This window comes from Xyrauchen texanus, chromosome 36, assembly GCF_025860055.1.
Source record: "Xyrauchen texanus isolate HMW12.3.18 chromosome 36, RBS_HiC_50CHRs, whole genome shotgun sequence".
Taxonomy (NCBI): Eukaryota; Metazoa; Chordata; class Actinopteri; order Cypriniformes; family Catostomidae; genus Xyrauchen; species Xyrauchen texanus.
In genome coordinates this window covers 35,478,143-35,622,321 of record NC_068311.1, presented here as the reverse complement: position 1 = coordinate 35,622,321, position 144,179 = coordinate 35,478,143, and the positions used below count along the sequence as shown (strand labels likewise).

At 38.7% G+C, this 144,179-nt stretch overlaps 1 protein-coding gene across 1 annotated transcript; it reads right to left on the bottom strand.

The window, feature by feature from the left end:
• Positions 1 to 30,946: 30,946 nt before the first annotated feature.
• LOC127629834 (phosphatidylinositol 4,5-bisphosphate 3-kinase catalytic subunit beta isoform-like) lies at positions 30,947 to 141,002 on the bottom strand. The gene is made up of 24 exons (XM_052107101.1): positions 140,548 to 141,002; positions 108,032 to 108,095; positions 92,806 to 92,989; positions 91,998 to 92,226; positions 85,294 to 85,514; positions 81,987 to 82,169; positions 75,820 to 75,987; positions 71,463 to 71,552; positions 68,175 to 68,426; positions 67,757 to 67,853; positions 64,506 to 64,636; positions 63,673 to 63,723; positions 63,311 to 63,499; positions 63,107 to 63,228; positions 55,628 to 55,771; positions 55,432 to 55,531; positions 48,526 to 48,716; positions 41,699 to 41,808; positions 41,537 to 41,615; positions 38,265 to 38,432; positions 36,777 to 36,900; positions 36,459 to 36,604; positions 36,176 to 36,308; positions 30,947 to 33,989 (listed from the first exon to the last, which is right to left on the bottom strand). Exons 3-24 carry the CDS (start codon positions 92,953 to 92,955, stop codon positions 33,858 to 33,860), a joined length of 3,210 nt encoding a protein of 1,069 aa, XP_051963061.1. The 5' UTR covers positions 92,956 to 92,989; positions 108,032 to 108,095; positions 140,548 to 141,002; the 3' UTR covers positions 30,947 to 33,857.
• Between the last annotated feature and the right edge of the window lie 3,177 nt (positions 141,003 to 144,179).

The window sequence follows — 144,179 nt, the reverse complement described above, 5'->3', positions numbered from 1 at the left end:
CATTAGCAGACAGCCTCCATACGTATACCTGGGAGCGCCCGTGCTCAAAACAGTTCTGGTGGATTGTGAGGACCAACTTTAATACAATCTTTCGTCTAACTAGGGCTTTGTTTGAAGGATTACCATGGGCGGGCCTTTCATGGAGCTAGTCACATGAAGCTCTCGCACATCTATGCCATCCGACGAGCGCACTGCCATTGTGCTTTACAAATGGAAATCTTTTCGTCATCGTTGATGCGAATTTTGAGTTTGAGTTTACTCGTATATCAAGCATTTTCAAAATGTGCATAAAAACAGTTGAATGGAAACACAGTTTGAACACAAGAACATGTTCGCGTCTTGTGTTGTCTGCTGTCGGTGAGTGCGGTTTGTTCTCTGTATAAGCTGCATGTTGCCTATACAGCTGGAGTTTTGCTTACTGCCCCCTGGAGAAAACAGCTGGAACTCCATGCTTGATTTGCTCATTTGGAAGGAATATTCCTAAATATGGTCCAGGGACATAATTAATTTTGTTATTGTGTAATGTTTTTATATTTAATTAATCGCACTGAATAAACAGGTTAAAATGACAGCCCTAATTTTAAGCAGTTGGGTTTAGGCAAAAAAATGGCAGGTTTATGTCATTCGTCCTTGCGTGTTGTGAGAGATTTTCTGAAGGAATCATATTCACCAGTATAATTTTATATTTGAATATGCTTATAAGATGGAGAAATGTTTGAACAAACATTATACTGTGCTTATGCTCATGAATGGGAAGGTGTGTTTTCAAACTCTGCTGACTCTGCATCAGGACTGAGATGCACATGTGGATCACTGTCGGGACAGTGTGCACATGCTGTGTTTTTGGTGCTGATAAATCCAAGGTTGAGGGTTCTCCCCGCAGTGCTAGCAGGTGCGGGAGGGGCAGCAGGAAACAGGGAGAAGGAAAACACACTCTCTCATTGTTCTTGTACTTTTCATTCAATTCCAATATGTATTCTAGTTTAATGCTTTGCTACCTTATAGGGCTGAAATGATGGTGTGATATGAAGGGGTGGGTAACATAGAAATATAGGCCTAAAATGTGTTGAAGCAATGACTTCAATCGGGAGGTCTTCTGCTCACTCTGCTGAATTACTCCATGTCCTGCATTGAAAAATGAACAAGAGACAAGAGAAACAGGCCTGGCTGTCATTGATTTTGGATAAGTAAATAGGTAAATAAGTTAAAAGTAACAGACAAGGGTCTTTTACAGGTAAAGCCCACCCAAGGACACATGAAGGGCCCAGTCAGCCAGGAAGGTGGCTGAGACCGAATAGGTTGGGGAAACGGATTCCCACTAAGTAAAGAAATATTTTCCACTAATGTGTTACGTGTGTGTTGGCTGGGGAATCTGCAGCAGTGTCACGTCAGCAGTCTGGATACACATTTAACTCTTAACTGTTTGGCTTTTACTTGCTGTTGTTTACTTGCTGTAATGCTTGGATGTTTTCTGGTTTGATTGTTGTAGCTTGTATAGGTGGTCATGTTTAAAAGATTAGAACATTACTTGAGGGATATTGTGTTTAGCGATGCCGAAGTGTTTAATAGGCTACATTTGTCTGTGAAGTTATTGTAACATGTCTACAATTATTTATGACTTCTGAGTATTTATTAACATTGTTGCAGTTTTGAGGTTCCCCAAGTGTGCGTGCCGCTTTTTCTCATTTATTTTACCCCAGTCACAAGTTGCTATATCACTTTCCATCGCCCTTTTAGCAGATAGTCTGTTTAAAATCCACAATACAGTAGATTCAATGTACTACAAGTTAGTTCCCCATGAATGTAATGTCATTTCAAGTGGTTAAAAATGTACAGATTACTGAGCACAGTAATGTTTAGCGGGTAACCACCTCTCTATTATAACTTTACTGCCAAAGAAACGATTAAGGAAACTGTTTAATATTGCAATTGTTGTATTGCATAGTTCTGCATATTATTTTCATGATTAATAAGGTATATTTCACCCCCATCATTACTGAATCCTCTTTTTGGGTGTAAGTTTACAGTTTTGTTGTGTGCAGTAGACACATGTTGTAGCATTACGGTGTACTTGCATTGTTCACGGAGGCTGTAGATAGTAATATAAAAACTAGAATGTACATTTCCTTAAGAAAATGTGAGTGGTGCTTGCCGTGGCAAAACTCGTCAAATAGCATTTTATAACTGCTGAGATATGTGTTATTTTACTCGGTTGCTAGGGTACCCCCATCTGGTTGCTAGGCAGTTACCATAGTGATATTTATCAAGTCTCCTTGCCATCCTGATTGAAATAAATCAACCCAGAAGTGTCTCTGATTTTCTGGTGCAGAGATATAGTTATTGCTAAACGGTTGCTAGGGTACTCTGTTTAGTTGCTAGGGAGTGGCTTGGCAGCTTTCAATCATGAATTTCCAAAGGCTGCTTGTCAGTATGAATGATATAAACCAACTCCCATGCCTCTGTGACATTCAGAATGGAAGATATCCCTCTATTGATTTTGGTTACTAAGGTGCTCGACAATGGTTGATAGGGAGGGGCTAGGAAGTGTTGAGGTGATTCATGATTGGCTGTTTGCTGACCCGAGTCAAACGTGACCACCCTTGTGTTTCTATGACAGTTCTATCTGGAGATATCCCTTTGATCTCTTTCATTAGAAGTCTATGGGACTTGTTGCTAAGGTGCTCTAAATGGTTGCTAGGGCGTGGCTTGATAGCTTCACAATGATCCTGAGAGACTGATTGTCATCTGAGTAAAATGAGCCCGCCCCCTTGTCTCTATGACACTGTGATCCAGAGCTATGTTGAATAAAAAAATCCCTATGCATTTCATTTCATGGGCCGTCCTACACCATTGTAAGTCAATGGGGCAATTTTGGGCAGCTCCTGCCCCCCAGGGGTGCAACTTTTACCCCATATTGAGGTATGCTCTTACAGAGCCTGCCAGCCTCTTCAAATTTGGCAAATGACATGTTTCTGCGAAATTCTCGCTCGGAGCTGTGACTCGTCAAATTTTGTCACAATGTTAAGTCTATGGGATTTTTTGGGCCACTTTTTTGCCCCTGGGGCAAATACCGTACCCCCGATCACTTATAAAAGTCATAGCACACCTCTCCTCAATAGGCCGCATAATTTGACGCCTCACTCAGGGGTGTGTGACAAAAGCTGCGGGACAAGTTACGCGCCGAACTTTCATGTGGAAGAATAATTATTATTATAACTAGATGGGTACATTTCCTGAAGAAAATGTGAGTGGTGCTTGCCGTGGCAAAACTCGTCAAACAGCATGTTGTAACTTGAAAATAACAAAAATTATGGTCATAAATAAACCAACCCAGAAATGTGTACGATGTTCTGGTGCAGAAATATGTGATTTGTTACTCGGTTGCTAGGGTAAGCCCGTGTGGTTGCTATGCAGTTACCAAGGTAATACAATACATGGCTCCTTTCCATCCTGAGTGAAATAAGTCAACCCGGAAGTCTGTAGTGTGTTCTGGTGCAGAGATATGTGATATGTTGCTCGGTTGCTAGGGTAACTCCATCTGGTTGCTAGGCAGTTACCATAGTGATACTAATCAAGTCTCCTGGCCATCCTGATTAAAATAAATCAACCCGGAAGTCTCTATGTTTTTGTGATGCAGAGATATGTGATTTTTTACTCGGTTGCTAGGGTAACCCCATCTGGTTGCTAGGCAGATACCATAGTGATACTAATCAAGTGTCCTTGCCATCCTTATTGAAATAAGTCAACCCGAAGTCTCTACGCTTTTCTGATGCAGAGATATGTGATTTGTTACTCGGTTGCTAGGGTAAGCCCATCTGGTTGCTAGGCAGTTACCATAGTGATACTAATGAAGTCTCCTTGCCATCCTGATTGAAATAAGTCAACCCGGAATTCTCTATGTTTTTGTGATGCAGAGATATGTGATTTGTTACTCGGTTGCTAGGGTAACCCCATCTGGTTGCTAGGCAGATACCATAGTGATACTAATCAAGTGTCCTTGCCATCCTTATTGAAATAAGTCAACCCGAAGTCTCTACGTTTTTCTGATGCAGAGATATGTGATTTGTTACTCGGTTGCTAGGGTAAGCCCATCTGGTTGCTAGGCAGTTACCATAGTGATTCTAATGAAGTCTCCTTGCCATCCTGATTGAAGTAAGTCAACCCGAAGTGTCTATGTTTTTGTGATGCAGAGATATGTGATTTGTTACTCGGTTGCTAGGGTAAGCCCATCTGGTTGCTAGGCAGTTACCATAGTGATACTAATGAAGTGTCCTTGCCATCCTGATTGAAATAAGTCAACCCGGAAGTCTCTACGCTTTTCTGATGCAGAGATATGTGATTTGTTACTCGGTTGCTAGGGTAACCCCATCTGGTTGCTAGGCAGTTAACATAGTGATACTTATCAAGTCTCCTTGCCATCCTGATTGAAATAAATCAACCCAGAAGTCTCTCTGATTTTCTGGTGCAGAGATATAGTTACTGCTAAACGGTTGCTAGGGTACTCTGTGTAGTTGCTAGGGAGTGGCTTGGCAGCTGCCAATCATGAATCTCCAAAGGCTGCTTGTCAGTATGAATGATATAAACCAACTCCCATGCCTCTGTGACATTCAGAATGGAAGATATCCCTCTATGGATTTTGGTTGTTAAGGTGCTCGACAATGGTTGCTAGGGAGGGGCTAGGAAGTGTTGAAGTGATGCATGATTGGCTGTTTGCTGTCCCGAGTCAAACGAGACCACCCTTGTGTTTCTATGACACTTCTATCCGGAGATATCCCTTTGATCTTTTTCAATAGAAGCCTATGGGACTTGTTGCTAAGGTGCTCTTAATGGTTGCTAGGGCGTGGCTTGATAGCTTCACAATGATCCAGAGAGACTGATTGGTTGTCTGAGTAAAATGAGCCCACCCCCTCGTCTCTATGACACTGTGATCCAGAGCTATGTTCAATACAAATCCCTATGCCTTTTCATTTCATGGGCCGTCCTACACCATTATAAGTCAATTGGGGCATTTTTGGGCAGCTCCTGCCCCCAGGGGTGCAACTTTTACCCCATATTGAGGTATGCTCTTACAGAGCCTGCCAGCCTCTTCAAATGTGGCAAATCACACGCTTTCTACGAAATCCTCGCTTGGAGCTGTGACGCGTCAAAGTTTGTCTCAATGTTAAGTCTATGGGATTTTTCGGCCGCTTTTTTGCCCCTGGGGCAAATACCGTACTCCGATCGCTTATAAAAGTCATAGCACACGTGTCCTCAATAGGCCGCTCGATTTGATACCTCATTCGTGGGTCTACGCCAAACGGTGCGGGACGAGTTAGGTGCCGAAGTTTTGTTAAGAGATATAATAAAAATAAAAATAAAAAGTATAATAAGTATGTGAGATTACAATAGTGATGCTTTGCAAGCACCACTAATAATAACTAGATAGGTACATTTCCTGAAGAAAATGTGAGTGGTGCTTGCCGTGGCAAAACTCGTCAAACAGCATGTTATAACTTGAAAAGAAAAAAAATTATAGTCATAAATAAATCAACCCAGAAGTCTGTATGATTTTCTGGTGCAGAAATATGTTATTTGTTACTCGGTTGCTAGTTTAAGCCCATGTGGTTGCTATGCAGTTACCAAGGTAATACAATACATGGCTCCTTTCCATCCTGAGTGAAATAAGTCAACCCGGAAGTCTGTACTATTTTCTGGTGCTAAGATATGTGATTTGGTACTCGGTTGCTAGGATAACCCCATGTGGTTGCTAGGCAGTTACTATAGTGATACTAATGAAGTCTCCTTGCCATCCTGATTGAAATAAGTCAACCCGGAAGTCTGTACTATTTTCTGAGGCAGAGATATGTGATTTGTTACTCGGTTGCTAGGGTAACCCCATCTGGTTGCTAGGCAGTTACCATAGTGATACTATTGAAGTCTCCTTGCTATCCTGATTGAAATAAGTCAGCCCGGAAGTCTCTACATTTTTCTGATGCAGAGATATGTGATTTGTTACTCGGTTGCTAGGGTAACCCCATCTGGTTGCTAGGCAGTTACCATAGTGATACTAATCAAGTCTCCTTGCCATCCTGATTGAAATAAGTCAACCCGAAGTCTCTACGCTTTTCTGATGCAGATATATTGTATTTGTTACTCGGTTGCTAGGGTAACCCCATCTGGTTGCTAGGCAGTTACCATAGTGATACTAATCAAGTCTCCTTGCCATCCTGATTGAAATAAGTCAACCCGAAGTCTCTACGTTTTTCTGATGCAGAGATATGTGATTTGTTACTCTGTTGCTAGGGTAACCCCATGTGGTTGCTAGGCAGTTACCATAGTGATACTTATCAAGTGTCCTTGCCATCCTGATTGAAATAAATCAACCCAGAAGTCTCTCTGATTTTCTGGTGCAGAGATATAGTTATTGCTAAACGGTTGCTAGGGTACTCTGTTTAGTTGCTAGGGAGTGGCTTGGCAGCTGCCAATCATGAAACTCCAAAGGCTGCTTGTCAGTATGAATGATATAAACCAACTCCCATGCCTCTGTGACATTCAGAATGGAAGATATCCCTCTATGGATTTTGGTTGCTAAGGTGTTCGACAATGGTTGCTAGGGAGGGGCTAGGAAGTGTTGAGGTGATTCATGATTGGCTGTTTGCTGCCCCGAGTCAAACGAGACCACCCTTGTGTTTCTATTACACTTCTATCCGGAGATATCCCTTTGATGTCTTTCATTAGAAGTCTATGGGACTTGTTGCTAAGGTGCTCTAAATTGTTGCTAGGGCGTGGCTTGATAGATTGAAAATGATCCTGAGAGACTGATTGGTCGTCTGAGTAAAATGAGCCCGCCCTCTCGTCTCTATGACACTGTGATCCAGAGCTATGTTCAATACAAAATTCCTATGCCATTTCATTTCATGGGCCGTCCTACACCATTATAAGTCAATTGGGGCATTTTTGGGCAGCTCCTGCCCCTAGGGGTGCAACTTTTACCCCATATTGAGGTATGCTCTTACAGAGCCTGCCAGCCTCTTCAAATGTGGCAAATCACACGTTTCTGTGAAATCCTCGATCGGAGCTGTGATGCGTCAAAGTTTGTCGCAATGTTAAGTCTATGGGATTTTTCGGCCGCTTTTTGCCCCTGGGGCAAATACTGTACCTCGATCGCTTATAAAAGTCATAGCACACGTGTCATCAATAGGCCGTTCGATTTGACACCTCATTCGTGGGTCTACGCCAAACGGTGCGGGAAGAGTTAGGTGCCGAAGTTTTGTACGGAGATATAAAAATAAAAATAAAAATAATAAGTATGTGAGATTACAATAGTGATGCTTTGCAAGCACCACTAACTAGATGGGTACATTTCCTGAAGAAAATGTGAGTGGTGCTTGCCGTGGCGAAACTCGTCAAACAGCATGCTGTAACTCGAAAAGAACACAAATCACGGTCGTAAATAAATCAACCCGGAATTCTGTACGATTTTCTGGTGCAGAAATATGTGATTTGTTACTCGGTTGCTAGGGTAAGCCCGTGTGGTTGCTATGCAGTTACCAAGGTAATACAATCACGGCTCCTTTCCATCCCGAGTGAAATAAGTCAACCCGGAAGTCTCTACGTTTTTCCGATGCAGAGATATGTGATTTGTTACTCGGTTGCTAGGGTAACCCCATCTGGTTGCTAGGCAGTTACCATAGTGATACTAATGAAGTGTCCTTGCCATCCTGATTGAAATAAGTCAACCCGGAAGTCTCTACGTTTTTGTGATGCAGAGATATGTGATTTGTTACTCGGTTGCTAGGGTAACCCCATCTGGTTGCTAGGCAGTTACCATAGTGATACTAATGAAGTCTCCTTGCCATCCTGATTGAAATAAGTCAACCCAGAAGTCTCTACGTTTTTGTGATGCAGAGATATGTGGTTTGCTAGTCGGTTGCTAGGGTAACCCCATCTGGTTGCTAGGCAGTTACCATAGTGATACTATTGAAGTCTCCTTGCTATCCTGATTGAAATAAGTCAGCCCGGAAGTCTCTACATTTTTCTGATGCAGAGATATGTGATTTGTTACTCGGTTGCTAGGGTAACCCCATCTGGTTGCTAGGCAGTTACCATAGTGATACTAATCAAGTCTCCTTGCCATCCTGATTGAAATAAGTCAACCCGGAAGTCTCTACGTTTTTCTGATGCAGATATATTGTATTTGTTACTCGGTTGCTAGGGTAACCCCATCTGGTTGCTAGGCAGTTACCATAGTGATACTAATCAAGTCTCCTTGCCATCCTGATTGAAATAAGTCAACCCGGAAGTCTCTACGTTTTTCTGATGCAGAGATATGTGATTTGTTACTCTGTTGCTAGGGTAACCCCATGTGGTTGCTAGGCAGTTACCATAGTGATACTTATCAAGTGTCCTTGCCATCCTGATTGAAATAAATCAACCCAGAAGTCTCTCTGATTTTCTGGTGCAGAGATATAGTTATTGCTAAACGGTTGCTAGGGTACTCTGTTTAGTTGCTAGGGAGTGGCTTGGCAGCTGCCAATCATGAAACTCCAAAGGCTGCTTGTCAGTATGAATGATATAAACCAACTCCCATGCCTCTGTGACATTCAGAATGGAAGATATCCCTCTATGGATTTTGGTTGCTAAGGTGTTCGACAATGGTTGCTAGGGAGGGGCTAGGAAGTGTTGAGGTGATTCATGATTGGCTGTTTGCTGCCCCGAGTCAAACGAGACCACCCTTGTGTTTCTATTACACTTCTATCCGGAGATATCCCTTTGATGTCTTTCATTAGAAGTCTATGGGACTTGTTGCTAAGGTGCTCTAAATTGTTGCTAGGGCGTGGCTTGATAGATTGAAAATGATCCTGAGAGACTGATTGGTCGTCTGAGTAAAATGAGCCCGCCCTCTCGTCTCTATGACACTGTGATCCAGAGCTATGTTCAATACAAAATTCCTATGCCATTTCATTTCATGGGCCGTCCTACACCATTATAAGTCAATTGGGGCATTTTTGGGCAGCTCCTGCCCCTAGGGGTGCAACTTTTACCCCATATTGAGGTATGCTCTTACAGAGCCTGCCAGCCTCTTCAAATGTGGCAAATCACACGCTTCTGTGAAATCCTCGATCGGAGCTGTGATGCGCCAAAGTTTGTCGCAATGTTAAGTCTATGGGATTTTTCGGCCGCTTTTTTGCCCCTGGGGCAAATACTGTACCTCGATCGCTTATAAAAGTCATAGCACACGTGTCATCAATAGGCCGTTCGATTTGACACCTCATTCGTGGGTCTACGCCAAACGGTGCGGAAGAGTTAGGTGCCGAAGTTTTGTACGGAGATATAAAAATAAAAATAAAAATAATAAGTATGTGAGATTACAATAGTGATGCTTTGCAAGCACCACTAACTAGATGGGTACATTTCCTGAAGAAAATGTGAGTGGTGCTTGCCGTGGCGAAACTCGTCAAACAGCATGCTGTAACTCGAAAAGAACACAAATCACGGTCGTAAATAAATCAACCCGGAATTCTGTACGATTTTCTGGTGCAGAAATATGTGATTTGTTACTCGGTTGCTAGGGTAAGCCCGTGTGGTTGCTATGCAGTTACCAAGGTAATACAATACGCGGCTCCTTTCCATCCCGAGTGAAATAAGTCAACCCGGAAGTCTCTACGTTTTTCCGATGCAGAGATATGTGATTTGTTACTCGGTTGCTAGGGTAACCCCATCTGGTTGCTAGGCAGTTACCATAGTGATACTAATGAAGTGTCCTTGCCATCCTGATTGAAATAAGTCAACCCGGAAGTCTCTACGTTTTTGTGATGCAGAGATATGTGATTTGTTACTCGGTTGCTAGGGTAACCCCATCTGGTTGCTAGGCAGTTACCATAGTGATACTAATGAAGTGTCTTTGCCATCCTGATTGAAAAAAGTCAACCCGGAAGTCTCTACGTTTTTGTGATGCAGAGATATGTGGTTTGCTAGTTGGTTGCTAGGGTAACCCCATCTGGTTGCTAGGCAGTTACCATAGTGATACTAATGAAGTCTCCTTGCCATCCTGATTGAAATAAGTCAACCCAGAAGTCTCTACGTTTTTGTGATGCAGAGATATGTGGTTTGCTAGTCGGTTGCTAGGGTAACCCCATCTGGTTGCTAGGCAGTTACCATAGTGATACTAGTCAAGTGTCCTTGCCATCATGATTGAAATAAGTCAACCCGGAAGTCTCTACGTTTTTCCGATGCAGAGATATGTGATTTGTTACTCTGTTGCTAGGGTAACCCCATGTGGTTGATAGGCAGTTACCGTAGTGATACTTATGAAGTGTCCTTGCCATCCTGATTGGAATAAATCAACCCAGAAGTCTCTCTGATTTTCTGGTACAGAGATATAGTTGTAGCTAAACGGTTGCTAGGGTACTCTGTTTAGTTGCTAGGGAGTGGCTTGGCAGCTGCCAATCGTGAAACTTCAAAGGCTGCTTGTCAGTATGAGTGATATAAACCAACTCCCATAACTCTGTGACATTCAGAATCGAAGATATGCCTCTATGGATTTTGGTTGCTAAGGTGCTCGACAATGGTTTCTAGGGAGGGGCTAGGAAGTATTGAGGTGATTCATGATTGGCTGTTTGCTGCCCCGAGTCAAACGAGACCACCCTTGTGTTTCTATGACACTTCTATCCAGAGATATCCCTTTGATGTCTTTCATTAGAAGTCTATGGGACTTGTTGCTAAGGTGCTTTAAATTGTTGTTAGGGCGTGGCTTGATAGCTTCACAATGATCCCGAGAGACTGATTGGTCATCTGAGTAAAATGAGGCCGCCCCCTTGTCTGTATGACACTGTGATCCAGAGCTATGTTCAATACAAAATCCCTATGCCATTTCATTTCATGGGCCGTCCTACACCATTGTAAGTCAATTGGGGCAAATTTGGGCAGCTCCTGCCCCCCAGGGGTGCAACTTTTACCCCATATTGAGGCATGCTCTTACAGAGCCTGCCAGCCTCTTCAAATGTAGCAAATCACACGTTTCTGCGAAATCCTCGGTCGGAGCTGTGACGCGTCAAAGTTTGTCGCAATGTTAAGTCTATGGGATTTTTCGGCCGCTTTTTTGCCCCTGGGGCAAATACCGTACCCCCAATCGCTTATAAAAGTCATAGCACACGTGTCCTCAATAGGCCGTTCGATTTGATACCTCATTCGTGGGTCTACGCCAAACGGTGCGGGACGAGTTAGGTGCCGAAATTTTGTACGGAGATATAATAAAAAAAATTAGATAGGTAAATTTCCTGAAGAAAATGTGAGTGGTGCTTGTCGTGGCAAAACTCGTCAAACAGCATGTTATAACTTGAAAAGAACAAAAATTACGGTCATAAATAAATCAACCCAGAAGTCTGTATGATTTTCTGGTGCAGAAATATGTGATTTGTTACTCGGTTGCTAGGGTAACCCCATGTGGTTGCTAGGCAGTTACCATAGTGATACTAATCAAGTCTCCTTTCCATCCTGAGTGAAATAAGCCAACCCGGAAGTCTGTAGTGTTTTCTGGTGCAGAGATATGTGATTTGTAACTCGGTTGCTAGGATAACCCCATGTGGTTGCTAGGCAGTTACCATAGTGATACTAATGAAGTCTCCTTGCCATCCTGATTGAAATAAGTCAACCCGGAAGTCTCTACGTTTTTCTGATGCAGAGATATGTGATTTGTTACTCGGTTGCTAGGGTAACCCCATCTGGTTGCTAGGCAGTTACCATAGTGATACTAATAAAGTCTCCTTGCCATCCTGATTGAAATAAGTCAACCCGGAAGTCTGTAGTGTTTTCTGGTGCAGAGATATCTGATTTGTTACTCGGTTGCTAGGGTAACCCCATGTGGTTGCTAGGCAGTTACCATAGTGATACTAATCAAGTCTCCTTTCCATCCTGAGTGAAATAAGCCAACCCGGAAGTCTGTAGTGTTTTCTGGTGCAGAGATATGTGATTTGTAACTCGGTTGCTAGGATAACCCCATGTGGTTGCTAGGCAGTTACCATAGTGATACTAATGAAGTCTCCTTGCCATCCTGATTGAAATAAGTCAACCCGGAAGTCTCTACGTTTTTCTGATGCAGAGATATGTGATTTGTTACTCGGTTGCTAGGGTAACCCCATCTGGTTGCTAGGCAGTTACCATAGTGATACTAATAAAGTCTCCTTGCCATCCTGATTGAAATAAGTCAACCCGGAAGTCTCTACGTTTTTGTGATGCAGAGATATGTGATTTGTTACTCGGTTGCTAGGGTAACCCCAACTGGTTTCTAGGCAGTTACCATAGTGATACTAATCAAGTCTCTTTGCCATCCTGATTGAAATAAGTCAACCCGGAAGTATCTACGTTTTTGTGATGCAGAGATATAAAATTTGTTAGTCGGTTGCTAGGGTAACCTCATCTGGTTGCTAGGCAGTTACCATAGTGATACTAATGAAGTCTCCTTGCCATCCTGATTGAAATAAGTCAACCCTAAGTCTCTAAGTTTTTGTGATGCAGAGATATGTGCTTTGCTAGTCGGTTGCTAGGGTAACCCCATCTGGTTGCTAGGCAGTTACCATAGTGATACTAATGAAGTCTCCTTGCCATCCTGATTGAAATAAGTCAACCCGGAAGTCTCTATGTTTTTCTGATGCAGAGATATGTGATTTGTTACTCGGTTGCTAGGGTAACCCCATCTGGTTGCTAGGCAGTTACCATAGTGATAATAATCAAGTCTCCTTGCCATCCTGATTGAAATAAGTCAACCCGGAAGTCTCTACGTTTTTCTGATGCAGAGATATGTGATTTGTTACTCTGTTGCTAGGGTAACCCCATCTGGTGCTAGGCAGTTACCATAGTGATACTAATCAAGTCTCCTTGCCATCCTGATTGAAATAAATCAACCCAGAAGTCTCTCTGATTTTCTGGTGCAGAGATATGTGATTTGTTACTCGGTTGCTAGGGTAACCCCATCTGGTTGCTAGGCAGTTACCATAGTGATACTTATCAAGTGTCCTTGCCATCCTGATTGAAATAAATCAACCCAGAAGTCTCTCTGATTTTCTGGTGCAGAGATATAGTTATTGCTAAACGGTTGCTAGGGTACTCTGTTTAGTTGCTAGGGAGTGGCTTGGAAGCTGCCAATCATGAAACTCCAAAGGCTGCTTGTTAGTATGAATGATATAAACCAACTCCCATGCCTCTGTGACATTCAGAATGGAAGATATCCCTCTATGGATTTTGGTTGCTATGGTGCTCGACAATGGTAGCTAGGAAGGGGCTAGGAAGTGTTGAGGTGATTCATGATTGGCTGTTTGCTGCCCCGAGTCAAACGAGACCACCCTTGTGTTTCTATGACACTTCTGTCCGGAGATATCCCTTTGATGTCTTTCATTAGAAGTCTATAGGACTTGTTGCTAAGGTGCTCTAAATTGTTGCTAGGGCGTGGCTTGATAGATTCAAAATGATCCTGAGAGACTGATTGGTCGTCTGAGTAAAATGAGGCCGCCCCCTTGTCTGTACGACACTGTGATCCAGAGCTATGTTCAATACAAAATCCCTATGCCATTTCATTTCATGGGCCGTCCTACACCATTGTAAGTCAATTGGGGCAAATTTGGGCAGCTCTTGCCCCCCAGGGGTGCAACTTTTACACCATATTGAGGCATGCTCTTACAGAGCCTGCCAGCCTCTTCAAATGTAGCAAATCACACGTTTCTGCGAAATCCTCGGTCGGAGCTGTGACGCGTCAAAGTTTGTCGCAATGTTAAGTCTATGGGATTTTTCGGCCGCTTTTTTGCCCCTGGGGCAAATACCGTACCCCCAATCGCTTATAAAAGTCATAGCACACGTGTCCTCAATAGGCCGTTCGATTTGACACCTCATTCGTGGGTCTATGCCAAAGGGTGCGGGACGAGTTAGGTGCCGAAATTTTGTACGGAGATATAATAAAAAAAAGTAGATAGGTACATTTCCTGAAGAAAATGTGAGTGGTGCTTGTCGTGGCAAAACTCGTCAAACAGCATGTTATAACTTGAAAAGAACAAAAATTACGGTCATAAATAAATCAACCCAGAAGTCTGTATGATTTTCTGGTGCAGAAATATGTGATTTGTTACTCGGTTGCTAGGGTAACCCCATGTGGTTGCTAGGCAGTTACCATAGTGATACTAATGAAGTCTCCTTGCCATCTTGATTGAAATAAGTCAACCCGGAAGTCTCTACGTTTTTGTGATGCAGAGATATGTGATTTGTTACTCGGTTGCTAGGGTAACCCCATCTGGTTGCTAGGCAGTTACCATAGTGATACTAATCAAGTCTCCTTTCCATCCTGAGTGAAATAAGTCAACCCGGAAGTCTGTAGTGTTTTCTGGTGCAGAGATATCTGATTTGTTACTCGGTTGCTAGGGTAACCCCATGTGGTTGCTAGGCAGTTACCATAGTGATACTAATGAAGTCTCCTTGCCATCCTGATTGAAATAAGTCAACCCAGAAGTCTCTACGTTTTTGTGATGCAGAGATATGTGATTTGTTACTCGGTTGCTAGGATAACCCCATCTGGTTGCTAGGCAGTTACCATAGTGATACTAATAAAGTCTCCTTGCCATCCTGATTGAAATAAGTCAACCCGGAAGTCTCTACTTTTTTCTGATGCAGAGATATGTGATTTGTTGCTCGGTTGCTAGGGTAACCCCATCTGGTTGCTAGGCAGTTACCATAGTGATACTAATGAAGTGTCTTTGCCATCCTGATTGAAATAAGTCAACCCGGAAGTCTCTACGTTTTTGTGATGCAGAGATATGTGATTTGTTAGTCGGTTGCTAGGGTAACCCCATCTGGTTGATAGGCAGTTACCATAGTGATACTAATGAAGTGTCCTTGCCATCCTGATTGAAATAAGTCAACCCGAAGTCTCTACGCTTTTGTGATGCAGAGATATGTGATTTGCTAGTCGGTTGCTAGGGTAACCTCATCTGGTTGCTAGGCAGTTACCATAGTGATACTAATGAAGTCTCCTTGCCATCCTGATTGAAATAAGTCAACCCGAAGTCTCTACATTTTTGTGATGCAGAGATATGTGATTTGTTACTCGGTTGCTAGGGTAACCCCATCTGGTTGCTAGGCAGTTACCATAGTGATACTAATCAAGTCTCCTTTGCCATCCTGAGTGAAATAAGTCAACCCGAAGTCTGTAGTGTTTTCTGGTGCAGAGATATGTGATTTGTTACTCGGTTGCTAGGGTAACCCCATGTGGTTGCTAGGCAGTTACCATAGTGATACTAATGAAGTCTCCTTGCCATCCTGATTGAAATAAGTCAACCCGAAGTCTCTACGTTTTTGTGATGCAGAGATATGTGATTTGTTACTCGGTTGCTAGGGTAACCCCATCTGGTTGCTAGGCAGTTACCATAGTGATACTAATCAAGTCTCCTTTCCATCCTGAGTGAAATAAGTCAACCCGGAAGTCTGTAGTGTTTTCTGGTGCAGAGATATCTGATTTGTTACTCGGTTGCTAGGGTAACCCCATGTGGTTGCTAGGCAGTTACCATAGTGATACTAATGAAGTCTCCTTGCCATCCTGATTGAAATAAGTCAACCCGGAAGTCTCTACGTTTTTGTGATGCAGAGATATGTGATTTGTTACTCGGTTGCTAGGGTAACCCCATCTGGTTGCTAGGCAGTTACCATAGTGATACTAATCAAGTCTCCTTTCCATCCTGAGTGAAATAAGTCAACCCGAAGTCTGTAGTGTTTTCTGGTGCAGAGATATGTGATTTGTTACTCGGTTGCTAGGGTAACCCCATGTGGTTGCTAGGCAGTTACCATAGTGATACTAATGAAGTCTCCTTGCCATCCTGATTGAAATAAGTCAACCCGGAAGTCTCTACGTTTTTGTGATTCAGAGATATGTGATTTGTTACTCGGTTGCTAGGGTAACCCCATCTGGTTGCTAGGCAGTTACCATAGTGATACTAATAAAGTCTCCTTGCCATCCTGATTGAAATAAGTCAACCCGGAAGTCTCTACGTTTTTCTGATGCAGAGATATGTGATTTGTTACTCGGTTGCTAGGGTAACCCCATCTGGTTGCTAGGCAGTTACCATAGTGATACTAATGAAGTGTCTTTGCCATCCTGATTGAAATAAGTCAACCCGGAAGTCTCTACGTTTTTGTGATGCAGAGATATGTGATTTGCTAGTCGGTTGCTAGGGTAACCTCATCTGGTTGCTAGGCAGTTACCATAGTGATACTAATGTAGTCTCCTTGCCATCCTGATTGAAATAAGTCAACCAGGAAGTCTCTACGTTTTTGTGATGCAGAGATACGTGATTTGTTAGTCGTCTGCTAGGGTAACCCCATCTGGTTGCTAGGCATTTACCATAGTGATACTAATGAAGTCTCCTTGCCATCCTGATTGACATAAATCAACCCGGAAGTCTCTACGTTTTTGTGATGCAGAGATATGCGATTTGTTACTCGGTTGCTAGGGTAACCCCATCTGGTTGATAGGCAGTTACCATAGTGATACTAATGAAGTGTCCTTGCCATCCTGATTGAAATAAGTCAACCCGGAAGTCTCTACGTTTTTGTGATGCAGAGATATGTGATTTGCTAGTCGGTTGCTAGGGTAACCTCATCTGGTTGCTAGGCAGTTACCATAGTGATACTAATGTAGTCTCCTTGCCATCCTGATTGAAATAAGTCAACCAGGAAGTCTCTACGTTTTTGTGATGCAGAGATATGCGATTTGTTACTCGGTTGCTAGGGTAACCCCATCTGGTTGCTAGGCAGTTACCATAGTGATACTAGTGAAGTGTCCTTGCCATCCTGATTGAAATAAGTCAACCTGGAAGTCTCTACGTGTTTGTGATGCAGAGATACGAGATTTGTAACTCGGTTGCTAGGCAGTTACCATAGTGATACTAATGAAGTCTCCTTGCCATCCTGATTGAAATAAGTCAACCCGGAAGTCTCTACGTGTTTGTGATGCAGAGATATGTGATTTGTTACTCGGTTGCTAGGGTAACCCCATCTGGTTGCTAGGCAGTTACCATAGTGATACTAATGAAGTGTCCTTGCCATCCTGATTGAAATAAATCAACCCAGAAGTCTGTACTATTTTCTGGTGCAGAGATATTTGATTTGTTACTCGGTTGCTAGGGTAACCCCATCTGGTTGCTAGGCAGTTACCATAGTGATACTAATCAAGCCTCCTTGCCATCCTGAGTGAAATAAGTCAACCCGAAAGTCTCTACGTTTTTGTGATGCAGAGATATGTGATTTGTTACTCGGTTGCTAGAGTAACTCCATCTGGTTGCTAGGCAGTTACCATAGTGATACTAATGAAGTCTCCTTGCCATCCTGATTGAAATAAGTCAACCCGGAAGTCTCTACGTTTTTGTGATGCAGAGATATGTGATTTGTTACTCGGTTGCTAGGATAACCCCATCTGGTTGCTAGGCAGTTACCATAGTGATACTAATCAAGTCTCCTTGCCATCCTGATTGAAATAAGTCAACCCGGAAGTCTCTACGTTTTTCTGATGCAGAGATATGTGATTTGTTACTTGGTTGCTAGGGTAACCCCATATGGTTGCTAGGAAGTTACCATAGTGATACTAATCAAGTGTCCTTGCCATCCTGATTGAAATAAGTCAACCCGGAAGTGTGTACGTTTTTCTGATGCAGAGATATGTGATTTGATAGTCGGTTGCTAGGGTAACCCCATCTGGTTGCTAGGCAGTTACCATAGTGATACTAAGCAAGTCTACTTGCCATCCTGATTGAAATAAGTCAACCCGGAAGTCTCTACGTTTTTGTGATGCAGAGATATGTAATTTGTTACTCTGTTGCTAGGGTAACCCCATCTGGTTGCTAGGCAGTTACCATAGTGATACTAAGCAAGTCTACTTGCCATCCTGATTGAAATAAGTCAATCCGGAAGTCTCTACTATTTTCTGGGGCAGAGATATGTAATTTGTTACTCTGTTGCTAGGGTAACCCCATCTGGTTGCTAGGCAGTTACCATAGTGATACTAATGAAGTCTCCTTGCCATCCTGATTGACATAAGTCAACCCGGAAGTCTCTACGTTTTTGTGATGCAGAGATATGCGATTTGTTACTCGGTTGCTAGGGTAACCCCATGTGGTTGCTAGGCAGTTACCATAGTGATACTAATGAAGTCTCCTTGCCATCCTGATTGAAATAAGTCAACCCGGAAGTCTCTACGTTTTTGTGATGCAGAGATATTTGATTTGTTACTTGGTTGCTAGGGTAACCCCATATGGTTGCTAGGCAGTTACCATAGTGATACTAATCAAGTCTCCTTGCCATCCTGATTGAAATAAGTCAACCCGGAAGTCTGTACTATTTTCTGGGGCAGAGATATGTTGTTTGATAGTCGGTTGCTAGGGCAACCCCATCTGGTTGCTAGGCAGTTACCATAGTGATACTAATCAAGTCTCCTTGCCATCGTGATTGAAATAAGTCAACCCGAAGTCTCTACGTTTTTCTGATGCAGAGATATGTGATTTGTTACTCTGTTGCTAGGGTAACCCCATCTGGTTGCTAGGTTGTTACCCTAGTGATACTTATTAAGTCGCCTTGCCATCCTGATTGAAATAAATCAAGCCAGAAGTCTCTCTGATTTTCTGGTGCAGAGATATAGTTACTGCTAAACGGTTGCTAGGGTACTCTGTTTAGTTGCTAGGGAGTGGCTTGGCAGCTGCCAATCATGAATCTCCAAAGGCTGCTTGTCAGTATGAATGATATAAACCAACTCCCATGCCTCTGTGACATTCAGAATGGAAGATATCCCTCTATGGATTTTGGTTGCTAAGGTGCTCGACAATGGTTGCTAGGGAGGGGCTAGGAAGTGTTGAGGTGATTCATGATTGGCTGTTTGCTGTCCCGAGTCAAACGAGACCACACTTGTGTTTCTATGACACTTCTATCCGGAGATATCCCTTTGATCTGTTTCAATAGAAGTCTATGGGACTTGTTGCTAAGGTGCTCTAAATGGTTGCTAGGGCGTGGCTTGATAGCTTCACAATGATCCTGAGAGACTGATTGGTCGTCTGAGTAAAATGAGCCCGCCCCCTCGTCTCTATGACACTGTGATCCAGAGCTATGTTCAATACAATATCCCTATGCCATTTCATTTCATGGGCCGCCCTACACCATTATAAGTCAATTGGGGCATTTTTGGGCAGCTCCTGCCCCCCAGGGGTGCAACCTTTACCCCATATTGAGGTATGCTCTTACAGAGCCTGCCAGCCTCTTCAAATGTGGCAAATCACACGTTTCTGTGAAATCCTCGATCGGAGCTGTGACGCGTCAAAGTTTGTCGCAATGTTAAGTCTATGTGATTTTTCGGCCGCTTTTTTGCCCCTGGGGCAAATACCATACCCCCAATCGCTTATAAAAGTCATAGCACACGTGTCCTCAATAGGCCGTTCGATTTGACACCTCATTCGTGGGTCTACGCCAAACGGTGCGGGATGAGTTAGGTGCCGAAGTTTTGTACGGAGATATAAAAATAAAAATAAAAATAAAAATAAGTATGTGAGATTACAATAGTGATGCTTTGCAAGCACCACTAATAATAAGTATGTGAGATAACAATAGTGATGCCTTGCCTTGGCAAGCACCACTAATAATAAGTATGGCGAATAACAATAGTGATGCCTTGCCTTTGGCAAGCACCACTAATAATAAGTATGGCGAATAACAATAGTGATGCCTTGCCTTTGGCAAGCACCACTAATAATAAGTATGGCGAATAACAATAGTGATGCCTTGCCTTTGGCAAGCACCACTAATAATAAGTATGGCGAATAACAATAGTGATGCCTTGCCTTTGGCAAGCACCACTAATAATAAAAGTTCTTCCATTGAACTCATTTCAAGTTTCATTTCTTACATTTGGGATACAGTATGTGTACAATACAAATATTAATGTGTGATGTATAAAACACTAAAACATACTAATCATATTCAAATATGTAATTAAGAGCAACGTTCATCTTCATTAAAACAAGTAATATCTCAGTTATAAATATATTATAAATATCAAAGTGAAAACAACGTCACAACTCCGGCTCTGCAGGCGTTAAGCTACACTTTACTTTTAGCTCGCAATTAGGAAGTTAGGCTGTATCTCAGTAACGCATCGTCCTTAAGAACCAGGATCTGAGAGTTCATGCCAAGTTTGGTGACGTTTATAAAGACTTATATCTTTATAATGCCTTGACAGATTTATAAGAAAATTTGTATGTGTATTTCACATCGTGTCCTGATGGTATCTGAGCATTTGAGACAGCGCCACATGGTGGTCGAAAAGCTTAGTCAATTTAAACATTTCAGAAACAACAGCAGTATCTCCACAACAGATTCATGTGCTGATCAGTAGTTGTTATATGTGGCATAGTGAAGAGCAGATTACCCAAAAACAATAATTAATAAAAACTTCAATCCTTAGTATTATACAGCCCCAAAATGAAGCCAAGCTGACATTTAAAATATCATGCACTTGTGTAATCAGGTATAAATGGCATATAATGCATTCACCCAGACATTTTTGAAATTCACTTTTACAAAATGTAATTTCTTCAAAGCAAAGTTAAATAATAAAGTAGAAAAGAGAGCAGTAGTTTAGTACTCCAGATCAGTCTCGAGACCACATTTTGGAAGTCTTGGTTTCGTCTCGGAATCAACCGCATTTTTACTCGGTCTTATCTTGGTCTCGGACAATGAGGACTTGGATTTTATTTCAAGACTGGGCAAGACCACAACTGGGGGGATATTACTAAATTTCCTGCGCATTGTCTGATTGATTTGTTAGCATCATTACTGTGAGTGGATGTAAAACTTCCTGCTTCAGTAACTTGACTCATTTCCAATTTGAAATTTTTGTTACTGTTAACGGCTGTCACCCCTCCCCGCCCCCCCTTCACATGCACTCCAAGAAAGTGAATGCGGGAAGACAGGAGAAGAGACTGTGCTGTCTGAGATATGTCAGACTAATATTCTATTGATGACTATACATAAGATTCCATGAAAGTAATGCTTGTTTGTTTTGTAAAAGATTTATTGCATTAATATATTATTGAATAAGAATAACTAATAAAATTTAATATGTGACATTTCTGCACCAGCCCCATGATAGCATATGTTATAACATTCTACAGAAGGGTGACAAATGAAAGGAAAACACGTTTCATGGTTAAAAATGTATCGCCTGTCTAAGTAAACTTGACATCCTATATAACCTGATCAAATAATCACTAGACAAATAACTGCAGTATCAATAAATTCTTTCATTTTCTTTTGCAGCTCTTCGAAGGCCATTGGACTTTGAGATATATTTACATGTTATATTAATCATATTCATATTGAATAAATTGCTTATCAGTTGAGATGGGAATGCTAGATATGATATAACTGCATAACTTGAAAACATCACCTTCATCACGCGGTGTGCAAGAATAGCGTTCAGTTCTGTGCCTGGAGCATTGTGGGTAAGTATCTGTGCAATTGCGCTGCTCAAGCTCAAGGTGCTTTTTTATATCACATTTGACACTGTTAGAAAGGTTGAGCATATTTGCTGAAAAAACATCATGCAATAATGTGAAAACCGGTCTCTAGCGTGCAAGCAAATGTGAGTGGAAATTACTGCGCGTGTGAATGTATAAAATTATTTGGTGGCACTAAATGTCTGACACCTGACATCAAAGCTTATGAACTTATACCATCAGAATCCAAACTCTTTATGTGTCTAACCTCAAATACAAATTACGTTTTAAACTGTGGGGAAAAAACCTAATCTAAACACTAAAATCGTGGATGACTGACATGTACAAGTCTGGTTAAACAGTGAATTATTTTACTGGCTATCACGAAGCTACGTCACCTAGCAATGTGACAGGCTGCAAAACAATATACATGTGTGATGCAAAACACATGAGTAGATGCATTTATTAAATGCAAAAGATTGAGTTATCTAATAGCATATTTGCCTGACTTTTATGACAACTATTTTGGTGTTTCTACACTAGAGGGCACACAAAATTATTTTTGCCAGTGAGAAATACATGAACTGGGTTTGCATGTTATTTAAGACTGTGATGAAATTGAAAAAACGGAAGGGTGACCATATTCAAAACAGTGTTACTATGAATGCAAACTTTAATACAGTGAAAAAGACACTCTATTAGCATAGCACACATATACATATACATATATTAAAGTGTTGTACTGTTGAATAACAAATTAAGATACAATTTATTCAGAATAACCACTTCAGATAAATAAATAAAAATGTCCAACATTCTTTTAAATTTCCATGTACTAAAATAAAATATTTGATGCCATGAGAGTTCCTTCATTGACTATTAATATTATTTTGAATGGAAGCAATTTTACCTGGTTGCAAAAAGTAGTCTGTTAATTTGCCTGATGAAGTTTCACCTTTTGCTGACCCTTCATGCATCTGCTTCTCACAGATCTCGACCTGGATGAAAGCATGGGGATTTTTGTTGCAAATCCTCTGTAAATTTTCGAAAACTTTCGATTGGATATTGTTTCCAATCAGCTTTAATTTGCTTCTGTCAAGCAACTGTTTGATGCTGAACACAACAGCGCATTGCGCGTTCCCGGAGAGATTGACAGGCAGGAATTTGGCCAATAGTTGCTGCAAGCCTCTTATAATTGACCAACTGGTGTGCGAGAAGGCGGGACTTACAAAGAGGGTTTAAAGCAGGGGTGCCCACACTTTTTTGTGTGATGATCTACTTTTAAATGACCAACTCAATAAGATCTACCAACTAAAAAAAAACACAGTTTCATTTAAAATAAGAAAATACTTGTTGGGACTACTGCATGTATTCCTCCATGGAATTCATCTTCTAATTAATAAAAAAATATATAATAATGTTCAATGTTGATATCATTCAGTTTTAAAACTAAACCCAAAACACCTACAGCACAATAGATTACAATAGCCAGGGCATTTACCTTATTCTGATGACGAGTAAATATTGACCAGGAGAGGTTGTTTATTCAGTTGCCATGACAACTAGCCTTCCAAGAACTTCTGAGAACAGAGCGCGAAATTGCGATGCTACTGCCCAGAATGAATGAGACAGTTCTCTTTCGAGAGGTTCTCTCGTATTGCGTAAGCTAGCTTACGCTACGGGAAAGATTCATCTTTTCTGAGATATTGAAGCCAAAAAATTATCCTTAATTTTGTATCCATTGTCAACGCAGTGCGGCAGCTGCAGACCTTGAGCGGGCTAGCTAGCGAGCTCATTGGTTGCTCTGCGGCAACTGCTGCAGCCTATAGACGAGCTTGGGCGAACTCGCATCCAATGAGAGGCGTCCGCGCGCTCACTGCATCAAAGCCCGCCAAAAAGGGCGTGACTAGAGTGCATATAAGCGTAGTTCGTAGGCTGGAACCCTGATTTTCATCTCTTCAGCGAAGCTCTTCACATCTCTGAACTGGAAGCCGCGTCGCCGTTCGAGGGGCATCTAGCAAGCGTGGACAGCGCTCGAAGAAGCCGGCCATCTTCGCCACCTTCAGCCATCCTGCGAGCTACGCCATCCGGCGACGTATCCTTTTTTAGAGCAAGCTAAGTTCCTCAGCGAACTTCACAAAAGAGTATCAAGCGTCTTTTTAAAGATGCCTCGCACTTCCTGCGGCTCATGCCGCGTTCCTCTCAGCGCCGGAGACCGACACATCATCTGCGCTCTCTGCCTGGGACTGGGGCATGCAGAGCTCGCCCTCGCTGATGGCGGATGCGACCTCTGCGAGGAGCTTCCGATGTCGACCCTGCGGGCTCGACTCGAAGTATGCAAAACTGGAGCTGCCACGCCGCCTTCTGTTTCGCCGCGCCGGAAGAAGCGCCGCTCCCAAAGGCTGCCGGAACCGGTTTTAGAAGCGACTGTCTCGCCGGAGCCCCTCCCTTGAGCATAGCGTTCACCCTTCCCGCCCCCCCGGGACGCGCAGTTGCCGCCGAGCGGCCGCACTTCTGCCACCTCGGAGAGCGAGGCAGAGGACAAAGGCTGCTGTTCCATCATGGCTTCGGACAGCGAGGAGTGGTCACAAGCCTCCTCAACGGCCCAAGAATCCAGCAGGACCCGCGCCGGAGTCGAAGGGGAACTGATACGCCTCCCCACACAGGCCGTCGACCGCCTCGGGCTCGAGTGGTCACCGCCCCCTGAGCAGGCTCCCAACAGACTCGACGGCTGTTTTCTTCAAAGCCGTCACCACGCGCGCCAGCGCCCGGGCCGCTCCCTTCCTGCCGGAACTCCACGCCGAGCTCTCTAAATCGTGGAGCAGCGCTCTCTCGGCCAGGACTCGATCCCACGTCTCCACCGCTCTCGCTTCAGTGGACGGCGCTGCCGAGAAGGGCTACTCTTCCATCCCCCTGGTCGAGGATTCGGTAGCAGCACACCTTTGCCCGCCCTCCGCGAGATGGCGGTCTAAACCAGTGCTCCCGTCTAAGGCCTGCAGAACTACTTCCGCCTGTGTTGGCCGGCCTATTCCGCCGCCGGCCAAACCGCATCTGCTCTGCATTCCATGGCCGTCTTGCAGATCCTCCAAGCAGACCTTCTTCGGGAGTGGGATGAGAGAGGCAGGCACCCAGAGGCTGTTACAGATCTAAGGAGCGCGACGGACCTCGCCCTTCGTGCCACCAAAGCTGCAGCCCAAGCTATAGGGAAGTGCATGGCCTCGCTGACTGTAACCGAGAGACACCTGTGGCTAAGGCTAGCCGACATGGGAGAAACTGAGCGCTCCACGTTCCTCAACGCGCCGCTCTCTCCGTCCGGTCTCTTCGGTTCCGCGGTAAGTGGCATTGTTGACCGTTTTCGAAGTCCAGAAAGCCACCCAAGCCATGAATCTCTTCCTGCCTCGCCCGCTAGCTCCTCTGCAGGCCGCCCACGTAACCAGCCTCCTGCACGAGCATCTTCACAGTGCCCAGCTCAACAAAGCCAGACTTCCCAGTGCCGACAGGGCGGCCGCCCCAGATCGCGCTCAGACAGCCGCCGTAGACCACCGCCCCCCCGCGGGCCTCGGCCTAAGATTGCGCTGAAACCTGAACAACCGAAGTCCTCCTAGCTTTGTTGAACAAGCGACGGCTCAGTCCGCCGCGGCGGACCACCGTCAAAGCTTAGCCCCTGTCAGTCCCCTTCTCTCAGGCTACTGCAGTGGTGAATTTAGCAGCCAACAAGCCGGTGACACTGCCCGCTTGCCTGCACTCAAACGCCGTTTTCACGGCAACCCAAATAAATCTTGTAAAGAGCAAACATGTCTTATGTGTAGAAAATGTGCCCACAACCCTGTGTTCAGCCCCTACACACAAGCATAACACATCCCGTGCCCCTATCAGAGCACGCTCTCATAAAGCGATTCACGAACCGCTCGAGCGTCAGAGTCAATGAAGACGCCCACAAATGCGTCTTGGCGCCCATTCTCTGGCCGCTCTGTCACACGACCAGCCCTATGTGTAGAAAACATGCCCACAATCCAGTGTTCACTTCTGCACACAAGCACTGCATGTCTCACGTCCCCACCAGAGCACGCACACATAAAGCGTTTACGAACCGCTCGAGCGCTAAAGTCAATAAATGCGCCCACGAATACGTGCGCGTGCCCATTCTCTGCCCGCTCTGTTACACGGCCAGCAAACATTCCTCTGTGTGTAAGTCCCATGCCCATGACTATGCTTGTGCATCACGTAACAGATGTGACTCTTTCCCCATTCATTCCAATCGGGAAGTCACACAAAACAGCCTGTTCATGCTGTCTGCGAGAAATCATGCATAAACACACTAAACGCGCTCACACATTTTGTTCAGCGCTCTGTGTGCGGCAATCAGAGCGAATTGGCCATTCACCCTCTAGCGTTACGCTTCAAAGCGTGGGAAGCTATTCCAGGGATATCCAAGTGGGTGTTAAGCACAATACAACAGGGCTATTTGCTACAGTTCGATCGCCGCCCTCCTCGCTTCAGAGCACGGCTCGAAACCACTGTGAACACGGAAGCAGCGTGCATGCTTCGTTCAGAAATAGCAAGCCTTCTGTGCAAAAGGGCCATAGAGAAAGTGCCACCCTCTCTGAGCGAGTCGGGCTTTACAGCCGTTATTTTCTTGTTCCCAAGAAAGACGGCGGCCTCAGACCCATATTAGATCTCAGGGTTTTGAACAAGGTGCTTGCAAAAAGACCGTTCGAAATGCTTACAATCAGGAAACTCCTCGCGCATGATGCGCCAGGGGACTGGTTTATTTCTCTCGATCTGAAAGATGCATACTTTCAGATTCAGATAAATCCCGTCACAGGCCATTCTTGAGATTCAGCCTGACGGCCAGGTTTATCAATACACCGTCCTTCCGTTCGGCCTGTCCTTAGCACCCCATACTTTCACGAAGTGCATAGATCGCGGCTTCGCACCCCTCGCGGAGTCAGGGTTTGCGAATTCTGAACTATTTGGACGACTGGCTGATTATGGCTCAGTCACATATGGAGCTTCTGTCTCACAGAGCAGTTCTCCTCAGCCATCTGAACAGTTTGGGTCTTGCAGTCAATTGGACCAAGAGCTCACTACAGCCCAGTCAGACAATTTCCTTCCTTGGGATAGAACTAGACTCCGTGGCAATGACGGCTCGCTTATCTACACAGCGCGCGCCGTGTTCATCGACTAGCCGCATCTTTTCAGATGAACAGCCTCACGCCTCTGAAGAAATTCCAGAGAGTGCTAGGTTACATGGCCTCAGCCGCAGCAGTACTTCAGCTGGGTTTACTGCACATCGCCCGCTTCAGCATTGGCTAAGCACCACGCGTCTCGCCGGGCTTGGGCCACAGGCCGCCAGCCCATCAAGGTGACTCAGACCTGTATATCAGCTCTGCAGCCCTGGACAGTGGCCGAATGGTATCAGCGGGAGTGACAATGGGAGCTGTATCTCGCCGAAAAGTCATCTCGACAGACGCGTCCAACACGGGTTGGGGCGCGGTCTGCGAGGGCTCTCCGGTTTTCGGCCTATGGTCAGTTCAGGAAATGCTCCTTCACATAAATTGTCTGGAAATGATAGCGGTCGAGTACGCGCTCGTGCGCTTTCTCCCGGTCATTCAGGGTCACCATGTCCTGGTCCGTTCGGACAACAGATCTGTGGTATCCTACCTAAACCGTCAGGGCGGTGTCAGATCCAGGAACCTTTTCCATCTGACGGAACGCATACTGAGTTGGTCCCAGTGCCACCTGCGCTCACTGAGGGCGACGCACGTGCCAGGCCACCTGAACGACGGCCCGGACAGACTGTCCAGAGACAATATTCCCCCAGGGGAATGGTCCCTGCACGCTCGAACAGTCCAGACATTATGGCACCTATTCGGCAGAGCAGAGATAGACCTCTTTGCGTCAGAAGAGAACTCTCACTGCCCGATATTTTTCTCGAAAAAAAGCGAGGACGCGCTGGCCCAGGACTGGCCCAGGCTCCCGCTTTACGCCTTCCCCCCGTCTCGCTATTGCCACAGGTAATGCAGAGGATCAGGGAAACGCGTCACTCGGTGCGCCTCATAGCCCCGTGTTGGGAGAATCAGACATGGTTCCCGGAGCTTACACAGCTGTCACTGACAGCGCCGTGGCCCATCCCAGTGAGAGCAGATCTCCTCTCTCAAGCTCGCGGCACAATCTGGCATCCCCACCCAGAGCGCTGGGCGCTGCATGCGTGGGTGATCAACGACTACCCGTCGCTCTGCCAGAAGGAGTAATAAATACCATTATACACGCTAGAGCCCCTTCCACAAGAAGACTATGCGTCAAAATGGTCTGTGTTCTCAAAATGGTGCACCGACAGAGACCTGGACCCGCGGACATGTGGGGTGTTGTCGCTGCTCGTATTTCTACAAGAGCTGCTGGATAAGGGCAGATCCCCATCCACGCTCAAAGTGTATGTGGCAGCCGTTGCGGCGTTCGCTGAACCCCTGCACGGCCAGTCATGGGGAAAAAACGAGCTGGTCATCCGCTTCCTTAGGGGAGCTAGAAGGATGAACCCCCCGCGCCCCCCATCGGTTCCTATCTGGGATCTTTCTATAGTTCTCGAAACTATGAAATCCCCCCCTTTCGAACCACTTCAATCTGTGGATTTGAAATACCTTTCACTCAAAACCATTTTTCTGACTGCCCTGTCATCAGTCAAACGTGTGGGAGATCTTCACGCGCTGTCAGTCAGCGCTGCGTGTCTTGAGTTTGGACCAAGTGACTCCAAGGTCATTTTAAAACCTAGACACGGCTATGTTCCCAAGGTGATAGGTACTCCTTTCAGAGCACAGGTCATTTCCCTATCGGCGCTACCAGCATCCAATAGTGAACGCGACGCCAATCTCCTTTGCCCAGTCAGAGCACTGAGATTGTATACCGCGCGCTCCGCCACTTTCAGACGCTCTGAGCAGCTTTTCGTTTCGTTCGGAGGGCGCACCAAAGGTCTCGCCGCCTTGAAACAGACACTATTTAGATGGATAGTGGACGCTATTGCTGCTGCAATACGCGTCAAAAGACCTGCCATGCCCGTTGGGCATTAGGGCTCACTCCACTAGAGGCATGGCATCCTCGTGGGCATGGTCCAGCGGGATTCCCATTCACGACATATGTGTGGCAGCGGGATGGACTTCCCCTCCACCTTTGTCAGATTTTACAATATGGAAGTGCCCGCTCTGCAGGCAAAACTACTAGCGGTTTAATACGCTACAGCTCCCCTGGTGAGCTGCACTGATGGGACACATTCCACACAGACCGGCACCGCCGCTCTGTCGTTCCCTTCCCACTATGTGCTTATATATTACACAAACACTGACCCGCATTCTTGCCGGCCAAATCTTATTTCCCCACTCATAAGGGCTCCCCGGTTCCCCTTAATTCCCTGGGGCTCATACAGTGGATGCTTGACGCGCACGGCGTTGACAATGGGTTCCAGTAGCGTAAGCTAGCTTACGCAATACGAGAGAACCTCTCGTAAGAGAACGTATCGGTTACCTAACGTAACCTCGGTTCTCTCTAGATGAGGGAACGAGTATTGCGTTGCCGGCCGTGCTCACGCCCACGGCTGACTTTTCGCTTCAGTCAATAAAAACCAGGGTTCCAGCCTACGAACTACGCTTATATGCACTCTAGTCACGCCCTTTTGGCGGGCTTTGATGCAGTGAGCGCCGGACGCCTCTCATTGGATGCGAGTTCGCCCAAGCTCGTCTATAGGCTGCAGCAGTTGCCGCAGAGCAACCAATGAGCTCGCTAGCTAGCCCGCTCAAGGTCTGCAGCTGCCGCACTGCGTTGACAATGGATACAAAATTAAAGATAATTTTTTGGCTTCAATATCTCAGAAAAGATGAATCTTTCCCGTAGCGTAAGATAGCTTACGCAATACTCGTTCCCTCATCTAGAGAGAACCGAGGTTACGTTGGGTAACCGATACGTTTTGCCTAATCCGGGCAGTATCATCGCAATTTGCTCGCGCACACAATGAAGTATTAGACCAGATGCATATCATAAAGCCGAATCCCGGACATTTTCGAAAATTTAGAAGACACTCCCATGGTGAAAAGCTGCACATCCTTTTTGCAGACTTTTCATGAGGCTACTCGAGGATTTGGTCCTCGTTTTAACCATAATTTGTATTTTTCATTCTCAAGACAACACTCATTGAAGTGGCAAACTCCCGGCATGTTGTCATCTCCCACTCTGTTCCATCAGAGGGCGCACATCAAAAAAGACACACTGTAGCCACATGCGCAGACACGTGTGGAGTTGTTTTCGTTTTATGCAAAAGGCTTATTTTATCTAAAAAGTGAACTATTCAGTAAGACAGCAAATTATTATGAAAGCAATGCAGTTACAATTTCAAGCAGTTGCAAGCACTTTATCCAAAATCCAAGCAATTTTCAAATCTTGAAAACACTACTTTAAAATTCAAGGATTTCCAGCACCCCTACGAACCCTGGTGCACCTCGCTGTGCACGCGCAGAAATGCTGTCTGTTCGCGCTCCAGTTGTCGATCACGCGAATTGTAGCACTAATTTAGATGTTTATATGGATTTATACAGTTAATCCGCCTGATGTAAAATAAAGGCTAATCAATCAATCAATCAATCAATAGTTTCCGGTACCCCCGCAAGGGCGCCGAGTATATGCATAAATACTGCTTATGACATGTGGGACAAAGCACACTGATATATTGCTGCACTGATTTAAAAATGTACACTTAAAAACTAATGTCATAAGAGGCCAGTTACAGAATCCCCCTGAAATTGACCATCTCATGACACAGAAAAGCCTGCTTTAGAATTAAGAGCCAAAACTTACCTAAGCGTGCTGCCTGAAGTTGGAGCTCTGACTTTAATCTTGAAATATCAGCTTGTCTTGGGGTTAAAAGGCATTGCATGACGAAACTATTCTTTTTTTTTTCACTGTGAGAAAGTGTTTCACTTTGAAGAGTTTGATGCTGCTACAGTGATGACTTGAGTGCCAGTCTGTGGGAGAGTCTCATCACAAGCATCTGTGAACTTCCGCTCTCCTAAAAGTCCCATTCAATAATTTCTCTACACATTACACATTCATTCAAAATTAATTTAATGTCATAATGCAATTTACATTTTCAGAAGAAGCGCAGCAAATGCAATCCGATGTGAAGAGGGTTAGATTTTAAATATTTAAATGTTTTAAAATGTTCAAAAGCTCGTTTTCTGAAAGTGAACTCACTGGAAAAATAGTTCAGATAGTTTAGTCTTGAAAAAAGTCCAGAACATTCTGAGAATGTCATTCAACTGACTTTTCATCTACAGAACAGGGTCAGGCAAATTTAAATGTGTAAAGAAAAGGCATATATAGGTCTAAAAATCTTTTTAATTGTATGCTTTATTAATTTGGTAATTTATTTAATTTAATACAGGGAATTTTGCCAGCATTATTTAAAAGTAAACTAAACAATAATGTCAGAATTGGGCTAGTGTTAAAAAGCATGAATGAGATATTTGTGTTGGCACTCATGGAAGTGTGTGTTTGCAGCATCAGATCTATATGCCGTTAAAATCAATCCATAATCATGTACAATAAACAGTTTTTTAGGATGTATACTGTCATCATGATTAACACAGGCTAACGATTGGGGCAAATTCTGTCACGTGACACTACATTTTAGCATTATTGCCAATTTTCTCGACAAAGTGTTTCCAAACCAGTTTTCACGACATTTGATGTATCAACATAGAGTTTATGTGCTAGAGTTAAATGGAAAAATATTATGATGCCCACTCTATACATTTCTTTTTGTTTTTCTGTTTCAAAAGTGTCTTTTTCTTTGCAATTCTTCCCATAAGTCCTGCACCCCTGAGTCTTCTCTTTACTGTTGTACATGAAACTGGTGTTGAGCGGGTAGAATTCAATGAAGCTGTCAGCTGAGGACATGTGAGGCGTCTATTTCTCAATCTAGAGACTCTGATGTACTTATCCTCTTGTTTAGTTGCACATCTGGTCTTCCACATCTCTTTCTGTCCTTGTTAGAGCCAGTTGTCCTTTGTCTTTGTAGTGTACACCTTTGTATGAATAATTTTTTTTGGGCAATTTAAAGCATTGTATAGCCTTCATTCCTCAAAACAATGATTGACTGATGAGTTTCTAGAGAAAGCTGTTTCTTTTTTGCCATTTTTTACCTAATACTGACCTTAAGACATGCCAGTCTATTGCATACTGTGGCAACTCAAAAACAAACACAAGGACAATGTTAATCTGTACATTATTCCTATCTTTTGGCTGCCAGTGTGTTTGTATATATATATATATATATATTAAAAAAAAGAGGTGAATGAAGAGGAATCTTCATTTGCTTTCTGTGGGTGATTTCATGGGAATGTGGATCTTTCAGACCAATTTGAGAAATGCCTATGGTTTGCATGTTCCACATTTTATCGTAAGTGGGACTCGCACTGGTTTGGTCTTGACTTGGTCTCGATACACTCTGGTCTTGGTTTAGGTGGTTGTGACTACAACACTGCATGAAAGTAAACAACTTTAATCGTTTTTCTATAAAATGGGCAAGACAGAGCAAAGCCTGTATTAGAAGTTTCAGTGAAATCAAAGATCAGCAGTGTAACATACAGCAGCATGAGCGCGCGCACACACACTCATAGTAGTTTAAAATTGTACATTACATTTGCATATTGCACCAGGTCAAAGAGAGGCATCAAAACATCCTATATATCGGGGCCATAGACATTCAAGTTTTACATACTTGATTATAAAATCTTACTTTAGACACAAATCTATATCTTACATTCTCATATACCATCACAGCACAGGAAATGCATAAATAGTTCTCTGAATGTTGGTCCTAGAATCTTTGCATTGCTTTTAATAATCTCATTATATCACAGTACATCTTTTCATTTTCTCTCTCTCTCGCGCGCACGCACGCACGCACGCACGCACGCACGCACGCACGCACGCACGCACGCACACACACACACACACACACACACACACACACACACACACACACACACACACACACACACACACACACACACACACACACACACTCTCTCTCTCTCTCTCTCTCTCTCTCTCTCTCTCTCTCTCGATCTCTCGATCTCTCTCTCTTTCTCAGTGTCCAAATAACATGCACCGTGCATCTATACATCTCCAGTTACACTGCCAAAAATACAAGCAGCAATAGAGGCACAAAGCATGTTATCAGTAGTAGAAAGCTATGATTATTACTGTATGTTCTTTAAAATACAGGCAAACATCAGTGATTACTATCAGTAGAATCGGACATGACAACTAGACTTTGACCTCCACCACATTTTTGGTTGTCTATGTCTTTTGTGTTGAATTTTTAACTAAACGGGCAGCTTCAATCACAAGTTTTGATATGTATGGGTAAAACCCATATTAAAAAAGGCAACAGAATTGGCTATTTCTGTGCACAATACCATTCAATTAAAGGTTTAACTATGATGCAGTACAATTGCTTGCTATGAAGAGAGGAGAGGGGGGACATTGGGGAAGACCCTCTATGTTGACAGTGTTTGTTCAATAATGATCCTTAGTGATGATCTGTGTGCACCCTCCCTATAATTTTTGATTACAGCAATATGTACTTTAATAATAAGTAGCACTATGGCATTTAGGAACAATGCTTAACCATTAAAACACTTAAAACCCATAAAATATTTATATCTATAGCATGATTCCAGTGTTTTGAAGATTATTTCTCAAAATAAAGTAGTATGGCACATACAGTTACAAACAATACAGAAAGTCAAAATGTTTCTTGAGCAGTGAGGCACACGTTAACCCCATGTCGGATTGGTCAGATAAGATGCACTTCCTCTGAGCATGAGCTCTGATTGGTAAAAGTTTGTGAGTCCCAGTACATCAACAAGGCTGTACATCGATATCTCATCGATTCTGGAAAGCCCAAAACTGCCTTGTCCTATCAGAGAACAGACTGAATCACGTGGTTCAAAACTTCCCTGTTTCTCTCAGTAAGGGCAGCCTTGAGTTAAATATGGTTTACAGATTTTTAGCAGAGGACAGAAAGGAATAAGTTCTCTACTTCGTTCCCTCTTTAAGGCCATAACATCTGGTTCCACCAGGATTTCGTATGGTCCCATGGTGGTCAAAAGCAGTTTATATATTCAACAAAATGTAGAAGCTGAGTTTTAGGTTCCTACTGTCGATATCTACAACAAACTGAAGATGCTTCCAATCATTCACATCCATCGGTTTTGACCGAATATTGTTGTATATTGTAGATCATAAATAAGCGGTTTCACATTTCCTGGTGTACCCTGACTTCAGTTTGGAGCCAAATGTGTGTGTTTGGTTGGGTTAGGAAGGGTGAGCCACGTTGTGAGCCATCCAGTTGACTTTTGTCGTCCAACTTTCCCTCAGAGCCTCATCAAACTTCTGCCGGAACTGTTTGAGGGCCTCCTCGTCAGTTTTACCTAAAGCCAGCGAGTCCTGCAGAACACACAAACAGCTGGTGTTATTCCTTAGTGGCTATTCATATTTAAAGCCATTTTTCAATTTACGGTGCTGTTACTTTTACCTTTACCAGGCGAAATTTTGCGGTCTCAGAAGGTGTGGCTGAAACCAGCAAAAAAGCGAATTGCCAAGCAGCCTCTTTTTAATGTTGCACTTTATATTTGTGAGAGTGAACCAAGCAACTTCCTAATGCTCAACGTGGTGAATTCGCCTGTCAAAGTTCACCAAGCTTGAACTTTGATATCCACAAAGGGAAATTCAAGATTGCGCAGTTTCCAATCGAGATGAATGTATTTTGCCCGTGGAACAATGTGGTAATTCGGTAAAAAGGTGAAGTTGACCGTGCATTTAATCACGTGTAGAATATGAATTATAGACATTTACAATTCCATTTCCACTAGTCATGTTATTTGTTGATATCAACAATGAAAAAATTACTACTAGTCAAAAACATTATTGACATCTGTAACTGCATTTTCACTAGCAGAATTTCACAATTATTAATCCGTCATTCACTCCTTTTAAAAACACAATTATCGATATCTATAATTAATTTTGTTCTTACTAGTAATATATATATATATATATATATATATATATATATATATATATATATATATATATATATATTTATAGTAGTACTGTTGAAGTTAATGCAAAAGTCGTTTAACGGCACAAATTCTTTATGCCGTTAACACGTAATATGACCCTTTGAATAAACCGGAGTTCATGAGATCGAGTCAATTCGCACAAACGCCACTAATGTCACATTGACCGCTGGTAAAACAGATGCTGGGAGAGATTATGCTGATACCTGTGTTAAGCATTTGATCAATGTAGCGCAGCAGTAGAACATGCCCGAGAAGCACAGATAGAGATGGGAACTTTGTAACATGATTGCAGCGGCAAGACAGCTGCCATTTGAACACCTGCCTTGCACTGCGAGGCGCGGTACGAAAGTTGCGAGGAGCAGTGCGAGCGCGAAGTGAATGTGTGAGCGCCAGGTGATCGTCTGTGTTCTGTGACTACTACTGGGTCCTTAATTAACATATAATGTGCCAGTAAAGGCAGCCAGTGGAGTTTCTAATGCCCCCTATGGAGTTGGTGCTCTACGCAGACTGTGTAATATGCATAAAGGAAGCGGCGGTACTGGCTAATGGAAACCCTGCTGCTGTGTGCAAGGTTCTGTTACAGTGTCTCTGTTTGATAGTGTGCTAGTCAATGCAGAAGTTGGAGACATTGCTGGAACCCTGCAGGTAATCTACACTATTAAATCCCACTGGGTACAATTGTGAGTTTTTGATGTATTTTGTTTTTTTATGTAATTGTAAATGAGAGTGCAGACGTTTTTTGCACAAGTGGTGCAAATAGTCACATGAAATTTGATTCCACTGTGCTCCTGGAAAGATTATGTCTGTCAAAACTCCATAAAAAGAAGCAAATAAATCCTGTCATACACTTACAACTACCATATTTTGTACATAATTTGAATTGAGTTCATTTTCTGTTGTTCAACTCTGTTGGTGGGGTTGGTTTTGTGTGGATGTCTGAAAATTGTATCTGGATGAAGCATATTTTGTCCACTCATGTTTATAAGATATTGCGATTAATCACGATTAACTACAAAAAAATTATTTATTTAACAACATTTATATCCTGCATGTTATTATGTCGAAAGGGCTTGCAATACTAGCACACCCCTTAAGATTCATCTGGGTGAGAAAGAAAAGACTTTAAAGAAAGTTTCACTTTCCACAAAAGCACCATGTAAGAAAATTGAAGTAATGTACACAACTAGTGCGCTGTATTCCAAATCTTCTAAAGTCATATGATAGCTTTGTGTGAGGAACAGTCTAAGTGTTGTGTTATTATTCACTGAAAACCTTGCCTTGTGTATTAGCGCTCAAGTCTCATTCACGCTTCCACATGTTCAAACTTGGCATGTTCATATTACGTAATTACGTATGGCTTCAGAAGACTTGGAATATGGAACACTTTTATGGTACTTGTCTGTCCTTTTTGTTCAGTTCATTTAATTTCAGTTACAGACACTTTATAGCATGGAAAAGAGCAGCTTGAACATTCTTCAAATCATCTCCTTTTGTGTTCTACAGATACACTGGGGTTTGGAGTCACACAAGGGTAAACTCTTGTATGTTTACCTTTAAATACTGGATATCTTTAACAGATGTGAGCTCCGGCAGGCCTGCTGTGAGCATGAGAGCAAACAGTGTGATGAAGAGATTTCCATTCCTCCTCAGAATCAGATAGGCCTCCTCGCAGTACTGCCGAAAACTACACACAGATTAAGAAAATTATGTTAGATCAATGGCCTGTAACATAAAAAATGACCATTTTTTTTAAACAAGGTATGAATAGTACATTAACAATTAGGGACAGTGATAAAATACAGATAAAGTCAAATTAACATCCATTATCACTAACTTTCCAAATTTCTCAGTATTGCCAGTTTTGCCCTGTTGAATCACATGGATGAAGTCGTGGGTGAGGATGAAAGGTACGCGTTCACGCTTGATTCCAAACTTTGACTTGAAGTTTCCCAGGATATGTCCAAAGTCTATGTGGAAGAGCTGCATTACACATAAACAGACACACACACACACACACACACACACACACACACACACACACACACACGCATTAATTTCCAGTTAGATTAACATTTCTATCAACAGATGTGACAGTGGTAGGAGTTAGCATAACATTGTGTGGCTTCACATTTAGAACAGTTCCGATACCTACCTGACCTGTACTGCGAACCATGATGTTGTCACTATGGCGATCACCAATGCCCAAGACGTAGGTGGCGACACAATAACCGGCACACGATAGCGTGAACTCCTCAATGGCTTTGTCCAAAGCATCACTATGTCAACACATCACATCACCAATCAGTTGTGAATCATATAGCAGCTATATTTAAACAAGACTATGACACTGGCTGATATTATTATACATTTAAACTCATAGTATTACATTTTTACATTAATCAAGAACTCTACAGATGCCTGAACTGAAGGAACCGATTATAGTAGTATAAGATCTAGCAGTAAAATCAAGCAACAGTATCGGTCCACTTTTTCACCCATCTTGGTTCTGGAAGTATTTTTCCTATTCATTTTTTCCATAGGAATTTCGTATAATAAGACATGAACCAAACCAACCAGCTCCGAGATGAATCACAACATTACAAACTTTGATTTGAAGCAAAATTATTTGAAAATCAGACAAGAAGACTTGTGCACTTAACGTCTTTAATGAGGGAATGGACTACAATCCCATGAAGCATTGCGAATGATGTAATTGAAAAAAATATATATTATTTGTTGATTATTGGTATAGAAACAGTGCATTTCAAGTTTATTGCAAAATATTCAGATGCATACAATTCTATCAGTCGTATAGGAGTGTAGGGAGACCGACTCAATTGCGCCATTTTACTTGGGGACTATGGTGCGGTTCTTCCCCAGAAATTACACTTTTAAACACGCTTTTTAAATAATTGTGGACTGATGACTTCAACAGAAGCATACAGCATTGTATAAAGTACCAAATTGTCATACTTAAGTAAAAGAGTAAAAGTAAAGATAACTTTAAGTAGCTCATGACAAAAATATTCAAGTAACTGATTAATTGTACTTAAAATTGAATATTCCAGGTTCAATACAAGTAAAGCTCAATCAACAGCATTTGTAGAATGGTGTTGAGTACTACAAAAACTTTAAAAAAGCAAAAATCTGAGTTAAAGTGAGACATATACAATGGAAGTGAATGGGGCCCATTCAATTCAGTTTCAAAAGTATAGCCAACGACATAAACAATATGTGTGAACAGGATTTTAGTGTGATAAAATCACTTCTTAACCTTTTCTGTGTAACATTTACAAGCCACATGCAAGTTACATTTACAGTTGTGTTATTTTTTCTTTGTTCAAAAAGTAACAAAAGTGTCTGGAGAAACCGAGTAAAAGTATACATTTACTCCTCAAAATGTCGTGCAGTAAAAGAGAAAGTCATCAGATATATTTATACTCAAATGAAGTCTCTCTTTATATGTTGGTTGGTTGATACACTCATTTTTTTCCCATGGTAAGAATATAGTAAAAATACAACAACAATGTATTTGTAATTACACAAGTGCTTTACTACCACTAAACCCTTAAAGTATTAGAATAATGTTAGTATTAAGGAACACCATTCATAAGAGACTTAAAGGTATAGTGTAACTCACCCAGAGTTTTTGTCTTTGAGCCAGTTCAACAGAGCGTCTTTATTGAAGGCGGCCGCGGCGGCCATGTTGCTGCTTGTTTTTTGGATGTTAGCGATTGTATCGGCTGAAGAGACCACCTCAATCAGACCTGAATGATCTCCTGTTGCCAAGCAACCATAAGGCACAATTCTACAAAAGACAAAATATGAGGGAAAGTCATTATTTGAAAAATGACTTAAACTTGAAATTGATATCTCTGATAAATTGACAAATGCTGTCAATTGAGCTTAATCTGTACTGAACCCAGAATGTTCCTTTAAGAACACTTAAAGTTGGAGTAAATGATTCCTGAGAAAGACTGTTGATATTTGATCTCAACAGCCAAACAAACACACCCCTCTTCAGTGCTCCTTCAGAAGCCCCACCCCCCAAATACATGCATGTGCAATAGTGTTGTGTGGATCGGTCTGATCCATTTACAGAGCCCGTGATGTGTACAAACACCAGATTTTTTTTGCACACACACAGAATGGACAGCTAGCAGACCATGAAGAGATATTTGTGTAATTTGACAAAAAACTGAATTGGATTAAAATGACTTCCTCCGCCTTTGAACACCAGAGGGAGCCAGTTCTATATTTTACTCTTTAAAGGGATAGTTCACCCAAAAAATGAAAACCCTCTCCTTTGTTTGCCCTCTTGCCATCCTAGATGTGTATGAACACAAATTAATATTTTAAAAGAATATTTAAGCTCTGTAGGTCCATACAATGCAAGAGAATGGTGACCAGAAATTTAAAGCTCCAAAAAGCACATAAAGGCAGCATAAAAGTAATCCATCAAACACCAGTGATTTAATCAATGTCTTCAGAAGTGATCCAATCGGTTTTGGGCGAGACCAAAATATAACTCCATTTTCACTGGAAATCTTGACAGCAGTCTCCTTGACATTCATGATTTCAAGCTCGAGTGCTAAATGGCTCAAGGAAGTGTAATCGAGCTTGAAATAATGATTGTGCTTAGAGACTCCAATGGCAAGATGTACAGTGAAAAAGGAGTTATATTTTGGCGTGTTTTCAAAATCAGTGCTTGAAGTGGAAGAAATAAAGTGCAGGTAAATATGTTTTTTTTAAAATGATGAATACATTTGGGGGTTTATACTCTATGGCAGGGCTCTTTAACTACTCACTTGCAAAGGCTAGATTACCCAGATGAAATTCAATGGGAGCCAAACTTTTTTTTTTACATATTTATCTTACCTAACATTTTCAAATGGTAATTGACACAAAAAAAAAACACTGTTAATAATGTGCATTTACATTTAAACAGTTAGGGGTATTTAATTAACATTTTCAGCTCTGGTCATATATTCCTTCATAAGATCTGGCTGAAGAACAAACATGACTTCAAACCCTCAATTAATAAATAGGTTTTGATTCAATTGACATGGAAAATAAACGCATACTTTGTAGGGTTATTTTTTATTAAAAGTGAGGAAGAACATTTAGATCTGCTTAAGTCTATATCTTTGACAATATCAACCCACATCAGAAAACTATGGCAATCTAAGGCAGAACTTTGTCTTTACATAAAATAAATGTAAAACTGAGAAAATGTCTGTTCTTCCTTTTTCTCTATTATCCTCCCATTTAATGAGAAAATTCACCTTTCCTTGTTCTGCGCATATGATGAGTTTGTGCAAATGCCAGACACTTGTGCAGATAATCTTTAGTAAATGGAGAACAAACTGATTTGATGATGTTTGAGAACTCATCTGTATACACAATATACTGCAGATATGCTCACTGAATATAAACCCAACAGATCACTCAGATCATTAGGATCACATCAGCTAGAAATACCAAGGGTTCACTCTAAGCAAGGAAAGTCTGCTTTTAGCTATTATGCCAGCCGCAGCTGGAACCAGCTTCCAGAAGAGATCAGATGTGCTCCTACAGTAGTCACATTCAAATCCAGACTCAAAACACATCTGTTTAGCTGTGCATTTACTGAATGAGCACTGTGCCACTGTGTGTCCAACTGTTTGTACTGTATTTTATTTTACATTCTAAACTGTTTCAATTATTCTTATTTTTTTATTCTTATTTTAATCTCTTCTATGTAAAGCACTCTGAATTACCATTGTGTATGAAATGTGCTATATAAATAAACTTGCCTTGCCTATATTAAATCAAAAATATTCAGGACACATGCATGTATGCAGGTTCAGTGACGCTTCACGTTATCACTTTTAATGAGCACTACAGAAGCTGAACAGATGAAAACACCCACAGTTTTAATCACCACAGATTAAAAACTTGAAGAATGGAGAATCAAAGCAATCTTTCTGGTGAATTTTCTTTGAAGTATAATTTTTCATCATCGATTTATCTATAGTTTAAAAAGGTTGTGCATATGAACGGACATCACTTCAATAACAGCGGCGATGTATTTGTTTGAACAGAGTACTCAGAAATCAAACAGAAACATAGAAGAGGCTACAGGCATCCACAGTCACACTCTGTCCTAACCGGACAGCAAACGACACGCGATAAAAGGTATATTTTCTATGGTAATCAGATTTTTCAGTTTTTGCAGAAATCAATTTTTGTCCCAACACACAATGACGAGTGACGGTACATTCTATCGATCGCTTGTTTTCTATTTTCAGCATTGTGTTAGTAACTCCATTCACTGTGAACTGGCACTAGTCCAAAAACTAAAAAAAACAAAGGCTGGGCATAGAAATGCACAAATTCTTCAACTACAGACTATTCAGACATGTTTAGTAAGTTCTGTTCTCTGTTTTGTGCACAGCTGTGTTGTGTTCTGTTGTCGCTATCGTCGTGGCATACCTGTTTTAGATAAACAACGAGTTTTCTCTTGAACGCCCCAATGTCACGAAGGGCTGCGTGAACTGTTGCTCTCATGTCCTATCATGACCGTGCACAGGAGATCAACGGTCAATGAACATTTTCACTAAAAAATACATTTGATTTCTCACCAAACATTATTATATGCTTTCATAATAATCTTCAGTCTCATTGAATAATTACAGTAATAAATATAATAAGACTTCTAAATGATACTTTTGTGTTCTTTTGAAGCTTGAAGAGGTGGTCACTAACTGCCATACAGATACATAAATGATGATGAAAGCCAAAATATTAACTGCCGTAGATCAATATATACTCAGCGGTCCATAATTTTATAGGAGTGTCAAAAAGACACATTTTCACCTGTGATTTTGGAGCAAAGTCACACGCACACACACTCACAGTCACTCACTCTACCTGAGGTCCAGATTGGCCTCCTTCCACAGCAGGTCCATCAACCTCAAGATCTGTAGAGTCAACATGTCCTGTCTCAGGTCTGAGAAAGATTTTTTAAGTTATTTTTATTAACTCAAACCTTTATGAATTAATGTAATTCTCATTCCAACCCATTTCTCTCACCATCTCCATTTTTGAAGATGATCCCCAGTGTATCTCCTCCCAGAAGCTTGTTATTGTAAACAATCCAGAGGGGTTTCATTTTAGAGTCCATATACCTGCATCTCTCCACACTGCCAAAGACAGAGAAACAGAGCTTGAAAATGCTCATCATTATGCTGTTTAAAATGAGTAAGCAAAGAGAGGCTGTGTTACTTAACCATTACTTAACCATGGTGAAATCAATGTAATGCGAGAGGTTCGAGGGGCTTTTATAAAATGGCAGCAACAGCACTATGATAAAAGACACCAATGTTCAAAACATAATTACATTTATTAAAGTCAAAAGTAAATACATATTTACTCCATTTACTTTTTTTAATCCTAGTCTTAAGTCCTGTTCACACCAAACCCGTTTTTTTTAAGAAAGACCATTGTGGAAGCGGTGGCGTGGCCGAGCGCTACTTGTAACAAAATACATGTGCAAATAAATATCCAACAGCACTCTTTACTCATCTCATTCACATAAACACAGATTATACAGTATACTCCTCAAAATGCATAAACATCATGGAAAGAACATATATATATATATATTAATATCTAAGAGCTGAATGGGACGGACAGGAGGTATAACAACAGCACCATCTACTGTACAGGAGAAAAATAGTTTTTAGTTTTATCTTTTTATATACTCCGTGTGAATAGGTCCTCCGTCAGAGGTTTGTCTCGCAAAATTGTCACGGATTTGGTGTGAACAGGCCTTTAATGTGAACAATTAATTTTAAAAGTAACAACAATATTACATAATCAATAAATAATTTTCCACCAGTTTATATTGGTCACAGTTCCTCTGTGAGTATTGTAAGGCTGCAATGGTACACAAGATTTAGAGTTCACGATTCAGTATGATTTCGGTCTTGAAATTATTTATTTTCAGGGCTGTTGATTTACGGCATTATTTCAGTGTGAAAAAAAAAAAAAGTTACAATAATGAACAATCATGTTCCCGGATCGTAATGAATATTATTACCATTGGAGCAATTCAAGTTTGAAGTACCACCTGTTTTCTTCAGGGGGCAATAAGTGAAACTCCAGATATATAGGCAACATGCAGCTTATACAGAGAACAAACTCAGGCTAACAGGTCATGTCTTGAAGGGATCCCTCTCTCGTCAACTTCTCACACATGCACATTCTGCTCGATATCACAGTATTAATGATGGAAAGCATTAGAAACTTCAGTAATATAACATTATTACTATTATTATTATCATCATCATCACAGTGTGGCTATTTGCACTGAAATAGTCTGGTGGAAACAAAGAAATGAAAGATAAACTGCTCCGAGAGTCTCTTATGCCGTCTCTACGATGGCATAAGTGTGATAAGATGGTGTGAATGTGATTTTTCCATGTGGATGACCTGGGTTCTAATCCAACATTTGACCCAGTTTTCCTCAACCGCTCTTAATATCTTTCTTTAATACTAATAATAATAAATAAAATGAATAGGTTGATTTCCACACAGTGATAGGTTGGTGTAGGGTGTCTGCGGGACTCTCAATAAAAACACTGCAGTGACGCCCTGTTAGTATTTAATAAGGGGTGCAAATAGCCTATGCCATATTATAATTATTTTTATAGAACTTCTGTTGTCTTCTTGAAATCTCATTTGCATCCCATGTTTCTTGGATACAGTCATATTTTGAAATAAGTTAATGTTAAGGCACATATTACTTTAAATCTTAGATTCTACTATTGTGACTTAATTGACATCAATATTAATTCATAAATTAAAAAGTGTGTTGAAAAAAAAAAAAAAAACACTAGCTGTTGTTTAAAGAAAATGTAAAACAAATCTTGTGGAGATTTTGTTTTTGTTCCACAGCTTGCACTCCTTTCTAGATGAATCGCAAAGAAAAAATGCAAAGAAATGTGTCCCCACTCAAGATATCCGTCCACTGATGTGCGGATGCAATCTTTATTTATTAAAATATAAAGTTGGTTGGATTAGAACCCGGGACTTCTTATAAGAGGGGTGAATATGTTACCACTTGACCACCCAGTCAGACTCTCAACATGCTGACTAATGTACTTCTCCAGTGACCAACAATATCTCCTGACCGAAAGTAGCAGACGTAGAGCTAACGTTATCAAATGTATTATGTGAAATATGTATTTTAGAGCTTGAATTGATCATCAAAACAGCCAATTTAAAATAATCTTTTACGAGCACTCCTCTTCGCTCTTCATTTCATGCAAGAATCTCACCAGATGGACGAGAGAGGGGTCTATTCTAGGCATGACCTTGCGTTCAAACATGGCTGGACGGAGCGCAATTCCGAATTCAGGTATCTTGAGACATGTTGTTCTTAGTTTCAAACTGTTTAACTTCACACAGCAACCAAAAATGTAAATTCAGTCATTGTTTACTCACCCCTGTGTTGTCGTAATCCTATATGACTTTCTTTATCTTAACACAAAGGGAGAAGCTGTGAAAAATGTTGTGCTCAGTGATGTCATACAATGGCAGTTTATGGTGACCACCACTTCAAGACTGCGCCCCATGTTATCTTTCTCGGTGGCTGAAAAACTGATCAATACTTTTGTTTGTTCTGGTATTGATTATTGCAATGCTTTACATGTTGGGGTCTCTAAATCTGGACTAGGACCAGGACAAGTGATCTCATCACTCCTGTCTTGGAGTCCTTGCACAGGCTCCCTGTCATGTTTCGGGTAGACTTTAACTTTTTTAACTGTTCCTCCTACTTGTGTACGTTCTGTTGGTGACAGGGCGTTCTCTTCTTTTGCTCCAAAACTGTGGCATTCTCTTCCCTCTGAGGTTAGACATGCTGAATCTTTTAATATTTTTAAATCTTCACTTAGGGTTGCTTTTCTGTGATTATTATTGTATTCTTTTTAAACTGAAATAAATAAAAGAAAACATGCAATCAAAACAATGTATTTAAATTTTTCTCTGGTAAAGCGTTTTGCAATGCAACTTTTAAAGATGCTATAGAAAATAAAGTTTTCTTACACACACAAACACACATGTTGTGTTTCCATGTTTTATGGGGACTTTCCATAGACATAATGGTTTTTATACTGTACAAACTTTATATTCTATCCCCTAAACCTAACCCTACCCCTAAACCTAACCCTCACAGAAAACTTTCTGCATTTTTACCTTTTCAAATAACATAATTTAGTATGATTTATAAGCTGTTTTCATCATGGGGACCGACAAAATGTCCCCACAAGGTCAAAAATTTCGGGTTTTACTATCCTTATGGGGACATTTGGTCCCCACAAAGTGATAAATACACACTCACTCACACACACACAAACACACCTTACAAACATGTCTAAAGAGTTTGTAGTGGATGAATAGATGCATTCCCATGACCAGCCCTATTTGTTTGAAACAGAGTCCTCCATTAAACAGAGAGATGGGGCTGAAAGTAGCTACAGTCACACTGTGTCCTACTCAGACAGCAAATGAAACACAATAAAAGTGATCTTTAATATCTAATCATAGTTTTTTGGTCCTAAGCAGCTGTGGCGAGCAACGGGAGATTCTGTCGATCATTTGGTTTCCATATTTACAAAAAAGTTGAGACAGGCGTGTGTTTACCGCTGTGAAACACCACCATTACTTCTAATAACACTTATTAAGCATTTAGGCACTGAATACACAAGTTTGTTAAGTTTAGAAAGTGGAATTTTCCCCCATTCATCCATTATGCAGGTCTTTAGCTGCACAGTTGTACGTGATCATTGTTGCCGGATGGTGTGCGTCATAATGTGCCACACATTCTCAATTGAAGACAGGTCAGGACTGCAGGCAGGCCAATCTAGCACCCGCACTCTCTGCTTATTCGACGAGTTTGTGGTTTGATGTAGTCCTGCTGAAAAATGCAAGGATGTCCCTGGAAAAGACGGTGCTAGATGGCAGTATATGTTGCTCCAAAATTTGTACATATCTGTCCGCATTCATGGTGTGCTTACAGATGTGCGAGTTACCCAAGCCATGGGCACTGACACACCCCTGGCCCATATCAACACTGGCTTTTGGACCTGACGCTGATAACAGCTTGGATGGTCCAAGCCGTTGTTTGGCTCCGATAACAACGGCTGTGTTTTACAAAAACTGTTTTACATGTGGACTCTTTGGAACAAAAACTTTCCATCTAAGATGAGAGTGAGCCCAGAGAAGTTGGCAGCGCTTCTGGACAGTGTTGATGTATGGCTTCTGCTTTACATAGTAAAGCCTTAACTTGCATCTGTGGATGCAGCGGCGAGTGGTGTTGACTAAAAAAGGTTTACTAAAGTAATCCCAAACACATGTTAATTATATCCATTACAGAAGAATGACGTTTAAGACAGATGTCTGAGGGATCGGAGATCACACACATTCAGAAGTGGTTTTCGTCTTTTCGTTTTTGGAGCGTGTTGTTTGGAATCGTTTTTTGGAGCATTTCATCTGATTTGAAATGAATGTACATTAAAAAATAAAACGAATAAATTCACATGGTAAAACATCATATAATGTTTAGTTGTAGAGCTTTCAATATAGCAAAGGGTGAATATCATTTACAAATCAAAAAGCGATGTTGTGTTTTCTGTTATTATTATCACTGGTTGTCTTGTTGAAGCGAAACAAAACCAGTTTTCGCTTGAATGCCCCATCTCGTGTGTTGCGTCACTACTGCTGTTCTCGTGCAAAGTAGGGCTGTTCGATTCCAGAAATTTGGGAATCGACTCGGATTCCTGGTTTTGGAATTGATGGGACACTAACTCAACTCTACAATCACCTTGTTGCAGACTTGTGTTGTAATATCGGGGAAGTTGATATTGTATGCCAAATTACGGTCACAAATTTGGCATGATGATTAAAAGTTGAATCCAAAGTAAAACTACTACTAGTAGACTATGCAGGTCTGGAACGCAGATGTGGTGAAGGGCTTGTGTGAGTGCTTTATACAGATGAACAAATGGAGTGAATTTACAGATGCTGACGGACTATAAAAGACTCAGAGTCAGGTTGATGATTGTTAAGATGCAGTCACTTTATAATCCTTTCGTAAACTGTATTAGTGCTGTTAGGCTTCTTAAATGTGTTTTTCAGTAAAGCAGGAAATAAACACAGTCCAAAAATATCAACCGGTTTCCCCCGAAAACATTTAGAGTTGATTCTCCATTCCTGGCGCCTCTGATTTTTCTGTCCTTTTGAAGCTTGAAGAGGTGGTCACCATAAACTGCCATTGTATGACATCACGGAGCACAACATGTTTTCACAATTACTCCCTTTGTGTCATATAGGATTAAAACAAAACAGGGGTGAGTAAACAATGACTGAATTTACATTTTTGTGTGAACTATCCCTTTAAAGCTCCGTTTATGACGTGATGCAAAAGCATTTGACGCATGTGCACTCTGTCTAAGAAAAGCCCTTGTATTAAATCTATTTTAGACTGATTGACTAATTCAGTTACAAAATAGATTGCTGTGAACTGTCGGCCAATGATATGCGTATGTTCAATAATGTGGAAATAAACAATATTTTGACTTCTAATGCCACTTTTTATCTTGCCTTATCAATGCTTAACTTGTGTGCCACAAAAATGTAATGCATTTTAATTATCTGAATTATATATATATATATATATATATTTACTATTATATAATATAACTATTTATAATTATTAAATCATTATATATTGAATGATTGTTATTTAAAAGGACTTGCTCAGCAAATATTGATATATGGGATCAATTGAGATTGATCGGAATAATCAGGCATATAATGCAATTTGATTTAAAATTTGAATCTATTGACAAACCAATTTATTTTACAAACTGAGAGTCAGCAACAATTCTTATTTGTATATAATTCTCCAACAAAATTACAAACACTAGAGTTTTTTTTTTTTTATATCTGCAATATATATATAAAAAAATAATAAGGCTACATCATAATAATTGTAATAAACTTAAGACATTAGCAATGCATATTTTTGTTTCAGGAAAATTAGAATTGAAATGTAATTGGCATCTCTGCAGCAACAAGTAATCACATCGTTCATTACAGCTTTTGCTTGGTCAGAACCGCTCAATTTTAGTTGAGTTGCTCCAAAATATTGTTTTATTCTGTGCAAGCCAAGCAGGTTTGGGTGTAATCGGATTACAAATGAATTAGTTACTGTAGTATAATGACATTTGTAGTCAAAAAGCAGTGTAACACATTACATTTTAAATTCTTGTAATCAGATTACATTTACAGACTTTCAAAGAGGTCATTTCACTTTTAAGAACATTAATGGTCAACACATTTTTAGATAATATTTATATAAAATACAGAAAACATGATTTAAAAAATATTTTTCATATTTGATTTTTTTTTTTACTAAGGACCAAAACAAAAAGGACATACACCAATCAAATATTTAAAGACACTCAATAAAATAAAATGCACACAGGATGCCATTTGTTTAATATTATAATACTTTAACCCATCCCATTTCTGTGGAAAAGTGGAAAAAAGTTTCTATGCAACTATGAGTTTTTTAGAAAGTAACTTAATAGAAAGGTAATTAGTCTTTTATTACTTTTTAGATGAAGTAATCTGAAAAGTAATCTGATATTAATTTATGAGAAATAATGAGTAATCTATAGTGAATAACTTACCGAACACTGATGCTAAGCATGTATACGTAATGCACTGTACCGAATACATGTACCGTTGCAGCCCTAACATACGTTTAAAACATCTTCGAACACGGCTTATCCAGAACTCTTCATTTTATACACTCTATACACACAACATAAACACAAACACAAAGATCTTACTTGACTCCAGCGAGCAGAATGTTAGGATTGAGGGGAGAGTACAGGTCAGAAAGTGTCTCAATAAAACCCGTCTGCCTAAGGCACGTCATCATGGCCTCTTTAAGATGAGCTTCTTTTGTCTTGTTCTTTGTTTTTATGGTGCCCAGTTTAATCAGCTCATTCACTGCTTTCAGCTTACTGACAGCTTCAACCTATAAAATACCAATCACACAACATTGTGTACGGTTAGATTCCAGTCCTTTAACTGCTGTTATTACATGTCCTGGAGTGCATTAAGAGGGAACAAATCGTGCCTTTGTTCGGCAACGTCATAAAGGAGTTTATATCTCATCACTGAAATCGTTTGTCCATGTCTGATATTTGCCCTAATTATTATTGCAACCGTTTCCCCACTTAAAGCTGATGTAATTTCTGTGACACTATAGCGCCACCGAATGGAATTGCAAAAATAATGTTCTCAAAACAGATTTCCGAATACGCCCCTCATCTGCGTTGTCCCGCCCCAAACTTACACTATTGGTTTAAATAATTGAATTTATGTTTAATTAGAGTTTCTGAGACACTACATCTATAAATGGCTTACTATTAGTTGACTCTGCCTATTAAGCGGGGATAGGAAAAATATTTAAACACTGAAAAAGTTACATAAACATACTTCAAAATTGTTCCAAGAGAAAACAATTGAACATCCTCCTTTTAGATTTTGAATCAATCACATTAGATTTCTGCTTAATACACAATGCTTTAAGAAACAGATTTGCTTTTCATGTATAGCTTTGGAACTGTATAGTTTATTTCGGAATGAAATGGTCGCACCCAAATGTTTTTTTTTCAAACTTGGTTTAATTCGCTCAAAATTTGGCATGCTTCATAGAGACACTTCTGTTAAAGTAGAAATTTTAAATAATTAAATTCTTTAACAGATATCAGCCAATTACATGTTTGGGTGTGGCCAATATTAAACTATACCTATATCTGTAAACTTAAAAGAATATTCCAGGTACGATACAAGTTGAGCTCACTCGATTACCACTAAAACATTTATTTTGTCTTGTCCGAACTTTTCTTTAAAAATACAAATGAAATCAATCTGGATTCCAGTGAGGCACTTACAATGGTAGAGAATGGGGCCAATCTGTAAACACTGAGATACTCACTTTTTCAAAAGTATAGTCACGTATCTTAAAGATGTAAACAATCGGCATGTTAACATGATTTTAATGTGATAAAATCACTTACTAACCTTTTCTGTGTAAAGTTATATCCAATATTACAACTTCGTTGCCATGACGACATAACACCATTAATCCTAAAAAAAACTCAAATAAAATGATGATTTAAACAACTTTACAGCTCAAATAATACCCATGTTTTAACAGAAGAATTAATATAAGTGCTTTTATAAAATTCTAAGCTTCACATTTCTGTCTTTAAACTTTCCAAAAATTGGCCCATTCAGTTCCATTGTAAATGCCTCACTGTAATCATGATATTTGCTTTTTTATTTTTTTTTTAAAGAAAATGAGGGTTTATGTTTTGTTGCAATCAACATTATAACACAAATGCTGTCAAGTGAGGTTGACTTATATTGAACCTGGAATGTTTCTTTAATGAAACATGGTACACATGTTCAAGAGGTCGACCAAAATATCGAATTTGCCATTTAATGGGGCCTGTTAGTTGCGTTTATTTAACTATTGATTATCTGAAAAAATTAGCTCTGATAGTTTCCGATAGTTATTTTTTGTTTCATTTCTCCGTGGCTAGCGTTGGAGGGTTCTACGGTCTGAACTCCTTGGTTCAACAATATAACGGCGCCCTCTAGAGGTTAAATAAAAACAATCACTGACTCCGTGCGGAGTATGTTGTGCAATGTGACAAGGCTATTTATAGAGATGGATGCTTTAAAATCAGGTTTAAAACATTGACCAAGAAAAGCCAAATATGTATACAATACATGTTATTAGGGGGCCCACCATCGAAGGTGCTGGAACCCTATTGTATTTGGACTGATTTTCTTCTTCTTCATCTCATTTTTATTATTTTCTGCCCTTAAAGTGTCTGGGCAGCAAAAACCATAATTCCTACAGACACCAAACTTGGCAGGATGGTCCCAAACCTACCCCTCCCCCACTACTCAGTTGCATAGACAAACCCCCATCTGACTCTAGGTGGCGCTATAATAATCACTTTTACGTTTCGGCTCATATCTCTGCAACAGCAATGGCTAGAATCAAAATACATTTTCCTCCGATTCCTTGAGTCAAGTTCTACAAAACGTATCTCTCAAATTTCATTTCAGTCTATAAAAGTTTTCCGCCATTTAGATTTTCTTTTTAAACCCACTTTTCCAAATACTCCTAGACCATTTGTCAGATTGGCAAAAAAAAAAAATTGTATATATAATATAAAGACCCTCCTGACAAAAAAGTTATCAATAGAATTTTGAAACCTCAAATAGTTCAGAAGATATTAGCGCTACAATTCCTTCAGGTGAATGCAATTTCATTCAATGATCAATATCTACTCAACGCAAACTCCAAGCGTAACCAAACCTGGTATACATAGTCAACACAACATTTTGAAGATATACAAAGAATTTTGTACAATTCTGCCCATAGGGGGCACTTCATCTAAAAAAAAAATGAATAACTCTGCAGCCATATATGTGAAGCAGTATATATACTTTAGTGAGAATCGGCCACAAGGTGGTGCTTTAATTAGCTAATTAACTTGTTTGCTAATAACTCTGAAACCGTCTAGGCTAGAATTACATTTTGCAGCTTCTCTGAAACCATCAGTATCCCCAAATAATATGGTCACATGAATTTACATTTCCAAAAGAAACATTTTCTACCACTTTGATTTATTTAAAAAACCTACTTTTTCTAATTTGTCCTAGTCCGTTCTCATGAAACTTGGTATACATTATCTACAGACCCTCCTGACAAAGCATTATCAAAAGAATTTTGATATTTCAAATTGTTCCGAAGATATAAGTAAAGGTGTTTTGGGCAGTGGCCTATAATGACTAATTAGCCTGTATCATGTGAGCACAATTTTCAAACTTAACAAAACTTTGTACACATAAATAAGAGAAAACTCTGAGGTAACAATGCAAAGTTTCATAAATGTTGTACGCTTAAGGGCACTATAACTTCAAAAGTCTCAAAGCAGTTAAATTAACTCCAGAACCGTATTGGATACAAATATTTTTTTTATTTCTGTGCCTCCATCCGTGCCTCGAAATCACATGGTCACATGAATTTCCATTTCCACAAAATCCTTTCCACCATTTAGATTTTTTTTTTTTTAAACATTTTTTAAACTTAACAAAACTTAGTATGCATGCACAAAAGAACATTTCTGAGGTAATATGCAAAATGTAATCAAATTTGTCATGGCTGTAGCAAAATACTCAATTTCTCAACTGTAACCTTCATAGGCATAAAAGGCAGTACTGTTTGTCTACCAGAGGGAGCCACATAACTATAAATAATTCAAAGGGTCTTCAAAGAGTAATTAAAGGTGGACTAAGGGTGGGTTGCACCAACCATGATTAATCTTAAATTTAGTTTAAATCAAGGTTTATCTGATAATACTCTTTAAACTTTGCTTAAAAATAATCAGGGATACATTTAAATAATCGTTTTGATCCTGATTTAAATTTCACAGTAAATCTGAATTAACTTTTATCCTGTTCCTCCATTAATTTAAACTCCGATTTAAATATCAGATATGGATTAACATTAAACTTGCAGCTGAGGTGAGGTTTAAATATTAAATTGACCTACAATAAAATATGAATGACTTTGTAAGAGAACACCGAATATGCCATCAGCCCTCTGAAGGCAGTCAGGGTTAGAGTTTGACTTAGAGTTAGGGTTCCACAGAATCTTTCCCATCAAATCAGATTATTATTCCAAATGTGCTTGGCCCCCGATAATTGCCGCTTGCGGCTATATTTATTATTATTACTCTTTTTAGTATATGGAATATACTAAAAGTATATGGGCATCAAAAACTGTAAGCCCTAGAGACACCAAATGTGGCAGGTTAGTCCCAAATCCCCCCCACTACTTATGCATCCATACACACACTTTTCCACCCCTAGGTGGCGCTATAATAAGTACTGTGTTTTTGCTCATATCTCAGCAACTGTAAGGGCTTACAGTTCCTTGAGTCAAATTATATAAAATTATTTCATTGCCATCCATTTTCTGCTGTTTCAAAATGTTTTTAAGTCCTCCTAGGCAGACTGATGGATTCGCAAGAAAATTACGTAATACATCTACAGACCCTCCTGACAAAAAGTTATCAAAATAACTTTGATACGCTAAATCGTCACGAAGGTATTAGCGATACAATTTCTTCAGTAGAACACAATTTGATTCACTGATCAATATCTACTCAACGTGAAGGCCAAACTTATATATAGTCAACAGGCCATGATGAGGATGCACTCAAATTTTCATTAAATTCTGCCCATAGGGGGCGCTACAAACAAATTTAATAACTGCACAGTCGTTTGATCGACAAAGTTTAAATTAACTATGCAATTTCTTTAGTTTAAGTGCCAAAATATACTTAAAATATTGAGTCGACAATTCAACAAAAATGGCTGTCAGCAGCCAATCAAATTTCAGCACATAACTTGAATTGTGAATGGCTGATGGTCATGAAATGTATTGTACACAATAAGAGTCTGTACATAAAGCTGTGTTTAAAATTTTGTGAGAATCGGCCACACGGTGGCACTATAATAAGCTAATTCACATTTTTTGCTAATTACTGCAGAACCATATAGGCTAGAATACAATTTTAGTTTACATTTTTTATAAATTTTAGTTTTTCTGAATCCTTCAGTGCACCCCAATGATATGGTCACATGGATTCGTGATGCTAGGGAGTGCTATAATTTTAAAAAATCCTATTTGTCTTACTATGATTAAGATTATAAATTATCTTAGGGTTAGGATTTGAATTAGGGTTTGAGTTAAAGCCAGAGTATACTTTGTTTCCTGCGTTCCGGGTTGGATCAGCCTGTCATGTGCAAAATGTAATACATTTATGATGCTAAGAATCGCTATAGCTTAAGAAAATACTATTTGTAAACAGTGACAAAAGTAGTTAAAATTTTACTTCAAAACAAATGTGTCCACGGCATTCACAGGATCTATTCTGTGAAATTTGGTCATTTTTGTCATGCTCATTAGGAAAGTCTGATGACGTGACAAGATTCAACAACTTCTGTTTTCAGCAACACATTAAACTGATTATGTAACTCAACTTTGGAGGACAGCTCAGGATGTAGTTCCAATTTTGTCCATAGAGGGAGACACGAGATGGGTAATCCTTGAGTCTTTAAATCAGTCAAAGAGTTCCCTTTACTCGGCTGTGCGTAATGTGTCAGAGAGTGCATAAACGATGACAGAAATAACATCTTGCCAATGCCAGTCATTGTGAATCACAAATATCAGACAAAATAATGTACTTACTGCTATGTTAATCTAATTTGCCATATGCACTCCAATAGTTGAAGCACAACATTCTGATGACCTAATAGCCTGTATTAGCCATAGACATCATTCACAGTAGCGGTACATTTGATTGTTGATGGGAATGATTACTAGGCTGTGATAAAGACTGCATACGCTGTATGAAGCCATTTAAAGGTTTTAGGTTACATTTAATATTCACAACTTTCAGTATTTTACAGTTTCTTGTCTACTGATCTTGTCTACTAACATTTTAGTATTATAGTTCAACTAAAGATAGTTTTTTCAATATTATGTTTGCATCATGATCCAAAATGCTTTAAATAATGGTACAACCCATTGAAGAAACTGTAAGACTGTTCCTCACACTCTCATTTTCATCTTGTCAAAAAACAAAAATGGTACTACTGAATATTTATTATTGTCATGGTACAATAAATCAGTCATTTAAGACAACCAAAGTTGGTTTGATAATGAATGAGTTTATAACTAATCAGAGCACTGGAGAATTGCACTGCTGACAAGGTGGAGAACATGCCAACGTTAAAACTAACATTAGCTGTTGGAATGGTTAAAAACATGTTACAAAGTCAAGGATGGATATATACAATGCCATTCTAAAATGACCTTTAAAAAGTCAAGACAAGACTTGAGTTGATTTTATTTCTATCACAAGGATGGATATATACAATGCCATTCTAAAATGACCTTTAAAAAGTCAAGACAAGACTTGAGTTGATTTTATTTCTATCACTTTTTCCCCGCTCCCTTACTTGTACTTTATTCATATATTTAATATGACCATAAAATTATAAATATTGTCATTAGTGATGAAGCGTACAGTCGCTATTTGTCTTTGTAAGGCAGCGTTTTAAGCTACTGCTGAACAAAAAACCTGTAACAAACTTGATCTTTAATATTTTCATTAATAATTTCATTAATTTCAGACAACAAAGGCTTTGAAGATGGTACCAGTGTAGGAGAAATATATAAAGTATCACCATTAAGAGTGATACTATCTAAAGTTCAGCACTATTTTACATTGAGTGGAACGTGTTCATATTTTATCATATTATAAATTTTATATCGGCCGATAAATTGGCTATCAACCCGTTTTCCCACCTTAGTTATCGGTATCGGCAAAACCCACTATCGTTCAACCTCTAACATGGACACCAGAACATTCCAAGGACATGCACCAAATTTCATCATATTCCATCGAGGAAATCTGGAAAACTCCTTGACTATTTGATCAAAGTTTAAATTTACCATCCTTATCTAGACCAGCCGACACAGCAACACTGACTTAACCAGTGGCATTATTTTGGGGCAGGTTTATCTTTCAAGAAGAGATAAAGTGATTCTATATTGCTACCTCTGACTGAAGTAGATCCTACTAAAAGTGTACCTGTTTTTTGAGAACTTCTATGTGTGGGATGCTGCCTCGGCAGTACGCTTCCAAAATAAGAGCGAAATGAACAGATACGGCTGACATGTGCATCTCAGACCTGTAACATACAAAAACAGCTATGCATAAGCTTGATGAAATACCAGGTGAGCTGATGTATTTATACAGTCATGCTTCTCCACATGCATACACTTGCCTGAGATGCCAGAAGAGGAAATGACCGATCTTGCGGCTGTTCTGAGCGCGCTCCAGGAGGAACCGGCTGAGGGCACAGTCATAGTACGGCTCATAGCGCAACACCTGCACAAGCTGTAGCAAATACTGCAACAGCTCATCATCACTATCACACAAAGAAACAAACATTCAGGGTTTCAGCTTTCACTGAGCACAGTGCTTCTCAACTCATACCACATCTTAACAAATCTGAACTCACAAGTATCACCTAGTCACCACCAATGTAGTGTTGTAGTGTACACCTGTGCCACCGCGGTACTCAAGCTACAAAATACCAGTGGAACCACAATGTTTTTCAAAAGGTAGTACCGTATTTATATTGTAATTCTTTAATTATTATTGGCCCCATTTACTAAATCCAGTTGTCAACGGGGTCCAACAGTTTTGTGATCCCTCAAGCCACATTTGAAGGTTTATGGAATTTAGAACACGTGACCATGTAACATTTGTAGTGTAAATGTAAATCTGTCCGTGTGATGCTTAATGTGACCATGTGTGAACAGGATCACAAGCAAAAGAACTTTGAGAAACAGACACACAATGCCTTTTGTGAATTATATTAATATTAAATGGTGCATTTCTGTTCTGATAAGATTACAAAACAATGCAAAATGCAAATAATAAAATGCAACTAACCATATAATTAGGGCTGGATATTAATACAGATTTCCCAATTGGATTGCGATTCACAAGCTATTGATTCGATATCAATTTAAATGGGTTCAGTTCAGATATGTTCTCTTGCTTACATATTAAATAATTTTTTTTCCAGCTAATGTTGTTACTTATACAGGGGACCGTCTTACTAGGAACATTAGGAAAATATAAATTTTGCTTTTTATTTTATACGTTTCCACCACTTTGGTCACATTTAATTTTTGACATTTAATACAACAAATCCGTGTATTCCACCAATAAATATGACATTATATGGCATATATTACATTTTGTTACATGTTTATGGTTTACATGAATAATCTGTACCATTTACAAGTATTTACATTGATTTGTTGGACATGTTAAAAACCAGTAATGTCTCTTTAAGAAAACCGGCAGTTCTGTAAAGAGCGTCTGTAAATGAGCACATATTAACACGAGGACTCGAATGGCTTTACCTCATCAATGCTCTGTGCGATTAGAAATTTTTGATCAACAATTGACTATGAATGCATTGAGACCACTTTTTTCTCTTCCGATATCTGAAATCTCAGTATCGGCCGATACCGATCCGATAGCGGTGTTGTTTTTTTGCATAATCAGTTTAGAATATCTTTACATTATTGCGTGGATCTAATTGGGAGCACTCCATACTATGTAAAGAAACACAAACCTCTAACTACACATTATTTCAATATAAATGTATAGTTTTTTCTCCCCAATTTGGAATGGCCAGTTCCCAGTGTGCTCCAAGTCCTCGTAGTGGTGTAGTGACTCGCCTCAATCCGGGTGGCGGAGGAAGAACCTCAGTTGCCTCCGTGTCTGAGACGTCAATCCATGCATCTTATCACGTGGCGTGTTGAGTAGCACTCAAATATTGCGCACCTCATGAAGGCTAAAAATAGCCGTGTGTGTCAACAGAGCAGCGTCATTCACTGACGAACTGGTATATTTACTTATAAAACGCAGCCTTTTGTGATTCACAGAGTTATCGCACGTCTTCAAGTGGCTTTGAATAAAATGTATGAGTCATATGAACTACTTTAATGGTGTTTTTATGGTTCTTTTGTCATTTTTGGAGCTTGACAGTAACAAACATGATTAACACACAGTATCGGATTTGAATCAGGCTCGTCGGACCGATACCCGATCAGTCTAAAAATGTCAGTACCAGAGTCGATGCCGATCCAGGTATCAGATTGGATCCATCCCTACCATTGACTGTAAAGAACAAAGGATATTAAGAGATATTTTTCAATGGCAAATGGGACAAGTGAATTTTGTTTATGGACACACATTACACGGAAAAAGTCTAATTAAACTTTTACTCTCAACACATGTGAAATATCTTGCTGCTGAACTTCTCCACTATACTAATTTATTGGTGAGAGAATTCAGAACATTTACCTGCCAGTAGCTAGTTTTTTGTAGCATAGAGAGAAATTTGGATGCAAATGCGAGTGATTTCCTCTCATTGTAGAGAGTTGTGGATTAAGTAAAAGATTGATCTTGGGTTTTTGTGAATGGATATTAAGATTGTTCTAATGAAGACTGTGATGTAACAGAAAATGTATATTTTTACCCAGTCCTACAAATAATTGCATATAGCTCGGATAGAAAAATAAGGAGTACAGGCTTTTAAATGAACTTTTAAAAGGGTTCACATTTCTTTTCTTGTTGATGTCAAAGAACATTCTCAGACATCAACTCAAAGGCCCTGTCCCAAATGGCACACTTGAAGTGGACTTGTGCAAATGAAGGCCATGAGACCACGTTCCCACAAAGTCCACGAGACCGTAGGGTGTCCCATTTGACATTTTAGCCCTCTTTGCGCCCTTTGTCTGAGCCCGCATCAGTGCGGACTCCACAGCGGACTGTTACCCAACAACCACCGCTACTAATCCTCTCGACCAATCACAGCAGTTTGGAGTTTACAAGCTGGAGGAAAAACATGGCGGACAATGCAATATCAATTGCGGATTAAAAATGTATTTTAATAATTGATTTACTGATTGTCAATGGCGGATCACTTGCTTATCCTGCTTATATAGTATCACTTTTAAGTCTAATGAGATATTGAATTACTCATTCAGTTTATTGAATAGTTTTTCTTGGGGATGTTTTACGTTCATAAAAGTAAGTAACTTAACATTAAACCTTTGCTATTGTTGTTTCAAAAAGGATTTTAGAATTATTGTGAGTCTCTAAAATATCAAAAGAGAAGAGAATAATTTAATGCACATGGCTGTAGCTTGTAAGATTACATATATTAATTGATATAGGAACATTCAGTCTAACAGTGGTACTTATACCGTATTTTATAACTATTTTTGCGGATATATGGTGGTATGTTCTTTCTATACATTTTACGGTGTTCCAAGATGTAACCATCCATGTGAGTGAATCATGTTTATTAGTTCTCTAAAGATTTAAAGTGATGGGGTTTTGTTGCTATATGTGCACTTTGTTTTTCAGAGGTTCTTGATTAAATTATCTAATGATTTGTGTTTCTTGTAATTATTTAATAAAAACAAATATTCAATGGTGAGTTTAAAGTGTGTTCCTTCACCCTATTTATCAATTCCATTACTTTTTCAAATAACAATTAGTAATGTATATTTGTATAATAACAATAGCGTGCATATAAAAACAATGTAAAAAATGTGTCATCTGATTGAAGTCTTGTCTGTCCCAAATGCACACTTTTATCCCTCATGGACTTGCTGACTAGTGCCCCATCGGCCTTCACTCGATTACATGAAAGTCTGCACTCATAGGAAGACCGCAAGGGCGGAGGGTGCCATTTGGGACAGGGCCAAACTCTGCTGTATTTTGGTGCAATTTCATCTGACATCAAAACAGACAGATGCCAACATGAACAGGTTATGTATTGTGCCCTCATCCTCAAAACACATGAACAAATCTACACATGGTTAGTGTCAACATGACTCATAAACCCTTTAAGCTCAGATGGAAAATATTATTGTTAACAACTTCAGTCTTGACTAACAAAAAATAGGTACTGTTTGAAACATTATAAGCAATAATGACAATAATAATTATAACTTTACAATGCTTTTAAACATTATGACCAAAACTGAACAAGTGCTTTGAAATTTTCAGACAAATCAGAAGTGTTCTGTTTTATAAAAAGTTTGCACTGTACATACATATTATTGCAATCAGTAAAAACATAAAATAGCCATGAGTCATTTGTGGTTGGAAAGCCCTCAAATAGTAGAATACAACCAGCCTATTATTTTACTCACAGACAAAAAATATAGCGAGTAATATCTAAGTATATGTCTTTGACATTTATGTTTCACGTGAACAGGTGTTGCTTATATGCTGCATTTTCACTTATAACATCAGGAAAAATAAACAGAACATAAAATATCATTTATTATTACTTAGAGGAGGTGATTATCTTTCAAATAAGCCCACACGCAAGGTAATAGGACGCATAGATAATTCGATATTTTACATGAATCACAATGTGCACACAACATCTGGCATCCTGCAATCTGGCTGAAAACAAGTTAGCTTTCCTGGATCAGATGATGTCATTTGAAATGTAGCATCATGGAACGCTAAACCAATCAAATTGGATTCAGAATGGTGCAAAAATCACCCATATTTGGGCAGAGAGAGACATGTGATTGGTGACGGTTACATATGACCAGCAGGAGATGGTGCCAAGTACATGACATAGACTCAATGATGACTCATATGGCAAAGAAATCTCATGACTAAAATACTGTCTTCATGCTATGCAAACCTTTAGTCATTGTTGCGTTTTCATTTGTTATTAGTTCTTATGTACAATTATTATGTTGTTATTTTCTGTAAAAAAAAAAAAAAAAAAAGAAATATCCTTAAAACAAGAAAAACCTATATGCAAATGGGTAAGAAAAAAGTATTTTTGTTGTCTTATTTAAGCATAAACCCCACTAAATGTAGTACATTTTTCTGAAACCAAGACAAATTTTTTTTGTCATTTTGTTTCTCAAATAATAAAAAAAATATATATTTTTTTAAAGAATGTTTGGATATTTTTCACTGGAAAACAAGACAAAAAAAAATACTCAATAAGACAATGATTTGTTGCGGTGTTATGGTAGGGATGTCCGATATAATCTTTTTAAATAGTAGAGTACCACTACTTTTTTGGGGGGGTTCTTGCCGATACAGAGTCCGATATCTGTTTTTGAGCCCTGTTTGCTGTCATCTGCTACAAACTTAGTACTCAATGCTCATGTCGGTGTTCCCTGTATGTGCCGAGGAGGATTAAAATGTACATGCAGCAGCATCAACACAACACTGTATCTAGGGCTGTCCCTTAATAGTCAACCAAACATTAGTCAATAAGAGGAGTCATGGTTGACCAAGATTTGATTGGTCGGTTGGTCGCAGAAAAAAACAAATCAGCAGGAAAACGACAAACACCGGTATTACTGCTGGTTGGACACTAGGTGGTTCTATGGGGAAATTTTCATTAAGCAGGGTTAGGGTTAAGCCTGCATAATAAAGCAAGACACCTTAATTTCAAACTTTGAACTATATTTTAACTAAAAATTCTAATCAAACTGGAAAAAAAGTAAGTGCAATTAAAATATGTGTTCAACTTTTTGAAAGATGGTTTTACAACAGTTGAGAACATCTCTCTGGCAAATAATCTACTTCATCTGTGCATTTTCTACCGGTTGGGGATTTCGTTGTCCAGGAAAATACATCATGTGTGTGAATAAATTAGTTTTATTCCCTCCTTCACTATAGGGATATTGCGATATATATATATATATATATATATATATATCTCGCAATATCCAATTACATCGGCAACCCCTGGGCTGAGTGATTAGTGAATATTCTTGCTTTAGTGATTTTGCATTTAATTAAATTAATTGATTTAAAAAAAAAAACCTTAAATCAAAAACATATCTAAATTCAAATTGCACTCCAAACGAAATGAAAAAGCAATTAAAATAATAATAACAAATTATAAATATATTATATATATATATATATTTATTTTTATTATTATTATATATATATATATATATATATATATATATATATATATATATATATATATATATATATATATATATATATATATATATATATATTAGGGCTATCAATCGATTAAAAACTCACCTTTAAATTTACGGTCAAGAATCCGTCTAAACATACAGGTGGAAAATTACTTACACAAATGAAGACATAAAAACAATTCTAAATGTAAACATAATAATTATAATGATGATGATAATCACTGAAATATAAATCATGGTTTGAGGTTAACGTGCTTTTGTATTATTTTATACATTTTGTATTATTTTATATAGTTTGTATTATATTGCGTACACAATAAACTGCTCTGTGGAAATAAAGTGAACTGAACTCAAAGCACCTCCTGAACTGAGATGTCTGATGTCATTTAGAGCAGTCATAGATGATACTGTTCTTGCAAAAATAAATAAATTAAGAAGATGCGCGAGTGAGAACCTTTTAGATGCGCGTGTTCCACGAGACCGCACGCCTCCGTATCAGCGTGTCATACATGCACACAGACGCTTTTCTGTCATCGGTTTTTTAAATATAATAAAGACTGTTTCTTCAAGCACGTGACTGTGTCTCTACGGGCAAATTATTTGTAATATTAATTTGATAATAATTTAATAGATGAATGGGAAAACGAGCCAAATATCGTCATGATATGGTCAAAGGCATCAGCTATTGGTGATCTCTCTGACCATCATTGATCCCGAGTTCATCGTCTGTTTGCTCAACCCGAATGTGCATTTCTCTCTATAAATTAACTCAATGTTCAGACGGTCTCCTGGCTGGTTTTTCCGTCACAGAATCATTACCGCTTTTGCCGGTGTTGCTGTGTCTCGCTTTGTGCGTGCGCTTGTAAAAATGATGTTTTAAAGATATTTTACATTTATAGGGTTTAGTTTTCTCTGTAATGTAGAACAGTGTTAAAAATATTACTGATAACATTCTTTCTCAGACCTGGAACTCGAAACATTTTCTGATGACCCCCAAAATATATATATATTATATGAATTAAATTAATATCATAAACGTGCAACAACTAGTTTACTAATGGCTTAAACTAACGACTTCTAATCTTTGCTGGGGGCAGCCCTAACTGTATCAACACATTCATAAGTGCGCCGCTCATGCAAACTATATACTTATATCACTAAATCACAGCTTTTCTTTTAAAACAATCTCTCTAGGACATAATGTGATTTTAATTTGTGCACTAAATGTTTATGTAATGACATTCGTACGTCAGATGGTATCCGTTTTTGGTATCGGAGCATTTTTACGAGTACAAGTACATGAGCGTGGTATCAGCACATCCCTAGTCATGGATAAATCCTACTTGTGCTGTTGTACATTTACAAAACTGTAATTGATTTTACAATTCAGCCTTTGTCATGTAAATAATTTTGCATATTGTTGGGCCTATTTAGTTCATGGTAGTATTAAACCATTTTTGGTAGTGTGTTGGGTCGCCACTTGGGTTTGGTCTTTAAATCGTAAAACCTGGGTGCAGAAGCAAAATCAGTTGAGAACGACTGATCTAGATGATCAAAGTCTTTCAAAAAAAAAAAAAGCAGCAGCAATATCTCACCTTTACAGCTCATTTTTTTGCCACTATCTTTATTTTTTTAGGCAGGCTAAAAAAGTGTGGGAAACCATGGAATTTAAAATGATCACTCCACGTAACAGTTTGAGAGCTGGTCTAGGGTGAGGAGTGTGGACTCACCTCATATCTCTAAGGCATTTCACTGCAAATTCTCTGACATACTGGTCAGGATAGTTGAAGTCCAGCAGTTCTAGAGCATCTCGAGGGCTCAGCTTGGGCCAAATCTGCAGCAGGGCCTGCAGCTGCAGAACAAGAGAGAGACAAGTAATATCATTTGTGTTCATACACATCTGGTTTAAAGTGTGTTGAATTTTGCATGCATACTTGAGCCATGTCTTCATGTTTGCTCCATTTGACTGACAGCAGCAGTTTGGGAAGAGACTGAGGGAAGTTTTCTCGACAGTCGTAGCGGAGCGTCCAGATCAGATCTTTCTCATTCTCACACAACTGAGAGAGAGGGTCTCGTTCCATGATCTCCTTTAGCTCGATGTAAAACTTTTTGCCCCCACGACCCTACACACACACACACACACACACACACACACACACACACACACACACACACACACACACACACACACACACACACACACACACACACCTTATAAACATGTCCAATCCATGCACAGATGAACAAAATGTTATTCACAATAAGCTAGGGCATTGCTTAAATTTGTTGTGTTTACCATTGTCATGGAGTCATTGGCTCCAACGATTTCTGCAGCTTTTTCCAGGATCTATGGATGAAGAAAAATTTAATTACAAACCAGCCATGCAACATGATGAGCATTTCTTCTGTGAGTCAAACTGCTGTCAATTTACCCCTTAAATGACACCTCAGTCCAAAACTTTGAAGCTCATAAAGGCAACATAAAATGAATCCATAAGACTCCAGTGGTTAAATCTATATCTTCAGAAGCAACATTATAGGTGTGGATGAGAAACAGAACAATATTTAAGTTCTTTTTAATGCTATCAATTCTCCTCCCTGCACAGTAGGTGGACGAAGAACGCAATTCACCAAAAACAGAAGAGGAACTCTTAGAGAGAAGATTTATAGTTAAAAAAGGACTTAAAAATGTATCGTTTTATTTAACCTATTACAGGCTTTTCAACTTCACAGACAAGTGGCCAGATGAAAACAAATCTCAGGGGCATGTGGGCTAAGCCAGAATATTTTGTTAACGAAAGGTTATTGTGTTATAATAGGCCTATAATATTTGTTCACTATATAAATAAAACAGGAAAACCTGAAAAAAATTCTTGAACAAATAAATGAATGTAACTTTTCTATTCCTCAAAACTCAAGCTTGTCAGTCATCCATGATTTTAGTACTTTAATCTTCCCATTTTGTCTTTATTATTATTTTTATTGCAACCTCTGCAAGCTTCTAAAAATGTGGCGTAGTATTGAGCCGAACATTTTCAGTCCTCGAGCACTCTGCTGATAGGTATGCGTCCTGTACCCTAACCAAAGTATACTTTTGGCTTAATTCATGACTCATGAGTACATGTATACCTTGTCAAAAGGGGGAAATACAACTGGTTGTGTCGAGTATTCTGGGAAGCTTATGTGTAGTTCTGTGGCATTCTCTGTGTAGGGATTGGTTTGAATCGTCCCAATGGGGTTCAACATCTCTTCCAGCTCATCTGCAACACACATAAAAATACACTTTAAATATAGCTGCAAGCAGTGACAACGGGCCCAAGCACCATGGGTCCATTTACAACCGTTGGCTTTCAGAAAACAATGCAAGGTGGACACATGCATTTGGGTAAATGTAAGAGAGCTATTTTAAATTCTGTTGTATGAGCCACACTTCCTGCTTCCAGGTGCTGGTGCTGTCTGTGACACCAAATAGTCAAATCCATGTGATTATCCTCCAACATACATCTAAATTTTGATATAAATCAAACATTGCACACAGAAGATATAAGGCTTCATGCTATTCTCTGCGACATCCACGCACAACTCACCACACACCCCCACAGAGAGCGAGAACCATACATTATAGAGACCATGAGGAGGTTACTCCATGTGACTCTAACCTCCCTAGCAACCGAGCCAATTTGGTTGCTTAGGAGACCTAGCTGGAGTCACTCAGCACACCCTTGCATTCGAACTTGCGAACTCCAGGGGTAGTAGTCAGCAACATTACTCACTGAGCTACCCAGGCCCCCCACTGCTAGATTCTCCCGCCCACTCTCTGTACAGAGTTCAGGCTGTCTGAGGCCTCTTAAGAAGGTACTAACAGCAGCGCATCACTCAATCTCTCCAGCAGACAGTCCCTAACAAAATAATAAAATCTTCTTCACACCTACAACTATAGCCTTCACACTGGGCCAGGGGACCCACCCATGAAAATTTTGTCCTGGGCCCCGAAAATTATAGTGACAGCTCAAAATTTAATAAGAAACTGAAATAGAAATAATAGACAAAAGTGATCAAGAAAATCTATATTTTTAACAAGCCCTAGATATCAGCTGATGTTCACAATGACAAAATGCCCCAATTTGCCCCTAAACGATCCCTATTTTTAGTTTTCTAGTGGTGCTTTGTATCAAAAAGAAGGCCTAGGCTTGTTGCTAAACAGGGTTTTTTCTTCCTGGTCTGTGTGTGTGTGCTTTTCATATATCCATATATGTGATCATTTTGTCAATGCAATGTTAAGTTACGTTCGATTTTCCATTAGTATGTGCAAAAAAACAGCTGTAATGATGTCAGAAACCCTTTCGAGAGTGCGTTAACATAGCTGATGAAATAAAATAATGATTTGACTGTTAGGCTTATGTTTTCTCCGTTGACTGCAATGTGTCTGCAACATCGGATCCCAGAGAGTCCTGCCCTTGACTAAGTAATTGAAAAAATTTACACAGGTACACACCATCTTATTTTTCTTGGTTGTACAAATTTACACTGATAAAATTGTCTGCATTCTTCAACCATAAGCTGTAGGGGGCGACAGCTGGGTCCTCAATATGTATATTGAAGAATAAAAGCTCAGAGTCAAGTTTAGAGCATTTAATGATTATTCTCTGTATGTTCAATAGGCATCACAAGTCCATGAGATACAAAATAATTAAAATGAAAGAAAGACAAAAGCAAAATGATTCAGTGAAATCAGTTAGTGCAACACAATGCTCAGTCAGAAAATGCACAGCTAAACAAAAGTGTTGGGGCACATGTAACCTCTTCAGGAAGCTGGTTATAGTACTGACTTGATCCTAATGATAGGTCTGTTAGGTTTATTTTGAACAAGCATATATGAAATGTATTTAGGTCCTAAGCTACTGAGCGATTTATAAACGTGTAATACTTGAAATAGGGGTGCTACAGAGCCCCGCTTTCATGCCTATTTTCAAATAAAATATACCTGTCAAGAAAATGTCCATGTACTATTTTACCACCCCCCAAAAACAAACAAACAAACAAACAAACCAACCCTATATATTGTACATAGGGCCATTGTGACATAATTGTTTTGACAGTTATGCACATTTTAACCCATCATAGTAGTACTCCCTTAAACCCAAAGTATACTTCAGTTTTGGCGTCTGCATACAGTTGGATGATGAGCCCAAGCATTATGACCACTCACAGTTGAAGCAAAATAACGTTGTTCATCTCCTAACACGGCCACATGTCAAGGTCTGGGTAGATCAGATGGTATGCAAACAATCAGTTCTCATAATCAACATGTTGAATGCAGGAGAAATGGGCAGCAGTAAAGACCTGAGAGACTTTGACAAGAGCCAAATTGTTATGGCCAGACAACTGGGTCAGAGCATCTCTGAAACAGCAAGGCTTGTGGGGTGCTTCCGGTCAGCAATGGTGAGCACTTACTGACAGTTGTCCGAGGAAAGACAAACAACAAACAGGGTGTTGTGTGCCCAAAGCTCATCGATGGGCGAGGGCAGCGAATGCTATCCTATCTTGTCCGAACCAACAGAAGTTCTACTGTGGCACAAGTCACAGAAAAGTTAATGATGGTTATGGGAAGAATGTGTAACAATACACAGTGCATCGCACCCTGCAGTGTATGGAGCTGCGTGGCCACAGACTAGTCAGAGTGCCCATGATGACCCCTGTCCACTGTCGAAAGTGCCTACAATGGGCACGTGAGTATTGGAACTGGATCTTGGAGCAGTGGAAGAAGATTGTTTGGTCCAACGCGTCACATTTTCTTTTACATCACGTGGACGACCGTGTATGCATGCGTCATTTACCTGGATGTAAATTTGACACGTGCCACCTACATAAACATCGTTGCAGACTAGGTACACCCCTTTCATGGCAATGGTATTCCCTGATGGCATTATCCTCTTTCAGCAGGACAATGCGCCCTGCCACACTGCACACATGCAGGAACATGATGAAGAATTCTAGTTGTTGCCCTGGCCTCCAAATTCTAAAAAATCTCAATCCGATTGAGCATCTGTGGGATGTGCTGGACCAACAAGTCCAATCCAATGTGGCTCCAACAAAAACAACACATTTCTACATGCAGGTTACACTTTATGCCAAATATTATTTCATAATTTTTGGTATTGATTTAGAGTTCAATATGACAAGGACATTTTCTTGACCGGTTTCGTGAGAATCAACCAAATATTAATTTATTTATTTTGAATCTAAAAAAGCAAAATTTATTTTAGGTTTAGTCTGTATTCATTCTAATTAGCTTTATATAAAAACAATAGAACTATATGGTGTGTCACCATTAATTAATTGATTAATTTAGCTTAGTAAACATGCATGTGTGTTCTCACCAGGGAAAGAGGACCAGCAGTGCAGGATAATGTCACCAGTCTTAAGGTGTCCTCTATAGTTAAACACCATTGTGTTCACCCATGCTATTGGATAGTGCTAGACAGAGAAACATGCAAAACACTTCAGAAATAATGTCCAGTCAGTCATTATCACAGAATAAACCCAGACCTACCAAATAAATAAATGGATATGAAATATTGATTCAAGTTGATATTATTTTATTATGTGAGCATAAAGAGAGCATGGACTGAAACAAAAGACATGAATCTAGCACAGCTATTTAGACACAACTGACCATTCATACATAAAGATAGATATTTTCAACTTTTGTCGTCTTCTTGTTGTTCCGACTATGCATGTGTGTGACTTTAAGAGAGTGTGTTATGAATAAAGTTAGTGTGTGTGTGTTGGTCTTACCACTTTCCCTGCCTTGCGGATGGTCTGGTATTTATTCAGGTGTGTGTTTTTGGTGGATCTCTGTTTCTTCACTTTGTCCATTACGGCATAAATGGCGAAGCAGAGACGTGCCATACGTGGCAGGTCACAAACAGGGATTTCAAACTCCAGTGTTTTATTCCACACGTGTTCAGATCGACTGCTGCTCTCACTGCTGACCGCCGTCTTACACAAGAGCTCTGTACCGTGAAACAGCCCAGCTCGAACCTGGATCTGCAACATTCAACATTCATTAGAATATCTATTTACCACATTTTGACTAGTACTTCAGCTACATGTTTACAGTCACTATGCTAAAGTTGTCTAAATCCTCCTTTAAAAGTGTATGAACTAGGGACGCACAGATCCGATACATGGACCGGTATTGGCTCTGATACTGAAGCTTCGTGTTAGTCAAGTTTGTTACTGTCATGCTCCAAAAATGACATAAAAGAACCATAAAAACACCATTAAAGTAGTTCATATGACTCGTGCATTTTATTCAAAGCCACTTGAAGACGTGCGATAGCTCTGGGAATCAAAAAAGGCTGTGTTTAAGAAGTAAATGTATAAAATGCACGTGCAGCTCCGTCGCGCTATTGAATGTAGCTGCTCTGTTTAAACACGCATGCTTATTTTTAGCCTAATATTTTGAGCGAAATATTTGAGTGCTACTCAAGAACAACATCTCAGATGTAGATGATCAATAGTTCGGTTCACTTAAAATATGCATTTAGAACAGCACTGGAGAAGCATTTGACCAGAATTTGAAAAAGAAGTGAATTAAACTACTGTGAACTTGTCTACAAACAGACACATACAGGACTTCCTGGAGAGTTCAGAATGTCAAAATAAAAGCATGTGGGTTTAAAAGTTAAAGGTTCACGATTGATATATATTACTATTATAATATATTATTATTTGTTTACAAATGATAATAATATTTAAGTTGAATGGGTTCCAAAAAATAACTGTGTGAATGAAATGTGAGCTGATATCTTACAACTAAATTAACAAAAAAAGAGATCTGAATCCTTTAAGGTCCAGATAAAAGTTGAAACATTTTTGCCGAAAAAATAAAATAAAAACCTGCTTCTTTTCTACTGCTGACTAATGGTGCGTTCACATACAACGTAATAAAAAAAACTCGCCTCGCATTGCTCACGCGAGTTTGACCGCTGGATTCAATTTGTGTTTAAACTCACGTTCGCGCGAGTAACGCAAACCCATGAGTATCCCCCCCCTTCTCTTCCAGAAAAGGACAGGAGGAGGGGCTTCTAAGACAACTCATCTTTCCTCTATCAACCATGGCCGATATCACAACGATTGCTGCTCTGTGTCTGTTGTAGAAGTCCCAGATACGTTGACGTTGTGTCATACAATTCCGCTACCATTTTCTCATCCATTTTTCTTGTATTCTTCTGCTACTACGTCAGTACTATCTCAGTGCTGATAGGCTTTCGCGACAACGTGTCATGCGGATATTTCGCTAGAGTTGAAAAAATTCTATTCGCGCGAACATGCGAATTAAGCGATTTTGTTTTGCCGTTCGCGTCACCGCCATTAATTCACGTCTATTCGCATCTTTGCATTGACTTTGTATGTAAATCGCGCCGTGTGAAACGCTCAATTCGCATTGTATGTGAACGCACCACAATAATAGAATTACTGTTAATTTTGTTGCTACATTATCCAGTATATTAGTTACCAATAAAGTGTTTCTTAATAAGCTGTACATTTATATGAAATAATGTGTAGTTAGAGGTTTGTGTTTCTTTACATATTAAAGGGTACTCTCCATTAGTTCCACACAATAACGAAAAGATATTCTAAACTGATTATGCAGAAAACAACACTGGGATCGGCTCGGGATCAGTCGATACTGACATTCCCGATATCGGAATCAGATCGGAAGAGAAAAAGTGGTATCGGTGCATCCCTAGTATGAACTTCAGGTTATGCATTACTGACACAATTCCTGTGGGTGGATTTTGCTCAAAGCATGTTATCTAACTAAAGTAGAGACACTTCAACTTCAATACATTTTTCAGTGGCGTGAACGTAGCTCAGCTATTTTTAGATTAGTATACACTCACTGAGCACTTAATTAGGAACACTATGGTCCTAATAAAGTGCCCGATGTGGTCTTCTGCTAATGTAGCCCATCCGCCTCAAGGTTTGATGTGTTCTGCATTTTGAGATGCTATTCTGCTCACAACAATTGGACAGAGTGATTGACCAGTACCTGCATGATTTTATGCAATGCACTGCTACTACACGATTGCCTGATTAGATAATGGCTTTAATATGTAGGTGCACAGGTGTTCCTAATAAAGTGCTCAGTGAGTATAGGTTTTCCATTAACAAGATACATTTTGCAACGAGTATCACTGTGGCATCACAAAATATTACTTTTGTCATATTATACTGTAGAAATGATTTTATGCATATTTTAGAGATTTCATTTCAATCCAGCATTTTTCATGTGTTGTCCCAAAATTTGCATTAAAATACATGGATGGAAACCCAGCACGTTTTTTTGCACTGCTATGGTTGCCTATTATAGGGATAGTTAACTGAAAAATTGAAAAGTTTCATCCCTGGATGTGTATGACATTTATAGAAGAATATTTCAGCTCTGTAGGTCCTCACAATTCAAGTCAACAGGGTAAAAACAAAAACGCATAAAGGCAGCATAAAAGCAATCCATATGATTCAATGCATGTCTTCTGAAGAACTATAATTAGTTTTGGGTGAGAACTGACCAGAATAGAACTCCTTTTTAACTTTACATTTTGCCTTTGCAGTCTCTAGGCATGATCATGATTTCAAGCTCAATTGCACTTCCTAGTGCTTGACATACGTGCAGAGTGCTAGATGACGCTCGGAAGTGTAATCAATCTTAAAATTATGATCGTCAAGATGTATAGTGAAACAATTGTTAAATTTTGGTCTGTTCTCACCAAAACCTATTAGAGCGCTTCAGAAGACATGGATTTAACCACTGGAGTCTTATGGATTACTTTTATGCTGCATTTAGGTGCTTTTTTGAGCTTCAAAGTTTTGGACCCCATTCACTTGCATTGTATGCACGTACAGAGCTGAGATATTCTTCAAAAAAATTTGTGCTGAAGAAAGAAAGTCATACACATCTGAGATGGCATGAGGGTGAGAATATAATGAGAGCATTTTCATTTTTGGGTGAACTTTCCCTTTAAACTTCCTGCATTTTAACTGTGTATTTATTGTTCTTGTGTTGATGATGTTTACCTTAGCAGCATCTTCAGCGTTCACCTTGATGCCTTTCATAAGATTAATTCTGAACATAGATTGAACCTTCCAAACACACGTATGCAACTGCTGAAAAGAGAGAGAGAGAAAGAGAGAGAACACAAACCAGTCAAAACCTGTGGTTACTCTGCTTGGACATCTGTGTAAACTTGAGGAAATGACTTCATAAACCCATTCAAAGTGTTGTAAAAGAGCACAAATTTAGATCTAACACTATTCATTTGCAGATGCCACTTGCTTTGATATTTTAATATCTAATGCAATGAAATTCACACATTTGTAAGTGTGATTTAAGTGTCAAAATACTTTGAGAGCCCTCTATTTACTAAATTTGGCTTTTGGTACAACACACATGCAACCTCCGACACTGTGACCTCAAGCACACATTCAAACAAACACCCTCAGGGTTTGGTTTTACAAAAGCATTTTTGCCGGGGTCAGCAATCTGACATTGGCAAAAACCTTCACATGATCAGTACTCACACATACACACACACACACAACCCTGACTCACTTCCTGGAACACATTTCTGAAACTCACTGTCCCAAAACAGTGTGTAAGGAAACTTAAGTGTGCACTGGAGGGTCACATAACCACCTTATCTGTAAGAGATGTAAATTCACGAAACACTCGTCTACACACCAGCAGACACAGGCCGAACAACTCTTAAAAGGTGTACTCAGTCATTTTATCCTCAATAAAATAAGTTTAACTCCAGGACTTCCGGTATGCAGTTGAGGGAGTAAGACGCATCTGGGAGCTGCTAAACTTTACTCCCTTTCCACACTAACAGGAACAAATGGCACTTTTAACACTTTCTGATGCCGCCCAAAATGTAAAAACACCATTTGAATCTGTTGTGTGCTATTATGCCTAAATCAAAGCATGCTTCTCCTGCTCCCAATGAAGCTGATGAGGTCGGCAACATGGCTGCGGCTGCTTCGGGATTGACTCCAGCTCATTTAAAAGACATGCTCACCACAATCCACGAGGAAATAGCTTTGATGAGGTCCGAGTTCCTCACTGAAATACGCGCCTCTACAACTGCTCTCCAAGCCACTATCTCCAGCCACAATTCTAAAATTAAAGACATTGAAACAGCGTAGATGAAAGGATTCGACATCTAAAAGCGCAAATGTCAGTTGATTGAAAGGGACAATGAGGTGCTAAAGAGCAAGGTGGATGATCTGGAAAACTGGAAATGCCCAAGCCCTCTCATTTCATGGCATAGTTTTCTTGGAACCTTTTCAGGCCAAACTATCTCAGATGCCGGTGACTGAGCATGCACATTGGTCCCTTGCACCCAAACCATGGTCAGGCGCACCTCAGAAACCCATGATTGTATGCTTCCTTCGTTTTTTGTCCCAATGAGGAAATCTTACATCTGTCTTGGTAACATGGAGAGTTGTATTACAGGGAATCCAAGATTTTAATCTTCGACTTCTCTGCGGAACTCAAGAAACATCGCTATCAGTTTAAAGCTGTTAAAGCCGACATGCACGAAGCCGGCATCACATTCAGGATGCTATATCCTTGCAAACTTCTCCTTTCATTCAATGACAAGTTGCTTAGCGTTGAGACTCCCAACGCAGTTTCTACGTTCCTCGCCGCTGTTATTAAACCCAAGCAGTCTAGCATACCAGCAGCGGATACAGGTAAACAGCAGAGTCTTTACGGACAATTTATGACCCGGGCGGCAAGGTAGCATAAGCAATATTCCTGTATGCTCTGACTGGATGTAAATCTATGTCATTAAAAGACATAGTGTATACAAGTGAACTTCCCTTTAGAAGCATACTTTGTTTCAGACTTTAATGACACTTTACATTATACCTCTACAGTTGATAATATTTAGCTTGACTTTTTAGATTTTCGTATGTGGTTTGTAAGCTGTGCTTTGTTGCTTATAACTTGATATTCTGTTATGGAGCTCTCTCTGAAGGTTCAGCAGAGAGAGGGTTTGTGTTGTCTGACAATGGGTAATGTTTGCAATATTGGTGACTTTCTCAATCTCACATTATTTACATAAGTCTTCATTTTACAAGGTTTGAACAATGCAATCAAATACAGCAAGGTGTTGTCACATTTTAAACATTTAAACACTCATATTAGGTTTCTGCAAGAGACCATTAAAAAAATTCAGACCATACAAGACTTTGCAAGAGATGGATTGCACAAGTATATGAGTAAAACCAGAGGTGTGTTGATTATTATCAACAAGAGCATTTAGTTTTAGTAAAAACCCTAGTCGATCCCGGTGGTAGATATGTTGTTGTTTCGGGCCTTCTATAGGATATACCAGTGAATCTGTCTAATATATACGCCCCAAATTATTATGATGATTTTAACTTTGTTCAGAAAATATTCTCTTTACTACCTGACCTAAACTCATATTATCTTATAATGGGAGGTGACTTTAATTGCTCCTTGAATCCTTTTCTAGATCGCTCGTTCACTAAACTCACCCCACCCTCTAAAACTGCAGTTACACTGCAATCGCATTTAATCACTTGTGGTCAAGCTGACGTATGCTATTTATTCAACCCCTCAGCACGACAATACTCTTTTTCTTACCATGTCAACCATAATTAATCTCATATTGATTGATTACTTTTTTCAACAGGAAATTGTTATTTAAAGTGAAGGTCTGTTCATATGGCAGTATTGTTACATATTACCATGCGTCGCTTGCACACTCTCTTCAGTTTCAGAATTTACAAGAAGAGACTCAAACTTCAATCTGATTTTAATATGTTGTCAACTCATTATGCTGAGAAGTTACTGCTGAAGGCTAAACATGCATTTTCTGAACATGGAGACAAGCCGAGTAAACCAGTTAAAAGAAAAGTCAGCTCAAATTTGTATTTCCCAGATTCGGTCCCTCAAAGGCGACATGATTACAGACCCTGTTAATATTACTACATATTTAAAAGATTATTATTCTCTGTTATACCAGTTAGACCCCCCCCACCCCGATAGAGCTCTCATGGTATGCTTTTTCGAACCTCTACCCATACCTACAATAACAGCTAGAAGATCTAGAATTTTTCAACAGAAGAGAAAGTTCAGGCTATTTAATTTTTTAAGAAGTTTTCCCAAACACTTAAAACACATCTCCTAAACATGTTCTTGGACTCCTTTAATAATGGCTGCCTGCCCTCAACTCTCCGTCAATCATCTCTTTCTTTGATCTCAAAAAATGGCAAAGATTCACATGAATGTGGCTCTTACATGCCAATTAGCCTTTTGAATGTAGACATAAAGATACTAGTGAAAGTGCTTACAAGAAATCTTGATTCTGCTTTACCTGCATTCATGCACCGCGACCAAGCTGGTTTTATTAAAAAATAGACTGTTGTTTCATAATAAAAGAAGAGCAATAAACAATTTATTCTTCTAACCCTAATCCACCGGAGACTCTTCTCATGCTTGACACAGAGTGGAGTGGGATTACCTTTTCTATGTGCTAAAAAAATGTGGTTTGGCAACACATTCATATCCTGGATCAAACTTCTATACTCCAGTATGCTCAGTCCGAGCCAATTAAGTATCCTCCTCTATTTTTCTTTCGAACTTGTAATGGAACCCCTGGTGATTGCCATTCATACTGATTGGGCCATACACGGCAACAGAAGAGCTAGTATGGTTCACAAAATTTCATTATATGCTGATTATGTGTGACTATATCTCTGATCCTGTTGCCTCTTTGCCCAAAATTCTGAAAAATATAAACTCCTTTAGCCTCTTTTCTGCTATAAACTGTATACATGTAACAGTGAGCTATACCAAATACATTTTACAATATCTGATTTACCAGTAAATGTTACATTGTTTAGAACCACTTCCCACAGCTTTAAATATTTGGGAGTAATAATCATACGTAGGTGCTCCGATCTCTTCAAAGCTAATTTACCCCAATCTTGCAATGGGTCCTGAAAGATTTTGCTCGCTGGTCGGCCCTCCCCTTTCATTGGCTAGACGTGTAAATTCAGTCAAAAGATGATTGTTTTACCCAAATTTCTGTATTTATTTCAATGTATCCCAGCTTTTATACCCAACTCTTTTTTCAAGACTCTGAATCAACACATCTCCTCTTTTATTTGGAATAAAGGACCAGTTAGAATCCGCAGGGAAATACTCCAGAAACCAAAGCTTTCAGGTGGACTTACACTTCCTAATTTCCTATTTTACTGCTGGGTAGCAAATATACACAGCACTTTATATTGGTTCCCAATATAAGACACTCTTCTTTTGATGCTGCACGTGACAGAAATTAAACAGCTCAACTTTAATAATTTAAAGTGTGGGACATAAGCACACACACAGTGTACTTACCATTGGGCCTCTCTTCTTCGGGGGCAGCGGTAGAGGTGGGTTCGACATCTTTCGTGCCAGTACTGATCCGATGGTGCAGATTTCCTTCTCAAACATGGCTTTCATGATCCTGCAGTGGACCATTGTCAAGTGAGGGATCTCACTGGCCAACAAACAAGTCCTAATGTACTACACACACAAACATGTATACATCAGTGCTTCATTTTAGTTTACAGATACAGTGTCCAAAGTGTTCCCCATTACGATAAAGTAATGAATCGGTGCCATGGTATAGTGATTAAATCAGATGATAATACCATGATACTTTTGCTATATAACATTGAACTGAATAACATATTCATGTACCATGGTATTTACATGGTCCTCCAATGTACTCCAAAAATACCATCATATTTCCATGTTACAATTTCCAATATAGAAATACCATACAATTTTGTACCATTCCTTCAATAATGATGGAATGATTTTGGCAGTGACCTGAGCTCAGCTGGAACAGCAGATACCATGGGGACACATATTGCTATCACTACAGATCAATTATTTACCATGATACAAGTGTCTACCAAATGCATAAATAGGGCTGTCACGATTATGAAACTTGGCTGACACTTAATTGTGGAACAAGTGATTATGGCAATGAATTCTCTGTTTTAGCCGTATTAATCTAATCCAGTCCGATAACTGTCATATTTCTTAAGGTGTATGTGTACTTCATACACCTTAACCCCTTAAACTCTAGTTTAAAGCTCACCATTCACACATACTGTGTAATTATTGCAAAAAATTGGTCTCGTTTTTCAGAGAGCCCCCCAATAATAATAATTCAAAAAAGACTACAATTATTTATAAATTATATTTGTATATCCTAAGTTTGCAAATATGTAATTCTGGTTCTGTTCACTCTACTTCACTTTGAAAAGTCTAATTTTATTTCACTATATGACAGTAAGCGCTACAAATTGTCTATCACATTCCATCACAATATACAAATCTGAAATGTAGGTGGCACTCTAGCGCATTGTAGTCCTCACAGATGTGCTCGTCCATAGACATTCAGTGTAATTTTCAGTTCAAGCACCACCCTCATTGTTTCATTGAATATCTCGGCCTGTGTGTAGACTAGAAGTATAATCTAGATGTCATTAGAAAGCTGAAATCCTCCCTGTTGCGATGATATATAACATTTAATAATCAATATTTCACATTTTCTGATGATTTGTTTTGCATGATTTTTTGATACTTGGGCTTACAGCAGTTTGTATTTGATGACTACAGAAATCATATTTCACTTTGTGATTCTTTTGATCAATCAATCAATCAATCAATCAATCAATCAATCAATCAATTGTTTATTTCTATAGCACACTTAAAAACAACAAATGTTAAACCAAAGTGCTGTACAAAACTGACCAATTTGTAATAAATAGTGTAAATACAATAAAATAACACCATAAGATGATACTGCACAATTTTGCTAATCTTTCGGTCTGTGGTATTACATGTCCTGAGAATGAGAGCTTTCATTTGATGCATGACTTGACCATTTATGTGCTATGTGAAGGACTTTTATTTTCATGTAAATAATTCTACCCCATTGCCGTATTTTGTTATTTTAAGTAAAATAAATGCAGAAGTGCAGGTTATCTGAAAAGTTCAGGTTCTAAGCTTTCAAATGATACTTCATATGTCTGACTTGTGTATACGGAGACTTAAAAATTTTAAGCGTAACCTTTTTTTTGTGATATAGCAACCCCCCTTTGGGCCCGCCAGCCGTCATTCATTCATATTTAACTTGGAATCATATAACAAATGCAATCGGAAAGTGCTCAATAATTGCAGTTATCTCAAATAATCATGATCAGATGATTATTTAATAATCGCGACATGCCTAAATGTAAATTGAATTTCTGATTACTACTGTACGTGAAAGCATGAGTGTGTTTTTAAGTGTCTGTGTGGTCTGAATGTGTTTATGTTCTTTCTGGAACAACACAACAGTAGGAATGGGCAGATTTGATACTGATGTGGTATCAAGAAAATCGATCCTCACATGAAAATATAGTTTTTTTTTAAACAAGTGATCTTATTATTTAGATTAAATAAATATTAATGCATCTCAAAGGCTTTGAAGTGGAGAAAAATTATTATATAAATAAATTGATCAATTGTCACACATTATATATACACATTTATACATTTACTGCATATACATGGTGAAATTATTTATTTATCACATATCCCAGCTAAGCTGGGGTCAGAGTGCAGGGTCTGGGTGGTGGCGTGGTGGGCTAAAGCACATAATTGTTAATCAGAAGGTCTCTGGTTCGATCCCCACAGCCGCCACCACCACCATTGTGTCCTTGAGCAAGACACTTAACTCCAGGTTGCTCGGGGGGGGATTGTCCCTGTAATAAGTGCACTGTAAGTCGCTTTGGATAAAAGCGTCTGCCAAATGCATAAATTTAAATGTAATGGGCTTGTGTGACCATTTTTACTGGTGTATTTAAATTCAGGTGTTAAAATATTGATAATTATCTGTAATCCTCATTAATAAAATGATACACATATGAAAACTTACAATGGATTAACTGTAGTAATATTGTATTAACCATGTTTTGGTTAGGATTTGATACAATTAACCATGGTTTTAGTATGGCATTACGATAGTATCCATATGGTAACTTGGTTTTAGTAATGGTAACCATATAATAATATCTATGATTAATTTAGAGGTTTTATATGTGGCTTATACTTACTCATTTTTAAAGGGTAAAAATAAAAACAAATAATTTTCTGTTTAGTCCTATACATGTATATAAAAATTGTAAGTAATTATTTAAGTTACTAATTTTATCCAAAGAATTCGTAAAAATTCAATTTAATAGAGGTATCGGTATTGGTATCGATATCGGAGATAATGGCCTAAAAGTACTTGGTATCGGATCTAAAAGAATAGAAGTGGTATCGCCCATCCCTACACGACACACATGTTTAATGGACTGTTGTCGATCACTCACCTGATTGGTTTCTGGCTCTTACCGAACTGAACTGCTGTGTTAACTAAAATACACATGATATAAACAAACACACACTTTTTTTTGTTTCAAACTCTAAACATGACTCACCAGTCAGATCTACACATTCCACTGCAGAATTCTTGTTGTTGCATTGTGATCTCATGCTCAAAGTTTTCTGCATGTTTATGAGCGGCACTGAAGCTAATTGCGGTAATTTGATGCATAAAAATCAAATGTATGACTTTTAAGACCTTTTTTCAGTCCTGAACAAATAAAATTATAACCGTATGTCCATACAAGAACAAACCCACAATCTCAAAATAATTCATGGATCACAGATTGTTTTACTTAAACAGGCTGGTGCACACATTCAATAAGGCTTTAATACAGCTAAAACACGGTATCTGCAGTAAATGTTTCACACACACACACAAAAATTGTTAACATTTATTAAACTTAAATGTGTCAATGTCAATACATACAAATTAGAGGTAGCCAGAATATTGGACAAAATCATTAGACTATACTGAATGTGTTAAAATGTCTTAGTCTTTCCTTCCTTGTTAGGGTGGGCCAGACAGAGGCTACAAGTTCTCCAAAATCTCTTAACAAAGGCCAAAATTGCTAAATGTAACTCCTCCTACTTTCAAGTTACATTCACTGAACCTGGCGAGCGATGAGGTACGGCTAGAGGAGAATGATCACAATCAGCCCGGAGTGGGATAAGGTGGAGCCAAAGCTGCAGTTCGAGAGAGATAGAGATGCATGAACCCTGTCTGTGTCTGTGTGTGCGTGTGTGTGTGTGTGTGTTTATACGTAGCTGGCTGAAAAGGAGTGCATGCTTTTGTTTTGTTATATAAAACTGAAAGAATTTTCATCAAATGTCCAATTGTTAAACTTGATTCTATTTTGACTTATTCTGAAAATATTGTTTTAGTAGATTACATGAAATTCACATTACCAGAAATCTGTGATTAGGGTTAGTACATACTAAGGCCCAGAATTTGATGGAGCATGAAGCACATCAACTGGGATTTTAGCTGTCGGACTAACATTTGGCTTTATTTAAAATGGTCATGACATGCCCTTTTTATTATTTTAATATGTTTGTTAAGGTTCACTTATAATATTAGCACATTGTATTGCACACAAAGTTTAATTTTCCAGCCTTTCTGAACCTCTGTTAGTAACACTCAGTTTGAGTGCTGCTTCTCCTTTAAGACTTGACAGTATATGCCCACTGTAATGATTGGCTCTCTACTCTTTGTTTCGATTATCTCCCCAATTTGGAATGCCCACTTCCCAATGTGCTCCAAGTACTCGTTGTGGCGTATTGAAGTAGCGCGTGTGGAGGCCCACGCAATTCTCTGCAGCATCCACACACAACTCACCACGCGCCCCACCGAGACCGAGAACCACATTATAGTGACCACGAGGAGGTTACCCCATGTAACTCTACCCTCCCTAGCAACTGGGCCAATTTGGTTGCTTAAGAGACCTGGCTGAAGTCACTTCATCTTCGAACTCGCAACTCCAGGGGTGGTAGTCAGCATCAATACTCGCTGAGCTACCCAGGCCCCCAGCTCTCTACTCTTAACTGACCTGCTCTCTCCTGGGCTGGGTTACAGAAATGATCAAATGTATATTAGACATTGATGTGTTGAGGCAGTCAGATGAAAATGTCAACAATATTGTGACATCACAATGTGGAGGAAGCAGTGAATGAGTCATTTTGGCAGATTGGTTTCAAAATTGCTGTTTTTGCCATGAGGAGAGAGTTTTGAGTTCTGAAATGAAATGTTTTTATAGTACAATAACCTTTTATATATGTTAAACGATCACAGAAAATTTGATTCCTCATGTCATGACCCCTGTTAGTGTAACAGACTGTGTAGCAGCGACCTGGTTCTGAATGAACAACCGCAATTAGAAGTATAGAATTAACTAGGATAATCAAGCGTCTGAGATAAATTCTTAAGACAATTATCAATAACAAAGGGAATCTCAACCTAAATTCGAGGTCTAATACAACTGGAGATGAAATTAATAATGGTGTCAGATTTAATCTAAACTAGGGTTGTCGATTTAACACGTTATTTCAGTGCGATTAATAATAAAACACTGTGTTAAAAAATGTACGCAATGAATCATGTCCCCGGACCGTAATAAGGAAGATTCTTGAACAATTCAATCTTGAAGTACCAGCTGTTTTCTCCAGGGGGCAGTAAGTGAAACTCCAGCTGTATAGGCAACATGCAGCCTATACAGAGAACAAACCGCACTCACCGACAGCAGACAACACAAGACAAAGAGGTGATCTTGTGTTCAAAACACAGCTTAATGGAGCGTAAATCTGAATTTAGGGATCTCAAGACTTGTTTTTCTAATTATTTAACTACGTTTAACTTGACACAGTAACCTAAAAATTTTATGTTTATGATGCAACGCAACCAAAGTGAGACACTTCAAAAGTGTCCGTCTGATGCAGGTGTACATTGATGGATTCTTAGACAAGCCCTCGTAATAAATCTCAGACTGATTAACTAATTAAATTGCTAAATGGATTGCTGTGGACAATGTAGGCCAATGATGGGCTTATTTTCAATAATAATAATAAGGAAATAATCTATATACTGCATTCTAAAGCCACTTTTTGTATTGTCTCATCAATGCTTAACTCATCTTGACCTATATTTTATAATACTGTGTAAACTAAACCAAATAGTTTAAGATGCTACAAATACATGCACCAGAAAACCTGAACGTACCAGGGGTCAAAAGGCTTGGAATATTGCGCACAAATCATAACTATTATTTTATGACTTTAACTATTATTAACTATTATTTTATGTCTTCATCCACTTTCACTTTGTTCCAGGAGAACACAAAAAGAAAGTCATACAAGTATGGAATAACATGACTGAGTAAATGATGACGATTGACATTTTTGGGTGAACTATTCCTTTACAGTTCAAATACCAGTTGAAATAAATTTACAGTCGCAGCAATCCATGAAACTTTTAATTCAGCTTCCTTAACCACATTATGACACAATACACTAAAAACAGTTTGTATTTAGTTAAATTAACAATAGTGAACCTTGGGAACGCAGTTTGACCTTTGCAAGCCCTTTCTGGCATTGTATCTTACTTTGTACTGATTGAGAGGGAGATCTTCGAACAGGAACTCAAGTATGCCGCTGACACGCAACACATAATCGCTCCGGGGGCCAATGTCTTCCTCTGGGCTGTGAGTGGTCTGCCATTTCTTGAGAGCCTGATCCATTAGTTCAGTCACTGTACAATGCAATGACACTTTCAGACTGGCCGTGTCCTACAGAGAGAGACAGAGAGAGAGAGAGAGAGAGAGAGAGAGACAAAGAGAGAGAGAGAGAGAGAGAGAGACAGAGAGAGACAGAGTTGTTTTTTCTATTCAAACTATGAAGAAAACATTTTTTGCTAATGTGTCAACCATAATTCCCAAACGATCATGTATAAATCAGTTAGAACTTAAATTAAAATGCGTATTAATTTCGAGTGACAGTAGCTAGTGATAGTTACTAAGACGCTATAAAATTAGAGTATTTAAGAAGTTCAGTGTTGATGAAATATTAGGAACACTTTTGTTCAGTTACACTGTTAGTGACAGAACAATATACTGTATCCTGGTTGATATTTGACCATTTTGAAATGGTTTTCATCGGCTGATAACTGTGCCAGATTGGCCAATGTTCAATGTTGGCACCAGCTTTGTCAATACTTTCTATTTAAATATATTTTAGCTCCAAAAGTTTGGAATAATGTTCAGACTTTGCTCTTATGGAAAGACATTGGTACTTTTATTTCACCAAAGTGGCGTTCAACTGATCACAATGTGTAGTCAGGACATTAATAACATGAATAATTAAGAATTCTCCTCAAATAATTCTCCACGTGCAGCAATGACAGCTTTGCAGATCCTTGACATTCTAGCTGTCAGTTTGTCCAGATACTCAGGTGACATTTCACCCCACACTTCCTGTAGCACTTGCCATAGATGTGTCTGTCTTGTCGGGCACTTCTCACACACCTTACAGTCTAGCTGATCCCACAAAAGCTCAATGGCGTTAAGATCCAGAACACTCTTTTCCAATTATCTGTTGTCCAATGTCTGTGTTTCTTTGCCCTCTCTAAACTTTTCTTTTAGTTTTTCTGTTTCAAAGGTGTCTTTTTCTTTGCAATTCTTCCCATAAGGCCTCCTGAATCTTCTCTTTACTGTTGTACATGAAACTGGTGTTGAGCAGGTAGAATTCAATGAAGCTGTCAGCGGAGGACATGTGAGGTGTCTATTTCTCAAACTAGAGACTCTGATGTACTTATCCTCTTGTTTAGTTGTACATCTGGTCTTCCACATCTCTTTCTGTTCTTGTTAGAGACAGTTGTGCTTTGTCTTTGAAGACTGTAGTGTACACCTTTGTATGAAATCTTATATGCAATTTTAAGCATTGTATCACCTTCATTCCTCAAAACAATGATTGACTGACGAGTTTCTAGAGAAAGTTTTTGACCTAATATTGACCTTAAGACTTGCCAGTCTATTGCATACTGTGGCAAAACAAGGACAATGTTAAGCTTAATTTAATGAACCAAATATCTTTCAACTGTGTTTGATATAATGGCAAGTGATTTTCTAGAACCAAATGATCAATTTAGCATGATTACTCAAGGATGTTGGAGTGATGGCTGCTGTCTAGATTTGATCAAAAATGACTTTTTTCAAATAGTGATGGTGTTGTTTTTTTACATCAGTAATGTCCTGGCTATACTTTGTGATCAGTTGAATGCCACTTTGGTGAATTAAAGTATCAATTTCCTTCTGAAACAGCAAAATCTGAACATTATTCCAAACCTTTGGCTGCAAGTGTATGTATGAATGTATGTATATGTACATATATTAAGGCTGTCTATTTAACATTTTAATTCAGTGGGATTAATTTTATAACAAAATAACACGTTAAAAAAATTAACGCAATTAAATCGCAATGCCCCCGGACCATAATAAGGATGATTCCTTAGAAATGCAAGCTTGTAGTACCAACTGTTTACTGTAGAGGGCAGTAAGTGAAACTTCAGCTGTGTAGCAATGCACAGATTATACAGAGAAGAAAACAACCAGACAGCAAAAAAAAAACATCCAGCAGCAGAACAACACACACAGCGTTACGTTCTTGCATTCAAAACACTTGAAGAAGCGCAAATGCGAACTAAGGGATCTCAAGATGTGTTTAAAGATTTAGTATTAAACTATATTTAACGTGACACAGTGACCTAAACAATTTATGTTTATGACGCAACACACCTGAGACGCTACACAAGCATGTCTGACGCAGGTGTAAATTGACGGTCCTTAAACAAGCCCTCATAATAAATCTCCAACTGATTGACAAATTCACTTGTGAAATGGATCGCTGTGAACTGTATGCCAATGATTGACTTAAGATCAATAATATGGTAATAAACAATACATTGTATTCTAAAGCCACTTTTTGTATTGTCTTATCAATGATGAACTCTTTTGCCACAAGAATGTAATGCATTTTAATTATCTGAATATTTTTTTATATATATATATATATATATATATATATATATATATATATATATATATATAAAATTTTAAATATTTAAAGATAACTATTTATATTTATTTCAGCAAATATTTGTGTATGCTATTAATTAACCGGGACACCATGTAATTAATTCTATTAAAAACTGTAATCGATTGACAGCCCTAATATATATATATATATATATATATATATATATATATATATATATATATATATATATATATACACACACACACACACACACACACACACACACACACACACACACTGTATGTATGTATTGTACAGAATGGTTATCATAGTTACCATAGCCGATTTGGCACCACAATCATCCATGCGATTATCTTATCAGCCAATCATGGGGCAGCAGTGCATAAAATCAAGCAGATACGGGTCAGGAGCTTCAGTTAATGTTCACATCAACCATATGAAAGGGGATTTTTTTTTTTGATCTCAGGACCATGGAACAACTGTTGGTGTAGACGGGCTGGTTTGAGTATTTCTGTAACTACTGATCTCCTGACATTTTCACACACAACAGTCTCTAGAATTTACTCAGAATTGTGCCAAATTTTTTTTTTAAAAATCCAGTGAGTGACAGATCTTTATTTCTGTGCTACAAGTGTTTTGAACGCAAGAATGTAACGCATGTTTGTTGTTCTGCCTATTGAAGTGTTTTCTTCTCTGTATAAACTGTGCGTTGCTCATAAAGCTGGAATTTCACTTACTGCCCTCTGGAGTAAACAGGTGGTACTACAAGCTTGCATTTCTCACAAATCTTCCTTATTATGGTCTGTGGGCATGCGATTAATTGCGTTCATTTTTTTAACGCATAATTTTTTCAAATACCTGTGACTGGTCGTAGTGCATGGTGATTTTGATCCCACCCTCATGCTTGTCAATCAAATTCTCCAGTGACCCTGCCTCCACCTGCGGGGCGTAAAAGCTCCGAAGCCACTCCCCCCATGACATCATCTGCATGCGCTGCATTTTCTCTTCACTGATTCGCTTCATTTTGGAACGAAAGTCCTTCACTTCCTGTTCTTGCAAGGCATCCAGCTCGTGTAGACCTGTGCAATGTAAAATAACACTTATATCACAACATCCTCAGCACACACAACGTTTATGCTATAATAACAAGACCTGAATTCTCTTATGAAGACATGAACTCAACAGTGGGAACTGCTCTTTCTGTCAAAGATATTATGTTTTTAACACTTCTGTGATATTCTGTGAATTTGTGAATTTCTACTTTGAAGGACATCGTTGGCACCTCAAAACACTATATTTGTGGTATTTTCCAAAAGCAAAGCAAAACAAATGACTGCTTTCAAACTGATTTCACTCCCCCCATCAACCTTTGGTCACACAGATAGAGTAGCCCCGACCCAAATCAATGCCATTTGTTGAGTCAATGTATCAGACCACAGAAACAAACAAAACAATCCTTTGAACGAGCCACAGAGTCATAGTGTTTACACTTTTTAGGGGAATTCAAATTTTCTCTACACATTAAACTGTACATAGAAAACACAATACACACTTCACCTTTAAAATTACAGAGAAAAACTATTTGCACAACATTAATGCATGCATGTTTGTTAAAATGACGTTATTGTTGTTTGTTGCAAGATTGAGCTCTGGAGAACAGGTTTCAAATGACTTTCCTGATAACACACATGATGACACAAAATGCATTAAATATTCATTTGATCCTCTGCCTGGATCTCATCAGTGTGTGTTCGTGCCTGTGAATGTGTATTGTGCTGTGCCTGACATCATCAGGAAATGATAAGAAGTCAAGGACATGAAACATTTAATAGACACACATATGAATGTTCATACATTCTTTAGGCTTATGCACTGGTTTGGATGTGCAAAAGTGAGAATGAAACCTATTCAGACGTAATCCAAAAGACAAGATTTATATAAACAAAGGCCGAAACAAATAAAATTAAAATCAATATCACCCCTGTATAATTCTTAGTGTTAATCTAATCAACAACAAAAACATTCATTTCAGCAGGGTTTTTTTTTTTAGTTCGTTAACAAATAGGAGATGAAAAAGACACATGATGAGGATAATTATTATAAAGATTTTATTAAAAGCAATAGTTCACAAAAAAAATTAAAATTCTCTGATCATGCCATCTGTGTGTATGACTTTCTGTCTTCTGCTGAACACAAATGAATAATATCTCAGCTATGTAGGTCATTACAATGCAAGTGAATGGTGGCCAGAACTTTAAAGCTCCAAAAAGCACATAAAGGCAGCATAAAATAATTTATATGACTCCAGTGGTTTAATCCATGTGATGATAGATGTGGGTGAGAAACAGATCAATATTTAAGTAATTTTCTGCCCAGTAGGTGGACAAAGAATACAAATTGAACAAAAGTAGTAGTAAAAAAGGACTATTGATCTGTTTTCCAGACACACCTATCACCTTTGTTTTAACCCTCTGGGGTCTGAGGGTGTTTTGGGCCCTGAGATGTTTTGACATGCCTTGACATTTGTGCTTTTTTTCAGTAGCTTAAAAACATAATGAATGGCTAAAGTCTGAAAACACTGTATTCAGCACAAACTGCGATACAATAATATGTGAGCAACATGTGTGTACATGTTTGTATTTTTGAGAAAATAACGTTTATACATGGTTTTTGAAAAAAACTAAAATGTTAAGTCATTGAAATAAGGTCATATCACACATACTAAACATTTGTCCACAAGACCTTTGAGAATTGGATCTTGTAGCCTAGAGGTTTTGCTACAAAATGATGTGAAAACCATCCTGATCATTCATTCATACAAAACAATATAGTAACTAAACTTTTGTAAGATACTTTTAGTGTTAGAAATGTTATATGCGAGGAGGCGTGAATTATCATGAATATGGATTTATTTCATACCGGAGGAGACAAAAGACCCCTCCCCTGGGCCTACCAATGAGGAATGTGACAGAAAGACTTAATGATCAAAACCAAGTTTTAAGTTAAAAGTAATCTGACTATACATTTTCTTAACATACAAGACTTTACTTAATTTTAGACCTACACTACCATTTAAAAGAAGTCTCTTTTGCTCACCAAGACTACATTCATTTGATCCAAAATACAGAAAAAACTGTGATATTTTGAACTATTTTTACAATTTAAAAGAACAGTTTTCTGTTTGAATATATTGTAAAATGCAATTTGTGATCAAAGCTGAATTTTCAGCATCATTACTGCAGTCTTCAGTGTCACATGATCCTTCAGAAAGCATTATAATATGCTGATTTTCTAATATGGGCATATTTAAAGTGCATTTTACTAATTTAACCTGAACACATATTTCCAAGCACAAGCTTTGTTGATGAAAATGGGGCAGCATAAACACTAGTTAAAATATTATCTAAACATTCATATTATTTTTATATTATACAACATACAATTGAAATACCTGCTTTAGCCGAAACCTGTTTTTGTCGAGGTTTGATTGTTGCACTAACGTTGGAATTTGGTCTTTATAATTTTGATTTTGACACACAATCTATTTTTTGTCAAAATGTCAATGTTAATATGAGTGGATTGTCTCTCTCCACGTGGAATGTGAATGGGTTGGGCACCCCACAAAAGAGGGAAGGTTATTTATTTTCTTAAACGTAAGAAATATGATATAGTGGTTCTTCAAGAAACGCATCTTTCCCTGCAGGAAGCTGAAAATTTGGGAAGATATGGGGTGGATGTATTTTCTTTAGTGCTGGCTCAAGTAAGAGCAGGGAAGTCATTACACTGATTAGTAAACCTCTACAATTTTAATACCTCAAACACATTAAACATAAATTAATGAGAGTCATTATTGTTTTAGCAGAAATTCAGGGGCAAAGGTTGATTTTGGCTAATATTGATGCACCTAATGCTGAAGATCAGGGCTATTTTATAGATCTTGAAGGGATGTTGCAAGCCACAGGCACCCCTCATGATATAATATTGGGAGGAGACTTTAATCTTTTGATGGTCTCAGTCCTTGATCATAGTGAAGCAAAAGTGTGTAAGCCCCCTCGAGCAACAGTGACGCTTCACAGGATGTGTAAATATCTTGCTCTTACAGATATTTGTAGACTATACATTCTTTTCATCAGTCCATAAGATTTATTCTAGAATAGCTTTTTTTATTTGATATCCAAGTCCCTCATTTCATCTGTCATTGATTGCTCAATTGGAAACATCTTAGTCTCAGATCATGCCTTGGTGAGACACATATGGAAAAAAATAAATAATATAGTTGACGATTTAATGTATCCCTTTTGCAAAATCCTAAATTCCAACATATGTTAAAGGCTGAAATTAATGTTTATATGAAGACCAACTGGCCCTCAGTATCATCTGTGGGTGTGGCTTGGGAGATAGCTTAAGGCAGTTCTGATCACACAATATGCCTCAATCATCAAAAAATCCAAAACATGAGAACTCGTTGAGTTGGAAGGAAATATTAAAAGTGCAGAGGCAGAGCTGAAGCGCTGAATGTTGTCTGATGGCCTCAGAGAATTAACCTGATTGAAATACAGATATAATACTATTTTGTCATGGAAGGTTGAGTTTTGGCTATTCAGGCAAGACAGTCATACTTTGAGTCGGGGGGCAAAGCAGGGAAGCTTTTGGCTAGATATATAAAGCAGAGAGACTTTTTCAACCACACCTCTGTGAAATATGCTGGTGGTGAAATTTTTAACTCAGCCACTGATATTAATAATGCTTTTAAAGAATTCGATCTTGATATCTATAGTTCCACATCTTCATCTAAGATTTTAGAAACGTTGTGGAACCATAAGAACTCTGATGAATGAGCAAAATAATTCTCTTTATTCTGGAGATAACCTTGGGGGAGCTTGGCGAGGTAATTAAGGCCTTGCCTACAGGCAAGGCTCTGGGGCAAGATGGCTTTGCAACTAATTTGTTTTTAGATCTCATGCTACAGAACTGGCTCCACATTTGCTAGAAGTTTACACGGAAACATTAAAGAATGGAAAGCTTCCGCCAACCATGATGCCAGCCTGGATAAATCTGAATCTTAAAAAGGACAACGATCCAAGCGAGTGTAAGAGTTACCATACAATTTCCCTAATCAGGCAAGATGTAAAAATATTGTCAAAGTTCTTTGCTAAGTTATGACATCTCTTATACATATAGATCAGGTGGGGATATTTGGGGCCATAGCTTTATCTGATAACAGTAGGCTTTTCACCAATATCATGTGGTCAGTGGCAAATGATCCAACTCCGGTCGCTGCCATTTCACTTGCTGCCGAAAAAGCTGATGTGGTAGAAGGGGATTATCTTTTTAAGATTTTGGAAATATACGGGTTCGGGAATACTTCTATTGGATGGATTAAGTTACTTTATAGACACCCGGTATTGGCGGTACAAACAAATTGATTAATTTCAGATTATTTTACTCCAGACAGGGTTACCCTCTTTCCCAATTATTGTTCTGACTTGCCCTGGAACCATTAGCAGCCACGATAAGAAAGGAGGATGATTTTCCAGGGGTGGTGGTGAGAGGTGATAGCGGCAGATACTCTGGGAGTGGTGATTACTGCTTTTGGAAAAGGTCATGAGGCATCAGTGATTACTACCTGCTAATTCAGAGTCTGGGAGGTGGTGCTTCAATTTCTCTTAAGAGATTATGGGAGAAAGATTTCAACTTGGTATTGGAGGAGAAAGTGTGGGCTAGGATTTAAAAAAAAATTAAATCTACGTCTAGAGATGAAAGGGAGCACCTTATGCAATTTACGATTTTACACCGATTCTGTTAAAGACAAACCCACCTGAGGCCGATGCCAATCAGAAGATGTGGACACAGTCAATGTTTTTGGTGGTATGTTAAGATCCAAGAATTTTGGTTGAAGGTTCAGAGATTTGTGTGTGACGTATTGGGCAGTCGGGTTTCGTTATGCCCCAGGCTCTGTGTTTAGGTGATGTGGCGGTCATTAATTTGGGGGATAAATACACGAAAGATTGTGTCCTGGCCAGTGTTATGATTGGCAGACAAATCATACTTAGGGGTTGGTATATAGATATATATTTATTATTATTATTATTATATTTGTATCTGTATTTGTATGTGTATAGTAGACAAACTTTTACAGAATAGCTAATACTTAAGTATATTCATTACATGCTATTATTTCAGAAGCTCAGGTTTTCACAAGGACAGCTGTACATTATTTTGTGTGTAACCTTTGTTTCATACGTTTGATAGAAGTTTAAATTAAGAACATTTTTAAACATTTTTTCTAAATGTTGAAAAATATAATCAAAGTTCATTTCAGTTACAGTTTGACATATGTTTTAAAATTTAAGCATGAAAATTTGAAAAAATTCCCCAGAGTTTAAGGGTTATGCCAGAATAAAACAAGGTACAGTGATAATAATGTACATGAACTGAAAACTTGTATAGTATAATAAGGTGTTAGAACATTACAACAATAACTTACAAAGAAAACATGTTTTAACAGCTTTTACATTAATTATTGCATCTTTACATTGATTTCAGTATTTCTTATACGTGACAAGCAAAAGATCACTGTAAGGAACACCTGTTCCGGAGTTGCAACATGTTGCATAAAAAGGGGTCATAAACTGAATTCTGTTTAAGGATGTAATTTATCATGAATGTTTACACTCATCGGCTGCTGCATGAACAATGCCGGTGTTTCTTGTTCTTTGGCCAGTTTGGTTAGCGCCACCAACATGCAGGATTGTTCAGCAGCACCAGTGGCTCTGGAAACATGAAAAAAATCTCATACCTTGGTGGTCAGTCAGCTTTCTTCAAAGTCCAAAAGACATAAAAGCACTGCTATTTCCTTCAGAAAATTCAAATCTAGTTACTAATTAACTATTAGGCTGACACAGGTTCAGACCACCTAAAGTAACCTGGTTGTGGTTAACAGCCCAGTTATTTAACCACTAGGCTACACCAACCTAGTCTTAGACGGCATGTCTACAAATAGTTCAAAGTCCATCTGATGCATTAATTACAGTTTTGTTTTATTCATTTAGTGGACAGTTTTATCCAAAACTAGTTTTACATTCTAAGGAGGCAATAATATTTGAAGCGCTGCAATACAAAAGTTCAGAACATGGGTTTGTAGCAGTCTACTGAGAAACATGGTAATGTTTACAAGACATTGGGCCACTACAATAAGAGCTTATCAGGGATTCTTTTGATGCGTTGATACTTTAAAGAAAGAGTTATGTTTGGGGCACTTAGTAACAAGTAATCTAGATATCCACAAGCACAACTGCATGTTTTGCTTTCTGAACACAAATTCTACACACATTTTATTCTTATTTTATCTTGGCCATTGTTACACATTATCTGAATGAGATACAGCCTAATTGCACGCATGTCTCTTATTATAGAATCATCAATTTCAGATTTTCAACCTATGTTTTTTGCTTTATGTCAGTCTCATTGTGTCCGAGCTGTTAAGTGCACCAGACTTTATGGGAATAGTCAAATGTCTGGCTCCAAGTATGCATACATGTGTGTGTGTACATTTGTGTCACCTTTCCCAATAAGTACTCCAATCTTAGAATCCAGCAGGCGTTCTGCACGTCCACAGTTTCGTGTGATCAGTTTGAGGACTGGCAGGAATGGCCGCACGTCACATAGACGCCTGGTCTCGTCCTCCAACTCCTCGTGCACTGCTGCCTGGTTCACGCACTCGAACATGTGACTCTCCATCTCCCCCAGGAGCGAGAAGAGAGGGTATGTCTGTGCCTCCTTCCATAACAGCTGCTCGCAAACACAAAAACAACATGTTACTAAAACAAAAGTGATGTGTGATACATTCACAAAAGATCTGCTTGTTTTTTAAAAACTAAATACAAATTATTCAAGTGCCTTTGCTTTTCCAGCTTGTAATTTTTTAACTAGATTCTGGTATTTTCTGAAGAAATAAAGTCATGTATGCCTGTGCACAATTAAGGTGCTCTGGATGGTTGCCTGGGTGTTGCTATTTGATTGCTAGGGTGTACTGGGTGAAAGCCAGTGATTATAGTTTATAATGTTATTAATATGGATGTTTTTAAACATCCATATTAATATGGATGTTGTTAAAGCTTGGAAGAGCCAGGATATTTTTTAATATTACTTTGATTATGTTTGGCTGAACGAAGTCATATACACCTAGGATGGCTTGAGGGTGAGTAAATTATGGGATAGTTTTTGGGTGAAGTAACCCTTTGAGGCTAAAATTTGAGCCACCACATAAAGCAAATTCACAAGCAGTTCTTTGAAGCACAAATGGTTTTCCCACCTGAGATGTTTTAATTTTATTCTGAAAGAGTGTCCTTTTGTACATAACACACGCACCAGTTTGATGTGTTGAATGGTGCTCTCTCGAGGAACCTCCATCTGGATGTAGACTCCAGTGGGCAAAAGGAAGTCCACCATAACCTGGTCGTCTCCATCCAGCCCTGACTCCGCCCACAAGTCTAGCTGATCTGTCTTGGCGGGAGGCATAGCAGAGAATGTTCTGGTGCCAAACCATGGGAACCTTGATGCAACCAAAACACAAATATTATGTTTCAATTATTCAGTAGTGTAAAATGTGGAGGGGATGATAGTAAACAAAAATACAATAATAACACATGAAGTAAGAGGAAGAATAACCACACTGTTCACTTTTTGCTTCCGGTCTTATTTCAAAGCATCAGTAAGTTTATTAACATCATCTTTGCCTTACATTTTTTAACCATTTACAACTTAAGGGGAAGACGTCGCACTAGACTATTATTTTGAACTCCTCAGCTTTTCTCAATTACACCTCTTACACCAATTTAGCTCTCAGTGGAGAAATGACCGCCTTCCATTTGCCAACAGGTGGACATTTAGGAAATGGTCAGCCTCTCCATCTTATATATGGTTTTGAACCATTCAGTTTAATTGTATGACATTTTTGGTTGCTTTATTTACCATTAAAGTGAGGCTTTTTGTACTGCCATTGTACTGGATTCAGCCAACAGGACATTCATTAAATTATTTCCTTGTATTATCCTCATTAGGGGTGAAATTTTAAATTTCTATTTCTGTACGTTTACTACAAATAAATAATTTATATCTACAGGCAAAATTTCACCAACAGGAGGCATTCTTTGTGTGTCTATTTGAAGGCATACATTCCTTTCTCTACCTTAACAAACATACACTTGGTGTGCTTCTTTTGAGAGCTGGTATTTCCCACGAAGAGCACAACGAGTCATTGAACCTCCTGACGCTTACTAAATCTCTCATCTCACAAACTCAAATCCTCATATGGATGACATCATCAAAGAGGGACCAGATAGGTACAGAGACTTGAGTCACACAATGTCAACCTTTCAGACATGAAAAGGTGGGGGATGTGGTTAGCCAGTAACTTTCACACTCTCTCACACAACCGGGAGAAGTAAGACAAACAAATATACCCACATCGGGAGACAGAGGATGTGGGTTTTCATTTAGTGAACACTGATTGGCACACACAAACACACTATTGTTTAATAAGAGACACACAAACCCACATCAACAGGAAAGAGTTAGACGTTGTGTCAATGTAGCTTTAAGTGCACTTTATCTGCTCTTAGAGGGGCCACAGTGCGCCACATCCATTACAGCTCATGTCTAGAGCTTCTAATGACCCTGTGCTGTGAAGTGCTTCAGGAAATCCATCCTCCACCACAGCTCAATATCACTGAGAGTTCAAACCTCTGACCTCTCTCTGCTGATGGCACCATTTGTTAAGAGCTACAGTAAGGCAAGGTTTCACTTTTACCCTCCATGCATGGTGGTCTAATCTAGGAAGCCAAAGCATTACACTAAGGGATTTATACTTTAACATTGCTAAACACAACAGACTTCAGCTTTAAGCGAGGGCTTTATGAACTACTGCTGTGAGGTACGGCCAGTAAGTTTTCTTAAATTGTTCCACTGTTCTTAAAGAGGCAGTGTCCAAGTAAGCGACTTTGGCAATTACAAAAGACTAGACGCCAATGGTGTGAGTTTGGGAGCAGGACTAAATGTTCATAGTATTCCAAAATGGTAGGATGTAGAGAGTGGTTGCCACGGTGTTCCTACGCAGTTGCTAAGATGTTGTAGGTGGTTGCTTACTTGCCCAAGCAGTGACACAAATTTTGGCCCCAATTATTTTGTATCAGGGGTGCTCATTAAACAGTGCTTGCCCTCTTTTCAGCCATGCTGGTATTTTTCAGTAATATGTTTTTTTTTTTATTGGGATATCACAAAATCCTTCATAAAAGAGTTCTAAGCCATGAACCAAACCAACCAGATCCGAGGTGAATCACAACATAAAAACATATTTGAAAATCAGCCAAACAGGTAAAGGATGTAGTTGTAGTACAGCACAACCCATTGATGCTCAATCGGACTGAGATCTGGGGAACTTGGAGCCAGGGCAACACCTTGAACTCTTCATCATGTACCTCAAACCATTCTCAAACAATGTGTGCAGTTTGGCAGGGTGTATTATCCTGCTGAAAGAGGCCACTGCATCAGAGAGTACAATTGCCATGAAGTGGTATACCTGGTCTGCAACGATGTTTAGGTAGGTGGCACACCTTGTTGCAGGTTTGTGGTTTGTCCCTCCTCGGACCACTGTCGGTAAGTACTCACCATTGCTGAACAGAAGCAGCCCACAAACCTTGCCTTTTCAGAGATGCTCTGACCCAGTCGTCTGACCATAACAATTTCGCCCGTGTCAAAATTGCTCAGGTCTTCACTTCTGCACATTTCAATCCTTCATGCATTCAATACGTAGAATACAAGAACTGATTGTTCGCTTATCATCTACTCTACCTCTACCTTGCCTTTTAAGGAGATGATCAATGTTATTTGCTTCACCTGTGAGTGGTCATAATGTTTTGGCTCACAGGTGTATACAAGTACTTGAGAGTGTAAAGAGACTGACTCGATTGCGTCATTCACAGTGCGTCGTGGGAGTGGGCAGTCACTGCAAAGCTTGTTTGGCGCCCTTTGTTCACCACGATTCTCTGATTGGTTGATCTCAGAACTGTTGGTAGACCTGTTTTAAAAGGTTATCATTAAAAATCAATTCTCCTGTGGAAAAAAAGATTTTTACTATTGGACTGTTGTGTTCTATTGCTTATGGAGACAGTCTTTATTTTTTGTAGATTAGGTTAAATCCCTCTCTCCTTATTTTACCTTTTCCATGCTGAAATATTTTCAGTTCATATTTCTAAGACTCCTGTCTTTTAGAAAGTGTAAATTTGATTGGCTACAGCAATCTACAGTGGATTAATGCTGGAGATTTACATTTTGAATTATTCTCAAAAATGTAACTAAACTAAAATAAAGTTTTATAACTCTACATCCCACTTTACAACCCACCTTCAATAAACATGAAAATGGCACTTGAAAATGCCACAGAAAAGTAACAGTTACATTTACTTTATTCAAATGCTATCAATTAACAAATTAACTTTGGAAGCCATAAAACACTAAAACTACAATAAAAACGCAATATACTGAAAACATAATACTAAACAAAAAATATCAATTATAGAGTAAAAACTAAAAGTGTAAATGGACAAATGTAAACAAAATTGGAATACCAAAGATAATCAAAAATATAGCTACAAGCAGCGATACCGGAGTCAAGCCAATTATCGGCACCATGAGCAGCAAAAGAAGCTTGTTTTTGGTTGGAATCCGATAAACAGTGTATGAGGAGTTAGAAAAAGAAATCTTTCAATCATAAAATACCATTTATTTTAAAAATTTAAAAAAATAGCTAGTTCTTAGAACTTTGTCCAGTATGAGGTACTATCAGAGCACGATGGTTATCATGCAGGATATGCAATTCAAATCTGAGTGCCTCTAGATGTTGCAGGCCAATTTTCGTGCAAATCGGACAAACAGTCTAGGAGTTCGAAAACAGGTTTTCAAAACATTTAAAAAAATGGCGGACAGGAAGTTTGCTCAATCATGAATTAATTGGTGTCATTGTTTTCGGCATGAACCAAAATATCTATCAAGACCAGTCTCATGACAGTAGGAGAAAGAAGTCAATAGCTATTAGCATTTTTAGAAATAGCATTATCATTCTTGACCACAAGGTGGTGCTGTCCCGAAACTTCTTGAGTTCCTTCAGAGCATGGTGCCAAAGACACATTCTGAGTTTTGTAACGAACGCCAAGTAATCCATAAAATACAGCATTTTATGACTAAATAAAAAAATTATCCAAAATGGCAGACATAGGGAAATGTGGTATCGTTTGACTCCGTTTGTAGCACTTGATCTAAAGAGACAATTTTCTATATTTTTGGCAAAAGTGTTCGAGATAAGCCAAAAACAAATCCGTTTTTGCTATCTCTTCACCAGTAGGGGGCAGTGCGCCAAACAGAGTTTCGTAACAATATGCCAAGTCGTTTGTAAAATACAGCATTTTATGACTAAATTCAAAATGGCTGACATACAAAATGGCCTACGTAGGGATTTTTCATATTGTTTTACTCTCTATACCCCACTGAATCTAATGAGACCAATTGATGATTTTATGACAAACTGTTCAGAAGTTATAAGCAAAAATTATCTTTTTCATATTTTGTGACCACTAGGTGGCACTGATCCGAAACACAGCAGGTAACCTAAGGGCATAATTGTGATGACCCATACCAAGTTTCGTCCCAATCCCTCAAAGCGTTCAAAAGTTCAATTTTGCGTGTTGATCATTTAATTCATATGGTTTATCAAAAAACAGTGAATAACCTTTTGTCTTGAGTGCCTCTAGATGCAGGCCAATGTTTGTGCATATCGGACAAACGTTCTAGGACGAGTTCGAAAAAGTAATTTTTTCAGACAATTCAAAATGGCTTTTCATGATGGAAAATTCTGTCATAGGGTGCAGTCAAATCGTCACAGAGCCAAGGAATCAGAGGAAAAATCTTTACATTTTTAGGACTCATGATTCAAAAGTTATTAACATAAACGTGAGTGCAAATTTGGGCAGTTGGTGGCACTAGAGGGTTTGAGGTAGAGATGCCAAATTCAAATCGCAAGCGGTTCTATGGCCTCCTATAGACTCAAGAGAGGAATAATAATAATAGGAACACTAACGAAAACAATAGGGGTCTTTGCCCCAACAGTGTAAAAACAGCTATAGGCTACAACCTATTGAAATTCTGCACAGATATTAGGGCAAAATCTGTGGAATTTAGACAAATAGATTTAAACATGTATTAAAAGAAAGCTGAGAGTCCTCGTCTCATTTCGGTAGTTGAAAGCATGTTAAAATTTGCCAAACTATTTAACAAACAAACAGATAGGGAAGGGCGATATATCGAACATTAACGATATAACTGCAATGATTTTGCTGACGATATAAAATTTCAGCATTTCAATTTAATTTGAGAAAATGTAGTTTTATAAAGAGCATCAGTTGACTAATGTCACAATCCTTCAGGGCTGCACAATTAATCAAAACGACATCAAAATAGCAATATGGTCATATGTGATTATTAAACCGCAAAAGGCTGCAGTGAAAGACAGAAAAACATGTTCTGTGTATATGTGTGTTTTTTGGGGCTTTTATAGCAGTTCATGTAAATTGTGAAATAAAAGTACTGCATGTTTTAAGCATTCGCAATTCCAAACATTAGTAACTGCTACAAGTTATTATTCAAATCTACAAAGCTGGCACAGAACCACAGGAAAGGAGGAGATAGAATTGTTTCACCAGATGCGGAACATTGAAAATGACATGCAACACTTTCCATGTCAAAATAAAAGCTCCAGGTGAAAGTGACGTGTCAAAATAAAAGCTCCACCTTGTTCATTCACAAAAAAAAAAACATTTTGGTAAGAAATACATGGTAAATAATGCTTTTTTATTGAGCTACTACGTCTTATTGTATATAAAATATAAATGTGCATATCAGTGAAAATGATTCCATCTCATTCTCCCTTAGTAAAAAAGTGTGAGGATACATTCCTTTATTATTTTTAAATGGATTTTTATTCAATGCCTTGAAATCAATCTACTTGGCTACAGTGGCTGTTTGGATAAAATGATGGTTCCTCTGATTTAAGAAAAATATAACTTTTGAGCCATTTCAGAACAAATACATATACAGTAATTATCAAGATATATAGTCAATTATCAAGATATATAGTCAATAGGCTGAAAAATTTCGAGATTACATTTTCTTTTTCACCATATCGCCACATGTAATGTTTAGCCACAGATTAATCTTTTGATAACAACAGAACAGAATGTTCTCTCTACCTCTTACATGCACAACATTGTGCTTTCAAAAGTATCATGACTAATAAATTACCTTACGCCACAAACAAACACAAAAAAAAAAACTGCAGAGGTGACCGTGTTTACACACTGTATCAAAATCCCCACGCCCCCATTTCCTAAAATACTGATGAATGCACACATTAAGCGGATCAAAGCTATAAATACCAAAGACCAAATGTGCGGCACACATACTCAAAAAGCCCTGACTCAACATTCCTGCACGCCGCTGAATCCAGACGGAGAGTTTCCGGATAGTGATGCTGAATCTATGGTCACAGTTCTGCTCTTTGATCTCATTTGGAAGGATTGAAAAGCCCATAATCCTGCATCCTCAGAGTTCTTTACTACAGAAACATCACATGACTTGTTTATTTGGAGATTCACTATTCAGACATGACATATTGGCATAACTGAAACGTGATGTCATATTATCAGAAATACTGTACCATTCAGGCCTTTTCCATCATTTGTCTTTAGGGAATCATTCTTGTGGAAACTATTGTTTCACACAGCTTTAAGTTTGTCTCTAAATCTTTTTCTAATACATTTGGCCCTGATCAAACCAAGTGTAATCTGCAAACAAATGCAGGACCTTTTTTGCAATTACTTTTAAGCAGAAATTCACACAGGTGTCTGAGCAGCGTAACCAAAAAGGTGAAGTTCTTCAAATTATAGATCAATAACCATATTCCACTAATATCAGACCACCAGAACATGTCCACATACTTATATCAAAGTATTTTAAAGCAAAAGAACTTTATAAGTATATTTAAGCAACAAGGTTCTCAAGGTTGTGCTAGATTCCCATTGAGGCAATTCTTAATTTCCTGAAAAATTGCCCATGTAGTGCTTTGACATCACATCCCTTCTGATCTCTGGCAAGCAAGATACTATATTTGCAAAGAAGTGAAAGAATTCTGTTTCGGCCTCAGTACTGTTAAGGTGGTCACACATCAGACGAGAAGCACCAGTAACAAACACGAGACCGTTGATTCGGTTCACGAGGCAGACAGTACACACAAAAGTTACCAAAGCTTTTCCCCTTCTTAAAAAATTAACAAGGCTAGAGTAAATAATATATGTCCATTGATAATGATTTCAGTATTTAAGAAAAGTTGCGCTCCATGACACAGAAGACAATTGAACAGCATTCGGAGTTGTATGCAGTGTGAATACATTCATAGAAAAAATTGTTTCGAATTTTAGAACGCGCCATATCGCCCGCCAGACACGTCTGGTGTGCGGCCCTCTTTAGGCGTATATACTGTAAAATGAATTATAACTTAAATGTTTCAACCTCCTGTCACTGATTTCTTTGTGAGATTGGGAGTTTTGGAGGTGCCTGGGTAAAGATGGGCAGTCAAGGAGGGAGAAGACAGAGAGAGCATCCACTTTAAACTAGGGCTGCAAGAATTGGACAAAAAGTCATACTGCGCTTATTTAAATATATTGTGGTTGCGATTTGACCTGCGATTATGACTTACAAAGAACGGTAATGTTTTTCACATGTTCAACTGCCAAAAGGCTTGAGTCCTCTTAAAAAGAACCAAACGGAGAAATTTTTTCAAATCATCCACAAACAAATAAATATATAAACAGTAAAACAAATGGGGGATAAAACATATTCCAATTGTACTCATCCACCGTGTACCTGTTTTTTGTGATGGGGTCTCAGCCCTCTAATAATCATCATTAGTTTTAGAAACCCAGTCCAATCTCCAATCAGGATTTTAACATCTGATACCAATCTCCAATCAGGATTTTAACATCTGATATCGATCTCCAATTTTCTTTTCATCTAATCGTCCGATGCAGATCATTGAACTTTTTTTTATCAGCAGCTCTGTCAAAACTGGTTATATGGAAGATTTCTGCTCAATGTCACTGTCACAACCAAAGATGTTGGTTGCCTAGTTTTTGCGGTCAAAAATACTGTTGGTTGAATAATTAAATAAACACAACTCTAGGCATAAAGGCTTATACAAACTATTCTCTACTGCATATAAGATAGTCTTAAAGAGGAGGCTTAATGAAGGAATAAAGGAAGCTAAAGACCAGTTTTTCTCTACATTAATCTCTGATAACGCAAATCGACCAAAAGTACTGTTCAAAACAATTGATTCCATTTTAAAGCCAATTAAAAATGCTTTTATGGATGCCACCCAAGAGACCTGTGAAACATTTATAAACATATTTACTCACAAAATTGAGCAGATAAAAGGTGCGACTGTACCTGCACAATTAGATCAACCACTAAATCCTTCCCGCTCCCTGACTCACTTTGAACCAGTTACGTCAGCACAGTTAGCAGATGTTGTTTCCAAGATGAAGTGTTCCAGCTACAAGCTGGATATTCTTTCTCCGCACCTTCTTAAACCACTATTAGCTCCAGTGGGACAGCTATAATTAATAGCTCATTAGCAAGTGGAGTTGTTCAAAGAAGTTTTAAACATGCAATTCTATGTCCTTTGTTACAAAAAACTTTTTTGCATCCAGCAATACACAACAATTACAGACCAATCTCCAAACTGCCTTTTAATTCTGAGATCTTGGAGAGAGGACGTTCTCTGTTACTTTAGGTACTTTTTCTTCTGCATCAGCTCAATTACAGTGTGGTGTCCCTCAAGGGTTGATTTTAGGACCCTTGTTATTTTCACTGTATATGCTTCCTCAGAGTTCTATTTTTCAGAAGTACAGCATATCTTATCACTATTATGCTGATGATTCAGTTTTATTTCCCAGTGAGTATAGACAAGACTTGTTAATTTGAGAATGCCCTAAATTGATTAAAGATATCAAACTTTGGCTGGCAAATTTATTTTTTTACAGTTAAATAAAAGCAAAACAGAAGTTCTGATTTTAGGTTCCTTCACACCTGGCCTGGTTGCCCAGTTCGGTCCTCTGTCGTCAAATGTACAAGATCATGTAAGGAGTTTGAGTGATTTTAGACTCCTCGTTACTTTTCAATAAGCAGATCAGTGCGGGAGTCATGTGACGCCATGCAAGAGTATGATGTGTGAACGACGAGCTCTGCGCACTTTGCTGTTTTTTCTTCATTATATTATGTCATAGACCGGTGAGATTCGATACTCCCAGCTACATATCTGTTCTTTGAGGTCAGCATGGCAAAGAATATGAAATCCTCGGGCTCTGGAGATAATAAAAGACACTTCCGTGCTCAAGGCCCGCAGACCAGGGACTCGGTTTGGACGGTGCGGTGGAAGAAATCCAGTATCAACCGGCGAGCATGTCTGTGAAGCTGACGAAGTTTGTGGATGACTTGGAGGATCTTGCGGTAATATGTCGATCGATTACAATGATGGAAATGAAATACTCTTGAGTTAATTACAAGAATGGAGGACGTCGAGAGACATATCAATTATTTGAAGTTTTTTATTAATTTTATTATGTTTTATATTTAACTTTAAATCAATCTGTTTTTATATCACTCAGTCATTATTTATTTATTTGTTTGATCTGTATAGCACTTTGGGTTAACTTCTGTTGTTTTTAAATGTGCTCTATAATTACAAGGTAGACTTGACTTGACTCCTCAAAACAACGATTGCCTGATAAGCTTCTAGAGAAAGTCGTTTCTTTTTTGCCTTTTTTGACCTAAAATTGACCTTAAGACATGCAAGTCTATTGCATACTGTGGCAACTCAAAAACAAACACAAATACAATGTTAAGCTTCATTTAACGAACCAAAGTGTTTGATATAATGAGAAGTGATTTTAGTACCAAATTAGCAATGTAGCATGATTACTCCAGGATAAGGTGTTGGAGTGATGGCTGCTGGAAATGGGGCCTGTCTAGATTTGATCAAAAATTACTCTTTTCAAATAGTGATGGTGCTGTTTTTTACATCAGTAATGTCCTGACTATAATTTGTGATCAGTTGAATGCCACTTTGGTGAATAAAAGTACCAATTTCATTCAGAAACAGCAAAATCTGAACATTATTCCAAACTTTTGGCAGCCAGTTTCAATATTATATAAAATAATAATACAGAAAATTAAAATGTATTACATTGTTTAAGCACAAGTAAAGCATTATAAAAGATGATACAAAAAGTGTCTTTAGAATGCAGTATATAGTTTATTTCCATATTATTATTGAACATAAGCCCATCATTGGCCTACAGTTCAAGGCAATCCAATTTTGCAATTTAATTAGTCAATCAGTCCGAGATTTATTACGAGGGCTTGTCTAAGAATCCATCAATGTACACCTGCATCAGACGGACACTTTTGAAACATCTCGGCTGCATCATAAAAATACACTGTGTCAAGTTAAACGAAGTTTGAAACTTAGAAAAACACATCTGGAGATCTCTGCCTTCAGATTTGCACTCCATCAAGCTGTGTTTGTACGCAAGAACATGTTCACGTCTTGTGTTGTCTGCTGTCGGTGAGTGCGGTTTGTTCTCTGTATAAGCTGCATGTTGCCTATACAGCTGGAGTTTCACTTACTGCCCCCTGGAGAAAACAGCTGGTACTCCATGCTTGAATTGCTCATATGGAAGGAATATTACTTATTACAGTACAGGGACATTATTACTTGTGTAATTAAAAATGTTAACACTTTATTTTTTATAGAATTAATCGCACTGAAAAACGTAATGTCAGATGGAAAAAATGCAACCTCCAAATTGTGATCAATGATTATTCGAAGGCGATTACTTCCAGGTTTCAATACAGGATCCAAACCTGGCTCTCCCACGCTGCTGACGCAACATGCTTCAGGTCGTGTCCCTAAGCAAGGTAAAATGCTGGACCCAATACAAAAATGTCAGATAGGACAAGGCGCTTGTCGGTGAGTCATCATAATATGGCCTATGCTAGGGTACTGGAACTCTCAGAAACAACATGCTGACTTTCCATGAAATGTTTATTTTCGTCCTTGTCAGGTCTGTGCACAAAAAGTTAAAGCAGTAGTACACCTAAACATCTAAAATTACATTTGTGACCTCAACACCTGCCACCCCCTAAAGTATGCCTTGGATTAACTTTAAGTTGCTTAAACGTTTAAGCTAAGTTAATTAGAGTTTACGCTTTAGGACAACAAACCATAGCTGAGTTTCCCAGACTTCTAAGTGCAAACACATAGCAGATTCTGACAGTAATTCAATGCATTTATAACTGTCAGGCATGTTTCTTTTGTTGCTCTGTTGTAATTGACCGTGTTATTTCATAATGTCAAGAGTCGGAAATACAGCAGAACATTTATGTGACACTTCCTCTTTAGATTTCAGAGGCAGCATGATGCTCTGGCAACATAAAACCTGCCATGTTGTGAAAGTGAATTGCTTATCAAAGGAGAGAGATTGTGTCTTGAATTATTAATTTATTTTCCTACGGAGGCACTGTGTACCAAAAAGCTTGGTGGGTGCACACATACGAACACAAAGTGCTTTCAAAAGAGGTCGATGGGTTTAATAGAGGTCACAGAAAGCAAGTCATTTATAGCATATCAACACATTCACTACAGAAAATACATGAACTGTAAACTTTCTCTCGCTGTCTCATAGGCAAACAGGGGAAAACCACATGCAAATTGCCTTTTCTGATTCTACGAAGCAATACCTCTTAAAAGTACTATTCCAACATCACGCTGGTCTTACTGACTGCCATTCTTTGAATCTCTTCAGTAAACTCTGTACACATTTCTACTTCAAACAGAGCGAAAGGAAACAGCCAGAGTCATATTACTCTGTTGACATGTCGAGAGAGCACAAGCAAAACAAACTAATACGCAGAACACACACACACACTTCATTCTGCATACACGGAACCATGGACAACAGACTCATAGATTTAAGAAGGGGGAGTCTGTCATCATAGGAACTATCCATAATGCATTACAATCACAAAAAAAATGACATACATTATTAGGTTTTATATAATCTGTACCATCATGCTAAATTAAACAATTTAACATTTGAAACTTTTATAACAACCTGGAAAGCTAACTTCTTTCCTGAAGTCAGCACAGGTTAACCACAGCTACATGCAGTTAATCAGTAAGAAGTTTAAATGTAAAGTTTTATTACTATAAAACATAACACCGTAAAAAACGCAATTAATCAATCTCCATGTGTCATAGGAAGTTGCCTCCGCGTCTGAGACCATCAATCCACACATTTTATCACATGGCTTGTTGAGCATGTTACTGCGGAGACATAGCACGTGTGGAGGCTCCACGCTATTCTCGGCAGCAATCATGCACAACTCACCACACGCCTTACAGAGAGAGGGAGAGAGAATCACACATTAAAGTGACCATGAGGAGTCATCATGTGACTCTACCCTCCCTAGCAACCGGGCCAATTTGGTTGCTTAGGAGACCTGGCCGGAGTCACTCAGCACACCCTGGATTCAAACTCATGAACTTCAGTGGTGGTAGTCAGCGTCTTTACCCACTGAGCTACCCAGACCCCCCCTCAAACTTCATTTAACTTGACACATCGACCTAAAAACAACGTTTATGACGCAGAACAAGCGAGACGCTCCAAAAGCGTCCGTCTGACACGGGTATGCATTGATGATCCTTAAACAAGCTCTTATAATAATTCTCGGACTGATAGACAAATTAAATTGCAAAATGGATTGCAGTGAACTGTAGGCCAATGATGGGCTTATGTTCAATAATATGGAAATAAACATTATATTTCATTCTAAAGCCAATTTTTGTTGCAATTTACTTGTACTTAAACAATGTAATACATTTGAATTATCTGCATTATTATTATTATATTTATATATATATATATATATATATATATATATATATATATATATATTTTATATATAATCATTATATATTGATTTATTGTTCTTTAAGGGTCTTTCTCAGCCAGTGTTTCTGTATGTGATTAATTGCGATTAATTAATCAGCATAACATGTAATTAATTTGATTTAAAAAAAATGAATTCCATGTTTTGAAGTTTAAATTTCATCATCAAAATGGTGTCTAATCATGAATTCATAAAACATAAATCAAATTAAAATACGTTTTCAACACTCCAATGCATATTTTTATCAAATGAAGTGCATCTGTAATGATTCTCAAAGGATAATATAAAACACAACATTGGTCTAGATTTTTGTCAAATAAAGTTTTGTACAACAGAGCATCACACTATTAATAAACATTGATGAAATACTTATTCATTACAAAATCACTCTTGCTTGAGATATTGCTTAAATATAATAATTATTAGTAGTAATATTCTGCTTAATAATAATAATATTTATTAATAATAAATCAAGCTTTTATTTTGACATGAAGGGTTTTCAGTTTCTGTGAGTTTTTGACTGCACACTTCACACATCCGGATATATGGTCCAGTGAGGGTATAAGCGCAAAAGAAGCTCATTATCCTACGAATGGCTTCATACATTCACTTTATAGCGTGCAGCACAAATGAACTAAATCACACCCTTCTGCGGCTTAATAACACTAGAACATATCATAATTTTATTTGGATTAACTGCACGTTCTATTTTTTACCCAAATGTTTAACCTAATTTTTTACTTAAATTCTTGCGTGAGCATTTCAAATCAGTCGTGTGTCAGTCAGACAGCACACAGGGATCAAATTGAGTTGGTACTATCAGTACTGCAGAAACACTAGAGTGGGCAAAGAAACACTGACATTGGACAACAGATAATTGGAAAAGAGTGTTCTGGATCTTAACCCCATTGAGCTTTTGTGGGATCAGCTAGACTGTAAGGTGCGTGAGAAGTGCCAACAAGACTATGTCAAGTGCTACAGGAAGTGTGGGGTGAAATGTCACCTGAGTATCTGGACAAACTGACTGCTAGAATGTCAAGGATCTGCAAAGCTGTCATTGCTGCACGTGGAGAATTTTATGATGAGAATTCTCTGAAGTAGTTTAAAACGTTCTGAAAAGAAAATTCAAATAGTAATAGTAATTTTTCACATTATTATTGTCCTGACTATAAATTGTGATCAGTTGAACGCCACTTTTGTAAATAAAAGTACAAATTTCTTTCCATAAGAGAAAAATCTGTACATTATTCCAAACCTTTAGCCGCCAGTGTAAATTGTGATAAATATCGATATCAAAATAAATAAAAGAAAAACTTATTTATGAAAAAAATGTTGGCCATATCTCTCAGACCTACTATGAACTGTTGTAAAAGAATTGCATGAATAGTCTTCAAAATGTCTCATTTTGTGTTCCACAGAAGGAAAAATAGCATATGGGTGACAACATAAGTGTGAGTAAAATATTACAACATTTTCATTTTGGATGAACTATCCCTTTAAGTTACTGCAATACTGAGAAATAAAAAGAGAATCAGGAATGTTTGGGTGCAGACAGTACCACCTCATGACCTCATCATTGCATCAGCATGCTGGGAAACATCAACCCTAAGGCCTCACAGAACTGTGGCCTAATGTTGAAGAAATCTGAGTGAAAGTACAGTGTCAGACCAACACAAGAGAATTTGTATACGAGTGTGTTCATGTGCCGAAACCCATGAGAAAATGACTAAAAGGTTGACTTGTGTCAAAACAGCCACTGTGCTGAGATATAAAACTATCCTCACAAGAACCTGCCCTCACCGGAGGTTTTAACCAACCATCTGAATGAATCCACTAACCAGATACCACATCCTATAGAAGTGCTAGCGCACTCGCACACACACGGCTTACTGACCTTTTCCACAATATGCTGAAAGAATATTTTACCCAAAGTACAAGGGAGCTAAAACATGCACACACAACCACAGTACCTCCCCTACCTATACACATACTACGCACTCTGCGTAGGGCACCAACTCCCTCTGACTTCCCATCCTCCCACATTATACGTTAATCAAGGACACGATAGCAGTTGCGGAACACAAACAATCCTCTTGCAGCTCGCACTACGCCTTACTTTGCGAGTCTCAGTCAACAGGAGGCAGTAAGCACAGCTCAGGCTGTACGAGCAACAAACTGACAGTTGATCAAAGGCTGCTGGACAGAGCAGAGTGCAGGGGTCTCGCATTTACGTTTTAAACTACATTTAACGTGATACAGGGTCCTAAAAATGCTGCGTTAATGATAGAGATGCTAAAAACCAGTGAAACCCAAAATAACCTCAGTGACTGATACATTTGTGTGCTGTAATAAAGATATTATCGGAATAATATTTATAATTATATGCTGAAATATCCTTATTTGAGGGCCTTTTTCAGCAAATATTTTTATGTGTGATTAATTAATTAGACAGACAGACAAACAGACAGACACTCACCTGCTGTCTCCAGAGTATCTTATTTCTCAGTAGGCTCCATCATGGGAGGAAGAGGATGCTGCATCTGACAGAGACACAGAGAGGAGTCAGGTGAGAATTTGGGAAATGACGAGAGTCTGTCATAAAGGACAGTATGTGTGTCCCCGTAGTTAGGGATTCATACAAATTTTTTTTGCCACCCATATTTTGTTCCAATCCTGTATGACTAACTTTATTCTGTGGAACTCAAAAGGAGAGGACTCAGTCACTATAAAGTTGCGTCTTCTTTCCAGATGAAAGTGAATGGCTTACCTAAAATCTCAGTTTTTGTTCCAAGAAAGGAACTCATTCGGGTTTGGGATAATATGTGGGTGAGTAAATGATGACAGAATTTGTTTTATTTTTGGGTGAACAATCCCTTTAGGATGAACTTGTTTACAAAGTGCGATTAAGCAATTAGCCAATATAGCGAGACACCTGGACGCATCCATTTTACAGTCACATCTCTCAGACGCTGGTTAGGAACAATTTTTTCAAGGTTTGTGGGTACTTTAAAGGATATTTCACTTACAGATGTATATTTTAACTTGTGTGTATGCATATATGTATGAGTAAAACTCACTGAAAAGACTTTGTAGTCGTTATCTCTGTAGTGTACTCAATGTTTTACACATGCCTAAAAACACACACATCGACATTCTCTGATGTATTTTGTGTTGCATTTACTAACAAAAATTGCCATGGCATTACCACATTCTTTTAGAACTGACCATGGTAATACCATGTTTTTTTGGAGATGCACCATGTTAATGCCATATCTTTTTGCCAATACCATGTTTTTGCCACTTTTAAACATGTCAATACCAATTTTTTGGTTCTACCCTGTTTTTTTTTAGATATGTACCATGGTGATACCATGGTTTTTTGGAGATGTATTATGGTGATGCCATGTTTTTTGCCACTACCAAGGTTCTTTAGCACATTTCAACATAGTAATACCATGTTTTCTGGAAACGCACTGTGGTAACAAAGTTTTCTGGAAACACACCATGGTAACACCACGTTTTCTGGAAGCGCACCATGGTAACACCACGTTTTCTGGAAGCGCACCATGGTAACCCCATGTTTTCTGGAAGCGCACCATGGTAACCCCACGTTTTCTGGAAGCGCACCATGGTAACACCATGTTTTCTGGAAGCGCACCATGGTAACACCATGTTTTCTGGAAGCGCACCATGGTAACCCCATGTTTTCCCCCATCACTGACGTATGCACAAACGCACAAGGGGGACCTACACAATATTAAGAAAAATGTCAGACAAAATGTCCCCACAAGGTCAAAAACTTTGGGTTTTACTATCCTTATGGGAACATTTGGTCCCCACAAAGTGATACACACACACACACACACACACACACACACACACACACACACACACACACACACACACACACACACACACACCTATTGGCTCCAAGGAAACAATGCTAGCAGGACATAACCCACAATGCACAAAGCCCCCATCACTGACACATGCACAAACGCACTGCAGAATGCTTTGAGCACTGCCACTTACGCACACAATGCACTCTCAGCCACACTCACACAACAGTGTATAACTATTACTCATGTGTACAAGCAGAAACACACAACTACTGCGTCCTTATCTCAGGACAAACAGAGGGAGATACAGCGGTACAACTCACACGGCCATCCTACACTGACACGTTCCTCTCTTTTCCTCATCTGACCTGATCTGCCTCTCGCTCTTACGCTGGAATTTAAAGAATCCAGATTCAACATAGAACTACATCCCCCTTCCCACAACACCTCTAAAATGCAGAATAAACTCTGGCCTTTGCTAAACCAGTTGTCAACCAGTGAAGAGTTGACCGTTTTCCTTTAAGAAGTCAAGAACGAAACTTCAGGAAGCTTTCATGAGTAATGTTGACCCTGGGAATGATTGGAGAGGAAGTCATCAATTTAAAATATCAATGCTTTGACCAATCATTCTCAGACCTGACATCAAAATGCACACATGTAATAGCAGTGGACAAGCACTCTTTTAGAATATGAAGGAAAAACTTCTTTTCTTGATCTTGTGACATATAATACTATGCTGTAACTTTCAGAACTCAAAAAATCCTACTTTTCACAACTTTGTCCCTGATTTACTAGAGGTCCAATTCTCAAAGGAATGAATAATAAAAAAAAGACAGCATGAATACTGTAGCCCGATTCACCAACAAATGACGCTTATGAGCCGGTTCTTTTAGTGAATCAAAAACCGTGAGAGACCAGTGTAGCACGATTCACTAACAAATGACTCATGAGCCGATTCTTTTTGTGAATCAAAAACAGTGAGAGACCAGTGTAGCACGATTCACTAACAAATTAATCCTATGAGCAGATTCTTTTTGTGAATCAAAAACATTGTGAGACCAGTGTAGCACGATTCACTTACAAATGACTCTTATGAGCCGATTCTTTTGTGAATCAAAAACAGTGAGAGACCAGTGTAGCACGATTCACTAACAAATTACTCCTATGAGCAGATTCTTTTTGTGAATCAAAAACATTGTGAGACCAGTGTAGCACGATTCACTTACAAATGACTCTTATGAGCCGATTCTTTTTGTGAATCAAAAACAGTGAGAGACCAGTGTAGCACGATTCACTAACAAATTACTCCTATGAGCAGATTCTTTTTGTGAATCAAAAACATTGTGAGACCAGTGTAGCACGATTCACTTACAAATGACTCTTATGAGCCGATTCTTTTTGTGAATCAAAAACAGTGTGAGACCAGTGTAGCACGATTACCTACAAATGACTCTTATGAGCCGATTCTTTTTGTGAATCAAAAACAGTGTGAGACCAGTGTAGCACGATTACCTACAAATGACTCTTATGAGCCGATTCTTTTTGTGAATCAAAAACAGTGTGAGACCAGTGTAGCACGATTACCTACAAATGACTCTTATGAGCCGATTCTTTTTGTGAATCAAAAACAGTGTGAGACCAGTGTAGCACGATTCACTTACAAATGACTCTTATGAGCCGATTCTTTTTGTGAATCAAAAACAGTGTGAGACCAGTGTAGCACGAACATCCAGCCAGATCAGAGTAGTCAGATTTGCTAACAAATAACTCTTATGAGCTGGTTCTTTTTAGCAAGTCAACAACGTACACATGACTATGCAGTTCAATTTCCGAAAGAATGGCTCTCACGAGTTGGTTCTTTTCAGTGAATCTTAAACATACAGCACAACCACAGTAGACCGATTAGCTGACAAATGACACTCAGGAGCTGGATCTTTTTTATGAATCAAAAACAGTTATGAATTAGTCGGAACAGTCATAGAATAAATCTGTTTGTGTGGTATTTTTGTGAGGCAGAAATGTTTAGTTTTTTTCCTCATCAAGAGTACTTAAAGGCTCACTAATGGAACAGTTAAGGAACAGGAATCATTAAGAGGAATTGGAATCTGAAACAAAACAATCAAATTCATTACGATTCACATCCCTTGTTGGATTTGTGTGAAAGATTGTGTCATTCGCCTCAAAAAGGGGAATACACTTTGCTCAGAATAATGACACATTCATCATGTTTTCAGGGGCATCATTATAATTTACAGGAACTCGAGATGATCTCAGTGTTGGCCACTTCTGTAATTATATTGGTAAAGCCTCTGACTAGCTTTTTCTGTAGTAAAGTTGTGATTATGATGTCAAACGGGTGTTTTGACAAGCCATAGCTCACACTGGTCTGGGCTTAAGAAACTGTACAAGATCTGCAAAAAAAAAAAAAGAGCACTATACTTTCTCACATCAATTATAACTCATTTCAACAAACAAATGAAGATTTAATTTTTTATTTTATTTCAAATCATCATCCAATATGTGTTCACTCAAGTGTGTGTGCAATGAATGATGGTGCGTAAATAAAGCAAAAGGGTTTTTCCCGGGGTAAAAAATGGTCTTCTGTAGTGGCGGACATACAATACATGGTCATTCACACGCGCAAAGTTGGTTTACTATAAAACTGCAATTAACAAAAATGTAATGTAATGCGGTTGCATATCATATTTGCACAGGTTTCACAAGCCATTTATATCAAATAAATTCCCAGCTAAAGCTGTAAATTATACAGGGGACCTTCTAACTTGGTACAATATGAAATATTAATTTTACAAATGTTATTTTATCATTAGTTTTTCATCATTTTGGTCATATTTTAGCTTTATGAGTTTTTTCTTCAAGTTTAATAACATCTTATTTCTATAGGGCTAATAATAAAGTTTTTACCCATGAGTAAAACTTGTTCACAGACTTGCTTTTAGTAACAATTAGAGAGTAAATAATTAAAATCGCACAGTTTTTTGTGATTAATAGTGATTATCATATTTAAACCTCACAATACAGTGGAATAAAAAAGAAAATGGTCTCATTTATCAGAGAATCCCCAAATTAAAAAAAGACTCCAATTATTTATAAATAATATTGTATGTGTTAATAATCTTATGATCAACAGATATATATATATATATATATATATATATTTTAAAAAAAAGTTGGTTGTCCTAACTTTGTAATTTTGGTTCTGTTCACCTCATCTCAATCCAAATGAGTTATTTTATTCCACTAGATTGCAGAAGTACTATCATTTTTTTTATACCTTTCGTCACAAAATGCCAATATGAAATGTAAGTGGAGCTGTAACGCATTTTAGCCATCAAAGATGTGTTCGTCCATAGAAATTCCGTCTAATTTTCAGTTCTTGCACCACCCTCCTTTTTTCATCAAATATCTCGGCCTCTGAGTGAACTAGAAGCTAGGAATCCCTCCGATACTGAAGCTTTTAAGCGGATCGGGTATCGGTCCGATGAGCCCAATCCAAATCCGATACTTTGTGTTAGTTATGTTCGTTACTGTCAAGCTCCAAAAATGGCATAAAAGAACCATAAAAACACCATTAAAGTAGTTCAAATGACTCGTGCATTTTATTCAAAGCCACTTGAAGATGTGCTCTGTGAATCCCAAAAGGCTGCGTTTAATAAATAAATATATAAAATGCACGCGCAGCTCCAGTGTGTCAGTGAATGGCGCTGCTCTGTTCTCTCACACACACACACAGCTAATTTTAGCCTTCACGCGGTGCGCGATATTGATTCATGGACATCTCAGAATGGAAACCTTTAGAACGGCACTGGAGGAGCATTTGACCAGAATTTGAAAAAGAAGTGAATTAAACTACTGTGAACTTGTCTACAAACAAACACATACAGGACTTCCTGGAGAGTTCAGAATGTCAAAATAAAAGCTTGAGAGTTTAAAAGTTAAAGGTGCACGATTGAGATATATTACGATGTATTTCTATTAAAATATTATTATAATTTGTAAACAATTTATAATATATTATTAAAGTTGAATGGGTTCCAAAAAATAACTGTGTGAATGAAATGTGACCTGATATCTTACAACTAAATTAACAAAAAAAGAGATCTGAATCCTTTAAGGTCCAGATACAAGTTGAGAAAATGTTGCCAAAAAAAAACAAAAAAAAAACAGCTTCTTTTCTACTGATTACTGGAATTAATGTTAATTGTGCTGCTGCATTATCCAGTATACTAGTTAATAATAAAGTGTTTCTTAATAAACTGTACATTTAGAGGTTTGTGTTCCTTTACATATTAAAGAGGACACCCAATTAGATCCACACATTATTGTAAAGATATTCTAAACTGATTATGCAAAAAACAACAAGGGTATCGGATCAGGATCGGCCGATACTGAGATTCCTGATATCAGAATCGGAAGAGAGAGAGAGTGGTATTGGTGCCTTACTACTAGAAGCTCAATCTTGGTATCATTAAAACGTTCTTTGCGATGATGTACTGTGCCATTGTTTACTTGTCTAAGGTAAAATAAGATATAAAGTTGAGCTATTTGAGGCAGTTATCAGTGCATTAAAGAGATGTTTGAATTTGGTGTCTTACAAATATCATATTTCACTTGTGATTCTTTTGAAAATCTTTTAAACTGTTTTACAAGTGCAACATAATAAACTATACAGTCATGTTCCTGAGAATGAGAGCTTTTAATTGATAAACTTTTATATTCATATTAATAGTTCTACTACATAACCACTAGGTGGCGCTTATTTGCTACGCACAAGTTTTAAGGCCTTATTTTGTTATTTTAAGTAACATAAGCAGAAGTGAAGGTATCTCTGAAAAGTTCAGATTCGAATGATACCTCATATGCCTGACTTACAGTGGGTACGGAAAGTATTCAGACCTCCTCACATTTTTCACTCTTCGTTATATTGCAGCCATTTGCTAAAATCATTTAAGTTCATTTTTTTTCCTCATTTTTGTACACACAGCACCCCATATTGACAGAAAAACACAGAAATGTTGACATTTTTGCACATTTATTAAAAAATAAAAACTGAAATATCACATGGTCCTAAGTATTCAGACCCTTTGCTGTGACACTCATATATTTAACTCAGGTGCTGTCCATTTCTTCTGATCATCCTTGAGATGGTGCTACACCTTCAATTGAGTCCAGCTGTGTTTGATTATACTGATTGGACTTGATTAGGAAAGCCACACACCTGTCTATATAAGACCTTACAGCTCACAGTGCATGTCAGAGCAAATGAGAATCATGAGGTCAAAGGAACTGCCTGAAGAGCTCAGAGACAGAATTGTGGCAAGGCACAGATCTGGCCAAGGTTACAAAAAAATTTCTGCTGCCCTTAAGGTTCATAAGAGCACAGTGGCCTCCATAATCCTTAAATGGAAGACGTTTGGGACGACCAGAACCCTTCCAAGAGCTGGCCGTCCGGCCAAACTGAGCTATCGGGGGAGAAGAGCCTTGGTGAGAGATGTAAAGAAGAACCCAAAGATCACTGTGGCTGAGCTCCAGAGATGCAGTCGGGAGATGGGAGAAAGTTGTAGTAAGTCAACCATCACTGCAGCCATCCACCAGTCGGGGCTTTATGGCAGAGTGGTCTGACGGAAGCCTCTCCTCAGTGCAAGACACATGAAAGCTTGCATGGAGTTTGCTAAAAAACACCTGAAGGACTCCAAGATGGTGATAAATAAGATTCTCTGGTCTGATGAGACCAAGATAGAACCTTTGGCCTTAATTCTAAGCGGTATGTGTGGAGAAAACCAGGCACTGCTCATCACCTGTCCAATACAGTCTCAACAGTGAAGCATGGTGGTGGCAGCATCATGCTGTGGGGGTGTTTTTCAGCTGCAGGGACAGGACGACTGGTTGCAATCGAGGGAAAGATGAATGCGGCCAAGTACAGGGATATCCTGGACGAAAACCTTCTCCAGAGTGCTTTGGACCTCAGACTGGGCCGAAGGTTTACCTTCCAACAAGACAATGACCCTAAGCACACCGCTAAAATAACGAAGGAGTGGCTTCACAACAACTCCGTGACTGTTCTTGAATGGCCCAGCCAGAGCCCTGACTTAAACCCAATTGAGCATCTCTGGAGAGACTTGAAAATGGCTGTCCATCAACGTTTACCATCCAACCTGACAGAACTGGAGAGGATCTGCAAGGAGGAATGGCAGAGGATACCCAAATCCAGATGTGAAATACTTGTTGCATCTTTCCCAAAAAGACTCATGGCTGTATTAGATCAAAAGGGTGATTCTACTAAATACTGAACAAAGGGTCTGAATACTTAGGACCATGTGATATTTCAGTTTTTATTTTTTAATAAATGTGCAAAAATGTCAACAATTCTGTGTTTTTCTGTCAATATGGGGTGCTGTGTGTACAATAATGAGGAAAAAAAAGGAACTTAAATGATTTTAGCAAATGGCTGCAATATAACAAAGAGTGAAAAATTTAAGGGGGTCTGAATACTTTCCGTACCCACTGTAAGTATACAGGAACTTAATATCAGCGAAAATGCTGTAATTAAAAGTTGGGTTTGCCGTTTTCCAGTGGACTTTTTAAAGAATAGGATCAAATTGACAGATTCAGCTTATATCAATCCTTATTGGCAAGAGAAACTGAAGTGTACATAGCTAATGCATTATTAGACACAATACATACACTTTAAAAAATGCAATTACATTTTATCCAGCATAAAGCTTTTTTGAGTAACCGATACTATGACGTGAATTACTTTGCATCTACATAAAACATGTTATTCCCCCAAATGTTGCAGAGTTATCTGAACAAACAACTTTATATTGAACAATGTTGCTGGTTTGCATGCATTGCAACATTAATAAATTATGCGTGTTATATGTTATTGTTAAAGGCTTATTTTTGGCTTTTTATTGTTTTAGGCTTTACTTATGCTGTTGTTGTTGTCATTTCTGTTGCCACTGCCTGTTAAACTATTGTTTGGTGATTCTTTTTACTTAAAGGTTTGTGGGTAAAGGGTTGAGGTCTAACTGTGTCTGTACCAAAGTATTGCTGGAATTCTTACCTCACTTATTGAGGTAACCTCATATATATATGTACAATTAAACTGTATATAAGAATGAAATGGTGATGGAAAAAAAAGTCCTTGTATTGATTATTTACTGAACAAGAAATCTGTAATTGTCTCGACAAAACTTTATTGGGTGAACAAACATTTAGCATTTAGTGAACAAAAAAAACTCAAATGAGAACAATTATTAAGCCAGTAGTTGAGAGAGAATTCAATGGTCTTACTACATGTGGCCTTGATTTTTGAACTTTGCTCAACAATTCACTTTTTAAAGTGTCAAAATTTGCTAAGGTTAAAAATCACAAAATTATTTTTTCCTCTCGCTGCGCTCGGTCTCTATTATGCACACGCTGGGCCTCTCGTTCCGTGTTTGTCTCTCGCTATCAGTCTCACATGCAGCCAGGATGAGCATCACACACACACATATTTACATACCGCGATATAGATGGCAGGTTTTTCCTGCATAGAGAATTTCTAGACGGCCGCCTCAGTCAAATTTCATGCTGCCTCCGGCTGTCTACAAAACTCTGGTGGGTGTCTTCATGGAAAACACTAACAAACGTTGCACTCGGTGGATTGTCATTAGTAACTGCAAATCTCGGCAATAATAATAAAACAAATTCTGTTGTCGAATAGTTGCTTGATGTCATTTAATGTAAATTGAGATCAAATAAAACTATAACGATGACACATGAGACAAGAGGAGCGCTGCAGCTCGAGTGTCTGATAGAAACACCGATCACAGCTTGGTGATATTTCTTTACTTCATCCTTAACCTGTTGATACGCAATCGCCCGCACGCAGTAGTGATGTCACTGCTTACCTTTAATATATAATTTACCTTCTATAAATTTAATGTTAACAAATGATACATCTTTTCAAAGGTCTAAGGGTTCAACATTGATATCCAATCTCTGTTTCACGATAGCAATGCTCCAGAAACAGAACTTTTGTTATTTGTGCCAGAAGTACAAATGAAAACATAAAATATCAAAACGGGACTTCATACCTTTGTTATGAAAACATAGACATTTAGTTCTTAACGTCACTTTTTTGATCAGTACCAACTCCGCCTCATTTTGAGCCAGGAAAAACCCTGGACGGTATAGAAAAATCTCTACTGGTTGACATTTATTCCTGCTCCATGATATATATTGCCATACCGCCCAGATGCAAGCATGCAAAATCAGTTTCTGTACTAGGGATGTGCAGTAGAGTTGCACGTGTACCACTTGGAACTTAAAATATGGCAATTTTAGCCACAGGATGTAGGGAAATACATTAGTGAGGTTTCAGGAAGTGCAAATTCTTTTTACTTCATTAATTGCGTTAATTTTAATGACCAACAGACAGACAGACAGACAACCATAAAGGCCGGTTTATCATTCTCCGTAAAACCTACGCCATAAGTTTTGGTTTGCATCGTTCTACGAGTACAAAATCAAAGTGCTAGCGTATTGAGAGAAAATGCCATTATTTCTGAAACAATTATACATTTCATAAATAAACAAAAGCTATTTGTAATTTGTGGAATAAAATTTATTTTTAAAATCATTGTAGCATTTAAAATGAGTTCATCAAAAAAAACGTATGAAATATTATTTATTGTACACCAACCTGACAAACATGCGGTCAAAACATCATAAAATTATGTAAATACCAAACATACCAGCTGTTAACAGAGGTGTCTTTTTGTCCTTAATGAATCATTGACAGAATATAAAAACAGCAGATGTTCCCAATGAAAACAATGCTCCGAATACAGTGTGATATGATGCAGAGCTCTTAAAATAATCTCGGAGAAAAAGGGATGGCTACTTAAGATTTATTTTTTATCATCCTGGGGGATGGTCTCTGGTTACAAAGTGGATCAATCATGTTCTGCGTTGATGCGACAAGTTGTACATTTTTGGAGAGGTCCACGTCAGGCTCAGGCTACACCATCAGTGCCATGGCTCTGCCTACGCTGTAAGTTCAACACATAAGTATAAATCGGCCAGAACAGTCTGAATGTCTGAGATTACTTGGTCTGGTGGATGTATCTTGTAAGCTGTAGAAGTTACTGATTTTGAAAAACCCTAAACCATGTCTGAAAAATAACAGTGTGATGGCTTTGTCAAGCCATCTTCCAAACTAAAATTACAATATCATTATCATCATATTTTTTGAAAAATAATTAAACTGAAGGTTTACATTTCACTGAAATGAGAATATTTCCATATAATCAGCTTTTCAATGGCAGGATCCCATTGTGACAACTTACCCCATATAATGTGACAACATGCCATGCAGTGTAGACTTTTTTTTTTTTTTTTGTAGCCCAAACTTTAAAAAGGTATGTTCTTAAACAAAAAAGATACTGAGAAATATTAACTTGAGTTAAAAGTGCAACAACTAGCCTCAAATCACCCAACTCTAGCTTCAGAAACACATTTTATAACCTCTAAATTTAGATTCCATTTTCCATTTGCCCTTTCAGCATGGAGAAACAATTAGGGCTGCTCGATTATGGCAAAAAAAAAAATCATGATTATTTAACACTATTAATCATTGACTTTGGAAACATCATGCATTTATTGATCTTTTAACAGTGGATTTCCTTGAACTTTAAATGTGAACTGCGCTGGGTAGGGGAGGAGGTTATTATCATATGATCATTATTTTATGTTACGTATGATAGTCAAATAAAGGAAAGCCTCCATCACCATCATTTACAGCAGGTGTGCTCATAGTTTTATTGAATGAGATCGACTTTTTCATCATGTTATTGCAGCAAGATCTACCGTGTACAATAAAGATGATACATTATCAGAATACCACAATTTCAGTAGTCTGTAGTAGTATTTTCGATCAATGGATGCACTGTCACGTCGTCTTCTACAGCAAATAACTTCGATGTTATATTTGATGGCAATCTTTCCTTTGAAAACCACATTTCCAATGTTTTTACAACAGCATTCTTCCACCTCAGAAATATTGCTAAGTTACGACTAGGGATGTAACAGTGTCCCGGTTTCACGGTATACCACGGTTTTAAAAAGAGACGGTTATTAACCTGTTGACATTTAGAATTCACAGTATTGCAGTCACGGTATTACTTTTTTCTAAAGTACGGTATTTGTTTTTCTAAAATCCAAGGAAATAAACGAAAGCTTCAGTTGTAAAAATCAGTTAAATTAAGAGAGAATCGGCTACATTTAGATATTATTTTGGAAAACAAGCCAAAAAAGACTAATCAAAAACGAATTTTGTTCACCTTCATTCACTGCGATCCATCATGAACTCAATAAAAAAAAATCTTTAACTCTCTTCTTAATAGAGCTGCGTTTTGACGCTTTTCTTCATGATAAGATACACACAGTGAATGTGACACATACACTCACCTAAAGGATTATTAGGAACACCTGTTCAATTTCTCATTAATGCAATTATCTAATCAACCAATCACATGGCAGTTGCTTCAATGCATTTAGGGGTGTGGTCCTGGTCAAGACAATCTCCTGAACTCCAAACTGAATGTCAGAATGGGAAAGAAAGGTGATTTAAGCAATTGTGAGCGTGGCATGGTTGTTGGTGCCAGACGGGCCGGTCTGAGTATTTCACAATCTGCTCAGTTACTGGGATTTTCATGCACAACCATTTCTAGGGTTTACAAAGAATGGTGTGAAAAGGAAAAACATCCAGTATGCGGCAGTCCTGTGGGCTGAAAAAGCCTTGTTGATGCTAGAGGTCAGAGGAGAATGGGCCGACTGATTCAAGCTGATAGAAGAGCAACTTTGCCTGAAATAACCACTCGTTACAACCGAGGTATGCAGCAAAGCATTTGTGAAGCCACAACACGCACAACCTTGAGGCGGATGGGCTACAACAGCAGAAGACCCCACCGGGTACCACTCATCTCCACTACAAATAGGAAAAAGAGGCTACAATTTGCAAGTGCTCACCAAAATTGGACAGTTGAAGACTGGAAAAATGTTGCCTGGTCTGATGAGTCTCGATTTCTGTTGAGACATTCAGATGGTAGAGTCAGAATTTGGCGTAAACAGAATGAGAACATGGATCCATCATGCCTTGTTACCACTGTGCAGGCTGGTGGTGGTGGTGTAATGGTGTGGGGGATGTTTTCCTGGCACACTTTAGGCCCCTTAGTGCCAATTGGGCATCGTTTAAATGCCACGGCCTACCTGAGCATTGTTTCTGACCATGTCCATCCCTTTATGGCCACCATGTACCCATCCTCTGATGGCTACTTCCAGCAGGATAATGCACCATGTCACAAAGCTCGAATCATTTCAAATTGGTTTCTTGAACATGACAATGAGTTCACTGTACTAAAATGGCCCCCACAGTCACCAGATCTCAACCCAATAGAGTATCTTTGGGATGTGGTGGAACAGGAGCTCGTGCCCTGGATGTGCATCCCACAAATCTCCATCAACTGCAAGATGCTATCCTATCAATATGGGCCAACATTTCTAAAGAATGCTTTCAGCACCTTGTTGAATCAATGCCACGTAGAATTAAGGCAGTTCTGAAGGCGAAAGGGGGTCAAACACAGTATTAGTATGGTGTTCCTAATAATCCTTTAGGTGAGTGTACATTACATAACAAGTGCTTATTACAGCACCACATAGAGTCAGATGGGTGTGTGTGTATGCGCCTGAGTAGCGGTCCGGATTTGGGACCATCCTGCAAAGTTTGGTGTCTCTTCGACTTGCGGTCTTTGCTGCCCATTTGTTTTTAGGGCTGAAAAACAATTAGAAGAAAATCCTTTAGGATACAATAGTATTCCAGCACCTTCGGTGCTTGGCCCCCAAATAATATTAGTGTAAAGTGTTCACTTTAAAACAGGATTATAGAATATTAGAAGTGTTTCCGGTTCGAGCAGACCTAATTAATGCAGCATAACTATGAGTTGATACTGTAGATAAATTAGGTTTATGCCTGGCTGAAAAGATGAGTGTTTAGTCTAGACATTAAGCTGAATGTGTAGTCTCTAACCATCTTAGGAAGACTATTCAATAGTTTAGGAGCCTAATATCTTCCTCCTTTGTGGATTTTGAAATTCTAGGTATTATTAACAGGCCAAAGTTTTGTGATCTTGGTGAACGTGATGGAATATAGCGTGTCAGAAGGTCACATAAGTACTGTGGAACTTGACCAGTCAAAGCTTTGTACGTAGTTAGAAGTATTTTAAAATGAATATGAAATTGAACAGGTAGCCCGTGTAACGATGCTAAGATTGGGCTGATATGATTTCCTGGGTGAAGTCAGCACTCTGTCAGCAGCATTTTAAACCAACTGAAGTTTATTTATGGAACCTGCTGGACATCCTCCCAGTAATGCATTACAATAATCTAGTCTTGAGGTTGTGAACGCATTAATTTGGTTTTCAGCATTAGAAACAGAGCATGTGTTGTTACTAGGGATGCAATGGTAGGAATTGTTCACAGTAAGATAACCCTTCACAAAAAATACAACTGTTTTACTGTATCACAGTATTAATGTGCTAATGTTTATTTATGATATACTGTATTTTCCGGAAATAAAGTCACACCTGAATATAACTCGCATATGGTCAAAATCACATTGTTCAGAGAGAGAAAAAAACACAGATAAGTCTCATTTATATATAAGTCGCACTTACATAAATGAGTATGAGGTTCAATTCTGCAGGCTCTAGGACCCGGGTGCAGTTTTGCGAGTCTCGACTTCACCTACTCAAAAGTCAGATGCGCTCCTTTATGAAGATGAAATGACCTCAGGAAATACAGATCTCTTTGCTTTGTAACTCTATGCTGTATACAAACAAACAGCTTTTAGTCTGAGTAAATAGTTAGCTTTTGTTTTCTATTCGTTCATTAATATTAGAGACTCTTTCTGTGGATATTTCTGATATTTGAACCCTCTAGTACGCTGTGCATTAATTATCCGGTTCACTGACGGAATGTTTTTACTTTGAGTGTTATGACATTTTTTTAGAAAAAGAATATTATGATGCACAGAATGTTTAAACTGGTTTTTAATGACCATACAGTTCACGTGTGTGGCTTTTAAAGGTGTAAAATGTAGCATTTTTCGTGTAATATTTGCCCTTTTTTTTATTAATTTTTTTGGCCAATGTGTGAACGGTTTGTAACGCAACTTAAAAAATTAGCCCTTCCCCTAGGTTGCTTGTTAAAGCCTGTAGACTGATTTTCAGGCCCTAAAACTGATCACCGTGGCACTCTATACTTAACTTTAGTTTGATCTGGCAATTCTTTGTTTACACAGATAAAGTGGTAGCAGTCTGATAAATAGGACCTAAACCTCAATTCTCAAGCCTTTCCAAGAGAATTTTGTGTGAAAAATGATTTATTTTGTGTGTGAATCCAATCGAGGTCGTTGCCAAAGGGAAGACAGAGAGAGAGACACACAAGCATGCTCCACCCGCAGCTAAAACTGGACCTTTGTTCAGTCTGGCCTCAGTATGTAACTGATTAAACCTTTTAGTCTTTGTGTTTGTGTGCATGAGCATAGAAATTTTGCCACTTTGGCTGGGGCTTCAATTACAATTTTGGATTTTGTTTATGAAAACAAGATGATCAAGATAAAATGATTATTGTGCCGCATTCCGTTTCACAATTTAACACCCCGGCATTTTATCTATAAAGCATCCTCTATTAAAGTTCAAATAATGAGGAAGCAGGTTAGGAAAATAAACTCCAAAACTGGCATTTCTCTGCGGTCATGAGTTGCGTGAAGTGACCGTGGAAGATATTGAATCTTCTCCCGTCTGATGCACACTCTGGTACGGGGATGCTCGTCAATTGGCGCATGTTTGCTGCAGCTAGATTATAACGTGATTGCTCGTGACATAGTAAATCATAATATACACTAACCTAAAGGATTATTAGGAACACCATACTAATACTGTGTTTGACCCCCTTTCGCCTTCAGAACTGCCTTAATTCTACGTGGCATTGATTCAACAAGGTGCTGAAAGCATTCTTTAGAAATGTTGGCCCATATTGATAGGATAGCATCTTGCAGTTGATGGAGATTTGTGGGATGCACATCCAGGGCACGAAGCTCCCGTTCCACCACATCCCAAAGATGCTCTATTGGGTTGAGATCTGGTGACTGTGGGGGCCATTTTAGTACAGTGAACTCATTGTCATGTTCAAGAAACCAATTTGAAATGATTCAAGCTTTGTGACATGGTGCATTATCCTGCTGGAAGTAGCCATCAGAGGATGGGTACATGGTGGCCATAAAGGGATGGACATGGTCAGAAACAATGCTCAGGTAGGCCGTGGCATTTAAACGATGCCCAATTGGCACTAAGGGGCCTAAAGTGTGCCAGGAAAACATCCCCCACACCATTACACCACCACCACCAGCCTGCACAGTGGTAACAAGGCATGATGGATCCATGTTCTCATTCTGTTTACGCCAAATTCTGACTCTACCATCTGAATGTCTCAACAGAAATCGAGACTCATCAGACCAGGCAACATTTTTCCAGTCTTCAACTGTCCAATTTTGGTGAGCTCTTGCAAATTGTAAATTGACCTTCTGACACGCTATATTCCATCACGTTCACCATATAGCCCTCTGAGAAACTTTTATCATATGATTTATATTTATTATGGCCCAAAATCTTTGGCCATCAGCCACAATGTATGCTTTCAAATCCAGGACGCGAGTGCGATGGCTTATCTCGGTGTCGGCGTTATTACCGCTTCCCTGTGGACACGGGACAAAGACTGTTCACTCGAGAAGAAATTAGAAAACAGCATTAATTCGGCACTTAATGAGAGCAGTTTCAAGCAACAGGTGATCGTAGCTTGGAACTGCAACAAAATTTAAGCTCTTAACTATGTTTTGTCTCACGTACCTCAAGTGCACATAATTATCCCTGTTCATTTAAAGTTGGACGTTTTTACTTTAAACGTCACTCATTACATAAGTGTGTTAATGCGTTATTATTGTGTTACTTAAAAGCACAAGCAAAAGTAGAATAAAAAAAGTGTGAAAAAAAATCAGCACATCGATTCTTTGTCACACAATGCAAAAATTTTTAAATTTCTGTTTTGATAAATAGTCATGGACATCAAATATTAATAATAATAATAATAATAATAATAATAAAAGGGTTGTTTATATAAGCGGTCACCAATTAGCAGACCACGGTCAGGGTCAGGACCTCGGCTGGGTTCCATTCGGACTACGAGACATCGGCTGACCCATCTCTCCGTTTCTGCACAAACTGATCAGCATGATAAAACAACGAAGCTGTGAATAGGGCAAAAGCTTGGGTGTAGATAGCACTGATCTTTTAGCACTGTTCTCTGTTCTTCTCTATTACAGAACATGCTTCATTTACACCCTTTCCACGCGGGTTGCGAGATGTGGCGCCGTTCGAGGATTTGCTGACATGCTTATTTTAATGACAATTGGCAGGAGCAGAAAAATACAGTGAGCAGCAATATTAGAAACTGGCATCTTTCGCTAAAACACACTGCAGAAAACAAGAATAAAGCAAAGCGAACTTTATGTGTCTCAAATGAATCCGACCATTCAGCAAAACCAGGTTTGTGACAGGACGTGCTTCCACAATTACATATTAATAAAGTCTAAAATTGCCTTTATTATGATCAGCATGTTTAAAGTCTATCACAAGCAGAATATTTAGTCCTTACAAGCACAAATACCATCATCTCTGGCATAGATGGAAAGGAAAAACAACAAGGAATTTGATATTACTAGTAATATAGTGGAGTTCTCATGACTGTGTTTCCATTATATGATATTGATATTCTATTTATAAGCCTACTTTAGCTAACAATATTTTTATATTTACTGTTGTGATGTACAGTGCATCCGGAAAGTATTCACAGCGCTTCACTTTTTCCACCATTTGTTATATTACAGCCTTATTTCAAAATGGATTAAATTCATTATTTTCCTCAAAATTCTACAAACAATACCCCATAATGACAACGTGAAAGAAGTTTGTTTGAAATCTTTGCAAATGAATAAAATCACATGTACATAAGTATTCACAGCCTTTGCCATGACACTCAAAATTGAGCTCAGGTGCATCCTGTTTCCACTGTCCATCCTTGAGATGTTTCTACAACTTGATTGGTATCCACCTGTGGTAAATTCAGTTGATTGGACATGATTTGGAAAGGCACACACCTGTGTCCCACAGTTAACAGTGCGTGTCAGAGGACAAGCCATGAGGTCAAAGGAACTGCCTGCAGAGCACAGAGACAGGATTGTGTCGAGGCACAGATCTGGAGAAGGGTACAGAAAAATTTCTGCAGCATTGAAGGTTCCAATGAGCACAGTGGCCTCCGTCATCCGTAAATGGAAGTTTGGAACCCTCAGTAAAAGGCACATGACAGCCCACCTGGAGTTTGCCAAAAGGCACCTGAAGGACTTTCAGACCATGAGAAACAAAATTCTCTGGTCTGATGAAACAAAGATTGAACTCTTTGGTCTAAATGGCAAGCATCATGTCAGGAGGAAACCAGGCACCGCTCAGAAACAAGGCCAATACCATCCCTACAGGGAAGCATGGTGGTAGCAGCATCATGCTGTAGGGATGTTTTTCAGCGACAGGAACTGGGAGACTAGTCAGGACCGAGGGAAAAATGAATGCAGCAATTTATAGAGCTATCCTTGATGAAAACCTGCTCCAGAGCGCTCTGAACCTCAGACTGGGGCAAAGGTTCATCTTCCAACAGGACAACGACCCTAAACACACAGCCAAGAGGAGTGGCTACGGGACAACTCTGTGAATGTCCTTGAGTGTCCCAGCCAGAGCCCAGACTTGAACCTGATTGAACATCTCTGGAGAGATCTGAAAATGGCTGCGCACCGACGCTCCCCATCCAACCTGATGGAACTTGAGAGGTCCTGCAAAGAAGAATGGGAGAAACTGCCCAAAAATAGGTGTGCCAAGCTTGTAGCATCATACACAAAAAGACTTGCGGCTGTAATTGGTGCCAAAGGTGCTTCAACCAAGTATTGAGCAAATGTGTTTTTTATTTTTAATAAATTTGCAAAGATCTCAAACAAACTTGTTTCACGTTGTCATTATGGGGTATTGTAGAAATTTTAGGAAAATAATTAATTTAATCCATTTTGGAATAAGTTAAATGATTTTATCTTTTAATATTCATCAAAGCGTACTCGGTTGATGAACTTATTTAAATATTTTAATCTTTTGGTAGAATATTCCACAAACCCCACTTTTTGGCTTTGTCTCTGGAGCCCCAATTTCATATTCCTTGCTTAATTTTGAAGAGACTATTTTGACTATTTTTTTTTTCCTTTTACAAAGTACTATTGCTGCCAACTTGAACATTTATAATAACCATTTCATAAAATTGATTAAGCATTCCTTATGTCATTTCACAGCTACAGTATACTAACATCATGCAAGTTATTGTTCGGACCTTTGCTGGGAAGGAAATGTAGAGACTGGACCTCTTGGAACTTTAATTGAATACCCCTGGTTTATATCAAATAAGGTTAATATTTATTGCACCAATAGATTAAATATTGTGTGCAGATGTAACCTGACACCAGTACTCGCAGTGAAATGCTTAAAAACAGATCCTATCAGATCATATCCTCATTTTTTGCCTCACCCGTTTTCACTTATTTGATATTGAAGATTATCACTTGTTAACAGACTTTTTACAGAGTTTGCATTCCCATGCTGGTAATAAAACAATTATTAAAAACATTTGTGTCTTATCTACTTACTATAAATCCACCCTGTAATAATTAACTTTAATTAATTTCTGCTTGTTATTTTTATTCATTTAGACCAAACAATCATAAATACCATAATAAAAAAAATGAAAAATAAACAAATAATTCCACCTTCCTACTAGGAAAACAGCAAATGGCACACCACATGTTAGACTTCCAGCTTGGAAATTCTTACAAAATATTGCACTCCACTTTTGCCAAGACGCAGAGGCATGTCTTCACAAACATTCCAAAACCAGAAAGATACACAAACTTGGTACTACACCTTAACTTTTGTTAAAAAATATCACTCTGTGAAGCAAAGGTTCTGCATTACATGATGATAACAATTGTTTAACAAACATTTGCAAAGACACATGTTCTAATCATATTACATTGTACTCTTTCTAGAAGTACAGCCCTCTACGTTGTGAGTAAATCACTCACATATGACAATAAATTTCGCACTATGAGACCAAAAAATGTATCTTATTAGCCACTGGCATGTAAATATTAACATTTCACTTGCCAGTGATAAAGCTGTGTAGTGTCGAAGCACCGGAGCCCTTTTACTGAATAAAAAGCAGTTGATTTAGAAACTGGATTCAGCCTCTTTCCCTGATTGCGGTCTCATGCGCGCAGGAAAAAAAAACACTTGTCTCAATCAGTTGAACTCTGCGCATCTCAGGGAACTGCACAGCGGACATCACAAGCAGCTCTCTTGAGTGTGTAAAGATGAACCACATCTCAAGTGCTCTGATGTGCACGGCATCTACAGAGGCTTGCGCAAAACTCCCGCGAAAAAATAAACTGATTAATTTTGTGAACACAAAGTGCTCCAGTTTCACTTAACGGCCATATAATGGCAAATGTCCGTGGTCATTGTGGGTTTATTCACGAAGTGTTAATAACATTGACAGTGAGACAGAGGAGATGCCCTGCTCGATTTATGTGGAGAGGATACAATGCAAGAAACAGAATCTCAAAGTCTTCCTTCATGAGAAATAAGGGCTTGTGAGTTAATCAGAGAGCCTTAAAATAACATGTGAAATTTAAGAATTTAAGGCAGAAATATTTTAATATTGATAATATAATAGCTATACAGGATGGATGGGTTACAAAAGAAGCAAAAGAAAACAAAACATTCAGAAAAAGAAAATCTGACAAATAAGACAGATATATTTGAGTTATTTAGACATATTTTGATAATTAAAATATTATTTTAAAATGTATACTTTTATATTTGACTGTCATTCACACGTTTTTGAAGCCTGAAAAGGGAATCATATACCCTTATTTTATTATATAACCCAAGCTAAATTTGAATAAATGACTTAGATGTGTGCATGAAGCACACATAGTGAGTTTGTATGGTAATTGATCTGCATATTCGTGAAAAACCTAAAACAGACAATTAATCATAATAAATCGCAATTATTTGTTTGACAATTGTTAGCCAAATTTCACTATCGTGACCCCTATTTTCATTATTAGGTTCCTACCTTTTTTTGTTAAAAATGTGTACAAAATGTCAGTGACAACAGCTTTTATCATTATTAAAAATGCGATTTCATGATATCATATAAATTGATATAATGTGAAAAATACATTTTTAAAAGCTAAAATGTAATTAAAATCATAAAGTAAAATATTTAAAAAAAATTACAATATACTATATTGCGTGAATATATTTGATTTTTTTGTTACATTATGCTAACATGTTATCAAAAGTCTGGCAAGTAAAAACTAAAATTTACTAGCCAATGATGATTTTTTTTTTCTCCAACATGATATTAGTGGGTTGTAGTACCTGGCTATAACCCAAATGCGAGCATTACAGCATCATTTATAATATGGTTGCTCTGACATGTCACTAATAACAGTCTAGCACCTGGTAGGCTAACAGGATCGTTCCAATTTTGTATGACCATCATGCAATGAAATGCCATTATGATCAAACATCAAAGATATTAAGTAGAAATATCCCACATCCAAGTTTCATGTAACAACGTAATGACTTGACTTTCATTCTGATAACAGTTACATCATGGCAATCAAAAAAATACATATCCAAAACATCACATTCACTGACATACAGGGAACTTTGTTCAACAGAACGTGTCTTTGCATTTCATGACTATTCGTATGCACTTAAAGGAACTAAGCAGCTTGAACCCCGATAATTGCTGCTTGCAGCTATGTTTCTATTTGTTTCCCTGTCTTAATCTTGGGATACATATCCTGAGGTTACCAGAGCCAGCCAGATCCAGCTCTGGTCCTGCTTGATGTTTGACTCCAATCCTGCCTGAGGTCTGACTCCCACTACTACATGTTAATGAGTGATGATGACTAACTGCAGCCTGTGCCAGCCAGATATCACTTCAGTCTACTAAAATTGACTTCACAGAGGATGAACTGATGCCAGCACCAACCATCAGACATGGGATATTTCACTGGACACTAGGGATGGGCATTCATCAATAATTTGGAATTGTAATATTTAAACTCATAAAAAATAAATATTATAATATTCTATTATTTAAATGAAGGTAATTAATGAGAGAGATGTTGTAAAAAAAAGTTGCATCACCATAAAAAAAAAACAAGCTTCTAATTATATCCAAAAACCAGCTTTTATCATGTCCTGTGTATTTTTTGTTGAAACTATTTAAACAAGCAATTCTAGAAAACATTTTTTTTTTTTTTTTTTTAGAATGAAAGCATGTAAGCTCACGCAAAGCAAAATAAAAGAAACCACTAATGAAGTACACTGACGCAGTTAATGTACAGGACGGCTATAGACACTCGACATATAATAGTTATAAATGTAATAGTCTAAATTGTATCTCATGTTTTTGTTACCATTATTAATGCATATTGTTGTTGTTTCAAAAAAAGAAAAGGACAGTTTGTTGAACATTTGTGAAATACGTGATTGAGATGCCTGACTGATCCAGTCTTGAGAATTGAGAGAATGTTCTCTGATGCACGGGACTGTTCGGTCAGGGTGTGTATGTTGTGGTACTGAAATGTTTTGTATTAATGCACTGAAATGTTATGTTCTAGTATCCAGTATTGTTATTGATGATCCTATTCAGATTTTAATGCCTATAAGCTGTTTTATAAGGTGGGGTTGAAAATGTTGTATGTTCATTTGTGCGTTTGTCTGTTGTAAATGTAGACAATGCAAATGAGATACATTTTCTTGAAAACATAAGTCTGAAGTATATTGCTTGTCAATTGAACATGAATCTGTACATGTGAACGGCATGTTTTAGTAAAAACTCACAAAATAATGTTATTAGTTTTAGAAATATTGTTAAATAAAAATGTTAATATAGGTAACAAAATCTTTCTAAGAACATTGCATTAGTTGTGCATAGATTACCCACAATAATGAGTAAATTGAGTAAAGGCGTGAACATTTTTAGAGTCAACAAATACTTGTAATCTCTTTCAATAGCATTTCAGATTATGAATATTTAATATACACTACCATCTACGCTCTTTATTTTTATTATTTTACACATTTTAAAAGTAGTAAAGTCATTAAAGTCACAAATAAAACAAATGGGAGGTATGAGAATTTTAGAGTGAATAAAAAATGTAAAACAAAACTCTTTTATTTGAGCTTCTTCAAAATAGCCATAGTATTCTCTCAACAAGGTGCATCCTGTGATGCTTTTTAAACAGTATTCCTTTATTATACAGTCCAACTGATTCATTTTATTTATCCCCCCCCTTTCTCCCCAATTTGGAATGCCCAATTCCCAATGTGCCCTAAGTCCTCACGGTGGCGTAGTGACTCGCCTGAATCCAGGTGGTGGAAGACAAATCTCAGTTGCCTCCACATCTGAGACCGTCAATCCGTGCATTTTATCACGTGGCTTATTGAGCACGTTAACGCAGAGACATAGCGGTTGTGGAGGCTTCACGCTATTCTCAGCGACATCCATGCACAACTCACCACACGCCCCACCGAGAGCGAGAAACACATTATAGTGACCACGAGGAGGTTGCCACGTGTGGCTAAATCCCTAGCAACCGAGCCAATTTGGTTGCTTAGGAGACCCGGCTGGAGTCACTCAGCACGCCCTGGGATTCAAATTTGTTTCTACAGGGGTGGTAGTCAGCGTCTTTACTCACTGAACTACCCAGGCCCCACCAACATATTTAAAAAAATATATAATTGTTACATTTTTGTTTTGTAAAATATTTTACAATTTATAATTGGCTACAAAACTAATTTCAAGCACTGAAGCATACATCTTTAGGATCATGATGACAAATTCAAGTATGTCCAAACTTTTGACAGGAAGTGTACAATCAGTACCATTGCCTCCAACTCACTTTCCCTCCTTGTCTACCTCTCTGTCAGTTTCACTTCTTTCACTCCTAGTTTCCCGATACTGAATTCCTCTGCGTGTCCTGACTGGTATGCAGGGAAGTGGAGAATTCCAAGTGTGGACACGCTCAGTGCTCCATTCACAGGTGTGCATACAGGTGCTTTAATATGCATACGCATGGCAATCAGGCCAGTTGGTGAGAATGCTATTCAGCTTTTATGCAGGTGCATAAAAGAGGAGAGACAATCAAACACTGAGAACACATTTAAATGAAAGCACGGTGTGGGAGAGAAGCCCGGTGTGACGCATAAATCAGAGGAAATGACCACAGGTGTCTTTGACTCACTTGCTGTCCTGACAGTAATTGATCAAATGATGGGTACACACCAAGAAAAGCAAGGAGAATTGATTATTTTGAACATTAACCACCTTCTAACTGCATCATACCTTGAAAAACAGTTTATATACTTTTATTAAAACTTATTTTTAAACAAACTAAATGTGAAATTCTTTTCATTTCAGTTCGTTGGATCAGAAACAGTATTTTCCAAATGGTACGGTTGTGAACAAAATAAAAGAGCAGCTAATATTGTCCTTTTAAAAGGACAGTAAGCTAAGGGTGGGTGATATACCAGAAGCAGTTTTAAAACAAAACACGCATCAAGAAAGAAATCATACGAGCTAAACTTAATGTTAGGGGGCTTTCACACTGGGCACGTTTGCTGCGGTCCGATTCCGAGTGCAATTGTTCCCAATGCCCCCCGCAGCATTGGTCTGGTTTCACACTCACTTGATTCTATCGAACCCCAGTCCATTGGCGTTCATCTTCAGTCAACACAAACACGCATGGTGAACATAGCGACTCATCATACTTTCAGATTTTTTTATTCCATTATGCACAGCAGAGTGAACAACAACTGTGTATGTGCGCTTCATGTTGTAACTCATCAGATGTGCAGGGGAAGGCATCTTGCTGCTGCTCGCAAACAGCGTTTTTTGAGGAGACCGCTGATTGCAAATAATTCATTTGCAACTTTGTTTACACTGCACGCTTTCTCACGCCCGTGTCCAAGTTGAAGTTATCGCCACCATCATCTCCTATTATACCCTATAATAGTATTTATATATAGTATTTATAAGGTGTATAGATAGATAGTTGATTGTACTTGTATGTAATTGTGGTGTCATTACTTTTTTGTGGCTTTCAGGAATGTGTGGATCCTCGTGTGTTGTCGAAACTAATGATGTCGTCATTGGCTAAAATGCTGGTTACTTTACTTCCTGAACGAGTGCGCATCGAGTCCGAGTTGCTTTCACATTCATGTGAATAGCACTACAATTCCAATGCAACCGAACTCAGACCACCTCCTACAGGTAGTATCGGGTTCGGTACTGCGGTGTGCACCCCGGTCAACATGACATTACTAATTTTTCATGCAAACCGTGCTCTGTTTCGAACTAACTGCCAGTGTGAAAGCACCCTTAGTTACAACATATACCATTACATTTTTAAAATGAAAAGTTGTATTAGTTAACATTAGTTAATGCACTATGAACTCACTTGTACTAACAATGAACAATTGTAATTTTATTAACTAACATTACAATTAATAAAGGTAGTAAAAATACTACCCCTGGAGTCATGAGTCCAATCCAGGGTAGGCTGAGTGACTCCAGCCAGGTCTCCTAGCAACCAAATTGGCCCGGTTGCTAGGGAGGGTAGAGTGACATGGGGTAACCTCCTCATGGTCGCAATTAGGGGTTCTTGCACTCAATGGGGCGTGTGGTAAGTTGTGCGTGGATCGCGGAGAGTAGCATGAGCCTCCACATGCTGTGAGTCTCGGCGGTGTCATGCACAACGAGCCACATGATAAGATGCGTGGATTGAGGTCTCAGAAGTGGAGGCAACTTTTCCTCCTCCACCCGGACTGAGGCGAGTAACCGCGACACCACGAGGACCTAATAAGTAGTGGGAATTGGTCATTCCACATTGGGAGAATGGGGAAATAAAGGGGATACAAATAAAAAATAAATAAAAAACATTGCCAAAAATTCACCCTCCAGAGGCCACACATCATGCATCAAGGGCTGAGAAACCGCTCATTCATTAGAGTAGCAGTGTATGTGCGATTACCTGCATGCTGCAAAAAAGATTGGCCCTGATTCTAGGCATGATAAAAATTTTATCATGCCGCGTGTCTAGAAAAACTGGGCTATACGTGGACTGTGCTGATGAAGTTTGAGTCATGCACACTGTGCATGAGATGTACCAGTCCACAGAAAACCGAAGTGCAGTATCCTTTAAACTTTAGTATGAGCAATAGCAACAGTTAGGGCTGGGTGAAAATATTGATTTTCTAATGCATATCGATATCGATTTTTAAATCCCTAGATCGATATTTAACTATGCAGCAACCCTCTACCCTCATTTGCATATGCGACCAAATTTCACCTTATCAATGTAAATGGTCTATATATCCACCATTAGTGGATTTTGTCCAAACCGATAACTAAGGTGGTGAGAAAGTCCGATATCCAATTAATCGGCCAATAGTTTTTAAAATCGATTTATAGAAATGTCAAAATAAATATTATTCTTTCTTTACTACGGTGGGCAAAGAGTCCAAAATTAATAAAATCCAGAGATGCAGTTTTTTTTTTGTTCAACTAAAATCCAAATAATATAACCAGAAAAAATACAGATTTGGTTCATATCGGAGGACTTTTTAGTACAAACAAGCCCAAAACACCCTGGGACACTTATTTTGAAATGACAAAATGATGAAAAACAATTGCCGGGGTCTGGGTAGCTCAGCGTGTAAAGACGCTGACTACCACACCTGGAGTCGTGAGTTCGAATCCAGGGTGTGCTGAGTGACTCCGGCCAGGTCTCCTAAGCAACAAAATTGGCACGGTTGCTAGGGAGGGTAGAGTCATATGGGGGTAACCGCCTCATAGTCTATATAATGTGGTTCGATCTCGATGGGGCGCGTGGTGAGTTGTGCATGGATGCCACAGAGAATAGCGTGTAGCCTCCACACTTGCTACGTCTCCACGGTAACACGCTCAACATGCCACGAGTTAAGCAGCATGGATTGACGATCTCAGATGTGACGGCAACAGAGATTCATCCTCTGCCACCCCAATTGAGGAGAGTCATTATGCCACCATGAGGACTTTTGAGCACATTGGGCATTCCAAATTGGAGAGAAAATATAAATAAATAAATAAATATAAATAAATAAATAAATAAATATATATAAATAAATAAATAAATAAATAAATATATATATATATATATATATACATACACTCACCTAAAGGATTATTAGGAACACCATACTAATACTGTGTTTGACCCCCTTTCGCCTTCAGAACTGCCTTAATTCCACGTGGCATTGATTCAACAAGGTGCTGAAAGCATTCTTTAGAAATGTTGGCACATATTGATAGGATAGCATCTTGCAGTTGATGGAGATTTGTGGGATGCACATCCAGGGCACGAAGCTCCCGTTCCACCACATCCCAAAGATGCTCTATTGGGTTGAGATCTGGTGACTGTGGGGGCCATTTTAGTACAGTGAACTCATTGTCATGTTCAAGAAACCAATTTGAAATGATTCGAGCTTTGTGACATGGTGCATTATCCTGCTGGAAGTAGCCATCAGAGGATGGGTACATGGTGGCCATAAAGGGATGGACATGGTCAGAAACAATGCTCAGGTAGGCCGTGGCATTTAAACGATGCCCAATTGGCACTAAGGGGCCTAAAGTGTGCCAAGAAAACATCCCCCACACCATTACACCACCACCAGCCTGCACAGTGGTAACAAGGCATGATGGATCCATGTTCTCATTCTGTTTACGCCAAATTCTGACTCTACCATCTGAATGTCTCAACAGAAATCGAGACTCATCAGACCAGGCAACATTTTTCCAGTCTTCAACTGTCCAATTTTGGTGAGCTCTTGCAAATTGTAGCCTCTTTTTCCTATTTGTAGTGGAGATGAGTGGTACCCGGTGGGGTCTTCTGCTTTTGTAGCCCATCCGCCTCAAGAATGTGCGTGTTGTGGCTTCACAAATGCTTTGCTGCATACCTCGGTTGTAACGAGTGGTTATTTCAGGCAAAGTTGCTCTTCTATCAGCTTGAATCAGTCGGCCCATTCTCCTCTGACCTCTAGCATCAACAAGGCATTTTCGCCCACAGGACTGCCGCATACTGGATGTTTTTCCCTTTTCACACCATTCTTTGTAAACCCTATAAATGGTTGTGTGTGAAAATCCCAGTAACTGAGCAGATTGTGAAATACTCAGACCGGCCCGTCTGGCACCAACAACCATGCCACGCTCAAAATTGCTTAAATCACCTTTCTTTACCATTCTGACATTCAGTTTGGAGTTCAGGAGATTGTCTTGACCAGGACCACACCCCTAAATGCATTGAAGCAACTGCAATGTGATTGGTTGATTAGATAATTGCATTAATGAGAAATTGAACAGGTGTTCCTAATAATCCTTTAGGTGAGTGTAATATATATATATATATATCGGCAACAATAGTCATAGATTTTTGCCGATAACCAAAAAAGCCACTACATATATTGGCCAAACTCTCATATTTAGCATGATAGTCTATATTAGGGCTGGGAAATTTCTCACATTTCTGTGATTATTAGTTGACTGTTTAACATGTTAAACAATTTAAGCATTTAATGTAGTATCAGGATATATTTCACGTCACACATTTTTTCCCACTTCTTGTGGCAAATATTTCCATACATACATTTCCAGGAGGTACACCCTCGACTCAACTGCACATCCTAGCACAGAATCTAATTGTGTGGAGCAGTGAACACTTATTACATACGACACATGTCCTGGGCATAATAAACACGGGAGCAGATTTACTGTATTGAAAATAGAGACATCACTCGCAAGTGGCAAGCAGGTGTGGGAGAGATACAGGAAACCTGCCGTTTGAACCAGTGTCAGTGAAACCGAGAAAGAAAGACCCAGCATGTGCGTGATAAGAGACTGAACGGCAGCCAGAGAAAATAATATTTTTGAGATTTTAAACATTAGTATATTAAACTTCAGCATTACATTTTTTTGTATCTGTATGTAAAGTGTATACTAAGCATTAGCAGTGTACCCTTAAGTTTATCTTGCCAATAATCTTTGATATGCATCTGCCCATTTGATCCTATTATTTAAAAAAGGAAACTAAAAAACAATGAACATTTGAACAAACATAAAATAAATCATGTCTAATCGATTTCTTGTAGGTTTCTTGTAAAGTATAAAGTAAATATATATTAATGATTACATTTTAATGTACCATGATTAATTGCAATTAATCACAGAAAACTGTGCGATTAATTCGTTTAAAAAACAAATGTATCATTTCACAGCCCTATGTGACCAAAATTATGAAAATCTAATGATAAAATATTATGTTTTCAGAATGTACCTAGTTAGAAAGTCCCCTGTATAATTAACAGCATAGGCTGAGAGAGAATTTATTTCATATGTAAGCAAAATAGACATTACAACTGAAATATACCCCTATGAATCAGAATTTAAACAAATCAAAATCTTATAAATCTGAATATAATTGAATCAGGAAATTTGTATCAACACCCAGCCCTAGCAATAGTGATGCTCACCTTACCTGATGCTTCCTTTACTGGAAAAATGTATATAGGCTTTACAGCATGCTCTTCTGGCAAACAAGTCAATATTGGAGAAATGACAGCTCTTACGCGAGATAAAAGCAAACATTTAGCAAGAATATTTCTACATTTCTGTTTGTTTAATTTGAATTTTTTTTAATACTTATTTCCTACATATAATATACTTATTACATCTACAAAGATGGGGTGTATGTATGTGTGCTTTTGCTTCCATTTCTGAGGAAAATGTTTTCCTGTGCCACTAACAAGCACACACACTGTGCTCTCACATGACTAAGAGAATCAGCCCATTCATGGCCTCTGTCACCATAGTGACCTCTCTGACTGCAAGCAAGTGTGTGTGGGCACCCACTGTGTTTGTGTCCCCTGACTGATGACATCACAGTCTGCCATCAAAGTCTATCTAAAGTTCTTGTCACATGTAGTTGGTCGAGGGCCAGGAGCTTAACTTACAAAAAACACACATGCACACACAACTTAATTAAAAATAAGTTTTCATGTTCCACACAAACACTGAAGCAGCAAGAAAAAAGACAGAAAGAAAAATCAGATGATCTTGTGGTAGTAACTTCCTCTTCCTGTTGTCTCTTATCTTTATGAATGGAGGACAGAAAAGGCCATCTAGAATAACTTATGGCTCATGAGGGCAGAGAGTGATACAGACACTTACACAATCAAGCCTCAGACCTCTATTTGTGTTCATTAAAAGATAGAGTTCAAACAAAAATGAAACTTCTCTCATCATTTCACCCTCAAGCCACCCCTATGACTTTCCTGCTTCTGCAGAACACAAATGAGGATTTTTAATGAATATCTCAGCTCTGTTGGTCCATACAAAGCAAGTGCCTTTCAAGCTCCAAACAGCAGATAAAAGTAATCCATAAAACTTCAGTAACTTAATCCATGTCTTCTGAAGTGACCCAGTTGGTTTTGGGTGAGAACAGAGCAAAACATAGTCACTATAAATCTTGACAGCAGTCTCCATGGTGATCATGATTTCAAGCTCGATTACACTTCCTTCACATGCATCAAGCACTAGGAAGTGTAAACGAGCATGAAATCATGATCTTGCCTTGAGACTGCAATGTCAAGATGTTCAGTGAAAAAGTTATGTTTCAGTCTGTTCTCACCCAAAATCAATTAAATCACTTTAGAATACATTTGCAGTGTCCAAAACGGCATACTGTCGCAATATGTACTGCATTTGATGAAGGATGCACTAATCTGCCAGTAAAACAGTAAGTTCTTTTAGGTATGCATGCGAGTAGTATGAATAGATTTTGGACATACTTCATCCGGGGACATTGGCATTGCCTCGAGACCAGAATATATGACGTAATAACAACCATGAAAACTATCTGCTTTGGTTTTGCTAAACAAGCACAAGGAACAATTATCTTGGTGTATATAGCACTTACAGTTGAGGTGTCCACCACATGATTCACCGCCATTCCTTTAAATCCAGTGTTTTGAACGTGACATCATCTCCGCTCCCGAGGGATTATGGGACGTTAAGTGTTCAGTTGATCCATACATCAAAATCTGTCCTGAAATAGTAGGTCATCCGGGTTTTTCTCACTTACTGCTTCGTGACTACTGTGGATACAGTTTTTGGCACACTATATAGTAGAGAAGTATGGATACTCGTATGCAGCAATTGATTAAAAAACAAAGCATTATGGGTTACTTTTATGCTGACTTTGTGTGCTTTTTGGAGCTTCAAAGTTCTGGTCACAATTCACTTCCATTGTGAGGACCTACAAAGCGGAGATATTCTTCTAAAAATCTTAATTTGTGTTCTGCAGAAGAAATAAGTCATACACATCTGGGATGGCATGAGGGTGAGTAAATAATGAGAGAATTTTAATTTTGGGTGAACTTTCCCTTTAAGCTGTTGATCTCTCCCCATAAACACCAAACACACACACAACATCTTAATTGTATATTCTTACTTATTATTAATTTGATGTAATTTACATCCATTGATATAGAAATCCATTGGAAGGTATTCAAAACACATTCTATTTATTTGATTTTAATGTACATACAGAAATTATCACTTTGGTGGTTCTGTGACTGATTAAAGCTCCTATTTTCCATTAAAACCGTGGTATAAGTACATGTAGGGGATGGGTACTTTAGGCTTAAAGGAATATTCCGGGTTCAATACAAGTTAAGCTCAGTCGATAGCATTTGTGGCATAATGTTGATTACCAGAAAATGACTTTAGACTCATTCCTCCTTTTCTTTAAAAAAAAAAAAAAGCAAAAATCTGTTGTAGTGAGGCACTTGGAAGCGAATGGGGCCAACACGTAAACATAAAAATACTCACTATTTTAAAAGTATAGACACAAGACATAAACAATATGCATGTAAACATGATTTTAGTTTTCTAACTGTTTCTATTTAAAATTATATCCAACAACTTCAAGCCACACTAAACCCTAAATCAAAGTCACAAAAACGACGATTTAAACAACTTTACAGCTCCAAAAATACACAGGTTTCAACAGAAGAATAAATGGAGGCCATGTGCTTTTATTAAATAACAAGCTTCACATTTCTGACATTAAACCTTCAAAACAATTCCGGAAAAATATCCCATGTCCAACTTTATCCTCGTTTTTTTGCTTCCTTCTTTATCTTTTTAAATGAAATGACGAGTCGAAAATATATTTTGTGGTAAACAACATTATGCCACAAATGCTATCGACTGAGCTTAACTTGTATTGAACCTGGAATATTCCTTTAAGTTCCAGGGTCACAGTCTAGGCAGCACCGGTGTGAAAAGGCTTCATTGCTCATCATGTCTATATGATGTTTGAGTCAGACCAGTATTCCAGTGTTATGCAGACATTTATCTACAATCCACTGACGTGACACACATATAATCGACATCTGGTAGAGACATTGAAGCACCCTGAGATCGAATATTTTGGAGATTAAATTGAGAGCTTTGAACAAGTCCTAACGTCTGAAACTTTAACGTGTCCTTTTTGACCAGCACAATCAGTATGTCGGTTAACAGCACTAAACATTTGGTCCCACAATTTCTCAACGTAAATGAGAACACCATTTTTAGTTTAAACATGGCAACCTATTTTACCAACAGCATCAGATTGAAAAACAAATACTGAAGCTGTCAGCGCTTGACATCAAAGGAACCGCCCGAGAATCGATACCATGTAACTAACCGACACCACTCAAAGTGATCCACACAATATGAATTACAGTTCCATATGACGACAAAGTAGCAACCGAGCGCTCACCTTTACAGTTGATTATTCCAACAAACCGGGATGGAATGTCGGACGCAGTCCTCCAATGTTGGCTTCACGGAAACCGATGAAGAGAAGAGTTTGTGTCTCAGGTTGAACTCCAAAAACACAGGGCAGTTTTCAGGCACGGTTACTTGGTAAAAACAGATCCTTTGCCTCCTGTGAACGTCCAATGCAGTCTTCCATACGGTACGGTTCAGGTGAGCAGCTCCAGTCCGCTTCCTGCTTCTTCTTTAGCAAGCTGTGTGAAACAAGCGTTCGCTCGTGTTCCTCCGTTTGATTCGTGCAGCCCTCCCTGTCCACACGTAACCGCTATTGTGCCTTCAGTTCTCACAGACACTTAAACTTATGTGCCGTGATTTCAGCCGGAAACATAGACATATTTACCCGCCGCCGACACGAACTGCGATGACACTGGACGCAGTCGTGCATGTGTTTATGTGGTGTAATATCTCCACACGCAGACTAGGCCCGATGAACTGCGTGACTCACGCAACTAACGCATTCCACTGAGATGCGAGTGCACAGGATAAACAAACACATGGAATTAGCAGTGCGGTCTAGCTGTTTTTCTCTGGGGTTTTTTAATGGTACTCGATTTTTGCGCATTTAGTTATTACTGTTTTGTTTGTTTGTTTCATTGTTTATTTCTGGTGGGTATAGCTAACAGCCTACTGTATACGGTCTACTTTGCAATATGTCGCATTGATAGAACAGTTAGTGAAATTAGAAAACTAAAGTACTTTTATACCACTTATTTAAAGAAAAATATTTTCACCAACCCCTCCTAAAGTACCTTAAAAAGGACCTGTTACGCCAGACGGCCAGTTTGTAGTTTTCGGGGATTTACTGACCTCTAGTGGTAATGGAGCACATTGCACGTTCTGAGTCTGCATCTTTTATTTCTGATAAACGGAGCCAATATAATAGAAGGGTATATAATAGATGCAGGCATATCTCCAAAAAGGGCATGCGCTCCAAATCGCCATTTAAGATATACGGAGCCCCTAACCTTACACTTTCTCTAACATTAACCGTGATTGGAAGTAGCGCAACCACCCTTTGGACTAACACCGCCCCATTTTGGAATAGCCCCGCCTTATTTTGGAGATCCCGCTCCCATTTGGAGATCTCCTTTATGGCGCTATACCTTCTTGAATACAAAGTCAATCCTTCTCCCAAATGTGAAACACACACACACACATTTTGAAATGGTCTGCATATATTTTAGAAACACCAATTACATTTCAAGAAAGTGATGTGTGTCCTTTTGTCCAATAGTCAGCGATATTAACCTGTCTTATTAAAATTTGAACAATATTTTATGCACAAGAAGAGATGGTCAGGAAACAAACCTCATTTTCTAAAATCCATGCATCAGTTTTCTATACAGGTGTTGTGTCGAAGTCTGTTCCCCCTATGTTTAATGGCAATACGGGGAACACTAACCGAGGAAACATAGGGGGTTGGGTCAAAATCTGTCCCCCCTGTATTTCACCTTTGTCGAAGTCTGTACCCCATATGTTAAAGTTTATTGACGCTACAAGGAACACTAACCGGGAAAACATAGGGGGAGACTTTGACACAACACCGGCTGGGTCGCTAGCACATCTAGACAGATTCTCTCACACCAATGGCCAATTTAGAGATTCTTGTTCACCTAACTGGCATGTTTTTTGGGCTGTGGGGGACACCGAAGCACCCATGCCAACACCGAGAACATGCAGACTCCACAAAGAAAGGCAGAGAGTTTAACCTATAACCTTCTTGCTGTGATGTGACAGAGCTAATCACTGGATCATCTAACTACCCCTTTTTTTAGCGGCCAGTAGTGGTCGCTATAGGATATGTGTATCTTTTATTATGTTCTGTTCCATTCTGAAGCGATCATCCATAGCTTTATCCTTCAGACGGTTCAGGTGTAGGGCTGAAAATTAACGGTCATTTGGCAATCGGCAAGCAATTCATTGCCATCATACAAGCCAATGGAGCCGCTGTTACAGTTGAACAAAGGTTGACACTAATGAACATCAGTCTGTGTATGCATTTTGGGGGTCCAAAGCAGATACAGGAACACCTTACCAAACACACCGAACATCAATTACTAAAGCTAAAAACTGTGCAAATGAATCATTTGAATAATTATTATGTATTTATTCAAAAGTAAAAAAGCTGAACAATCAACTGTTGTTTTACAGCACAGGTGTTCACATTTGGTCTCTTTACTAATTTAAAAAAATTACATACTTGTTCATGTATATACACTCACTGAGAACTTTGTTATGAACACTATGATCCTAATAAAGTGCCCAATGTGGTCTTCTGCTGTTGTAGCTCATCCGCTTTAATGTTCGACATGTTGTGCATTCTGAGATGTTATTATCCTCACTACAATTGTACAGAGGTGTTATTTGAGTTACCATAGCATTTTTGTCATCTCAGACCAATCTGGCCATTCTCTGTTGTCCTCTCTCATCAACAAGGCATTTAAATCAAATCAATTTATTGTCACACGACCATGTACTCAAGTGCAACAGTAGGTGAAATTCTTGTTTGCAGTTCCGAGCAACATAGCAGTCATGACAGTGACGAGACATATACCAATTACAATAAACAACATATTTACATAACACAATTTACATATCAAATGTACACATAATTACACAACACAATAATAATATACAATGTACAGTAAACAATACAGACAGTATAGAATACACATACAATAAAAAAAAAAAAAAGTATATAAAAAAATATATATAATGTACTTGTATTGTGGAGAATATAATTATGACAGTCCAGTGTGAGATAATAAGATTAATAAAGTGCTCTGCTGGTGTATATTGATCATGATAGATCAAGTGTTCAAAAGTCTGATTGCTTGGGGGAAGAAGCTGTCATGTAGTCGGCTGGTGTGGGTCCTGATGCTGCAATACCGCCTGCCTGATGGTAGCAATGAGAGCAGCCCATGACTCGGGTGGTTGGAGTCTCTGATGATCCTCCAAGCTTTTTTCACACTCCGCCTGTTATACAGTCAGGTCCATAAATACAATTCTAATCTTTTTGGCTCTATACACCACCACAATGGATTTGAAATGAAACGAACAAGATGTGCTTTAACTGCAGACTTTCAGCTTTAATTTGAGGGTATTTACATCCAAATCAGGTGAACGGTGTAGGAATTACAACAGTTTGTATATGTGCCTCACACTTTTTAAGGGACCAAAAGTAATGGGACAATTGGCTGCTCAGCTGTTCCATGGCCAGGTGTGTGTTATTCCCTCATTATCCCATTTAGAAGGAGCAGATAAAAGGTCCAGAGTTCATTTCAAGTGTGCTATTTGCATTTGGAATCTGTTGCTGTCAACTCTCAATATGAGATCCAAAGAGCTGTCACTATCAGTGAAGCAAGCCATCATTAGGCTGAAAAATCAAAAGAAACCCATCAGAGAGATAACAAAAACATTAGGTGTGGCCAAATCAACTGTTTGGAACATTCTTAAAAAGAAATAACGCACCGGTGAGCTCAGCAACACCAAAAGACCCGGAAGACCACGGAAAACAACTCATCAATGAAGCAGCATGGTGGTGGTAGTGTCATGGCGTGGGCATGTATGGCTGCC

What these genes read in the sequence shown, in the direction of transcription:
- LOC127629834 (XM_052107101.1), bottom strand. Translation starts at nt 92,955, where the DNA reads ATGCCTCCCGCCAAGACAGATCAGCTAGACTTGTGGGCGGAGTCAGGG. An exon ending in CGAAGAAGAGAGGCCCAATG is followed by an intron (nt 71,553 to 75,819) that starts GTAAGTACACTG and finishes CTCTCTTTTCAG; the next exon opens with CAGTTGCATACGTGTGTTTG. An exon ending in TGGTTCGCAGTACAGGTCAG is followed by an intron (nt 36,605 to 36,776) that starts GTAGGTATCGGA and finishes TGTGTAATGCAG; the next exon opens with CTCTTCCACATAGACTTTGG.